This window comes from Mercenaria mercenaria, chromosome 4 (genome assembly GCF_021730395.1).
Source record: "Mercenaria mercenaria strain notata chromosome 4, MADL_Memer_1, whole genome shotgun sequence".
Lineage (NCBI taxonomy): Eukaryota > Metazoa > Mollusca > Bivalvia > Venerida > Veneridae > Mercenaria > Mercenaria mercenaria.
The window spans coordinates 78,119,254-78,263,432 of NC_069364.1; the positions used below are offsets into that span (position 1 = coordinate 78,119,254).

At 35.1% G+C, this 144,179-nt stretch overlaps 4 protein-coding genes across 6 annotated transcripts in view; 3 read left to right on the top strand and 1 right to left on the bottom strand.

Moving 5' to 3' along the window:
• The first annotated feature begins 26,921 nt into the window (after positions 1–26,921).
• On the top strand, positions 26,922–47,195 carry LOC123552238 (uncharacterized). 3 transcript variants are annotated; one of them, XR_008370705.1, is made up of 7 exons: positions 26,922–27,339; positions 32,390–32,698; positions 33,979–34,098; positions 45,488–45,554; positions 45,888–46,046; positions 46,500–46,636; positions 47,004–47,195. XR_008370705.1 is itself a non-coding variant. In XM_053541747.1 (6 exons), the coding sequence occupies exons 2-6, from the start codon at positions 32,696–32,698 to the stop codon at positions 47,079–47,081; spliced, it is 444 nt and encodes a 147-aa protein (XP_053397722.1). In that variant the 5' UTR covers positions 26,930–27,339; positions 32,390–32,695; the 3' UTR covers positions 47,082–47,195. The 3 variants fall into 3 exon arrangements, 2 of the variants coding, with proteins under 2 accessions (XP_053397722.1, XP_045197666.1); XM_053541747.1 differs by lacking the exon at positions 33,979–34,098 and having other exon boundaries at positions 26,930–27,339; XM_045341731.2 differs by lacking the exons at positions 26,922–27,339; positions 32,390–32,698 and having other exon boundaries at positions 33,056–34,098.
• Positions 47,196–53,760: 6,565 nt separating this feature from the next.
• On the top strand, positions 53,761–67,149 carry LOC123552240 (neurotrypsin-like). Its single transcript, XM_053541748.1, has 7 exons — positions 53,761–53,971; positions 54,455–54,596; positions 55,149–55,327; positions 56,696–56,837; positions 58,367–58,539; positions 59,484–59,628; positions 61,517–67,149. Exons 1-7 carry the CDS (start codon positions 53,776–53,778, stop codon positions 61,680–61,682), a joined length of 1,143 nt encoding a protein of 380 aa, XP_053397723.1. The 5' UTR covers positions 53,761–53,775; the 3' UTR covers positions 61,683–67,149.
• An 11,607-nt stretch (positions 67,150–78,756) lies between these two features.
• LOC123553015 (uncharacterized) lies at positions 78,757–80,145 on the top strand. The gene has a single exon (XM_045342767.2). The coding sequence runs from the start codon at positions 78,757–78,759 to the stop codon at positions 80,143–80,145; it is 1,389 nt and encodes a 462-aa protein (XP_045198702.2).
• Positions 80,146–137,134: 56,989 nt separating this feature from the next.
• The window catches only part of LOC123548170 (uncharacterized), a 12,746-nt gene continuing 5,701 nt past the window's right edge, over positions 137,135–144,179 (bottom strand). The window contains exons 2-5 of the mRNA XM_053541749.1: positions 143,376–143,770; positions 142,851–142,996; positions 142,134–142,443; positions 137,135–140,153 (exon numbers count right to left, since the gene is read on the bottom strand). Of these exons, the coding sequence (XP_053397724.1) occupies positions 139,930–140,153; positions 142,134–142,443; positions 142,851–142,996; positions 143,376–143,770 (1,075 nt within the window). The 3' untranslated portion in view covers positions 137,135–139,929. The remainder of the gene's footprint in view (positions 140,154–142,133; positions 142,444–142,850; positions 142,997–143,375; positions 143,771–144,179) is intronic.

The following is a 144,179-nucleotide window of genomic DNA, read 5'->3' on the forward strand; positions in this document are numbered from 1 at the left end:
GGATCATTCTGTAACACTACCTTGAGTATTTTGTATAGTCATATTAAATTCAAATGATGTAACATCGGTCCATGTTCAGAAAGGTCCGTCTGCTTATATTGTTACAAAATAAAATGGTCCTGTTTTTCAAATAATTGATTTTTTCATTTAAGTGAATCAGGTGAATGATGAACAAAATGATAAGTTCTTGTTTTCTTGCATACCAGACGGGGATTTCCGGTATTTTTTAATTTACCGTGCTGAAAAAATCCATCTTACAGCCCCGGGGTGTAAGATGACTTCTCATGCTTAACAGACGTATTACGAAACTACATCTATGTAGAAGATTATGTTATTATTTATTTTTATTTCAAAAACGGATAAAACATTCCATTACCTGACAGTTCCTCTTTAGTTCTGATAGTAATTTTCATCGATTCAAAACACGTTATTTATCAAAAATTCATAACATTACCGCTGGAACTGATAAAACAAAACCGGAACTAAAACAAGTTAATTGTCCTTTGATACGTCCCATGAACATCTTCTGTTTACGGACGTTGAATTTCCTGCACTTTATTTAAATACGACTGCTATAGAAATAGTTCTAAAAAAAAGCCATTCGGACTGTTTAAATTTTATCATTATTATATCTTGAAGAATCGGTATGCAAGAATAAGATTCTGTCACTGGTTAAAGGTGCAGATGGGAATATCTGGCTCTCGGTAACTGTTTTAGGCCGTAACTCGGTAGGAACCTCTTTGCCACCTAAACAGTTACCCTCGAGCGGAAATTCCCATCTGCACCTATAACCATGACAGAATCTTATAATCATGTTTTATCAGAGGAAAAACAAATATTTTCCCGCAAGAACATATTTACTTATACCATTTAGTTAATTCCAAAAGCAAAAATCTTTCACAGAACATCTTTATCTGCTATCAATAAAACTTTTCAACTAAGAAATTCTGTACTGCATAAAAGTTTTAAGCAGTAAGCATAGAGGGAGAGGGGAAGGCCGCACGTACTATAGAGACGGATGTTACGAAACATAACATCAATTTGCATTTCATTGATTACTACATTTATATTCCTAACCTACAGGCGACAGCAATCATAATGTATCAATGTTCTCTGCCATCAATATTAAACTTTTAACAAAAAATGGAAAAGTTTAGTAACTTTTTTCATTTTCTGCAAAGAATGACTACTATGGGAGACGGCTTTACACTTTTTTTGTACAGACCATCAGTTGTCAGGAATTTACCTTTTTCCAGCAAAGTAATTTGATTAGAATAGTCATGTTCTCAAAATTGGTGCATCATTACAAAAAAGACACGAATTCTATTTAAACACAACAGTAAAATGTAAATATTACAGCTATTGACCAGACTGGTATATCAATGGAAAGAAAATGAATGTTATGTCTGGAAATAACTGTTGAAATAGTTCACCCAGTACAACCTCTCCAGAGTGGCGGCGCTCTCTTAAGTTCAAAAAACCTCTCTAATAACAAACATCATTAAAATTTCCCTCACTGGAAATAACCATCAAATTTACCTCTCCAGAACAATAAACCTCTAATAACAGTCATATTTATATTCTCCCAAAGGGTGTATGCTCTACAGAGGTTGCACTGAATTTTTCTCATCCATGAAAATAATGAGCCGTGCCATGAAAAACCAACATAGTGGGTTTGCGACTCATCAGGAATCCAGACCAGCCTGCGCAACCGCGCAGTCAGGTCAGATACACGCTTGTTCGCTAACAGATTATCACCAAATCCAATAGGCCTTTAAAAGCGAACAGCATGAGTCTTGACCAGACTGCGCGATGCGCAGGCTGGTCTGGATCCATGCTGTCGCAAACCCACTAATGTTTGGGGGGGCTCATGCACGGCTTCAAAATATATACCAATTTCTAGAAGGCATCAAAACGCCTGCTGCTAACACATCACAGAGTAAAAAAGAGAGTCTAGGCCGTTTGAACAGCATAATAAAATGTTGGTGATTCCGATTTGAAATGCATTTTGCAAAGTTATGTCCCGTTTTTAACTTAAAAACTCTAGTTTTAAGTTTGCAAATAAGATACCATCTCCAAAACAATGCGAAAACTGGATTGCAACTCCTTAAGATATATTGATATTGAGTAAATATTACTGCTTCTGGGATAAACGGGATCGAAAAGTCGAGCATTGGCTGTCTGACACGTCGTCTTTGTTATTTCTATAAAAAGAAATTGTGTTTAATTATTGGAGAAACTATCATCCAGAGTCTCAGAGTGGTTCAGGGTCTTCATGAAAAATTCTGACTAGCATTATAACATTGAGTTGTCTGTACAAGTATGACACTGCTTCGTCATCTTCAGTGTGTTTATACACACCTAAGTGTCTTTTATCGTAAATAACATTCCCTTGTTCCCTTACTCTTAAGAGCACCTATATCAGCCCATTAATCTCTTAAGTTCTATACAGACTTGATTCCTTGAGCAATTTTATGAAAAGTGTCCAGAACCATGGATAAAACATTTCATACATGACAAAAATAAATGTCCCAGAACTAGGTGCAAAATATGAGACAGATATAATTATATAATTGTCAATTATCATATCAAGCTATACACTATAAATGCTCTTGCAGGTATTTTAAATTTTATAGTAAAGCATCATGTGATTCTTGATTTTTCAACACACTAAAGATGACTCTGCGTGATAAGGCAAAACATGCAGAAAAGTTGTTACATTTTTTTTTCACATTACATTGTTTTTTGAAAAAGAGTGAATGATTTTATGAATGCTAAGATGATAAATAATGTTAAGCTCACTTAGAATGAAGTGCTCAAGGAATAAGCTAATAATTGGGTCAGTCTTTGTATCTGTGAGATCTGTTTGAGTCCATCTCCTTAAAACAATTAGCTTGTAACAAGCACACTTTCAATGAAATCTTAAGAAAACTTGGTCAAAATACATCCCATCAAGAAATCTGGGGAAGAAGTGGCTAGTCAGGGGATTTCAGTGTGAGCTATCGAAAAGCCAATACGCCCGCCAGATAAGGAAAGTTAAACACACTAAAAAAGGACTTCATTTTACCATCAGTCTTTAATCCTAAATTGGCCAATATGTTTCCACCATAAAAATTGGTCTCCTTTTGCAACTGAGTTGGGTCAAATCAAAAACTACATTCAGGAGCTCAAAACTTTGCTCAAACTTCTCCCGAAGACCGTGAAAACACACTCAATGCAGTCATATTATTTTTTTGTGCAATGTTAATTTATATTTGATCAGAAATGCCATTCAGCTAAAACTGCTTGGATTACTTTGCAACTGGTCAAGCTTGTAAAAAATTTTTAGGTCACAAACTCAGATGAAAGGAAAGCCTGATGTAATACAACGAATAGACATGCATTTTTCATGTAATCCTAATTTTGACCAGAATGCATTCACTAAAGTCCTTTCGATTTGGTCAGAGTCAGTCTAAACTAGGGCATGAACTGAGAAGAAAAAAATCTTACAAACAGACACCAGGACATTTACATGCATCTTAATCTCATTTGACCACAAATGCAAGCTCCAAATCACAGTGAAACCTTGTAACACGTTCCAAAGCAGTCCTTGAAAAAAACCAAGCCATGCAGAAATATAGGAATTTTTTGAATCATCTATTGACATGAAAATGTCAGTTTGAATGATAATGATGTAAAAGCAGTCACTTGAAGTTACACGTATTTAATGACTAAATAAGGAGTGGCGTCATGCATTATTATCCATAAGTAGGTATGAATTTAAAACTTTCCGTCAACTTGCATGTATATGCTCACGCCAATGAAAGCGACACATTTCTCGTGTTATAATAATGAGTAGATAGTTTTTGATAGTAAATCTTATTAAAATAAAAAAAAGGTTCTGTTTGACAAGTTTTTTATTCACTTCATTCTGTCAGTTTTGGTTTAGCATAAGAAATATTTATTACCCAATTTAGCTTAAGAATATTTCTTTTTTCTTTTTTATTATGCAAACATCGTTGTTATGATACTAATATTGTGATTATATAACAAATGTAAGATTCCTTTAAATCAGGTTGTGCTCCTTAGCAAGTCTATCAATTTTACATAACCAATGTCGAAAAGTGTTCATTACGTAATCCCACCAAAGGTGCATGGAAAGTATTCCTGAATTGTTCATGGAGAATAATACACTGAAGTGCAAGTTACCTTTCTCACTCATATGCAAAGCAAATTGCCGTAAAAGTTTTCCTGATATGTTTTACGAGAAATGTACACTGAAATTGTGTTAAGTTTCCACGTATAATGCAAGGAAACATCACACCCATTTGCAGGAAAAGTTCCCCTGCTCCGAATATGGAAACTTTTCTCTAAACAGATCGGCGAACATTTACCTGTTCTCATCGAGGAAACCATTACACTATCAGTTAACGTTTCACTTCCATTTTTTAACAGTGTTAACCCTATAAAGATACTATCAGTAATAGCACATAGGTGAACCTTGACATGGGTATAATAGGCCCAGCCCCTACATATACATTTGTTGGTATCTGGACAATGTTTATTAGTAAGTTACCATAAGAATAATCAATAGTAACAAAGAGAAGAACAGAAAAATAAAGGTTTGTCCGAAAAAACTGTAAACCTAAAAATAACCATGTCTAAACACCATGGTGACCTTGACCTTGGGTATAAATGGACCCAGCCCCTGCACATACTCTGTTTTGTAACTGCTGTACAATATATATTTTGAAGTTTACAGTAAGAATAAGCAACAAATAACAAGAAATGACAGAAAAACAAAGGTTGCCGCGAAAACTTTAACCTTAAAAATAACCTAAGTCTTACACCTGGTGTTTAATAGGGCCCAGCCCCTGCACATACTTTGTTTTGTAAGACGGACAATGTTAATGTCCACGGACAGTAAGATATAAGCAATAGTAACAAAAGAAACAAAGTGCCGAAAAACTTTAACCAAGAAAGCTCACGCCGAACGCCGACGCCGACACCCGGGGCCAGTAGAATAGCCCTCCTAGTCCTCAGCATAGTGGAGCCAATAAAGGTGGTGGGAGTTTAAGGCCCTTGTAGCCATATGATGGTGGGTGATTGATGAGGATATTTTTTTTTTTGAAGTTTGAAACAAATCATAAAGTACAATCGTTAGAGTAAAGAAAATGTGAAAACAACACTTGCGGACGCGTAAAGGACGCCGACGCCAGGCGAGAAGATGGGGCTTCAGCCGAGATAAAAATTTGGCAACAGTTACCAAAATAACCAGAGCACTGATATGAAAACTTGTCAGAAATCGCGTTTTCGCAATATAATTTTTTTCACGACGATTAGTACAAAATGGTAGAACAGCATCGTCGGGGGGAATGATAACTAAACCTAACCCCTACATACGGGAGGGGTGGGGGGGATATGGAGATATAGTTCCAGACGGGGGGGGGGGGGAAGGTAATTGGGTGAACAAATACCAATATAAAAAAGTAATAGGGGGGAGGGTATATAAACAAAATGGATATCAACAATATAAAATACATTATTTTAGGGAATTAATAAGGGGGGGGGGATAAGGATGAGTTGCAGGGGTGGGTATGTTAAGGGGGAATCTTGGGGGGGGGGGGGGGGGGGGGGGAACAATTACAATATATTAGTAATAATTTTGATGGTATTTTTAAGGTTTTTAGTGTTAAAATAAATATAAGATCTGATAAATATAATTATGTGGGGGGGGGGGGTTGGGGGGTGAGGTTGTGTGTTTTAGGTGATTAAATAAAAAGGGGTTTGAATGTTTCTTTTTTTGTGTTTGTTTTTTATTGTTGGGTTTGGTTGTTTTTTGTTGTTTGATGGTTGAGTGTGTTTGTGTATTTTTTTTTTTGGGTTTTTGCGGTTTAGTTAGGATTTTTTGTGTTGTGTTTGTAGTGTTGGTTTTGGTTGTGGTGTGTTATTAATAGTTATTTGGTGATAGTGGGGATTGGGTTGAGTTTTTGGTGTTTTATGGGGGTTTTGTGTTGTTTGTTTTTTGTTATGTTTGTGTTTTTGAAATATATTAAAAGTGATAAATTATGGTTTGTGTGTGTTGATTTTAGTTTTTTGGTTGGTGTTTTTGAATTGGTTTTGTGGTTGAATTGGTATTTATTTGTTGTTTTTTTTTTTTTTTTAAGGTATTTTTTGTTTTTGTTATGTGTTGGTTTTGTGTTATGGTTTGGAGTGGGTGTTGTTTGTGTGTTGTGGGTGGTGGTTGTTTTTTGTTGGTTGTGGTTTTTATTTTTTGTTTGTGGTGTTTTTTTTTTTTGGGTGGGGTGTTGGGGGTGTGTGTTGGTTTTTTGGTTTGGTTTTGTGTGGTTGGTTTTTTGGTGGTTGGGTTTTTGGTTTGGGTGTGTTTTTGTTGGTTTTTGTTTATGGGGTGGTGATTTTATTAGTTTTTGTGTAGGATGGTTTTGGTGGGGGGGTGTTTGGTTTTTGTTTTTTTTTTGTGTTTTAGTGTTGGTTTTGTTTTGGGTTGTTGTGTGGGTTTTGGTTTTGGTTGTTTTTGTTATTGATATGTAGTTTTGGGGTTTTGTGTTTTTTGGTTTTTTTTTTGTGAGTTTTGTTTGGTTGTTTTGTTTATGGTATATTTTATTTGTTTTTTTTGGGGTTTTGGGTGTTTTATGTGTTTTATTTGTTGTTTTTGTAGGAGTTTGTTTTTTTTGGTTTTTTAAGATTTACTGGTGTTATATTGTTATAGGTTTTAATTTTATTTTTTATGTGTGTTTTTATTTTTGTGTGTATGCTTTTTTTTTTGTTGAAGGGTGGTTTTTGAGATAAATTATATAATTTGTTATATTTTTTAAATTTGATTGATTTAGGTTTTAGAGTTTTATTAATTTTTATTTATTATATAATAAAGATAAAAATTTTAGTAAAATAAAAATATTTAAATAAATTTATATATTTTTTGGGGTTTAAAATATATAAATATTTATGGGTGGTATGGGTGTGTGGTGTTGTGTGGGTTTGTTGTGGGGTTATTTTAATTTTTGTGTTTTATTTGGTTTTGGTTTTGAGTGGTTATTGGTATTTTGTTTAATTGGAGTGTGTGTTGATTTTATTTTTGGTGATAATTAGAAAGAATTTATGATTTATGTATTTGCTGGTGTAGTAGATTAAAAATGAAAAGTTGAGCTATTAGTGAAAAATAATAGAGGAATGGTAGAGGTAAATATTAGAAATAATATAAGAATGGAAATTGAATAGTGTAAATATAGATATGGGTGGGTTGTTTAGTTTGTATTGATATATATTTATTGTTATATTATAAATATGTTATATTTAAAAATGAATAGATTAATATTATATATAAAAGTTATATGGTTGTTTGGTTTGTTTTTGTTTTGAAGGTAGGTGTGTTGATTGGTAGATGTATTTTATTTGAAAATTTAATATAATAATAGATTGGGTATATAAATATGTAAATAATAAATAAAAATATTTATAATAAAAAAAGAATATAATTGAATAAATTTAAAGATAGTATAGAAAAATGTTTTCTTTTTTCCTCCCCCCCCCCCCTCCCATTTTTTTTTCCATTCCCCCATTTTCATTTTTCTTGTTTCCCCCTTTTTATTCCCCCCCCACCTCCCACTCCTTTCACATTGCCAAATTTGAAGAACTGCTTTAGCCTGGAAACAAGTCATAATACTATGAACATACGTGATGCATATGTATCAAATGAAAATACTGAAAAAACCGCAGATTTAAGAAAACAACAACGCATCTGGAAAACAACAGAAAACTTGCATTAGTTTTTAAAGATGTTGCATTACATAAAGAAAATATGGGAAAAACGAGATACAACAACAGCAATATTTTAAATATACAGTTACATAAACTAAATCAATCCAGAAATACACGATCAAAAAACAACTGCATTAGATTTAAAGATGATACATACATACATAATGAAAATATGGGAAAAACAAGATAAAACAACAGCATTACTTTTAAATATGACAGTTACTTAACTAAATATACAGAAATACACGATCAAAAAACAACTGCATTAGTTTTAAAGATGATGCATACATAATGAAAATATGGGAAACACAAGATAAAACAACAGCATTAGTTTTAAATATGACAGTTACTTAACGAAATATACAGAAATACACGATCAAAAAACAACAGAAAACAACACGCGATCTGAAAAACAACAGAAAACTGCATTAGCTTTAAAGATGATACATACATACATAATGAAAATATCGGAGAAACAACAAGATAAAGCAACAGCATTAGTTTTAAATATTATAGTAACTAAATGAAAGATACAGAAATACGCGATCAAAAAAACAACAGAAAACAGCACTAGTTTTTAAAGGAGATAACATACATACTGAAAACAACAAGATAAAACCAACAGCATTAGTTTATAAAAGAGATACATACATATGAAAACACCAAGATTAGCGCCGCAACAATATAAAACAACAACATTAGAGTTTTTAAAGATGATACTTACTTCTAATGAAAAAATACAGAAAACCGCGTACACTACAAAATAAACATCAGAAAACAACACGATAGGACCCTCTGAACAAGCAACAGAAAACAACAGATTGGTTTTAAAAAATGAACGAGCTGAAAAATTGTTTCTTGAACCGAATAAATGACAACATCCTCCGCGGGCAAGGGGCGCAAATCCCTTTCAGTTTCTTCTGAGATTTTTATTTGAGTCAAATAAAACATGCAATAAATAAAGTTGCATATCTATTAAGTTACTTTGAATTCCAAACTCCAAGCCAAACATTGTTTCACATTGGCCAATCTTGAAGAACTGCTGTCAGCCTAGTGAACCAAGTCATAAATACGAATGAACATACGGATGACATCGATGATATCCAATGAAAAATGACAGCAAACCGCGAGATCTGAAGAACCACACGCGTCCTGAAAACAACAGAAAAAACTGCATAAGCGTTTTAACACAGATGATGCATACATAATGAAAATATGTGTGAAAAACGAGATAAAACAACAGCAATTAGTTTTTAAATAATGAACAGTTCCAATAACAAATAAACAGAAATACAGCGACGCAAAAAAACAACAGGAATTAGTTTAAAACGCAACTCGATACTACCTCACATACATAAAAAGAAAATATGTGTAAAACAACAAGATAAAACAACAGCATAAGTTTAAATATGTACAGAAACAGAATTAGCTTATAACTAAAAAACAGAAAAACACGCGATTCAAAAAACAACTCATTAGTTTTTAAAGATGAAATGCATCCATAGAATGGAAATATGGGAAACCCAAGATAAAACACGAGCATTTAACGTTTAAATATGACAGTTACATAACGCAATATACAGAAATACAACCGATCAAAAACCACAGAAAACAACGGTACCGCTGAATCATGAAAACAACAGAAAACTGCGATATAGTATTAAACGATGATACATACTTACATACATAATGAAAATATCTTATTCAGAAACAACACGATAAAGTCAACAGCATATAGTTTATAAAATATAATCATATGAAACCTAACAACGGACAATATACTAGAAACAAAACGCTCTCAAAAAGAAACACCATGAACAAGCAGACACTACAGATATTTTTAAAGGTGATCCTCATACAATACAACTGATGAAAACCAACTAAAGCTAAAACCTACAACAGATCGATAAGTTTTTTAAACTATCAGATAACATACATATACCTGAAAACAACAAGATTAAAACCAACAAGAATCTAAATCCACAAGCAACAAAGCCAGATGTTTGTAAAAGATGATACATATCTAATGAAAAATACCTGAAAAACCGCGATCTAAATAAACAACAGAAAACAACACGCGATCTGAAAAACAACAGAAAACAACAGCATTGGTTTTAAAAATGAACGAGCTGAAAAAATTGTTTCTTGACCGATAATGAAAATGCTCAAGAGCAAGGGAGCGACAAAATTCCCTTTTCAGATTATATCTCTGGATTTATTTTTTGAGCAAATAAAACTAAGCAATATATAATGTTGATATATTAAGTACTTTGAAATTCAACTCAACACAATCAATGGGGGGTAGATAGACTTTCACAGTGCGACCTATCGCCTATTAATGAACAGTAAACTGCTTCAAGCCATGGCAAACAAGTCAAAACGTAGCAATGAATCATATCTGATGCATCATAGTAAATCAAATGAAAAAATACTGAAAACCGCGAGTTTAAGAACAACAACACAGGCCGATCTGGAAAACAGACAGAAAACTGCATTATTCTCTTTTGACAAGATGATCGCATACAAATTAAAAATATCGGGAAAAACAGATAAAACAACAGCAATGTCGAATTTTAAATATGGACATTACTTAACTAAAATACAAGAACTACACGATCAAAAAACACCGGCATTAGATTTTAAACAAAGATGATACATGCACATACACATAATACTCTGAACATCATTGGAAAAACAAAGATAAAACCAGAGCAATTAACTACCACTTTATAAACCTGAACAGATTTACTTAACTAAATATACACAGAAATACCACGATCAAAAAAACAACTGCATTAGTTCTTAAAGATGAAGCACTACATAATGAAAATAGGCGGGAAACACCAACATCAAACAACAGCACTTAGTGTTCTAAAATATAGACAGTTTCTTTAACGAAATATACAGAAAACATAACACATTCCAAAAAAAAACATAAAACACACGCATCTGGAAAACAACAGAAAACCTGCATTAGTATTTCTGAAAGAAGATACTACATACATACGATCAATGAAAATATCGGAGAAACAACAAGATCAAAGCAACAGCATTATTTTAAATATTATATTAACTAAATGACGGAAACATAAATACGCGCTCAAAAAAACAACAGAAAACAGCACTAGTCTTTTAAAGGTGGAATACATACATAAAGAAAACAAACAAGGATCAAAAACAACAGCATTAGTTTTAAAGAATGACAAACACTACATAAATAAAACAAACAAGAGCATAAAACATACAAGATAAAACAACAACATTAGTTTTTAAAGACTGATACTTATCTAATGAAAAATAACAGAAAATCCGCGATCTAAATAAACCAACAGGAAAACAACACCAATTCTGCGAAATCTGAAAAAACAACAGAAAAACAACAGCATTGCGTTATTAAAAATGAACGAGCTGAACAAAAAATGTTTGTTCTTCTTGACCGATAATGAAAAAAGCTCAAGACGAGCCACAGGGTCGCCAATCCAGCTTCAGTCTTCTTTCTGCCGATCTCCTTTTTTTTGACGCACAAAAAAACTTGCATCATATATAACTTTGTATTATAATTAAGTACTTCTGCAACATTCAAACTCAAACACCCCCATCTCATCATGTTTCACATTGCCAAATTTGAAGAAACTGCTTCAGTCCTGGAAACAAGTACATAAGTACGATGATCATACGGATGCATAACGTATCAATTTGAAAATACGGAACAAACCGGCGCGATTTTAAGACTAAACAACACGCGAACTGGAAAACAACAGAAAACTGACATTATTCGCATTTCTTAAAGTATGAATGCATCATCTAATGAAAATATGGGAAAAACGAGATAAAAACAACAGCATTAGTTTTTTTTAAAATATGACGAGTTACTTAACTAAACTTAAAACTAGAAATATCACATCAAAAACAACTGAATTAGTTTCTAAATATGCGATACAAAACATACATAATGAAAAAAATGGGAAAACAAGGAAAAAAACAACAAGCAGCATTATTTTAAAAATATGACAGTTTACCTTAACTAAATATACAGAAATTAACGCCGATCTCACAAAAACAACTGCATTAGTTTATAAAGATGACTGCATACATAAGTTTAAACAATATGGGACAACACAAGATTAACACAACAGCAATAGTTTTCTAAATATGCACAGTTACATCTCAACAAATAACAGAACTCACGATCAAAAAAACAACAAACAACAACCGCGGATCTGAAAAAAACAACTAGAAAACTGCATAGATTTTCTAAATAGATGATACATACATACCATACATAATAAAATAACGGAGAAACAACAAGATAAAGCAACAGCATTAGTCTTTTAAAGTCATTAAAGTAAACTAAAATGGAAAGATAACAGAAATACTCGATCACAAACAACAACAGAAAACAGCACTAGTCTTTAAAGTGATACATACATAATAAAACCACAAGGATAAAAACAACCAGCATTAGTTTTTAAAGATGCATCATACATAATGAAAAACAACAAGATAAAACAACAAAGATAAACAACAACAATAGTTTATAAAGATATACTTATCTAATGAAAAATAACAGAAAAACCGCGATCTAAATAAACAGACAAAAACAACACGCGATACTGAAAAACCACAGAAAACAACTAGCATTGTTTATAAAATGAACGAGCTGAAAAAATGGTCTTTCTTGCCCGACATAATGACAAAAGCTTCAAGAGGCAAGGGGCGCAAAGCCCAATTCAGTTTCTTCTGGAATTTTTTTTTGAGGCAAATAAACCTTGCAATATATAATGTTGACTATATAAATTACTTTGAAATTCAAACTCAACTCATATCATTGTTTTCACATTGGCCAAATTTCTGAAGAGAACTGCTTTAGGCCATGGAAACAAGTCATAAGTACGATGAACATACGGATCATATAATATCAAATTAAAAATAAATACTGAAAACCGAGCTATTTAAGAAAACAACACGCGCTCTGGAAAAACAACAGAAAAACTGCATTAGTTTTAAAGATGAAGCATACATAATGAACAATATGGAAAAACGAGATAAACAACAGCATTAGTTTAAATAAGACTTTACTAACTTAACTAACATATACAGACTTACAACGATCAAAAAACAACTGCATCTAGTATTAAAGATGATACATACATAATAATTAAAATATGGAACAACTAAGATAAAACAACAGCATTACTTTTAAATATGACAGTTACTTAACTAAATATACAGAAATACACGATCAAAAAACAACTGCACTTAGTTTTAAAGATGATGCATACCTAATAAAAAAAAATGAAACAATGGAAACACAAGATAAAACAACAGCATAAGTTTTTAAATAACTGACAGTTACTTAAACGAAATATATCATGAAAAACACGATCAAAAAACAACAGAAAACAACAAACGCGATCTGAAAAACAACAGAAAACAGCATAGTTTTTAAAGATGATACATACATACTTACATAATGAAAAATCGGAGAAACAACAAGATAAAGCAACTGCATTAGATTTAAATATTATAGTAACTAAAGAAGAAACAGAAATACGCGATCAAAAAAACAACAGTAAACAGCAACTAGATTTATAGGTGTTCCATACATAATGACTTAACAACAAGAAAAACAACACATTAGTTTAAAGATGATACATACATAAATGAAAACAACTAAAGATAAAACAACAACATTAGTTTTAAAGATATACTTTATCAAATGAAAAATACAGAAAAACCGCGTTCTAAATAACCAACAGAAAACAACCACGCGACTCTGGGAAAACAACAAAAACAACAGCATTGGTTTTTAAAATGAACGCGCTGAATAAAACTGTTTCTTGACCGATAAAAAGAAAAAGCTTCACTAGGCAATGATGGTCGCAAATCCGCCTTTCAGTTGCTTCACAGGATTTTTTTTGAGAGCAATAAGACTTAGCAATATAATAATGTTTATAATTAAGTACTTTGAAATTCAAACGCAACACAATCATTGTGTTTCCACATTGCAAATTTGAAGAAACTGCTTATAAGCCTTTGGAAAAACAATCATCAAAGTACCAGAACATAATGGATGCATATGTAATCAAAAGAAAAATACTGAAAACCGCGATTTATCAAGAACAACAACACGTGAAAAAAATCCCCTGGAAACAACAGAAAAACTTGCATTAGTTTTAAAGATGATTGCATCCAAAAATGAAAATATGGGAAAAAAAAGATAAAACAACAGCATTAGTTTTAAATATGACAGTTACTTAACTAAATATACAGAAATACACGATCAAAAAACAACTGCATTAGTTTTAAAGATGATACATACATACATAATGAAAATATGGGAAAAACAAGATAAAACAACAGCATTAGTTTTAAATATGACAGTTACTTAACTAAAATATACAGAAATACACGATCAAAAAACAACTGCTCAATTAGAGTTTATAAAGATGATGCATACATAATGAAAATATGGGAAACATCATGATAAAACAACAGCATTTGGGAGGGGGGGGCGGGGGGGGGGGTGGTAAATATGACAGTTACATTAACGAAAAATTACATTAAATACACGATCAAAAAACAACTGAAAATAACATGCGATCGTGACAAATCAACAGAAAACCTAGCATTAGTTCTTTAAAGATGATACATTCATACATATGAAAATAATCGAATAAACAACAAGATAAAGCAACAGCATTAGTTTTAAAATATAATAGATAACTAAATTGAAAGATACAGACATACGCGATCAAAAAAAACAAACCAACCCAACAGAAAACAGCACAGTTTTAAAGGTGAATACATACATAACTGAAAACAAACAAGATAACACAACACATTAGTTGTTACAAAGATGATACATACATAATGCAGAAATATCGATAAACCAACAAGATAAATCAACAGCATTAGTTTTAAATATTATAGTTACTAAATGAAAAATACAGAAATACGCGACTCAAAAAAACAACAGAAAACAACAAAGGCGATCTGAACAACAACCGAAAACTGCATTAGTTTTTAAAGATGAAACTTATCTAATGAAAATATCTGGAAAACAATAAGATAAAACAACAGCATTAGTTTTAATGATGATAATTATCTAATGAACAAGAGGGTCATGATGACCCTAGATTCGCATCAGACAGAGTAATATACCTACACTGCTTCAAATGTCAAACTAATGAATTTTAAGAAATTTTGAAGATTTTCTATTACAATCCAAGGTAACCCGGGCGGGGCTATTTTACCTCCAAGGGTTCACTGAATTTGAACAAAGTTTGTAGAAGTCTACAAGGAAATGTTATATATCAAATTCTAAATACTAGGCCTTCTGGTTTATTTTTAGCAATTTATGAAATCGCACATTTCCCTATGTACAATCAAGTCAACCCCTGGGGCTGGGTAATTTGACCCTAGGGATGGTCAAGATTTTGAACAGATTTATTGTAGAGGTCCAACTAGCCATGCTACAGTCTTCAAAATATGCATAAGCTCAGGGCCTTCTGGTTTATTTCTTTAGAAAATTTTGAAGATTTTTCTATGTACAATCAAGTAACCAATGGGGGCGGGGTCATATAGACCCCAGGGGGTCATATTTGAAAAATTTTTGTAGAAGTCTACTAGCAAAGCTACATGACCACAATATCAAGATCTAGGCCTTTCTGTTTATTTTTATGAGAAATATTTTTTCTGAAGATTTTCCTATGTAGAAAATCAAGTGACCCCTTCGGGTGGGGTTAATTTTGCGACCCTGGGGCACATGATTTGAACAAATTTTTGTAGAGGTCCTCTCCCACTAGGCAATGCTATGATACAAAGTATCTAAGCTCGCTGCCTCTCTGGTTTACATTAATTAGAGAATAATTTGTTGAAGATTTTCCTATGTAAAAATCAATGACCCCTGTGGGCGGAGGTCCAAATTTTGACCCCAGGTCCGAATTGAACAAATTTTGAGGTAAGAGGTTCAACTAGCAATGCTACACCGACCAAATATCTAAAGAACTAGGGCTTTCTGGTTTTTGAGAAGAAGATTTTATAAAGTTTTTCCTTTCTGTTGCCACTGGCAACCAGAGTTCTGCGCATGAATTCCATTTCTTTCTGATTAATTTTGTAAGAGTTTCTACCCAAGGAGCATTTCCTGTGAAATTTTTGGAAAAAACGGCTAGCGGTTTATGGGGAGATGTCAATTAAAGCAAAAGTATTACAGACAACGGACGCCAGAACGTTGAACTGATCAGAATAGCTCAACCTGAGCCTTTGGCTACTGGGAGCTAAACATACAGAAAACTGCGCGATCTAAAAACCACAAGAAAAACAACACTCGACTGAAAAACGAACAGAAAACAGCATAAGTTTTTAAAGATGATACCTTATACCTAATTGAAAATCACTATTCAAACAGCAACAGATAAAACAACAGCATAAGTTTTAAGATAGATACCTCTTATCAATGCAAATACAGAAAACCACAATCTAAAAAAGACAACAGAAAAGAATACGTGACCTGAAAAACAACAGCGATTAGTTTTAAAGAAGATGATACTTACCAAACGAAAATACTGAAAAACAACAAAGATAAAACAACAGCATAATTTATTTAAAGATGACGAGTTCTACTTAAATGAAAAAATCAAAAACTAGCGATCACAAAACAACAGAAAACTAAATGCGATCTGAACAACAAACAAAAACAGCATAATTTTAAAGATGATACTTACATAAACGAAAATATAAAAAATCCAACTCTGAAAAACAACACGATAAAAAAACAGCATCTAATTTTAAAGTATGACAGTAACATAATAAGCAAGAGGAACGATGATGGTCCTGAATCCGCTCACCAACCCCGAATCGACCCAGTGTAGAACTGAGTAATGACGTCAGTTTATTTCTATTATTTGACACAGTGACCTAGTTATATTGAGCACATGTGACTAGATATCATCAAGATAAAAAATTCTGACCAATTTCAGAAGAATCCATTGAAAAATATGCCTTCTAGAGAGGTCACAGGTGTTGAGTCTGTACTATTATTTGAACCTAATGAGAACTAGATTTTGAAGGCACGTACCATCACTTTAAAATTGGACTCTAGATAATCATCATAGTTGACATTCTCACCAATTGTTTCATGAAGATCTCGTGAAACATAGGCCTCTAGAGAGGTCACAACGTGTTTTTCCTTTTTTCGACCTACTGACCTAGTTTTTGACCGGGCGGCACATGACCAAGTTACGAACCTGACCTAATATCATCAAAAGCTGAACATTCCACCAAATTTCATGAAGATCCATTGAGAAATACGGCCTCTAGAGAGGTCACAAGGTTTTTCTATTTTTAGACCTACTGACCTAGTTTTTGACCCCAGGTGACCCAGTTTCGAACCTGAGCTAGATATCATCAAGGTGAACATTCTGACCAACATTCATGAAGATCTCATGTAAATATGGCCTCTAGAGAGGTCACAAGGTTTTTCTATTTTTAGATCTACTGACCTAGTTTTTAACCCCACGTGACCCAGTTTTGAATTTGATCTAGATATCATAAAGGTAAACATTCTGACCAATTTTCATGAAGATCCATTGAAAAATATGGCCTCTAGAGAGGTCACAAGGTTTTTCTATTTTTAGACCTACTGACCTAGTTTTTGACCGCACGTGACCCAGTTTCGAACTTGACCTAGATATCATTAAGGTGAACATTCTGACCAATTTTCATGAAGATCCATTGAGAAATATGGCCTCTAGAGAGGTCACAAGGTTTTTCTATTTTTAGACCTACTGACCTAGTTTTTGATCCCACATGACCCAGTATCGAACTTGATCTAGATATCATCAAGGTGAACATTCTGACCAACATTCATGAAGATCTCATGAAAAAAATGGCCTCTAGAGAGGTCACAAGGTTTTTCTATTTTTAGATCTACTGACCTAGTTTTTATCCCCACATGACCCAGTTTCGAACTTGACCTAGATATCATCAAGGTGAACATTCTGACCAATTTTCAAAAAGATCCATTGAGAAATATGGCCTCTAGAGAGGTCACAAGGTTTTTCTATTTTTAGACCTAATGACCTAGTTTTTGACCCCACGTGACCCAGTTTCGAACTTGACCTAGATATCATCAAGGTGAACATTCTGACCAATATTCATGAAGATCTCAGAAAAATATGGCCTCTAGAGAGGTCCAAGTTTTTTTCATTTTTAGACCTACTGACCTAGTTTTTGACCCCACGTGACCCAGTTTCAAAACTTGACCTAGATATCATCAGGTGAACAGTCTGACCAATTTTCATGAAGATCTTGTGAAATATGTGGCCTTTAGAGGTCCCCAAGGTTTTTCTATTTTTAGCCCTACTGACCTAGTTTTAATGGCACGTGACCCATTTCAAACTGACCTAGATATCATCAAGGTGAACATTCTGACCAACTTTCATAAGATCCCATGAAAATGTGACTCTAGAGTGGTCACAAGCAAAAGTTTACGGACGCACGGACGCACGGACGACGGACGCCGCGCGATCACAAAAGCTCACCTTGTCACTTTGTGACAGGTGAGCTAAAAATACAAAAATAGCGATCTCAAAACAACAGAAAACTACATGCGATCTGAAAAACAACAGAAAACAGCATTAGTTTTAAAGATGATACTTACCTAATGAAAATATCTAAAAAACAACAAGATAAACAAGAGGACCATGATGGTCCTGAATCGCTCACCTATCTCCACATGACCCAGTGTTCAACTGAGTATGACATCGTTATTTCTATTATTTGACATAGTGACCTAGTTTTTGAGCACATGTGACCTAGATATCATCAAGATAAAAAATTCTGACCAATTTTCATGAAGATCCATTGAAAAACATGGCCTCTAGAGAGGTCACAAGGTTTTTCTATTATTTGACCTAATGACCTAGTTTTGAAGGCACTGACCCACTTTTAAACTTGACCTAGATATCATCAAGGTGAACAAATTTTCACCTATTTTTTATGAAGATCTCATGAAAAATATGGGCCCCTAGAGAGGTCACAAGGTTTTTCTATTTTTCGACCTACGACCCCAGTTTTTGACCGCACATGACCCATTACGAACCTGAAACCCAGATATCATCAAGCTGAACATTCTCACCAATTTTCATGAAGATCCATTGAGAAATATGGCCTCTAGAGAGGTCACAAGGTTTTTTCTATTTTTAGACCTACTGACCTAGTTTTTTACCCCCGTGACCCGTTTTGAATCTGACTTAGATATCATCAAGATGAACATTCTGACCATATTCATGAAGACTCATGAAAAATATGGGCCCCTAGAGAGGTCACAAGGTTTTCTATTTTTAGATCTACTGATCAGTTTTTAAAACCCCCCGTGACCCAGTTTCGAACTTGACCTAGATATCTTCAAGGTAAACATTCTGATCAATTTTCATGAAATCCATTGAAAAAATCGCCCCTAGAGAGGTCACAAGTTTTCCTATTTTTTAAAACCTACTGACCTAGTTTTTGACCCACAGACCCAGTTCGAACTCGACCTAGATAAACATCAAAGGGGAACATTCTGACCAATTTTCATGAAGATCCATTGAGAAATATGGCCACTAGAGAGGTCACAAGGTTTTTCTATTTTAGATCTACTGACCTAGTTTTTGACCCCCAAGTGACCCAGTTTTTGAACTTGGCTTAGATATCATCAAGATGAACATTTTTGACCAATTTTCTGAAGATGCATTGAGAATGGCCTCTAGAGAGGTCCCCAAGGTTTTTCTATTTTTAGACCTAATGACCTAGTTTTTGACCCCACGTACCCAGTTTCGAACTTGACCTAGATATCAACAAGATAAACATTCTGACCAATATTTATGAGATCTCATGAAAAATATGGCCTCTAGAGAGGTCCCCAAGGTTTTTCTATTTTTAGACCTACGACCTAGTTTTTGACCCCACGTGACCCATTTTCGAACTCGACCTAGATATCATCAAGGTGAACATTCTGAAACCCAATTTTTATGAAGATCTTGGGAAATATATGGCCTCTAGAGAGGTCACAAGGTTTTTCTATTTTTAGACCTACTTTACCTAGTTTTTGATGGGACGTGACCCAGTTTTTGAACTTGACCTAGATATCATCAAGATGAATACTCTGACCAACTTTCATAAAATTCCATGAAAAATGTGACCTCTAAGTGGTCACAAGCAAAAGTTTACGGACGCAAAGGACGCACTGACGCACGGACGGACGACGGACGACGGACACCCCGCGATCACAAAAGCTCACCTTTTTCACTTTGTGACAGGTGAGCTAAAAAAAAGCAGTAGTTTGAAAATGATACTTAACTAATGAAAAAAATATTTAAAGCGATCTAAAAACAACAGAAAATAGCATTAGTTTTAAAGGTAATACATACATAATGAAAATATCGGAAAAACAACAAGATTGCATATGCAGACTGGATTCATAGTATGTTGAAAAAAAAAAAATAGCCGCTATGCCGTTATAAAATTCAAAGACATGGCCGCGAGTATTATTAAAGTCAAAGGCACGATATAAATGCTACAGATATAAAGCAGTGGATAAATTGTGCCAGCATACTCCCCCGCTATTTCACAAACTGAGACGGTAATATTATTCCCCTCGTGCTCGAAACTGTTCGTCTGCTTACCATAAAGAATGAGAGCAGGAATAGACACTAGCGCCGATACCACCAAGCAGCCTCCACAATGTCTGAGAGCAACAGGGCAACGGATTTGCCAATCAAACGGATGGCAAATCTTTCTGTATCTGTCAATTGCCAAAACCAGCAAGACAGGTGCTGAGCCCAAAGCAGTGTAAATGTTGAGAAATGTTTTCACTTTGCATATCCATCCAGAGTAGATCTTGCTATTACTGGTCTTGAGGCGCTTTGGTTAGAACTTATTGTTAACAAACGTAAAATTATCTTGGGAGGTATCTATCGACCACCTGACTCAAACAATAACCATTGGCTTCTCTTAGAACAAAGCATAGATCAAGCTTTCAACCAGTCGTGTGATAACATACTTGTTACAGGAGACTTTAACATCAATGTTCTTAACACCACTTCAAATAAAATAACAAACCTAATGGCATCGTACAATGCAGAACAACTCATAACACTCCCTACTCACTTCACTGAACACTCTAATTCTCTAATTGACCTTATGTTTGTGAAGAACACGAACCAAGTCATTTTTAGCTTTGTTGCTGACCCTTTCATTCCGAACCTCACTCGTTTTCACTGTCCAGTCGTTGCTGTTCTAAAATTAGACAAACCTAAACATACTTCATTTAAGCGCAAGATTTGGCTGTACGACAGAGGGAACTATGATGACTACAGAGCAAAACTCCAAGCAACTAATTGGGAGACTCTGATGGAAAGTAATGACCTCGAAAAGGTTACTCAAGACATTACAGAGAGTATCTTATCAGCTGCATCAGAATCTATACCAAATAAAGTAGTAACCATCCGACTAAATAACATCCCATGGCTAAACACTAAATTACGTAAACTCATTAGAAAACGCAATAAAGTACAAAAAAGGGCAAAAAAATCTAACACAGTTGAATCATGGGCTACATTTAGGCAAGTACGTAACGAGGTCACTAATCAGATACACAAAGCAAAACTAGATTATCAAAATAAATTAATTGAAAAAGTTAACTCATCCAATATTTCAGCCAAATTATGGTTCAAAACAGCAAAACAACTTACACACAAACAAACATCCAAAACTATCCCAACCTTATGCGAAGGCAACATGGAAGCGTCCACAGACCAGGGGAAAGTAGAACTTCTTAACCAGTATTTCTGCTCACAATCTACCATTGACGACCAAAATCGTCCCTTACCACATAGCCAAATGTTAACCAACTCATCTTTATCTAATATTACTGTCACTCCCCAGGATGTAAAAGATGCTCTTACTCTTATAGACCCATCAAAAGCCAGTGGTCCAGACCTTGTCAGTCCAAAACTTCTCCGCGAAGGCGCATCAGCACTATCCGAACCACTTTCTAAATTTTTTAACAAACTATTGATGGAATCTTACTTTCCAAATTCTTGGAAACTTGCAAATGTCACACCGTTATTCAAAAAGTCAGATCCGTCAAAACCATCTAACTACCGTCCAATATCCCTACTCAGCTGTCTTGGCAAGCTCTTGGAGCGCTGTGTCCATAAATACCTTTACAACTACCTTGTCAACAACAACCTCCTCACAACTTTTCAATCTGGTTTTATCAAGGGCGACTCCACCGTCAACCAACTTACATTTATCTACAATGATATTTGCCGAGCCCTTGATGAAGGAAAGGAAGTGCGTGCAGTATTCTGCGATATTTCTAAAGCCTTTGACCGGGTGTGGCGTCGTGGACTTTTACAGAAACTGTCTTCACTGGGTGTAAAGGGTTCACTTATTCAGTGGATTTCTTCCTATCTGTCGTCCCGTAAACAACGTGTCGTCTATGCAAACGCCTCCTCTAGTTGGTCTCAGATTAATGCTGGCGTTCCTCAAGGGTCCATACTCGGACCTCTTCTGTTCTTGACCTATATCAACGACATTGTCTCTATTACCAACTCTAACATTCATCTTTTTGCTGACGACACCAGTCTGTACATAATAGTTGAAAATCCCAATCAAGCATCAACTGCCTTAAATTCAGACCTCCAAAGTATTCATTCTTGGTCTGAGTCCTGGTTAGTATCTTTCAATCCATCAAAGACTGAATCAATGGTCTTCTCACGCAAACACTCCAAACCACATCATCCAATGTTACCTATGAACAATGCAGCAATCACAGAGGTATCTACTCATAAACATCTTGGACTAACTTTCTCAAACGACCTGAAGTGGTCAACTCATATTTCCATCATACTGAAAAAAGCATGGCAGAGGATTGGAATAATGAGGTCGCTGAAATTTGTGCTTAACCGCTCTAGCCTTGTACGAATGTATTTTTCATTCATTCGCCCTCTTCTTGAATACTCAGATGTTGTCTGAGACAACTGTAGTGAAGCTCTGAAAAATGATATTGAGGCAGTTCATAACGAAGCAGCTCGTATAGTAACCGGTGCAACAAAATTATGCAATATCCAGAAGCTATTACATGATCTGAAGTGGGAGACCCTCGCAGAGCGGAGGAAAAAACATCGTCTCATCTTATTCTACAAACTGCTTTATGGTCTATCTCCATCTTACATGTCTGATCTCATTCCAGGTCGTGATCAAATTAACGATGAAGGCTACGATCTAAGAAACATAAGAAATGTAAACTCCAGGACACAGTCTTACAATTCTTCATTTCTGCCCAAAACAATCCGTGACTGGAATGCACTACCACAAACGACAAAAGAAGCAGCTACCCTAACAGCTTTCAAATCAGCACTTAACAAAATCTTATCTAAATCTTCTCCTCTGTTTAACTGCGGCTCTAGAAAGGGACAAATTCTACATACTCGACTGCGTCTTGAGTGCAGTTCTCTGAATTACGACATCCAAAGAAGATCTTTAACTGAATCCGCTCTTTGCACCTGTGGAAACACTGAGACTGTCGATCACTACCTGCTTCGTTGTCGTAAATATCAAACAATTCGTGAAAGGTTTTTCTTAAATACTCCGTGTCCATTGTCAGTAAACAATCTTCTCAATGGCAACGATAGGCTTTCTTTCGAGCAGAATAAATCTCTAATCGTTGATGTTCAGCATTACATTCTCGCAACAAAAAGGTTTACTACCTAATTCGGCCCTGCACTGTCGATTTGCACCCCGGTACCGTGAGTATATACTTGGTTCAAGCAACACTCCTTTTTATTTTACAAAATTCAGTAGAAACAGATAGTATTACAACTATGTTATATAATTCTTATTTGTCATATAAAATTAGTTATCACTAGCCATGATTCCTGACAATGTGGTATTTGATGATTTGTAGTTATTTCATACATGGAGAGGAATTTATATAAGTTTTAAATAACTTGTTTTCCGATCCATTAATTTCATGTATTTATTGTTGTATACCATGTATGTCAAACTTGCTGAAATAAAGTTTAAACCATATCCATCCATATTGATAGTCGTACCAGTTTAACTGGGAAATTACTTCACCCGGAAGTGTAGTGCAGCAGCTTGTTAGGTCCACAATAGCCAGCGCCAATACAAAGTACCGGAAGTTTATCCGTCTGTATCGTCTGGAGTAAACTAACAAAATTGTAATATTTCCGAAAAACCCAATAAATGCTTCTACGGAAATAAAAACAGTCAACGGAAGTACATGCATTGTGAAAGCAGTGCTTAGATCCTCTCTCGTCACTGAAGCATTGACTTTCGCCATTTTTATTTGTATTAAAAGATCTCAAAATGTTGTACAGATTTTTTATTTTATTACAATCACTTGTATTTATTGTATATTTAATCCTTGACGAAAAATAGGTTTACTTGCATGCATTATTACCATTTTTATCTTATATTGCAAGATGCTGAACAATGGGCATGTATTACTTCCGTTTGAAATTCTTAAAATGGAACACAACTTGATTAAATGATTAAATTACTTTTCAATGTCCAATAGACATGTATAAAGATACATACTTGTTGAAAAGATACAATTTAGATAATAAAAACGGACGGATATTTGAAGTGGTAAGCAGGCGTTTAACTGTCCTTTTGTACTATAAATAGATTTTAACTTCCGCGTCGGATAAGTATTGCCAGGGACACATCAGTTATTTTAAAATTACTTCCCGGAGATTAAAGGTCATTTTGCGTCACCTGAAAACCTTAATGTTCTGTCATTTTCCTGTAAACACTTCATGGTACATTGTGCTCCAGGAAGACTAGGAAGTTGATAATTAAATATACGTCCATCTGAATGCTGGTACTACCAGGACATATTTGTTTCAATGAATGAACCTTCAGGGATTGGTAAATCTAAATTTGTACAATCAAAATGTGTGTATGGAGTCCAAAGAGACAAATCACGTGAATTCGAACTACTATCGTACATTACGGAATCCTGTTTCCGCCATCGACTATTCAGCCAGATAGATACGCTACAACTTGAAATTAAGCATCTAATTTCAACTTGTTGTACTATAAATTACCACGAAAGTCGATGTTTTCTCTTTTTTTGGTATACGGCGCAGAATGTCTCTTTTTATTAGCACCGACACAATTTTATAGGTAATATGGCGAATTTCTAGCATTTACGGTGGAAGAGACCTCAGGTACCCCTCCGTGCATTATTTCATCACGGGCGGGAACCTATGTAGAACCAACGAACATTCCATAAGCCAGCTGGATGGCTTCCTCACATGAAAAATTCAACGCCCCGATTGAGGCTCGAACCCGCATTGGTAAAGGAAAGTGAATGACATTAACCACTCGACCATGGAGCCCCACCCCCAACCCCATATATTTTACTATTATTTATTGTGTTTGCCTCCGCAGACGGTTACACAAGTGTTCAACGACATTTTAGAAAAGGAAAGAAAGTCTTAAGGACCAAATTTTACTTGTTGTAAATAGTTAATTTAAAAAAATAATAAATAGAAAAATCGTGTTTTAACTTTGTCAATACGCGGAAAGAGGTTATACGTTCGCAGGATAATTTCACGGGGGCGTAGCCCGAGTGAATTATTCTGGCAACGTATAACTGAGTTTGAATGTATTAATGTTGGTAAAACACGATTTTGCTATAATTATATCCATTCTAATATGCCCGTAATCTAAAACTGTAGATAAAATAGAGTAGCGCTCTTTCTTGGTCGCAAAAAGAACATTCACGTTATCGCACGTTAACGTTATGTCATTTTAGCGTAAGCGTGTTTTAATAGAAACAAGCATATTAGAATATTTCATTTATAACTGTTAGGAGCGTTTGAAATGTCAATAGTGTTGTTGTCATTAAAACGCTGGCTGGGAAACGTTGCAAGTCTTTTACCTTACATGTCCAGATTACAGGATCTCCCTATAGTATCCAGACGGAAAATTGATCAACGTAAATATCCACACTGGATAATGTAGAAAATAATAAACTACAAAATGAATAAACAATTGTGCAATTAGTCGTGTTTGTGAAAAGACACGGCCGCTAGTGGCCGCGAATTGCTTCAACATGTGTAATTAGATATGTTTGGGCTGTGAAACTCAGGAAATCGATCTAGAATCATCATGACCCTCTTGTTTTAAGGAAAATTATCTCGAACGCATTATCTCAAACGCCTGACTTATAATCACGAGGGCTCAATTCTAATTTCGATCGTGGCAAACCTTATCACGATCGAACGACATCTTAGCGTTGAACTTATTATCCTAATCCAATTTGAGAAACAACATATTTTCTCCTGCGCACAACATCTTGGCATAAAATATGTGGAGTATCTCTGCAATATGAAAAACTGAGACAATGAGACTGGTGCACGGTAAAAGATTTTTTCCAAATTTATCAGAGGTAAAAAATATCCGTGTGCATTCACCGTGACTAAAATGTCATCAGAATGATTTGCACGAAGTTCATGTGGGAGGTCACTAGGTTGTGGTTGGTCTTTAAGATATGTTTGCTAGGGCATACGGACCCAATATCAATTTTAATCAGTTATTGCGAAAGGAAAGGAAGGAAAGGAAAGCGTGTTTTTCTTCAATACGGATATTGCCTAGGTTTTGAACGGAAAAATAGGGTTTTACAACAACTTGTGTGGATAAAAAGTGTTAGGACGACCTAAATAATTTATGTTATTAAACATTAATCGTTTTAAGTGGTGTGGTTAGAAATTTGGCCTGACATTCCATAGAAAATCTTATTATGTGTTTCACCCTTTTAACAGTTTTTTTTTGTTTGAAGATACAATGAATGTTATACTATTAGTTATAAAGGTTTTTGACGGGATATACGGTGGGCATATAGCCTGACTGTGATTCATTATATGAATCTCAGCAGGCTATATGCCCACCGTATATCCCGTCAGAAACCTTTATAACGAATTTATAATACTGCAAATTTGCGTATTTGGTCTCAGTAGCAACGATTTTCCTTAGTTTGACAAATATTATTATTTTTTTCAATTCCCCATTTAGTGCCTCAATCCGCCCCTTGTTTTTCGTGCGTTTCCGTAAAAGACGCGGAAACATACGAAGATAACTGTAGGTTTGCGTTTTTTGGTTGCGGAAGAAATTGGATTTACAAATGGAATTATAGGCTAAATGTTTTAAGGAAATTTACAGCTAGTTTCGAGTTTCTCGAGTAAGAACTTGGATTGTAGTAAAGGACAACTGAAGTAAAACTTGCTTATCCGTTTAATCTTCTACCTTAGCTGTTCAGCCTCGGGTCGCGTGTACTTTTAGCCTGAACACGGAAGTAGAGTGAATATGTCATGATGTGCCAAAGAAGTACCAGTACTCGCAGTAGCTCTTTGGATGTTCATATAACGTGGAAATCTAGGAAAAATCAAATTTTAGATGTCAGGTCATCTAAGTGCAATCAGATGATGTTATTCAACATGCTGTGGCTGCATTGAACTAGAAGTCATTTCAGGAACAGAATCCAGGGATCATAAGAGAAATGTAGGTATTTCAGAATATGGCAGATGTTTTAAAATATTCCTTTTCAAAGAGTGGTTCAATTGCTATTCACAGCTAATATTTAAATGATTACACCCGAATATAAACTTAGCTATTCATAGCTAACACTCGAATATAAACTTAGCTATTCATAGCTAATATTTAAATGAGAACACCCAACTATAAATGAGCAGTGTCAGTGTCCAGCCATCCGTTAACTGGAAGTTTAACCTGTGTCTTAGATGTCCAGTAACCGGACACATAACCTGACCTATAGGTTTTTTTAACCAACCGATAACAAATTTATTGATGACTTTTGTATTGTTCTGTTAAGATATTTTACTATAATTAAAATTAATTTAGATAATAATGTGATACGTTCATCTAACCAATATTTGTGTTAAAATGGTGCTGCTCATAAATTTCTGTCATTGATTAAAAGCGTGCCATTTGTGCTGTTGTTGTTTTAATGTTATCAGTGTGGGGGAACACGTGACTTAAAACGGTAGCTTACACGAAAAAATGGCCGATAATTTCACCGATTCGCAAGGAAAATCCAGGTATTTCTATTGATCAACCTTTGTTTAGATGTACTAATATATCCTATCATATGCCCCCTACCTTCCGATTACCTCCGGTACCCATACTTTGTTCCATTCACCTATATTTATCGAGAACACTTGGGAAGTTTGTATACATTCGCAAGTTTTGGAATGACGCTATCCACGGACGGATACAGTTTTGTCCAGAAAATACAAATTACTGAAGTAAATGGCTGTACAATTACATGAAAAGTTAACCAAATACACTGTTCAGCCTAAACTTGTAAAGAACTGGCAAAAAGCAAAGCTGCCAAAAAGAGCATGTTGAAATCTACGAAATGGCGCTGAACACGTACATAGTTTTCGAAGGTGCTGTGCACGTACAGGAGCAACTATTCTATTTTATATTAAAGAAATACTAAAGTTGCCGCGAGGCTTCTGTTTTTACAGCACACTATATGATTGTTTTTCGCAATAAATAACATTGTGACGTCTCAGCTTTAATACTTCACCGTTGTTTCACGCACCGATGTCAAATAATATTCTTTCGGAATTCACAAAGATTAAAAAGTCTTTGGGTAGATAAAAGCACAAAATATGATTGTATTGTTTAAACACAACAGAGAATATTGGCAGAAAACCCTGATTTACTCAGTCAGTCATAGCTGTGTAAAAGAATTTACTGGAAAACATTTAAATACACAACACTATTTATCATATAAAGTGGATCTACTATGCCTTCGAGTTATGAATAAGGAAACTGATTTGTCAGATTTATTTTCTTTTGCAGGGGCATTCCTTTCCCGCCATACATGTGTCGGAGCATAATCTAGTAGTTCGGTGACATGCTCCCCGGACAATTGTTTGGTATTTAAATGCCATGTGATACATTCTGGGCACATCTGAGTACCTCTCCAGCAACATATGATTGGCAATTTATTTTATAAATTTATTTTGACTTTTTTTCCAGAATTTGGAACTGTGGTCAGAAGCCGGTACTGACCTATTTCACTCACAGTTTCCCGAAGAACGACTTAGAGGCACTGAGAAATAACAATGTAAAATAGGCAGAACTGACCTGGTTTTTATTTGGCTCTATTTAATTCAGCGACCATTTCCACAACTATTTTATATTTGAAAAAAAAAACATCTTGGACTACACTTTTAAGAAATTAGAGTTTTACATTAGATTTCACTCAGTTAAAAATACTACACCATGCACAAAATCGTACCAATAATTATCTTGACTTTTAGCTATTCAAATTTCGCCATTGGGTTCAGTTATTTACTAATCATTTCTAACGACCGCTACAATATGTTGTTTGCATTTAACAATAATTATTCGGTAACTTTTGTCTGATATAGAAGGAAAAGGTCTAATTCATAGGATCGTAAAGAGCTGGCATTGGGTCAGAAAAAGTCCATATTCAGCATTTGCTTGAAGAAAAAGAATTTAAGACGTGGTCTACATCTTTGCAAACATCCTTTTAAATGTGTATAGAGCTAGTAAAACATTCTATCACTTGTCATTGTTGAACGAAAGTAGTTTTTGAATGCTTTCATTTTACTGAATGAGCGTTCGCAAAATGCAGATGTTGGAGGCATAGTCAGAAGCACAAACAGAATAGTGTATACACACGGAGGGATGTATAAGAGTGGTCTGAAGTCTATGGTTTCTGACTGGCAATATTCAAGTGTAGTTTCTACTTTGTTACCTCATTTTTAAATATCTGAAATGTGCCATGGAGATCTGGTGAATATGCGGTGTAAATAGGCACTGGCACTTCTGACTTGTTTTCAGTAGATTTTGGCAGCGAAACGGACTTCATTTTGTAGAATGTGAGTTGCCATTTCTAGACAAAATGGTCGAAAAATACACTTATACCATAAACTCAAAGTAATCCAAGACAGATTCTGCATCATGATTGTCTGTATGCATTTACCTTCCAACACGCCTTGATATAGATGTTTTAGTGCCGAAGTCTCTGATTAAACGCATTGCCTTTTTTTGTATCGGGCAAGCCACACTGCAGAGTCATTCCGCTCAGTCGAGAAAACTTGTATCTTTATCCCTGTAACGGCATTTAGTAAGTCCATATCTTCCTTTTGAAAAAAGGCTCGTTAGCGCTACGATGATACTCAACACCTTTTCAGATTCAAAATAAATGACAAAGTCAAGTCTAAGAACTGAAGCAAGATACTAGCCTGCCTTCTCATTTCCATCTTCTTGCAGTATTTTCTGACCATGGATTATCACTGGAAACGTGCTCTTGATCATGCAGAATGCCTGACTTGATCACAGAGACTCAGACAGGATTCGCATTTTAATGCGTTGTTCCAATTCCTCCCTTTGAACTGTGTCCCTTGCCAGTTCCTCGGTAAACGCTACCGATCATTCAGCTGAGTAATCGAACAGAAAGCTTATATCTTGCACAGATGACATCAAGGTTTTGAGACATGGGATTTTAGAACTATGTACTATGGCTAAATTCAAACAATGAGCTTTGCAATGTATATCAGTTGCGTCCGTAGCTCTTTCTTTTATAAGCGTTTGCACACCACGGTATTCTTATGTTTAATGCCCCATCATAGCATTGCGCGCTTAACTTTAGAATACCTAGATCAGAAAAGAAATCCAAGATATTGCGATTAACTTTAACACCTTTGATAGATTTGCAGTCAATAAATCATATAGGAAGTCTTTACAGAGGCACATTTATCACCAGTCGGCCTAATCCTAATGTATAGCGAGAGGTGTTTCTTGGTTGATGTGTTAGCTGCATCGTCAACAATGATGGCAAATAAAGGAGCATTTATACAGTCCGCTTACAGTTTTTCTCATATTTGATTAAAGCAAACTCTCATTATCTCATTTTGAATGTCAGGAGATGCGTATTTTGAATTATATCTCTATATGTGCATTGTCAGGTTTTGTTGTTGTTGTTGTTTTTTAAATTATACTGTGCATTGCCCAAAAGCTCCTTTTGAATTTCACCATCTTGCGCAAATATGTTTAGCATTGTCATGAAGTTGCTACCCTCTTCCATATGGCCATGTGTCGCTATATTGTGCTCAGTACAAACAACAGTAACCTTTATTATTTCTCCTATTACGTGTCTATTTCTTTGTACTAAATTCCTTGTTGATTCGGATATTTTCTTGCTTACCGAATTATTTTTTTCCTGTCTTGATAGTCGCATAATAACTTCCCTCTAGGTCCGACGAAACGTGGTGATAGGATTCTGTGTAACATCTTTTGAGTCAGATGGAAAAAATCCTTCGAATCTGTTTAATACTGGTAGCTCTAATATAAAGGTTTTCTTCCGACCGCCAACAAACATACTGAAAATATGTAAATAAAAACATGACTTTCATATGAATTTACACAGACTAAGGAAAGACATTATGTAACATCCATCATCCTTTTCACCCTCGTATTCTAATTGCATTTATTTTGGCATTTTCGTGTGTTTTTTTTCTCATATTTGAAGAAAATGTGTAGTCATATGTCTAAAGTGTCTATATGTGTCTCCAAGACGTTATATAACACTATGTAAGTATGTGTTGCCATTGATATTACTCTAAATACTGCGTTTATGTAATTAAATGGGAAAAATTGCAGTCCACCTATAAAGACGTTGTAAAAAGGTTTTCTTTTTATTTTCATTTGCATGTTCTTTCATGCACGTCCAGAATTAAATCATGCGGATAATTATAGAGCATGTCTGCTTAAGTACACGAACTTTCGTAGATCTTGTTTTTCAGAAAATGCGATTCAACCTTTGACATTATAAATGTGTAAACACTTTTAAACACAGAAGCCTCGTGGCAATATAAGTATTTCTATAATATAAGATTGAATCATTGACCTTGTACGTGCACAGCGCCCTAGAAGTCTATGTACGTGTTTAGCGCCATTTCGTATATTTCGACATTCTCTTTTTGGCAGCTTTGATTTTGCCAGTCCGTTACCAATTTATGATGGACTGGATACTTTGTTAAGTTTTAATGTCATTGTACTGTCGTTTACTTCAGTAATTAGTATTTCCTGAACAAAATAATGTCGGTCCGTGGATACCGTCATCCCAAAAACTGCGAATGTATTCAAACTTCCCAAGTGTTCTCGGAAAATATAGGTGAGGTGAATGGAACAAAGGAAAGGTACCAGAGGAAATCGGAAGGTAAGGGGAATATGATAGGACATATTAGAACATCTAAAACAAATGTTTGTCAATAGAAATACCTTGATTTTCCTGACGAATCGGAGAAATTATCGGCCATTTTTCCGTGTAATCTGCCTTTGTAAGTCACGTGATCCCCCAGTGTGGTTATGTCGAGAAACTTTGACAAATACACGGTTCAGAATAATGTAAAGTTTCATGACAATCCCTCTGAAATTTGATTAATTTTATAGAATATCTATGCACTTCAGTCGCATTTAAAAGTAATTTTGGAAAAATATACTTTGTGTGGTCTTTGGAATAAAAAATTCTTTTTATATTTAATTGCAGGTATGTATAGCCAATGATGATGATACCTGCTGGCCAATCACTGCCAAAGAATAACCTATTCACAGAAATATGGCATCTTTCACACATATGGAATGGAACATTTTTGCCAAGATGCTACATAAACTCTGACACCGAGAATATGGCACCTTTCACACATATGGAATGGAAAATGTTTGCCAAGACGCTACATAAACTCTGACACCGAGAATATGGCACCTTTCACACAGTCATATGGAATGGAACATTTTTGCAAAGACGCAACATAAACTCTGACACCGAACGTACATTACGACTAGTAGGACAATAATGGTAACATAAATTACACCTTGTTAAAAACTCTTGTCTTCGGTATTGCTGCAGCCGGTCAGATTTTGGATTTAATAAATGTATTTCATGAAGTCACTTACAGGACAGTACCTATTGTCAAATTAACTGTGTCATATGACATAAGCCCTGCTAAGTCATTACTAACACTAAGTCTTGTCAACAAATATATTTATTGCTTAGATTTTATGATTTGATTTTTGTCGAAAAATATGCATAATTTCTGCAGCAGATCCTAGACTAGTGCAATATTATTCCGAGAAAGAACAAATTCATATTTCTGGATGCAAAGCTAATTTTCATTACATACACAGAGTTAGATCTAATCTTACAGCCTGTGTCTCGATCATTTCCCAAAATAGTCATTTATTCTATAAATTACCTGCATTAAGCAGCCACCTGCTGTAAACAGCCACTTTTCCCAACACCCTTGGCTGGCTGTTTAAGACAGGTTTTATGGGAAAATGTTGATGTATGTAATTCGCATTCGCTCGTGCCACTTGGAAGAGTATAAATATGAGTATGTAATTCAGGTATTGATGTTTTCAAGCTTCTGTTTGATTTGTCGGTTTGTAATTTCTTTACTTTTCAAATATTACACATCATTCTAAAATTCTTGAGTTGAGGAAGTAGGAACTTTTATTCTGGAATTCACTTTTAGACTGGTGTATCCAGTGCCTGGCTTATTTTCATGTTGAATGATTCTATACAGATATTTATGTCGGAACAATGCTGAATTACCTGAAGATATTAGTCGACAAGCGTCGACAGCGATGAAAATTTCATCGGAAATTGCTTCAAGTATTTTGGTCCGAGTGTTTGACGCGAGTGGGGATATTGCCCATATGAAAAAATTATCTCAATATTTCCTAGGATGGCGTCAAATCAGTTGGACTACTGACTATATATATATATATAATCACATGGAAATGGCAGTCATTCCGTGTGTACTACATGTACATTATGACACAGTTGTAAATGATGATGATTATTGTTGTTTGAACTTGCTGTAAAATTGGAGCACTTGCACTTTAGCGGTCCCTATAATAATAGTAGTTTAATAATGTCTTAAATATTAAAAGTTAAAAGAGGTAACTTTATTTTGAGATGAATATGTTTGGGGGCTGCCGCCCCCACATCCCTGCTTTGCCCCATATCCCCCAACTTGCTGCGCATGCGCATTGTAAACTTCCGGGGACCACTAAAGTGCATTCTACCCGTAAAATTAATTATTCTAACATGATCCGATTCATTTTCTTATTAAGCAAAGAAGACAGAAAACAGTGAATTATTATACAACAAATCACTGTTCTGACGTCACAGTTATTATGTCATGGCGTCAAACGGCATAGTGGCGCACTGGGAAAGAAACAGATTGAAAACGGGTAAATATTAAATGAATGTCGGCAAGAAACCTTGGTAACGTGTTAGAATCGAAATAATACATCTCAGTTAGTGATTTGCTCTTGAATAGATCATTGTTTGTCGTTTAGATGCGTATTATGCCCTCGTGATATAATTCCTTCGCATCTGAACTCCAAACAATGATTTATTCAACGACAAATCACTGGATGAGATATATTATTTCTTAATTATTTTTTATTATATTGATTTATTTCAAATTTACGTTTCACCGAGCACTGGCATACACCTCGCGGCAAGAGCTGGTTTGACCGCTCTTAGTTGAATTAATTTTATATTTTAAATTTGTTTTTAAAGAATGACAGTAAGTTGGTAGGCAGTTGGTAGTTGGTAGTTGAACATTCGAATAACCAAATACTTACTAGTTGCCAGTTGGTTATTCAAAATGTATAAGCAAGTCTGATTACCTTTTAAAATATAATGATAAAAAATCATTCTTATCCATGTTTTGTTCTTTAATATTAATGATTATCTTCATTTCTTAAAATGCATTCAGCAGTCTCAAAAAGAACCTTGAGAGCCAGTATGTTTCAGAAAAGCTTTTTTACAGTCACAAATGGATAAAATCATTCAATATGACATTTTATATGGTTTTTCATATCAATATCTGACACTTTCAACATAAAGATCAGTCTTGGAAACACTAAGGAGAGCCAGTTGCCAATTCGCGTGCGAATAACCAACTGCCTACTGGTAGGCAGTTGGTTATTCGACATTTTACATACAGTCAGTGTTTTGGTAGAACATGATAAAAAATTTATTCTAACCCTTGATTTGTTGTTGTTTTATGTTAGTATTTATTCTTTTAAATGCATTCAACAGTCTCAAAATGCACCAGGAGAGTCAGTTGCCAATTCGCGATATGTTTCAGTACTACTGGTAGGCAGTTGGTTATTCGGCATTTTACAGACAATCATAGTTTTGGTCGAAAATGATAAAAATATCAATCTAGCCCTTGTTTCGTTCTTTAATGTTAATATTTATTTCTTTCAATGATTTCAACAGTCTCAAAATGCACCAGGAGAGCCAGTTGCCAATTCGCGATATGTTTCAGAAAAGCCGATTTTTCAGACACATATATATAAAATAATTCAATTTTACATATATTTTGTTCTTTCATATCAATATCCGATACCACTTTCAACGTATAGATCAGTCTTGGAAACACTCAGGAGAGCCAGTTGCCAATTCGCGTGCGAATAACCAACTGCATACTGGTAGGCAGTTGGCTATTCAACATTTTACTGACAGTCATTGTATTGGTAGAACATGATTAAAAATTCATTCTTACCATTGTTTTGTTGTTGTTTTATGTTAGTATTTATTCTTTTAAATGCATTCAACAGTCTCAAAATGAAGAAGGAGAGCCAATTGCCAATTCGCGATATGTTTCAGAAAAGCCGATTTTTCAGACACATATAAATAAAATAATTCAATTTTACATATCTTTTGTTCTTTCATATCAATATCCGACGCTTTCAACGTATAGGTCAGTCTTGGAAACACTTAGGAGAGCCAGTTGCCAATTCGCGCGCAAATAACCAACTGCCTACTGGTAGGCAGTTGGTTATTCGGCATTTTACAGACAGTCATAGTTTTGGTCGAAAATGATAAAAATATCAATCTAGTCCTTGTTTCGTTCTTTAATGTTAATATTTATTCCTTTAAATGCATTCGACAGTCTCAAAATGCACCAGGAGAGCCAGTTGCCAATTCGCGATATGTTTCAGAAAAGACGATTTCAGACGCATAAAATAATTCAATTTTGCATATATTTTGTTCTTTCGTATCAATATCCGACACTTTCAACGTATAGGTCAGTCTTGGAAACACTCAGGAAAGCCAGTTGTCTACTGGTAGGCAGTTAGTTATTCAACATTTTACTGACAGTCATTGTTTTGGTAGAACATGATACAAAACCATTCTAACCCTTGTTTTGTTGTTGTTTTATGTTAGAATTTATTCTTTTAAATGCATTCAACAGTCTAAAAATGCACCAGGAGAGCCAGTTGCCAATTCGCGATATGTTTCAGAAAAGCTGATTTCTCAGACACATATGAATAAAATAATTCAATTTTACATAAATTTTGTTCTTTCGTATCAATATCCGACACTTTCACCGTATAGGTCAGTCTTAGAAACACTCAGGAGAGCCAGTTGCCAATTCGCGTGCGAATAACCAACTGCCTACTGGTAGGCAGTTGGTTAATCGGCATTTTACAGAAAGTCATAGTTTTGGTCGAAAAAAAATCAATCTAGCCCTTCTTTTGTTCTTTAATGTTAATATTTATTCCTTTAAATGCATTTGATAATCTCAAAATGCACCAGGAGAGCCAGTTGCCAATTCGCGATATGTTTCAGAAAAGCCGATTTTTCAGACACATACGCAAAAAATAATTCAATTTTACATATATTTTGTTCGAAAATGATAAATAATTAATTCTTATCCTTGTTTTGTTCTTTAATGTTAATTTTTATTCCTTTAAATGCATTCAAAAGTCTGAAAATGCACAAGGAGAGCCAGTTACCAATTCGCCATATGATTTAGAAAAGCCGATTTTTCAGACACATATGAATAAAATAATTCAATTTTACATATATTTTGTTCTTTCATATCAATATCCGACACTTTCAATGTATAGGTCAGTCTTGGAAACACTCAGGAGAGCCAGTTGCCAATTCGCGTGCGAATAACCAACTGCCTACTGGTAGGCAGTTGGTTATTCGGCATTTTACAGACTGTCATAGTTTTGGTCAAAAATAATAAAAAAAAATCAATCTAGTCCTTGTTTCGTTCTTTAATGTTAATATTTATTCCTTTAAATGCATTCGACAGTCTCAAAATGCACCAGGAGAGCCAGTTGCCAATTCGCGATATGTTTCAGAAAAGCCGATTTTTCAGACACATATAAATAAAATAATTCAATTTTACATATATTTTGTTCTTTCGTATCAATATCCGTCACTTCCAACGTATAGGTCAGTCTTGGAAACACTCAAGAGAGCCAGTTGCCAAGCCAATTCGCGTGCGAATAACCAACTGCCTACTGGTACGCAGTTGGTTATTCGACATTTTACAGGCAGTCATAGTTTATGTCGAAAATAAAAAAAAAATCAATCTTGTCCTTGTTTCGTTCTTTAATGTTAATATTTATTCCTTTAAATGCATTCGATAGTCTCAAAATGCACCAGGAGAGCCAGTTGCCAATTCGCGATATGTTTCAGAAAAGACAATTTTTCAGACACATACGCATAAAATAATTCAGTTTTACATATATTTTGTTCTTTCATATCAATATCCGACACTGTCAACGTATAGGTCAGTCTTGTAAACACTCAGGAGAGCCAGTTGCCAATTCGCGTGCGAATAACCAACTGCCTACTGGTAGGCAGTTGGTTATTCGACATTTTACAGACAGTCATTGTTTTGATAGAACATTATAAAAAAATCATTCTAACCCTTGTTTTGTTCTTTTATGTTAGTATTTATTCTTTTAAATGCATTCAACAGTCTCAAAATTCACCAGGAGAGCCAGTTGCCAATTCGAAATTTGTTTTAGAAAAGCCGATTTTTCAGACAAATATGAATAAAATAAATAAATTTTATCAATTTTACATATATTTTGTTCTTTCGTATCAACATCCGACACTTTCAACGTATAGGTCAGCCTTGAAAACACTCAGGAGAGCCAGTTGCCAATTCGCATGCGAATAACCAACTTCCTACTGGTAGGCAGTTGGTTATTCGACATTTTACAGACAGTAATAGTTTGGGTCGAAAATAGTAAAAATAATCAATCTAGTCCTTGTTTCGTTCTTTAATGTTAATATTCATTCCTTTAAATGCATTCAAGAGTCTCAAAATGCAGCTGGAGAGCCAGTTGCCAATTCGCGATATGTTTCAGAAAAGTCGATTTTTCAGACACATATGCATAAAATAATTCAGTTTTACATATATTTTGTTCTTTCGTATCAATATCCGACACTTTCCGTCTTGGAAACACTCAGGACAGCCAGTTGCCAATTCGCGTGCGAATAACCAACTGCCTACTGGTAGGCAGTTGGTTATTCGACATTTTACATACAGTCAGTGTTTTGGTAGAACATGGTAAAAATTCATTCTAACCCTTGTTTTGTTCTTAAATGATAATATTTATTCTTTTAAATGCAATTAGCAGTCTCAAAATGCACAAGGAGAGCCAGTTGCCAATTCGCGATATGTTTCAGAAAAGCCTTTTTCAGATACATATGAATAAAATAATAATAAAATAATTCAATTTTACATATATTTTGTTCTTTCATATCAATATCCGACACTTTCAACGTATAGGTCAATCTTGGAAACACTCAGGAGAGCTAGTTGCCAATTCGCGTGCGAATAACCAACTGCCTACTGGTAGGCAGTTGGTTATTGAACATTTTACAGACAGTCAGTGTTTAGGTCTAAAATGATAAATAATTCATTCTTATCCTTGTTTTGTTCTTTAATGTTAATTTTTATTCCTTTAAATGCATTCAAAAATATAAAAAAAAAAATCTTTTTACGCCTTATGTCTGAAAAAAAAATGGTTTATGAAACGACAACTTGCTCTCCTGGTCTTGCAAAGACTAGGGAATGTATTTAAACCGATTAATATTTATATTTAATTTTCGACTGTAAAAATGACTTTCTGAAAATGGCATCAACAATCTTACTGCTACATGTACGCGTCAACATTAAATCGCCACTATTTAATATACGCACGTATTGTGTGTTCTATTGTGTTCTATATACTGACTAAAGGTTAGGGTTAGGTTTAACATAGGTTTTACCAGTGTACATTCAATGTATGCGTAAACTCAATGCGTGAGATTTAATGCCGACTACAAGTAGGTAGTTGTTCTTTTTCACGCCACAGGCTCTCCTGAATGTTTCCAAATGAAAGTGTCAGATATTGATTTGTAAGTACAAACTAAATGTTTAAATGGATATATCTATTAATATTGAATACTTCTATGACTTTCGACCAAAATAGTGAATTTTTGACAAATGTAAAATAACCAACTGCATACCATTAAATATATTCACACGGTACCGAGTCACCAATGAAAATCCTCGGGAAAACAAAGCTGCAGGTCAAGTTCAATAACACCGTTCATGAGATCGAGTTTCAAGTCATAAATCAAGCTGGACGAGGAATCTTAGGTCATAAATCGGTTGTGCTAATGGGGATATTACGCATTGGAATTTAGCAAGCTAGGACCTGATATATGATGTAGTAAATGCACTTCCGCATTTGACCTATTTATACAAAGGCATAACTACTCTATATAATGAACAATCCACTACGCATAATGACATAATGATTATATTATCAAATATCCTCTTCATATAATCTAATAACGACCCTATTATACGGCAGCGCAAGCTTCGTATGAGGATTTAGGGACCTTTTTTTTTTTTTTTTTTTTTTAAAAAGTATCCGCTTTATATAAAGAAGTACTTACTTTATGTAATGGTATTTGAACGAACTCAATTGGTATATGAAAATGAAAGCTGATAAAAAGCCAACAAGTTTGAATATTTTGTTCGTTCCGCGCGCAAATCCATTAAAAATTAACCGTCTTAGGTCATACTCTTGGCGAAAAACACGTAACATAATCGTTATTGGTGGTTTGGGAGATTTAAGCTTAAAGTGTGAAATTTCCAGCTCCCTTCGCTAGGCATGTCTACATTTAGTATTGCATAGTTATAACATAAGGAAGGTACCGAGCAAAACAGTCACGAGAAACATTTCCTTGTATATTACACATAAATAAACAAGATTCAGACCCTTCCCTGCCCCTCCAACAAAAATAAAATCCACATGCAATATATTTATCTAACAACATAAAGTATTGCCACATTATAACAATGTTAATGCTCTTGAACCTTATCTCAATATTATCAAAATATATTAATTCTATTGTATGTGCATTAGTATCATATTTACATCAGCCAATAAGAAAATAAAATTAAAAGAAAGCAAGTTTTTCAAAAGGCTGCAAACAGGAAAAATGCATTTCTCATTATGTATTTAATCTTGGTTTTGCAGTTTATTATGACAAAATAGAATCTGAAAGTACATTCAAATAGTACTATATATATTTCAGTTAATAAATAGTATCAAATATCAGTGTTTAATTAGAAAATACAAAACGCATAAGATATATATATATATATATAAACACTTACCTTTCATTTGCGACATTATCCCCGAAACACATTCTAGCTGTAACAATACGTGTTCAGATCAAAATCATCCAGATACAAAAACATCACAATATCATAATTGTGACGTCCTGTGACCCCATAATTCTACAGGGGTCTGGAATTTTACTGCTATGGTGTAAGTTAATTGTTTCAAAAGTAGGCATGACCCCTAATTAGTTTCTTGTAGTTAGTCAGTTCAAAATTCAAATTTCATATCGCTGAATTTGAAGCTAATGTTAATTTCATTAACGAGATGTCGAATAACCAACTGCGCACGCGAATTGGCAACTGGCTCTCCTTAATGTTCCCAAGACTGGTCTACTTGCTGAAAATGTTTGATATTGATAAAAAAAGATAATAACAATAATTAAAACATTATTGTATGTTTTATGTGTGTAAAAAAAGATTTTCTGAAAAATGTTGCGAATTGGCAACTGGCTCCCTCCATGCCTTAGAAGACTACTGAATGCATAGATTTTAATAAACAAACAAAAAATGCTTCAAAGACGACATTTTTATCATTTTAGACTAAAAATGGATTTTCTTGAAAATGTCGATTTACTAACTTTCTACCAGTAGGCATTTGATAATTCACAAGCGAATTGGCAACTGACATACAATGGTGTTCCCTAGATCTATCTACTTGTGAAAAATATTTGATACTGAAAAAATATACGTAAAATTGAATTATTTTATGCACATGTGTCTGAAAAATCGGCTTATCTGAAACATATCGTGTATTGGCAACTGGCTCTCCTGGTGCATTTTGAGACTGTTGAATGCATTTAAAAGAATAAATACTAACATAAAACAACAAAACAAGGGTTAGAATGAATTTTTTCATCATGTTCTACCAAAACAATGGCTTTTTGTAGGCAGTTATTCGCACGCGAATTGGCAACTGGCTCTCCTGAGCGTTTCCAAGATTGACCTATACGTTGGAAGTGTCGGATATTGATACGAAAGAACAAAATATATGTAAAATTGAATTATTCTATTCATATGTGTCTGAAAAAAGGGCTTTTCTGAAACATATCGCGAATTGGCAACTGGCTCTCCTGGTGCATTTTGAGACTTTTGAATGCATTTAAAAGAATAAATACTAACATAAAATAACAAAACAAGGGTTAGAATGAATTTTTTTATCATGTTCTACCAAAACAATGGCTTTTTGTAAAATGTCGAATAACCAACTGCCTAACAGTAGGCAGTTGGTTATTCGCACGCGAATTGGCAACTGGCTCTCCTGGGTGTTTCCAAGACTGACCTATACGTTGGAAGTGTCGGATATTGATACAAAAGAACAAAATATATGTAAAATTGAATTATTTTATGCGTATGTGTCTGAAAAATCGGCTTTCTGAAACATATCGCGAATTGGCAACTGGCTCTCCTGGTGCATTTTGAGACTATTGAATGCGTTGAACGAAATAAATATTAACATTAAAGAACGAAACAAGGACTAGATTGATTTTTTTTATTATTTTAGACCAAAACTATGAGAGTCTGTAAAATGTCGAATAACCAACTGCCTACCAGTAGGCAGTTGGTTATTCGCACGCGAATTGGCAACTGGCTCTCCTGAGTGTTTCCAAGATTGACCTATACGTTGGAAGTGTCTGATATTGATATGAAAGAACAAAATATATGTAAAATTGAATTATTTTATGCATATGTGTCTGAAAAATCGACTTTTCTGAAACAGATCGCGAATTGGCAACTGGCTCTCCTGGTGCATTTTGAGACTGTTGAATGCATTTAAAGGAATAAATATTAACAATAAAGAACGAAACAAGGACTAGATTTATTTTTTTGTCATTTTCGACCCAAACTATTACTGTTTCCAAGACTGACCTATACGTTGAAATTGTCAGGTATTGATACAAAAGTACAAAATATATGTAAAATTGAACTATTTTATTGATATGTGTCTGAAAAATCAGCTTTTCTGAAACATATCGCGAATTGGCAACTGGCTCTCCTGGTGCTTTTGAGATTGCTTAATGCATTTAAAGAAATAAATATTATCATTTAAGAACAAAACAAGGGTTAGAATAAATATTTTATCATGTTCTACCAAAACACTGACTGTATGTAAAATGTCGAATAACCAACTGCCTACCAGTAGGCAGTTGGTTATTCACACGCGAATTGGCAACTGGCTCTCCTGAGTGTTTCCAAGACTGATCTTTACATTGAAAGTGTCAGATAGTGATATGAAAGACCATATAAAATGTCATATTGAATGATTTTATCCATTTGTGACTGAAAAAAAGAAGCTTTTCTGAATTATATCGCGAACAGGCAACTGGCTCTCCATGTACTTTTTGAGACTGCTGAATGCATTTTAAGAAATGAAGATTAATATTAAAGAACAAAACATGGATAAGAATGATTTTTTATCATTATGTTTTAAAAGGTAATCAGACTTGCTTATACATTTTGAATAACCAACTGGCAACTAGTAAGTAGTTGGTTATTCGAATGTTCAACTACCAACTACCAACTGCCTACCAACTTTACTGTCATTTTTAAAGAAAACTCCTGTTAAAATTTTTTGCTGTTATATTCATTTTTAAGAAAAAAAATGTTGTTGTCAATGTTTATTAATCCAGTCTTGAAATTTGCTCACTGCAGTAGGCTATTGTATTGTTATTATAAGAAATAAATTTATGAAGTGATACCATTTAGTTATTTGAATTTGTAATGATACTATATATAATAGTATCAAATGAATCGAATGATGTGAGAACATTCGTGCATTTTTCCGTCTCAACGGATTCCAGTTTCCTGGTCATTATGCACTTTTTGAGGTATTACAATGTAAAGCGTATATGCAACCGATATATACGGCTGCTAGGCTGTTGCAATGCTTCGAATCATGATGATATATACATGAGGTGCAACCAATTCTTATGCCCCTCAGGTCATTGCGCACTGCTTCTGGACAGGAGTTAACGCAACCAACGGCTTTTATTTCGTTGTACATATTTTTATCCCGAAATTATCACGTAAACGCAAGTCACAAACTTGACAAAAAACGATTTTACTTAGAGAGAATGTACTTGCCATTGTTTATGAACAGCAGAATAAAAACTACAATTGTTTATGAACAGATAAATAAAAAACATTCCATTAATTTCTATTACATTAGCACTATAAAGTGATAATGAGTTCTTTTAAGCTCACCTGAGCAATGCTCAGGTGAGTTTTTGTGATCGCTCGATGTCCGTCGTCCGTCGTCTGTCTGTTTGTCGTCTGTCAACAATTAGCTTGTGTATGCGATAGAGGCTGTATTTTTCAACTGATCTTCCTGAAATTTGGTCAGAATAATTACCTTGATAAAATCTAGGCCGAGTTTGAAAATGGGTCATCTGAGATCAAAAACTAGGTCACTAGGTCAAATCAAAGAAAAACCTTGTGTACATGTATGCGATAGAGGCTGTATTTTTCAATTGATCTTCATGCAATTTGGTCAGGGTGATTGCCTTGACAGAATCTAGGTCAAGTTGGAATATGGGTTATCTTGGGTCAAAATCTAGGTCACTAGAACAAATCAAAGAAAAGCCTTGTGTATGCGATAGAGGCTGTATTTTTCAATTGATCTTCTTGAAATTTTGTCAGAATGGTTGCCTTGATAAAATCTAGGTCAGATTTGACTATGGGTCATTTGGGGTCAAAATCTAGGTCATATCTAAGAAAATACTTGTTTAAACTGAAGAGGTCACATTTTTAGTCCAATCTTAATGAAAATTAGCCAAAATATTTGTTTCCATGAAATCACTCTAGTTCAAGTATGTTTACACTGTTATGGTGTGTTTCTCAGGTGAGCGACCTAGGGCCATCTTGGCCCTCTGGTTTACAATTATTTTTGGCGTCCGTCAGGGATCTTAGAATTTCATCAAGGTACTATGATGTCACAACTTTACCTAAAGATTTCTTACACTTTAGTCGTTCTTATACTTCAGACATAAAAATATAGGTAAAATTATTTAAAAATTAGCCGGTAGACATTTTTGCACTAGGATGATGCTCAGGGTCTGGAAAAACTAACATTACTATTAAGTGACTGAACAGTAATATGTTGCCTAAGATCTTAGCATAATTCGAGACTTCAAATAAGAAAAAATATTACATCATTTTATGCACTGCCTTTCCTGACTATGTCTGCAGTTGAGTCGAGCATCGTTACATATATTCTTAATATTAAGACTTTAAATCAGGAAAGTCATGCTTTACTGTGTCGAACATATCGGACGTTTGGTCTGTATTGTCATTTAATTGAGTTCTGACTATTAAATTCAATGATAAATAATTAAAAGGTGGTCCTCCAGCAAATGGTTACAGACCACTAATGATTTTCCCATATAGACTTCCAATAAAACATTTTGGCGTGTATTGCCTTTCACAAATGAAAACATGAACATATAATCACATTTCAAGAACTTTGTCTTAGTATCACCAAAATAACGGAAGAAAACATATGAATAAAGATAGCGATATTACGATAGGATGTTTATTTTTAAAACAACACAACAAAATGACCAATGATTTCGAATCCCGTGGAGACATTATGCGATATTAGCAAGCTGAGAACCAGCTATTACAATACAAAACCCAAGCTGAGAACCAGCTATGTGTGTGTGTCTTCGAGTTTAACGTCTTTTTCAACAATTTTTCAGTCATATAAACGACGGTGTCTACTTGTAGCAGTGAGCACAATGCCCAACTTTATAGTGCTGCCTCACTGGAATATCACGCCGTAGACACGTGACATGAAACCCCACCCAGTCACATTATACTGACACCGGGCTGACCAGTCCTAGTACTACCCTCTTAATGCTGAGCGCCAAGCGAGGAAGCTACTAGAACCAGCTATTGCAATACAAAACCCAAAGAGACTCTTTCTAAATGAAAGTTATTTCTTTTTTGCGTAACTGATCGATGATATACCAGTATAAATACTTCACAGATCTTTCAGTCTCAGTTACTAAAAGCATTAACCTATACAATAAACTTACCTTGTTATAGTTAGTCCACCGAAGGCCTGAGTGAGATCTAACAACTAGTTACAAGAACAAGAAAACGTGTTTAGATGTTTGAATATATATTTGATACAGGTTGATGACATCGCAACTATAGTTTGCACCCACCTGAGTGCTGTAGGCACAAGCGATTTTTACGAACGTAAGTTGAAAGCTTTTTCTCATACAAGTATAATTTTTAAATATTTTAAACTTCTGAGTTTGAAATAATATCGTATAAAAAAACAAAAAAACGTCTGGATACTATGTATAAATCTATCTGTAAGCTTTTTATAATTATAACGTGTAAAACAGTTCACTCCCTATGTGACCTATATCTCCTGTAGGCATAAGATGAATTTAGAAAAATCTTTCCAAAAATATTTATATACTTTCATAATAATTATATGCGTTTTACCCCACGCTATGCAATGTTTTGCAATAATATTTTAAACAAAGTTTGAGTAATGTAGCTTTATATATTTGTTTATTACAGCTGAACTGATGAAAAAAGGTTTTACATCATACTCCGATATGAATGCTTATGAGACTAGAACTTTGATAAGAAGTCTTCGCGGTATTCAACCGGCCATTATATTGGGTGATTTTAACACAGGTTTTGCATATAAACCTCAGCTTCGCTCGGTAATACCAGGTATGCAAATATAAACAAAGAAATATGAAATTATGTGTCAATAATCTTATTACATTCGTATAAAGGTAAATTATCCTCTGTAAGATATTTGTATTTAAATTTTAAATACGTTTCAAAGTAAACACTGAGTGTCAGTGCATATTAATCGACTGAACGTTATTGCTAATTGATAAAGTTTATGTAAAAATCAAAAGACCGTGTGGAAAAAAAAAACAAAAACTAGAAAACAACACCAACAACAACAACACAACAAACAACCAAGCAAAAAACAACAACAACAAAAACCCCAAAACAAGCGCAGTCTCTGAACATGGGTAAGTAGTCCGAATAGTCCTTGCCCAACTACATATGTTTTTCCCGGATTTTAGGAGCAAATAATTGTTTTATCTCAATATTTGTTAAGTATTTTATCTTCCACATAAAATGTTGGATAATTGTATAATATTTTCGCAGACAGCTACGTTGAAATGCTAAAAAGATTTACCACAAGGCCAGCTCTGAAGTTTACGTACCGTGACCCTTCAAACAGAAAGATTCAGTCTGTTATTGACCATATTTTTGTCAAGAACCTTATCATACGTAAAACCAAGGTATATAACTGGATGTTGCATGTAGTTAAGATGCTATTAGTGGAATAGAGCCGCATTTTAGATTTATCATAAAATGATAAAATAAAACTTTAATAACTAGCACAATAAATGTATTATAATCTGAGAAGACCTTTGATATTTACTTATCTGTTTAGTTATGTATTTCTATAGGGACTGCGGTCTTGGAAAGTGGCTACTTCTATTTTTCATTGTGTTTAAATGTATATACCGGTATAACCTGTTGGAGTATTAATAGTAAACGGTGCCGTTGATATTGCTATACATTTCTGAAATTATACAAACGAGCATTTGAAGAAAACATAGTTATTTCTATATGTTAATTAATTATTTACACTTTCCTTCACAGAGAGTGTTTGGTCCCAAAACTGGAGAGGCTTTAATAAGTGATCACGTTGGTGTGCAAGCCGTGGTGAAAGCAGCATGATAATTGCACCGAGGAACATACAGCATTTTAAAATCTTTTGACTTATGTGTTAAATGTTTTGTGTAGATCACTTATAAAGAATAAGATATCAGCAAAATACAAACCTGAATGAAAGCGATTTGTTGGTTCAATAAATGCTATCTATTAAATATCTATACAAATAAAAGCTATGGAGCGTAGGGTCCTGTCCTCCCGAAAACCGAACATGCTCATTTATCACGCCTTCTACACGTGCTTACTCGACATATTTGTTTCAAATATGAGTTTTGATCGACATAAACCGACTGCCACATCGCTGTTCCAGTCGAATCGTATTTCCAGCTTTATAGTAAATTCAATATTTCATAGCCAGATTTATCACTTCATGTGAAAGAAGCGGAAGTAGAAAAACTATAATTCTCTTCGGGAGATTAATGTGAATAATGTCTAATTAACCGGTGTATCTCAAACGATTTAAGCTATTCATTACTCAACAGTTTGTTGTAGGTTGTACTAGTATTAATCTATAGGGATCTTCCTCCGCCGCGAAAGTCACCATATGGCATATGATTGAGCCGGCGTGACCCAACAAAACAAACTAACTTTAGAGCTTGAATAACTAAATATGTGCCCCCATTTACTGACAATGTATGGTCACATGTTACTTGTTGGAAGTGGAAGACTAAACAAACTTACAAAGTGTCTTCATTTTTAAGAAATCTAAACTTGAAAATAAAGAATGAAATACAAGAAGCAAGACATGAAAATAAAACAAAAATTACTTTGGCTTGGGAGGGTACATTATTTTTTACTTCCGGGATGCGTAGATTGTAGAGGGGGTAGGGATCCCTAAATCCTCGCAACAAAAACAGATGAGCAACTTCACTTTCACATTCTGAATCTTTTTTTTTTAAAGGTCAAATATTTTTGTATGCGCGACTATTAGACCATTTATGGATACTTATGACGAAGTCAAGAGCAATACGTCTGGTATAAATGGCTACTGAAATACCAAATAAAACGACATGTTCCGACTCAATGAAGCCGAGTCTGCAATTTTCACTGTTTGCCTTCTTCTCAGTGCTTTGGAGGGATCTACTTTTCAGATTTTATTTACTTCACAACAGCGGGTGTAAAGTACTGTGTGGCGGTCGAAAAAAATCGCCCCGACTTCATCTCAGTGTTGTTATATTTTCCGGTCCTTCGGGATCATTGATTTCAACTAATTTAGATTTGAAGATCGAATACTGCTTAAGCCGGTGCTAGGGGGCGTGGGCACTGTTGCATTTTCCATTACTGCTCATGAATAGACTCAATCAAACCGAGTCTGCAATTTTCACTGTTTGCCTTGTTCTCGGTGTTTCCGAGGGATCTACTTTCCAGATTTTATTTACGTGTCATGTGTAAAGCACTCATACATGGGACTCTTATATGAATATAAATAATATTTATCAATATTCAACTAAGTTGACGGACAAAATCGGGATAATAAAAGGGTATCTTATAGTCTGTGTTTTGTAAAATATTTTTCTTTTTATCTACTTTTTAACGAGATGATATAAATTTTACTACTTCATATCTCTGGACTAAATTATCCATTGTTTTGCATGTACAGTCCTGCAAATTAACACTGTGCAAGTTATAATAGACCTTAAAGTAACTCAACGGGGTTTAGTTTCTTGACTGGCAATAAATGGAAGAAAGAAGCTTTATCAAGATTATCATATTGTTCCTAAATATAAGATTTTTTTCAAATGTGCTAATGAGTTATCATATTTGGGAAAACATGCATCTAGAGTGAGGAAATTGAAAAAATACTGATTTTGACTATACGCTTAATATTTGTGATGGTGAAAAATGTAAGGTCTGATTGATTTGTAATGATCATAGACCTACTTCATTTTTTATTGCCGAATGCTTAACTCCCATGTGTCAAATGTTTGATACCCTTACTAGTTCTATAAATAGCTTGCCTGTATTTCTACTGGCCACAATAGGCACAAATTGTTGCCAACGCATTGACAGAGTTTACTGTCAAAGATTTCGAGAGTTTATCACGATTTCCATACCGGCAAAACTGTCTTGAACTGACTGAGGCTCGTTTTATCAACCGTTTCTGAATAAAGTTTTGAAAGGAGCGGATTTAAAACCGTATATATATATTACATACCTAAAATAATTTTCCATTGAGTTTCAATGGATCTTGATCGTGCTCTATTTTTTCATATTGATATGGAACGCTTTGATATCGGACGTGGAATGTTTTCTTAACGTAGTAACGGAAAAACTCGCGTGACGTCCATGGCGTCCACGCGCACGTTGCGATAACAAGTAGACGTCATTTTCGCGGAAAATATTAATGCACGTCAGTTTGATTTGTTTATTACATTTTCGGAGAAATTCTTTTCGTATTTTTCCTGTCTTTCGTTACAGAACGAAAATTTAGACATAAATTAATTATTTGATAGTGGGTATGTAATAAAAAGGTTATCAACTTTGTATGCGGATTTATGCACTCGTTCTTTCGCGGATAATGTTGCGCTCCTAAAGTCGCGCAATATTACCACTGCAGAACCCTTGCATATATCCACATACAAGGTTAATAACCTATAAATGTATGACATTGTTTTTCATGGGACGGTAATATCGTTAATATTCGAAGACATACTGTAAGCAAGAGCTTCACCTAATCTGATTATTTCCCTTACGATGACAATATTTACTTTCCTTCTAAGCAGTAGGATATTTATATGATGTCATTTTACTTGCAGAAGTTGTTATCGGTTAATGTTATGCTAGAATTACAATGGTTTTGTCTTAGTAACGCATTTCTTTCTAAAAAAAAAAAAAGGAGTTACGAGACAATAATCGTACCTGTGTAGTGAATTTATACATATTATATCTCGCCGAATTCTCAACCTTTTCATGTGTATGTTTGTGTGTATTGTAATTATCTGACAATAATGTCGAGTGTAGAATGACAGACCTCACAGTATTGAATGAAAATTTAAGGAAAAATATCAAGGTTTCATTAAGAAATGATTTATAGCAAAACCGTGTTTGAACACTGGGCGGGTATACGTCGGGAGTTGAGACACGGCCGTACAGACGGAGATAAAATCGACCCAAGCATATACACTAATTTTACACAATAAATTAATTCGTAACAACGTATAACCGTTCTGAGTGAATAAATAGTGTTCAAACACGGTTTTGCTATACATTATTTCGATACTTGTATATCTTTTATTGTAAAATTTAGATAAGATCTGATAGAATTGTTAATTTAGGCATATAGGGCTCCAAAATGATAATTCGTCAGGCGCCTTTGTTATACACGCCAGGACAATGAATGGTAATACGTCTTGCGGAATAGTTTTATTAGGGCGCAAATGACGGTGAATTATTAGCACAGTAACCAACACAGTGTGTGTAAATGAATAAAGAAATTTATGCTTCGTTATATGTCGTTTTAATTATTATTTAAGTAAAACATTTGCTCAAATTTGAAAGCGCTATTTCTCAATGCGTACATGGCGCTAAATATCACGTTCATGTGACGTCAACATAATAACGTTAACATTATTAAAGCATTATTAGTCATATTAGAACAATCAGTAAAGACTTGAACTTAAAAAATAGCCTGGTTATGTGTTTTCAAACACAATTTATGTAGTTGTGTGTAAAAAACAAAAACAAAGATAAACGACTTAGGAAACATAATCATGTATGACATCAACTTGAATAGTTTGCATCAATGTTGATCTCTTACAAAACATTAACATTTGAGATATTGTAACATACCAGACTTGGATTGCTGGTGATTACACCGGTGCTAGAAAACTCCATCTTATACCCGGGGTGTAAGATGACTCTCGTGCTATAAATGACGTAAAACGAACTACATTTGTACAAAGGATTGTGTAGTAATGATAATGTTTTATGTGAAACGTGATAAAAGTCAAATACCTTGATAATTTCTCTTTGTTCCTTATAACATATTTATCGATAAAAAGGTCATTTTACTGAAATATCATAACGTTTCGCTGGAGATCATAAAACAAAACCGGAACTAATACGTTGTTTACGTCTTTGAAACGTCATTAGGTACCTGTTTACGGATTTGTTCATACTATAAGAAAAAAGTGCTATAAGAAAATCATTAGTTTGAATTTATTTTTACTATTATTTGTTGAATATGGCATGCAAGAAAAAGATTCAATTACTGGTGGTAGGTGCAGATGTAAATATCCGGCTCTCGGTGAACTGTTTAAGCGGTAGCTCGGCTGAGCCTCGTTACTGCCAAATCAGTTACCCTCGAGCCGGATATATTCCTATCTGCACCTACCGCCAGTGAAAGAATTTTTTTTTGTCAATATTCAAAAGACAACACGAAATATATTCTGAACAACTACAAATAATGCTACAAAAGTAATAAAATCATTAAACTGGCAAACTTCAGAACAGAAACGCATAACTCATTATTTTTTTCTCTATGGGGTCATCTTGACTTAGCATTGACTCAGGAAATCTAAAATTTTTGGTACTATATGTAAGAGCCAAGCACCAAAAAATTTAACTTTTTCCTATTTTCCTACGACATGGCTTTCTATATGTAAGAGCAGCATGAGACTCAGAGAGTTTACAACAACAGCCCCGACGGATGTCTCTTATTAAATACTAGTCACATGTTTTGGCCCTACTATCATCTTCAAGCCTTAATACATGTTATACCTTGTTTAGAGCTTATTCTACCTAGAGGTTTGATAGTATAGTCACCGGCTCCAGATGACAACAAATAAATCGCTTCCATTTAGGTTTTGTAATAGACTGATCTATTTTCTAGATGATTTACAGAAAACATTTAAAGTATAAGTCAAAGGATTTCAAATTATATCTATTCTTCAATGCAATGCTCAGGCTGCCTTCACTACGGCTTGTACACCAACAATCCTGTCCCAGTTTTGGAGCAAACACTCTCTGTGAAATAAATGTTAAAAGTTAATAAAAAGACAGACAATAACAACACTTCTATAAAATGCTCTTATGTAAAATTTCAGAAATATATAGCAATATCAATAGTCATCGTCTAACTGTGATACTTACAATAAGTTACAATCCCCTTACAACATTCAACCAAACAGTGTAAATGTCACACATCTTCTCGTCAGTTTACAATTTTTGTAGTTAAAGTAGCTTAAACTTGATAAACTTACAAATGCGATAATTTATTCCACTAATAGCATCTTAACTACATGCAGTATCCAGTTATATACCTTGGCTTTGCGTATGATAAGGTTCTTGACAAACACGTGGTCAATAACAGATGAATCCTTCTGTTTGAAGGGTCACGGTACGTAAACTTCAGAGCTGGCCTTGTGGTAAATCTTTTCAGCATTTTAACGTAGCTTCGTGTGAAAACATCACACACTTACCCAACATTTCATGTGGAATGAAAAACATATGTAAAATACCCCAAAATATAGAGATAAATCATTACTTTGTTCTTACAATCCGACTAAAATATGTAGTTTTACAATGACTAAAAATATTTTACCCATATTCAGTGACTGAGCCTTTCTTTTTCGATACACGGTCTTTTGATTTTTTGCAGAAATTGCATTAGTGTTCAATATCATTTAGTCATTAAAATACACTGACACTCAGTGTTACTTTCAAACATAATTAAAGTATAGATTCAAATAACTTAAACAGAATAATTTACCTTCACACAAAGTTATAAGATTTATTATATATGTTTTTTATTGACACATAACTATTTCTTAGTTTATATTAGCATACCTGGTATTCTCGGCTGAAGCCGTGGTTTAAATGCAAAACCTGTGTTAAAATCACCTAATATAATGGCTGGTTGAATACCACGAAGACTTTTTATTAGAATTCTAGTTTCATAAGCATTCATGTCAGAGTATGATGTAAAACCTTTCTTCATCAGCTCAGCTGTAATGAGTCAACATATGAGCCGTGCCATGAGAAAACCAACATAGTGGCTTTGCGACCAGCATGGATCCAGACCAGCCTGCGCATCCGCGCAGTCTGGTCAGGATCCATGCTGTTCGCTAATAGTATCTCTAATTCCAATAGGCGAACAGCATGGATCCTGACCAGTCTGCGTGGATGCGCAGTCTGGTCAGGATCCATGCTGGTCGCAAAGCCATTATGTTGGTTTTCCCATGGCACGGGTCATATAAAGATAATATACTTACACTTTGTTTAAAACATTAAAAAAGCAGGAACACATTCGTTTTAATGTGAGATATAATGCTTCATGAAATAGTATTTACCAAAACTTTCAAAGCTTTGTAGCTTTTCAGATGTTTAGAAAGTATATCAATTATATATCTTTTGAAACTTTAAAAGAATATATACACAAATTAAACAGATCGTAGTCCTTACACCAACAGAAAAATGTAGGTCACACAGGGAATGAAGCATCTACACATTATGATTTATACAAAGCTTATCCAGACGTTTTGTTGTATTTCATACAAATTATTTAAAACTGCAAAGCTTCAAACGTATCTAAAAATAAGTCTCCTGGCGTGGGCCCTAATTCTAGTTTTACACAGCCAAAATAACAAAATAATATGTGTCCTTTTTAGTAGAAATAAAGTTTAACAAAATAATTAGATTTGCATAAAAATATGCACGCAATAAAAAGACATTATTTTATTTATTTTTAACTAGTGTATACATGATATTTGCAATTCTCGTAGCGGTAAATGGACGCTGGTCACCCTGGAGTAGTTGGTCATCCTGTTCTGTTACGTGTGGTGTTGGAATGAAGGAAAGAACAAGAAGATGTAATAATCCTGTCCCGTCAAGTTTTGGACAAGCATGCATTGGCGATTCAGAGGATAAAGAAATATGCAACTTAAACAACTGCCCATGTATGTTTCAGTTTAGTAATCTTCGTATTTTTTCTTTGGAATTCGAGTTATTGTACAAAAAGTAATTGCAGTGATATATTTTTATTAAAAAGCAAATAAGTCTTTCATGAAAATAAAGTTATTATCTCAAGTTACAAAACTGTATGTTTTATTTGTTGTTGTTGTTTTTCTGCTAGCACCTAGTTAACTGACTTGCTAACTAGGATGCTTATGAGGAATCATCATAAAACATTCGTCAGACTGGTTTAGACACATTAATAAATATTGATGTTTCATTGGAATATTTTGTCTTATTTACTGAAACTTTCGTTTCATACGTACATGTACTTATACCTAAGAAATTTTGTCAGGTTTCTCTGTCCCGCAAAGATGCTAACAATGATATTGAATGCATTAACGAACGATACTTCGTTGTTTATATCTAGCGTAATTCGCTGGTATTTAAAAATATGCCAAATTATCTCAGGGCAAAATAAATTTTAGTGTCAGTGCGTCTTGTAAATGGCCCACATGCGTTTGAAGGGAGGTTGGAAGTGTACCATGATGGGCAGTGGGGGACAGTATGCGATGATAATTTCGGCAATTATGCTGCGAAGGTTGTTTGCACAATGCTTAATTTTCCAGGGTATGCTTCATTACATAATGTTTCTTCAAGATAAGTGCCCACATACAGTTGTGAGCTAATGTTTTGTTGAGAAAAATAAATCTACTAATGTAAGAACATTAATGAAAATTGATATAAATTAATATAAATATCTAGTGAAGAAATAACAACTAATACGAGTACAGCTCCAGAAAGCATTGCTAAAAGCCAAGACATACAGCGCGGCAGTACACCTAACAATGCCTGGTATTCACCCAGAAGAACAGACCGGTATTTTCCCGGCAAAATACTCAACAGTGTCTGATGTTTACCAGGCAGTAGAGCCAGTAATGGCTGGTATTTACCCGTCAGTAAACCCAACAATGTCTGGTATTAGCTATCTTTGCCTTCTTAAGTGTATAGCAGATACAGAACATTAAACCAAAGTCAACGATATATTTTATTTCATTAAACTGCATCGTGCTCTGTATCATAATGAGTTAAGCATGCTTTGTCTCTTCGAATTACTTTCGCATATGAAATCTATTCAACGCAAAGTATAACGTACTTCGATACTTTGATACTCCTTTACAGAGACGCAAATCTAGCACAGAAATACTCAAGTGCACCATACGGCAAAGGAACATTGCCGATCTTACTGGATGATGTTTCTTGTACTGGTTCAGAGTTAAGCATATTTGATTGCTCGCACAGGGCATGGGGATCAAACGATTGTGGTCATGGCGAAGATGTTGGTGTGGTATGTCATACATGTAAGTAATAAATAAAGTGATGCGCGTCACATATTAAACAAGAACATTGGAAAATGCCAGTAAATTGAAAAAAAAAACACTCCAATTACCCATTATTTTGAAATGTTGGTCCCATGACCAGGCATCAACACTTTCTGAAAATCTTACTCGTTTCTTACTCATATATATTTGATCAACGGTGATAAATAGGACAGAGTTGCACATATGTGAAAACTTGACACCAATTTATATTACGCTATATTTTGTTTCATATGTACCATCAATGTTTGAGAGAAACACCTTTATTACATACCTATATTAATTGTATCAAACATACGGCTTGCATTTCACAAGTTAATACGAAAAGGCAGAAAAAATCGATATTGTACGGTTTGTATCGTATGTTGTCGAACTACTTTCACATAATATGCATGGCCTGGCATAGTTCTATAAATAGCATTCACAAAAATAACACTCGAAAAGGTGGAGGTATATAATAAAAGGGTCATTATATGTGACAGAGGTGATTCTAGTAGAGCATATAATCAGGGAGTTGTCACAAAATAAGTAATAGCTTGGGTTCTTTGTTATTCTTTCTGTAATTAATTTCATTGTAGGAATTCAGAATGCAGGGTGTCCTGCAAGCAAACAAAGTCATGCATAAGCTATAACAACATAAAACAAATAAATGCAAGTAAAAGCAAATTCAAAGAGTTATTTATCAAAGAAAGCTACGCTAGACATGGAAAAATTTACTTAGATGAAATAAAGATTTTCCTATAAAAGCTATTGACAGACTAGACTCGCAAAACAACTAAAAACTAATTATTCAGGAAAATTAAACAAAAAGGAATTTAACCAAACAATTCATGAACAAGGTACAGGACAATGGACAACCTGGAATTTACCTAAGCTGTAATTAGCTGTAGAAAGAAGAGTTTGAAGTTTTTGTAGTTCGAAAAACTACATGCTCTTCTTATGAATAAAATCTGTCAACTGACATGTATATTTTAAGTTACCGCCATAAACGTGATTTTGTGAGATTAAGTGTGCCGCCAATCAAAACTTGTTTAACATTCTCTCATGCACCAGTGATTTTAGGTATGACAATACCAAATTATTACTCACTGTGACATATAACAGTAGCTATATTTGGGGTTTTGTATTCGGCTCGAGTGGAATGTGCCAGGCCGAATCACACTTGCGCCTCTCCTGTGATACAATCTTGCAAAATCCACCCGAGCTGATTACTGCATCCCAAATAAAGCTACTACCATAAGAATGCTATTATATTGAGCAGTCACAATCAAATATCTCTTTCTTTAGAGATGCGGATGTTATATTTATAAGAAAACCACCCTTCTTTAGTATAGAAAATACACATTTCAGCTCCTGTGCGCCTTGTAGATGGACCACACATGTATGAGGGAAGACTAGAGGCTTATAACAACGGAGAGTGGGGAACTGTTTGTGATGACTCTTTCAATGACAATGCAGCAAGAGTTGTCTGTAGGATGCTTAATTTTCCGGGGTAAATAATGCTTAAATCTGCAACGTGATTAGTTGATCTCTAATTACCTCCTTTTCAAAATGCAAGTACTTTATTGCTCTATTGCATGTGTTTCATAACTGCCCATACTTTCCTACTACCTACATTGAACTCGCAGGTAAAGTATATTGGGAGGTGAGTGTATCTGTGTGTGTGTGTGGGGGGGGGGGGGGGGGGGGGGGGGGGGGGGGGGGGGGGAGAGAGAGAGCTTGAGAGAGAGTTCGAGGGAGAGAGAGAGAGAGAGAGAGCTCGATCGGGGCACTTGTTAACTTGACTGTTAACAAAATGTTGCCGATGGAACACTTGCTTTGTTACGCAAAATATGAATGTTTGTTACATCATTGGCAAATAGTTGAGATCACTGACTTCAAATTGACTTGTCCCTCACCTCTAAATAGTTCCAGCCTTAAATGACTTGTTCTCATGAATTGCCTGATGGATCTTTACCAAACTTGGTATAAGGATCTTCGAAATGTATTCATTTTGTTATGGGTTTAGCGCAGTGTTCCAACAGTAAACAGGATGTCTTGTATCAAATCTTCACGGAGACATAGGCCTCGCCCGTGGATCGAACTAATGATCCCGACAACCGTAACTCTGCGCTCTCCCTATTGAGCTAATGTGTTCAAATGGTTCTGCTTGATTGTTTTTTGGGGGCACCAGAGCTAAAAATAGATCTAAACATTCAAACAACAGTATGTGATGGATCTTTACCAACTGTGGATTTTTCTCGAATCTAATCAGATGGATATGCCTCTCAGATTTTTAAGTGGTTCTGATTGAGTGAAAACAAGAAAACATTTTAACAAGTTCTCATGAACCCCTTGATAGATCTGAAATTTCTGAAAATATAATAACATCGATTCCAACATTTACACCAATGTAGACATTCCTCAAGTATGTTCAGATGCATGCTTGCATAGACTTTTCTAACTTGTTCAGATAGTTCAGATTAACTTTAAAAGTGACCGCCTGAAAAAGTAGAAAATTATTAAATGGTTTTCCAATAAAGAGCTTGTTTTTGTCCTTTTATATTAAAAATAAATAAAATGTGGAATAATAAAGAAAACGTAATGAAATTCTTCCGCCAGTAGTTTTCTTTTATGCCTGATATATTGGACTGTTGACCTAACCTGAAATTGATCTACCAGTTGTAGATACATTTTTCAATAACTATTATATTATTAAAAGGCACAGAAAGGGTCAAATTTTTCCTAGTGACAGGTCACTACGTTGATATATACATCTTGCGTATCCTTTTATCGTATATGGAAGGTCAAGGTCACATAGCTTATTTGACTGCTTGTTGGCAAAGTCATATATATCATATTTCAGGATGAATGCTTTCATACTAAGCACATTTGTAACTTTTTTCAAGGTTATGTTTAGGTGAGCGAGTTACGGCTAACATTTTCTGATCAGTTTCAATAAAAGACTAACGTTTGTTGCATGGTTTAATAGTAGTGTACGGATAAGTGAGTCATAGTCAGTTATCACATTACTTTTTCAAGGCTTGAGGCTCATGCATTTTCAAGCGCACCGTATGGTCAAGGATCTGTGCCCATTCGTTTGGATGATGTATCGTGCGATGGATCGGAGTCGAGTATCTTTGACTGCTCACATAGCACCTGGGGATCAAATAACTGTGGTCATAGTGAGGATGTTGGAGTGTCTTGTGTTTCAGGTATTCACAGAGTCAATTTACCCCGAAACGAAAACAATTAAAACAATTTTACGTGATTTATTTTGTATGACCCCCTCTTCCTTGGGGCGGAGTATAGTAATATGCAGCGTCCGTCCGTCCTTTCATTCGTCCGTTCGTTCGTTCGTTCCAATTTCGTGTCCGGTCTGTTATTTTGTCATTCATGGATGGATTTCCAAGAAACATGGCATAAATTATCAGTATGACATGACAATGTATCATGTACAAGAACCACAAATTTACCCGTCTTACGTTTTGAATTATCTCCTTTTATTGAACGTCCATCCCGATTTCTTTTCCGGTCAGTAACTTTGTCGTTCATAGATGAATTTCGAAAACTCTTTGTATGAATGATCACCATAATATGACGATTTCTCTTGTACAAGAATCTTAAATTAATTCCTCTTACTTTTTGAATTATCTTCCTTTATTAATTATCATTTCGGATTTCCTGTCCGATCTGTAACTTCGTGCCTGGATTTCAAAAACAACTTGGCACCGATGGTCACCATGACATGATGATATGTCATGTGCAAGAGCCATAAGTCTATACCCTTTTTCCTTTTTAGTTATCTCTCTTTATTGAATGTTTTGGTCCATGGCTTAACTCTAAAACTACTAGTACTGTCGGGAATGTAGGCAAATTATACACAATGATAAGAGGACATTTTGAGGATGTGCAGTGTACACTGTACATAAACTACCCGTCTTACGTTTTGAATTATCTCTCTTTATTGACTGTCCATCCTGATTTCATATCCGCTCAGTAAATATGTCGTTTCATGGATGAATTTGACAAAACATTTACTCAGATATTACATATCAGTTACCACTCCCATTCAAACGGAACAGTATGGAGAGTATGCACTTTTTCCAAAAATCAAAAAGTATTTAATGTGGTTAAATATCAAGACTTTAAATATTAGGGCTGCTTGTTCGACTGGCTGGAGGAGGTTCATACAGCGGTCGTGTGGAGGTATCCTTGGACGGTTCTAACTGGGGTACTGTGTGTAACGATGACATTAACAACAATGGCGCTAAAGTTGTTTGTAGGATGCTGGGACTTCCATTGTAAGTTAATTATCTTCCTTATAATTACAACAAATATTGTTGTGTGTGTGTTAGAAAGGCATATTTCGATATAAACTTCTGAAATAGATTGCAACGTTCATATGATCATAAAATAATTCAGTACCAATAAAGCCAGTATGCAACGTTCAGTTACATTCCTGCTGTTTTTCGTCGCCTTGTCACTGTAGTTAGCTTTTCTACATATTTAATCACCTACAACGTACTACCTTAAGCCCAATGAATCGCTTTGGTTCAGTTTTTGCACCCACACTTTCCAAAACAAAAATGTGGGTGGGGGTGTATTTTAAAATTGCCCTTATCTGTCCGTCCGTCCAAATTTGTGTTGCATATCTCAAACTTACATGAGCCAGAGTGATCAAACTTCAAAAAATTGTCACTCAGCATGTGAAATGGTGCATCTGGAGCTTTAACTGGGACTTACGCAGCCAAATAAAATTTATGACCGTTTATTATAAAATATATCCGTCCGTCCGTCCCAATTTATTTCATGCATATCTCAAAAAGTAGTTGACCCAGAGTCATCAAACCTCACAGGAATTTTATTCAGCATGTGAAGTTGGGCACCTTTTGTTTTAATTGGAAGTTCGTACCACAAGACCGGAGTCATGATGCTTTACTATGTCAAAAATGCATTATAGAAGGGCATAAAGTTTGTGTCGCATGTATCCCAGAATGTGTTGATCTTTGATTATGAAACGTTATAGGAGGATTGAGGTTTTGTTCGAGATTTCACTCAGACAGACCAGAGTTATGATTCTTGACTTAGTAAAAATACATAGATGGGCATAAAAGTGTGTGTCGCATAAATCTTAAAACGTATTTTACCAAGGGTCATGAAACATAATAGGAATATTATGAAGCACGTGGAGTTGTGCCCCTGGTGATCTGTTTATGATGTCCTTTAGCCGGGCCAGAGTTATGGTCATTGACTTAGTGAAAAATCAGTGTTTAAAAGTTGTGTTGCATATATCTTAAAAATATGTCTCCTTAATATATGTCTCATTAATGAAACCATGTAAGAATATTATTCAGCATGTGACTTTGCACACCTGAGGTCCGTTTTGTATTTCACTCTGATCATTAACTAAGTCAAAAATATGCATTAAGGGCATAACATTTATTTGTATCTAATAAAGCTAGAGGATTGTTATAGTTCATGTGGAGTTATCCATCTGTTGTTCGGTGATTTTACTCTAACAGACCACATGTATGACATAAAGTGCTTAAACGTTTGTGTTGTATAACTTAAAAATATATTTCACCTAGTGTAATGAACCATGTACCGTGACAAGAAAAGCGGGGGTGGGGTTGTTCGAGCCTTACTCGGGGCGTTGAATTTTTCATGGTAGGAAACTATCGAGCTGGTTAACGTAAGGTCGGTAGTTCTACCCAGGTGCCCGCTCGTCATGTAATAATGCACGGAGGGGCACCTGGTGTCTTCCTCCATCATCAAAGCTGAAAAATCTCCATATGACCTATAATTGTGTCGATGCTATGTTAAACCTAACAAAGCAAAAAGCAAGAACGAAAGGGGGTGGGGGTGCACCAGTGTGTGGGGGGTTGGGGCGGGGGCGGGGGTGCACCAGTGTCCCACGAATCTAGTTTATTTCAGTGGATTTTCGAAAAAAAAACAGGGTTCATCTTTCCAATGAAACATTCACCTTCAATATATGCCACTCTAATGTTCTTTACATAATGCAGAATAGTAGAACTGCATAGTTATGCTATGCACCAGATGAAAATAAATGTGTTTACTGTTATGACCAATTCGCTATGTTATTGTTTTTACAAAAAGGTCTGCTGTGTAACAATATTTAATATAACAGGATTTCATCTACTTATATTATATACTTTGAAACTTTTGTAGAACAAACCCGACTGTATATACGGCTGGTGGTGGCAGCGGAAACATCTATCTCGACAATGTTATTTGTATTGGTTCAGAGAGCAACCTACTGTCCTGTGATCACAATCATTGGCTTGACCAGAACTGTGACCATGACGAAGATATAGGAGTCAGATGTCCTTCCTAACTGATCTGTTTTCAGTTTATGGATACCTATCTGTGCTATACTGTCTCTAGTGACTGTTGGTTCAAAATAAAGTTAAGGATATATGAAATTAAGCTGTTATGTATTTCAATACTTTTCAGAAATAAGTTTGTTAAAAACAAGTCCTTGATTCATGTACAGTCAAATTATTATAATGCAAAACTATACATTTTACAAAAGAGCAGTTTGATGATTTTGAGACCTTACAGGAAAAACAATTATTTAATTGCCAAGCTTCTATGCTTTGATTTAACTAAATGTTAATCATGAGAATATAATACAATGTAACAGTTTTGTTACCATTTCTTACATAAGACACAGCAAAATTAAAGCTTTTTTGGCGAGTTGTTTAACTTCATGAAAGAGTTATAATCATATAGTTTAACACATTGCCAATGGTATAGATTGTAGTATTTCCTATAAAGAAATAGGAATGTTTTTCTAACTTTTCATTACCTTATTATACGCAGATGGTGACACTGTTTTGGTTAGTAGTAGTGGTACTGACTTGAAAGCTATTTAAGGAATATTGTGACACATGGAGGTTAATGGTTAATATTAATAAAACTTAAGTATTTATATTTGGGTCTAAATGTAAAAACTTCAAAGATATTTTCACTTTTAAAGGAACTGGACAAGACACAAGTCTGCCAACATTAGGGGTTAGCCCTTCCCATTTGTCACACTAAATTTTCAAATGAGCATCATTTTCTTTGTATGTCATAGTATTGTAAATGATTTAGAGAAATTGAATAATTACAAAGTGTAAATTGTTTCAAAAACGAAACAGAAACACAAAAAGGGAAAAGAAAAATCCTATGTTAAGAAAAATATGCAATCCATGAATAAAGTAAAACCTTTCACCAGCCACAGTATCATCTACCACCTGCAATATGGATTTCGTGAAAAAAGGTCATGTATCGCTCAACTAGTACTGTTAGTAAATGACCTTGTTACTTCAGTCTACGATAAGAAAAAGTAGTTCTCATCTTACTAGATTTCAGTAAAGCCTCCGATAAGGTCAGCCATGAGAAAATCCTACTGAAATTTTGCACAATTATGTGTGTGTGTGTGTGTGTGTGCTCGGGTTTAACGTCTTTTTCAACAGTTTTTCAGTTATATAAAAGACGGTGTCTACCAGTGAGCACAATGCCCAACTTTATAGTGCTGCCTCACTGCACTGGAATATCAAGCCGTAGACACGTGGCATTATATCCTACCCAGTCACATTATACTGACACCGGGCTGACCAGCGCTAGCACTATCCTCTTAATGCTGAGCGCCAAGCGGGGAAGCTAATAGTACCATTTTTGTCTTTGGCCGGGGATCGAACCCACGACCTCCCGCACCTCTTTGACCAGATAGTGGGTGTCCAGAGACGGACAGCCCGTTGGATTAAGGATAACTACCGCCAAACCTCCAGTGTTACAGATATGTTACAATCCGTTAACTAGACTTTACATTCAGTCTATGAATATTCTTTGTGGTATGACGCGCCAAATGTCTACGTCCCCGTGAGGGGTTTTGACATTAACTGAAGATAGATAGATTTCTGCTTTACATAAATGACCTATCTGCGTCTGTTTCTTCCAGCGTACGTCCGTTTGTGATTTGATTTGATTTGATTTTGATTTAAACATATTTTATTCCTTCCTTTTTGTGACAACATATACAATGTACATATACAGAAAATATACAAAACATTCTAAGAAAGGTAAAAGGGTTGGACCACAAGTTCATATAACATTAGTAGTTCGGTCCGTCCCCGAAGGTATATTTTGTAGATGACTGTGTAGTTTATAGGACTCTAAATTTGCAGTTAAGGGAATAAAAGTTTAAGAAGGTGATAAGTTTTTGCACCTTTTTTATCACAACTGTTAGGAAGCGCTAGGTGGACTGAGTAGCCTAGGAAACCTGTCAGCCTTTTAATTTCTCTACGTTCCCTCCTTAAACCAATAATAAAAACGTACTATATACTACGTGTTAGTCTGGTGGTTTTAGCCCCTGAAAAAAGTTTATGAGGGCCGGAATGTTAATGCTTGGAGACAAAGACTTTATTAAAGTTTAAACATCCCTGGTTCATCTGGGTGCTGTCTCCAAAAAATATATGAACATTATATGCAAATTATAGAGGTCAAAAGGTCATGCATTAAAACTGATATTTTCACATAATTTTCGGCACTGATGCAATGATTCATGAATAATTTCACATTATACAGGACTTTATTTACAGTTACAGGTTTAAATAAACCATACACTTGTATCCAATTAATAAATTATGACTCGCACTCGAAAACGCATTGCATGCTCATATATAAAGGTTAAAGGTCATAGGGTATATATACAGAACAAAATAGCTAAACGCATTTGCTAATTTTCCAATATCTTTGCAAATTCTGTAAATACAATTTTGAAATTTGGCATAGTTTTAGGTCAGAGTGTGGTTAATAACATAATAAAATTTCAAAAATATTAAATGACGCCAACATATAATTTACATTCAATTTACGAACTCACCCCATTTGTAAAAAAGTCACAAAAACACATAAAAGCTGTGTTTTAGTAAACAAGTGAATACCATTTGTAAGAATAAGAACTGTTCATACTAACATTTTTTAGCGAATGGTTAAATATAATGAATGCTGTTTTTAGAAAAAAAAACAAGTTAACGAAGTTATTTCATTATCTTCCCAAAAAACGTTTTCATTTTTAGTATGTACATGCACATTGTAAACATTTTTGTTTACTTTTTGTGACCTGTCAAAAATTGGTTGAAATCGTAGAATGAATGAATATTATATCTGAAGACGTCTTTTGGTTTTGTTGAAAGTTCGGCATTTTATCAATAACATATTGTTTTGAGTGTACACTACATTTCAAGAAGTATTTTATGTTATTTTTTGAAGATATTGGCAAACAAGAATGGAGGCGCTTAGCTATTTTGTTCAGTATATTAGTTATAAAATTATACAATTTTAGAAAAGCTTTTATTTTACAAATTATAAACATCCCAGTAAATCTTTATGTGATATTTGCATACATATTTTCATGAAATACTGTTGAAGTTCACCTTCTGGCAGGACATGTTGTAAAGTTTTAAATGTTTCTTTTTGTTGCTTTTCGAATAAAAACTAGAGCTATTGCACTCGCCCCAGCGTCGGAGTCGGCGTTGCCGTTGGTTAATGTTTTTGATAAAGTCAAATATCTCTGTTACTATCAAAGCTATTGACTTGAAACTTAAAATATTTATTTACTATCACAGTCTACATCAGAAGAAACAATCTACATAACTCCGATTGAATTTTGATGGAGTTATGCCTCTTTTTGACTAAGAATTTTGGTTAAAGTTTTTGATAAAGTCAAACATCTCTGTTACTTATGACCAAAGAAATTGACTTGAAACTTTAAGTAGTTCTTTACTATCAAAGTCTACACCAGGAGAAACAAACCCTCTAACTCTGATTTGAATTTTTACAGAGTTATGCCCCTTGTTAGCTTAGATTGTCTGGATAAAGTGTTATCAAGTTTTTACTGGCAAAGCTCTAATTCAGAGTCAAGCAGTGAGAAAAGTCGAGCGCGCTGTCTTACGGACGTATCTGACTTGTTTTAATTCGGGGTGAGACTACTTAACCAAATATTTATCTAACTAATGCAATCAGTTTGATCATACAGATGCTTCTCAGTTTAAATGTCACAAAAATATATGTCATAGGTCGCAGTAAGTGCTATGAAATATAAATAAACATGATCATATTGCCTACTGAAAAGATACATAACCTTGCATATAAAAGGGTATTACATTTTGTATTACAACACTGCTTACTTTTATTGATAAACTATTCAGTCACGTTAATATTTGGAATAATTGAAAAAAAATACCAATAAATTATTCTTTTCTCTTTTCTATGATTAAAAATCGTCATGTATCTGAAATAAGGCTTTAACACAAATAAACGCACACTCTTTAGAAAGATTCGGGATATAGGCTTGTTTAGTTATGTAAGCTATATAAACTTGAATACCTTTACCCCGTAGAATAGAAACGATTTCAATGTACAGTTTGTTGTCTAACCTTCTATTGCATTTAACGGAACATATTTCTTAAAGTGGCACGTACAAAAAGCTTTGTCAAGAGCTTTGTTGGCTTAATATAACAAAAAGGGTATAAACTGGTATAGACAGTTTCCTGCACATTGTATCTCCTCTCATTATGTGCAAATCAAATGTTAACTTGATACCTTGAGTAATTTTTCACTTATGACAAGCATAATTTAATATGATAAAAGAATGTGGTTTGTTGGTGTACAGTTCCTTAAATTGTTCCTTTAAGAATCAATCCCTTGAACCATTTCTTGGAAAATCTTTAAAAAGATATTAAAAGAGGGTAATTTAAAAGTGTCAGTTATAAGAGTTATGTTTTCTTTTCCAGTAAATGTATCTATCCCAGTATGCAGTTTATATAAACTTCTTTTCCCATTTGTAATGTTCTGGACAAATAAATTTGATAAAGGTAGATAATTTGAAAAAGTAAGCACGATGGCATCATTTCCTCTCAACGTACCTTGTCATAATGTGAAAAAATTGCACAAAATCCCTTAGATAATTTTGGAGTTGTCCTAACACAAAAATTAATTAAAGGAAGGTTATTATGAAGAAAGCAATGTTAAGTTATGGTTCTTGTACACAAGAACGTCTCTTAATGTCCTCAAATTTTGTATGCAGATTGAATAAAGTCTCTTCATCACTTTTAGAGTTATAGCCTAGACAACTCAATTAGATAAAATAAAATAAGTCGAAAAGGTTCTTGTACACAGCAATTTGTCTTAATGTCACCTATTTTTGTCTTTGTATGCGGTTCCCTTCGCACGTTTACACCAAATGCCAATAAGAATGATCAAAGTAGATGATTAGTAAAATCAAACAATATATTGTTAGCTATGCCATCCGTCTAGGGGCATTTTTTACAAACCGCATGCTAATACAGCATTTTCTTTTCAAAGTAGCAGGCGGGAGGCATATGTATATAAATGATCATTATATGTATTATATAATTCATGAAGAAGTGTGTACTGTATGGCCATGTGTATATAAATTATAACTATGTATATGACATAATTCATGAAGAGGTATATTGTCTGGAAATCTATAATTGCCGAATGCTTCCAAATGTTGATATCTGCATTTTAGAGAACGAATGAGATTTTATTTTTATATTGGTAAGAAATAAGAAATAAAAATGTTATTAAATAATATTATAATAATATCATATTCAAGGATAGTAATTAATAAACAAATGAAATGCAAGATATTTATATGGTACTAATGAATAAAACAACAGTGAAAGTTAATACCAGTATTGGTCAATGCAGATCTACATTGCATATTAACGTATTGTATTGCAATCATAACAACGCTGTATTACCTATATATACAATAAAGTTGTGACTTGCGTCTGTGTTCATATTCTGGAAATGTAATATTGTTAATAGCTTTTTATATATCTATCAGAACCAAACGTAATTTCATTTTTGAATTAGTTCCAAAACTGATGAAAAACACATTTATTATACTATATGATATAAAAGGGAAGTAAATTTATCTACAAACATAAAGGAAACTTAATGAGGGTGAATATTTAAGTGGCGTCGGTGGAATATACCAACAAAAATTCAAGCCAATATATGTATTATGTAAGGATGATGTCGGCTGTATGTGGGAGTCACTAAAACATGTACACGTACTTGTAAAACTAATGATTACAGAACAATATTCAGTATTGTCAAATAATTCGTTTATGTGAAGTTACCAGAATAGCAGCATAGGGCAATGAGTTCATATAAACTTTCGGAGCTATTTAACTGCGTTCCTATATGAAAACTCATCTAGGTTATTGGTATATAACTTTTACATATTTTGATATAAAAGTTTGGAAAAGGTAAAGTTTCTTGTTTAAAGTGGGTAATGGACGAACGTCCCCATCTGAAATGGATGGAACAACTTATTTCCAGCGGAGCCCACGGCAGGTGTGATATTTACCTTCCCAGCATCCAGTCTAGGCCGATAGTGCTGGAAACAGTACCAGTACTGAACACTAGACGGGATATCAGCCGCGACCTTGAATCGAAACCCGACCGCTGGAGTTGTAGCCCAGCCTGCTAAACACTGGGCCACTCACTCTCTATCAATGGAGAGTTTTAATGAACAAAGGACATAATATAATTAAGTAACGTACGTACCAATAAGCTTCATCTGGTGAAAGAATGCACTTTAAAGTAATTTACATGAAGAATTGTTCAAAAGTCATTTAGAGATGCTTGTTAACAAAGCACTGAAACTTAATGCTCATTGTGTAATAATGTAACGTAGATTTTGGTAATAAATGGTACGCTAAACAAAGCATGATATACTAGTACTCAGTGGTAGACAGTCATTGCTAAAAGGGTGGTAAATTGTGGGAGGGGGCATTTTATTCATTAAAATTATGTAAAAGCGACTTGAAATAAGAACTCACAAATATAAAAAAATCGAATTATACCTGTGTTATGCAGTACATTTTTTCAAAAGTAAATATAAATATCGGTACATACGTTACCATGAAAGCATGCTGAAATAAAACAAGAGCACCGCCTTGCGGTTGAAGATGCTCATCTGATTTTTTTGTCTCTGTATAATAGAAATATTGTCATACCCATGATATTTTAAGTCCAAAAGAGGTCGTAATTCTTGAAAACAAGATCAACAATGTAGAGTACTGTACTTGCTGTGCATGGTCAGCTTTAAATGGCGAATAACTGCTTCAAGTTTTAAAGCAATAGCTTTGACCGTTAATGAGAAAAGTTTACCTAGACGCAAAATTTATGCAATAATCTGATATTTTCTAAGTGTAAAGGGGGTCATAATTCTTGCAGAAAGCAGGATGGAGTTATGTTTCTTGCTTTACAGAGTCAGCTTTTGACGGTTAACAAGTGTTGCAAGTTTTAAAGTAATAGCTTTGATAGTTTAGGAGAAAAACTGACCTAATCACAAAACTTGAACAAGAAATTTGATATTTTCTATGTCCAAAAGGGGCCATAATTCTTGCAAAAAGCAGGATGGAGTTATGTTTCTTGTTATACAGAGTCAGCTTTTGATGGTTAACAAGTGTTACAAGTTTTAAAGCAACAGCTTTGATAGTTTATGAGAAAATTGACCTAAACATAAAACTTTAATAAGAAATCTGACATTGTTTAGTCCAAAAGGGGCCATAATTCTTGCAAAAAAGCAGAATGGAGTTATGTTTCTTGCTGAGCAAAATCAGCTATTGATAGTGAACAAGTGATGCAAGTTTTAAAGTAATAGCTTTGATAGTTTAGGAGAAAAACTGACCTAAACATAAAACTTTACCTGGCAACGCCGATGCAGACGCCGACGCCGATGACGATCAAGTGATGAGCTAATAAGGAACCCCATATTCTATAACAATGCTTAAGTTATCTGTGTTAAATTAATACAAAATATGCAGACAAAGGGAATATACAACTATTAAAGATCAGATGTTCTGCTGTACATGATATATATTGATAATAACGTAAGTGTCAAGGAGCTGAGGTCTGATATAACAAGTATATGGTACGGTAAATATTGATCTTTATGTCTATAGTACTGATTGCGACCATCTGCTGATACGTTTTCTATATAATTGAACAATCCCTTAAGCAAGTAGGGTACCACAGACCTTTGGACAAAAGCTTTGTAACAATCAACTGATGCCCGTAACGTAAGTACTATTTAGACCACTGAATAAAGTATTGTCATTTAGTGTTTAACGATATTGTTCAGAGAACTAAATTCTATAAAGGGAGATAATTTAAAAAGTGAGCGAGATAGACTCATGACTTTATACACTTCAGTTTCTTTTAATGGTCTTTATCGTTGTGTGAAATTTCAACAAAAATAATCAGTTAAATTTAGCGTAATTCATTGGAAAAGAAATGTTATATGTAAATTTAATAAAGGGAGATAATTCAAAAAGTAAGCTAGATAAATTTATTGTACTTGTACAAAGCACTTTTCCTTAATGTCCTTAATCTTTGTATGAAGTTTGAATAAATTCCATTCATTACTTTTGGATAACATAGTAATAGTATCTATAGATGAAAACGTCTCAAGGTAGATAGATAAAATGCATGACCTTTGACCCTAAATTTAGATATTGTTTCTATTTTTCATGTTCTGTTTTAGGCTTGCATCAATTCTTAATGACTAAAAAATAGTTTCATAATACATTTAGGGTACATTTTTCCAGAAAATTTGCCATTACATAATCATTGACATAAAAGCTACACAAAAAATCGCAAAATCAGAATTTCATAGCATGACCTTTTGACCCCTCTAATTTACATAAAACATTGTTATATTTTTTTGAGACAGCTATCAAAGTAACTGTTAAGGTTCAAGCTTCCACAAATATGTTGTCTTCTGGCATTAACATGCCGGCCCTCATAAAATGATTTCTAGAGCACTTTTGTCACTAAAACCACCTGACTATGTAATATGTACCAGTATGCGATATGCATTTATAATTGATAAACTTATATAATTGCAGGATTTAGTTTTCTTGTTGATTTCCTCTATGTTCCTTATCTTATGTATTATCCTGGGGTCGATGGTAGAGAGAAGTTATAAGAACCAATCAACCTCTTTTACTATTTAATTGACATAATTGACAATATGATATTGATATATAAAAGAAAGACAGTGAGCCGACCACATTTCTTTCTTTTGATATCAAAGAAAGACGTTGGGCCGATCACACATCTTTCTTTTGAGCATTGAATGTATAAAAATTGATTAAATTATTTTGTTGTAAAGGTTGTGTAATTAATGCAAATAAAATTGTTTGTTAAGTAAAATTGTTCAAAGACTTCGTTTCCTTAATTGCCTTAATTGAAAAAAAACATTCGAAAACAAATGAACAAAAACTAATAATAATTAAGTTAAAGGTATTGATCATGTGCTTCTCTGAGCTTCCTGGTACGTGCACGTCGTAGAGAGTGCACATATGGCTCTAACTGGGTCAGCGCCCTAACTAGGTCAACGCCTGGCCTAGTTAGCGTCACATGACGAAAGCCAGGGAGAGTGGCCGTAGAAAGAAGACATTCATCGACTTGGCTGGATCCTGCCAGTGTATCATCTGATCGGATTCTCGTCGAGCGTTCATGTACTGAAACCGCGCCACGACCCGAGGGCTTGGTGGGCTGGAATCTCGATGCCGGACCAACATCTCTGAGGATTTCCTAATATCATATTTACCTCAGCTGGTTCATCAACGATTAAGAGGATACCTGCACTCCGGTGACTCGATAGGGGCACTTAAAGGGAAGACGACATGTCAATTGGACGTCCGACGGGAGACCTCCTAAAGACCACATCGACGACGACAAGACGCGTTATCTAGCACACAAATGAAGGAAACTAAATGAAGAAACTACGAAATAGAGATATCGTCAATAGCTCGAAAGTCTTGGAACTATACCGTGAGATGACCAATCAACTTAGTACAACAGAATGACGTAGAACAGTAACTGCACAGAAATCAGCGTACAACCTAAAACGACGCAGCAAAACATACAACCTAAAACGTAGCAGCAACATGAATACACAGCAAAGTAGCCACACAGATACATAATTGGTGCTTTGGCTCATCCATATGGTCCGCCGGTGGCGAGGATAAATAAATGTACACACCGATTGGATTGATTATGATACAGCATTATCTATCGTCTGCATATGACGCTACAACAACAAGATTGCATCGAAGATAATAATTGAAAATAAATATCGTATTTAGTTAAATCAAATTATTACTTTTCAAAAATGAATATATATATATAATTCAAAAGATATATTCAATGTGAAAAAGAAAACACTTACACTTGCTCATAAGGTTATATTAACATTTATCATTTCGAACTGTAATTATTATTATAATCATTATCAAAAGGATAAAGATATCATCAAAATTAAAAAAAAAACAAGAGATCACAGAGTGATCTTGGCGCTCATCATTAAACATTTTTGAATGTTCCAAATTTCAAGACTAGCTCAAATTACTAAAAGTAGGTAACTATGTCAGAAACCAGGACATCACAGTCCCTAGATCCAGTGACCTCTAATACCAGCTGGTAGTTTTGGCTCATAGAAGGTATTTATATAACAAATATCAAAGAGATTGGTCAATATATGAATGTGCATTTTTGACCATTTCAAGGGCAATAACTCTGAAAATAGGGGGCAGACCCAGACTGAAAATAGGAAGTGCGCAAGTTAATGTCATGATAAAGACTCATGCAAGGTTTCATCAATTTATATCAAATGCTTTTTGAGCTAGGCGTGTCACGAACGTTTTACGGACGCACGGACGGACGCACGGACAAGACCAAATATGTCACTAGGTCAAAACCCAGGTCAAAGTTCAGTTCGGTACAAAAAAACTGTGCATGTGGTCCATGCATGTGATCCAAATTCGAAAGCTGTAGCTTGAGAAATGTGAAAGTAGGTCACTAGGTCAAGATCAATGTCAAATTTCATTTCGGAACCCAAGACTATGCATGTGGTCCTAATTTGAAGCATGTACCTTCAAAAATGTGAACGTAGGTCACTAGGTCAATGTAAAGGTCAAAGTTTATTTAGGTACACAAACCTATGCATGTGGTCCAAATTTAAAGGGTGTAGCTACAGAAATGTAAAAGTAGGTCACTGGGTCAAGATCAAGGTAAACTCATGTCAAGGTTCATCTAGCCACTAAAAACTATATATGTGATCAAATTTAAATGTTGTAGGTTAAAAACAAAAACGTAGGTCACTAGATCAAAATAAGTGACCTTGACCCTAAACAAGAGAGATGACAACATTAATGAGTTATATGCAATTATTATTTTTTTCTTAGTATTGAAACAGAGAATGCACATATAATTACTTATATTATAACTAATAGTTAAACCCATACCCTAAACAAGAGAGATGACACCATTAATGAGTTATATGCAATTATTACTTTTTCTTATTATGGAAACAAAGAATGCACATATAATTACTTCTGTTATAACTAATAATTATACCCAGAAATTTGAGTACTAAATAAATTAATCATCAATCTACTAGGGTAGTCTATCCACTTCTGAGGTGTAATAGGAAAGTAATGAACAACTGTAATTAGTGTCTGCAAACTTTATGACCCTTCTACAGGTAAGGCCATAAAAAACTCATGGAGGGCCACTTGATATAAAATTATATTAGAAATCAAAATAAACAAAGGGCCATAACTCATTCAAAAATTGTTGAACCAGTCTGATTTTCAGGGGGACACTACTAGGGTACCAATACATTATTCTGACAATATTTGGTCAAAACCCCCAAAGTAGTTTCTGAGGAGACGCGATAACGAGAAATTGTTAACAGACGGAAAGACTGACTATGGACGCAGAATGATTATAGATGGTGGGCTAAAAATATCGAAGCTGTTTCAATTCATTTAAATATCTGGTATTTTATTTCAATAAAGTAATTATAGAATCTTATGCTTTTTTTATCGGATTCTATTATTTTTACTGCTATTTCACACTTTGTTTACACGCCAGAAGATCACAACAGGGAATAATAGATAACATTTGTTATTGTTTTGTCTTATTCTTTTTATTTGTTCAAGCTGCGCTGGGTAGTTATAGCCCTTTTCCAGCCAAACTAATCACTTGTAGGCCCATCGAAATTTGACTTTTGAGAGCTGTTATCAATTACAGGTCGATGACTGGATGTGTTCTAAATCATAAATTGTTGAAAGGGCTTTAATTAATAGTCCGGATGTTATTTTTTAGAACATTTCTGGGTTTTGGAAGGGGTATATTGTGTTTTTTGATTGTTTTTTTTTTTTTTAGATTTTATTTCTCTGGTTATTCTGCCAAATTTCCAAAAGTTTTAATAAGTATGTTTAGCTGTTTTGATATTATTGATTGAATATTATAAATTATAACAAGAGCTTCCACAGGAGACAGCGGGCCAGACTATTTTGGTGCTGGATAGTGAAACTGGGCACATGTGAACATATGAGGAAGATGGAGCTGTCACCGAAGTGTTTAATTACTTTTATATGAATGAAATTATTGGACAATAGCGTAAGTCTGTGTCAAATGTATTTAGTAATAACAGGGATAGAGAAGTGTATCAAAACATTAAGTAAATATAAAAGAGACATATTTCATTGACATTTCTGTAAAAGTAATGCACCAGGACATTGTGAAATATCATGTTGCTAATAATGTGGAGCAACTATTTGAAGTTTGAATCAAATACGTGAGAAAAGTAAAAAAGAGACATATGTCACTAAATACTTGTGCAAGTATTATGACCATGTGTCATATGATGAAAAAGACAATGTGGAAGAATTACATTAAGTTTAAATCATTTTTTGTTGTTGGATTTAACGTCGCACCGACACATGAGAGGTCATATGGCGACCTTCCAGCTTTGATGGCGGAGGAAGACCCCAGGTGCCCCTCCGTGCATTATTTCATCACGAGCGGGCACCTGGGTAGAACCACCGACCTTCCGTAAGCCAGCTGGATGGCTTACTCACATGAAGAATTCAACGCCACGTGTGAGGTTCGAACTCACATCGATGAGGGGCAAGTAATTTGAAGTCAGCGACCTTAACCACTCGGCCACGGAGGCCCCTATGTTTGAATCAAATTCACTGATTAATAACACAGAAAGAATGGAAGTGCATCAACATTAACCTAAAATTCTAAGAAAAAGGGGGCATAACTCATGAAATATTAGTGCTAGCATTGTGGTCCTTGTGTCATATGATGTGGGTGATAATGTGCTAAAATTATTTTAAGTTTGAATCAAATCCGTTTGGTAATACAGATAGTGAAAGTGCATCAAAACTTCAACCTAAAATTTTATGTAATAATGGGACATAATTCATGAAAAATTGGTGCCAGAATTATGACACTTGCGTAATATGATATGGGTGATGATGTCGAACAAATATTTTAAGTCTGAATCATATCCATTTAGTTTTAACTGAGATCGGGGAAAGTGCACGAAAACTTTAACCTGCACTTCTAAGGAAAAAGGGGCATAATTCATGAAGACTTGGTGCCAGAGTTATGGCTCTTGTGTCATATGATGCGATTGATGATATGGAACAACTTTTTTGATTTTGAATCAAATTCATTTAGTTATAACTGAAATAGAGTGAAAGTTCACGAAAACTTTAACCTGAAATTCTACATAAAAAAGGGGTGATAAAAATAATAAAAAATTGGTGTGAAAGTTTGGGCCCTTGTGCGAGTAATGATGAGAAATAACTATTTTAAGTTTGAAGCAAATCCGTCTAGTAATAACAGAGATAAGGAAAAAAAAGAGAAAGTGCATCAACACTTTAACAAAGGTGAGGACGCAGAAGTACCCAGACGCCGGGGCGGGTAGGATAGCTCTTCATATACTTCATATAGTTGAGCTAAAATATCTATAGAACTGCCTACACTCTACTTCTTTATTTACAACTATAATATATAATATAATTAAAACACAGATTTATTAAAAATTGTTTTTAAAACCCGCTACGACATCATTTAAACCGCATACATTATTTACGTTCGCGATGTCGCGTACACCAATGTTAACAATACTACCCGCCGCGCTAAATAATTCTTATCGGAAAAGCATGCTACTATATCACGCGTGGTAAACTACAGAGCTAGCTCTTTAAGAGGTATACTGTAAACTGCTCTGTCGCAACTTCCGAGGTAGTGCACGTCGCGATAAAAAAACATCAACAAAGATGAGTGTCATCATATTTTTTGGCATTTTTACAAGCATTGTATCGAATATCAAAAATCGGGGAATGGTAGGCGATGTAGATATGATTTAACTTTACAGAGAACTTTAAGTTTGCTAATTCATTCTTAATTTGTGGTCGTGGTGATATTTACAAGTTGTTTTTGCAGTAAATTTGGCCATTTCGTCATGAAAGCACTTTCATTGTCAAATATTTACATTTTAACTAATATTAAGAAGCAAACCGAGTAGGCGTGAGATAGCTGTAAAATATACAAAGCATTTGGAAATAAAATATGCACCGAAAATGGTTCGGGAGTAGAATTATTCACTTTGTATTGTGAGAGATAGCTCTGTCGTGAAGGAGATAGTCATGTCGCTAAGGAGATGTGCTGCATGAACAGAGCTCTGTGTTCATAATTTAAACGTTTTAATATTTACTTTGGGTTGTCCTCATTCGAAATAATATAAAGTTACTGTTCCATTTGATATACATATGTATGAATTTTCCAAGTATTGTTTTGCTAAAGGGTTTTCATGAGGTTATAATTGTAAATTTTGAATAGTTGTACATTCTGTTTACTTCTTTGCTCAGGTGAGTTATTCTGATCACTCGATGTCCGTCGTCAGTCGTCTGCCTGTCTCTCTGTCAACATTTAGTTTGTGTATGCAATAGAGGATGTATGTTTCAATTGATCTTCATGAAATTTATTCAAAATGGTTGTCTTGTTTAAATCTAGATCAAGTAAGAAAATGTGTTATCTGGGGTCAAAAACTAGGTCACTAGGTCAAATTAAAGAAATACCTTATCTATGCAGTAGGAACTGCATTTTACACGCTATGAAATTTGACGAGAATGTAAACTTGTCTGGATAAAATCTAGGATTAATTTGAATATGGGTTACCTGAAATAAAAAAAAACTAGGTCACATGGTTAAATCAAAGGAAAGCTAAAGTTTTTCAATTGATTTTCATGAATTTGGTCAGAATGATTGCCTTGATGAAATGTAGGTCAACGTTTAATATGGGTTATCTTGGATTAAGAACTAGGCCACTAGGAGAAATAAAAATTGTTTGCAATTGGAACTGTATAATATACCTGACAAATGCGATGCTCGCGATTTATGAAAAAAATAATTGAAAATGCGCGAATTAAAGCCCGCGCTGAGAACAAGTTAGTACTGGTGCTGAATCCAGAAGTCCTTGTTAAAACGGCACTTAATGCAAAACAAGCAAAATAAATATAAGAAAATATAAGCAATATGTATTATACAAATGAGGCAAAAATATAAAAATGAGATAATTGAATTGTATCTCGTAAGTGGACATAACTACTATCCGGATACATTCATCACTGCTCAAAACTGTTAATGCAACACAGAGCTATCTCCTTAGCGACATGACTATCTCCTTCACGACCGAGCTATCTCTCTCTCAATAAAAAGTAAATAATTTTACTACCGAACCATTTTCGGTACATATTTTATTTCCAAATGCATTGTATATTTTACAGCTATCTCACGCCTACTCGGTTTGCTTCTTTATATTAATTTAAATGTAAATATTTGACAAACTTGAAGTTCTCTGTAAAGTTAAATCATATCTACATCGCCTACCATTCCACGATTTTTGATATTCGATACAATGCTTGTAAAAATGCAAAACATGTGATGACACTCACCTTTGTTGATGTTCTTTTATCGCGACGTGCACTACCTCGGAAGTTGCGACAGAGCAGTTTACCGTATACCTCTAAAATAGGTAGCTCTGTAGTTTACCAGGCGTGTATATGTACTATAACAGAAGTGCATTTGTCAAAAAACGTTTTACTCCATATTTTTAAATTGCTACCGTTTTTTTATTTAAGATTTTTCTATTCTGATAATAGATAACATTGCTAGGGTCCAAATATTTATGGCCTGTAATGATTCCGAATGATACCGGAAAATCAAGCCAGGTTCCCAAGTATTAGTACTCATTAGCCGTGACTTGGTAAGAATTAATTTTCTTAAAGTTTAAGTTAATCAAGCAGTCCAAAACTATGGTGGCATATTTCTGCCAGTAGAGACCTAGGTTGCTACCACGATAATCTTATTAACTTTCCAGGAAATTTACACATTTGTCTGAAAACATTTCAGCAATAACAATATTTTCTAGATATTGTATTTCACGTTTATGCTTGAAAACAAGGAAGAATATCCAACAGGGAAAGCCACGTTCTAAATACGCGAATATCCAACAGGGAAAGCCACGTTCTAAATATGCAGCCTTCTCAAACGTACACCCAGCACGCACACGAACAACACGAACAAACGCACGCACACACGTACACAAGGTAAACATAAACGAAAAAGGAACATATTGGGCCACCGCGTTGGAACGGTCAGTGGCAAAACCACAACTGGGGAGCTTAAACCGGTTTATGGTACAACTAACCTCACGCTTACCCCCACAATGAGCCAAAGTCAAAGGACAGTGTAAATGAAAGGTATCCCGCGTGATGCATGGTAGCAATACGATAATATTCTATACTTTCTAGTAAAGTTGTGCTTGCTTTTTGAAAAAATTATTACAATAAATTAAATTTTCTGGGAACTTAGCGTCATTGAGATATACTTTTCAGAAAATTTCGAAATATCGAGATAGATTTTGGAATTATCGTGATAGCTACCTAGTTAATAAGTTAATAAATGGCAGCTGTGGGAATTACCACAAAAATATCTGTATAATAACGTAAATTGTCGTAATAATATTTTCATTTTTGAAATAGCCTTTCAGAAATTTTTTTCAGACGATGCAAGATAACCTTGCATATCCAGGTAGTAAATATGAAATAACTGATGTGTCTTTAACTGATACATACTTCGAAGAATTCATTTGCATAGATATCCTCATACCCGGAATGAACGTTTATTTATAGTACAAAACGACACTTTAAATGCCTACTTACTACATTTATTATCCCTGGTTGTTATCTAAATTGTATCTTTCAACAAATATGAACCCTGTTAAACATCGACTTGCAAAATTAGATTAATTTGGTTTTTGTTCCTTTTAGGAATTTAAACTGAAGAAATTCATGCCTATTGGTCAGCATGTTGAAAGATAATAAGAGTGGTAAAACATTAAAGTAGACATATCTATTCGAGCAGGATTTAATTTATAATTAATACCGGAGATTGTAATACAATAAAAGATCTGTATAAGAATTTGAGAACGTTTGATACAAATAACAATGGCGAGGATGAATACTTCTTGGACTGCAAAGGATCTAAACAATGCTTTCACAATGGATGTACTTCCGGTAACTGTGTTTATATCCGTAGAAGCATTCATTGGTTTTTTCGGAAATATTACAATTCTGTTAGTTTACTCCAGACGATACAGACGGATAAACTTCCGGTACTTTGTCTTGGCGCTTGCCCTTGTGGACCTAACAAGCTGCTGCACTACACTTCCGGGTGAAGTGATTTCCCAATTAAACTGGTACGACTATCAATATGGATGGATATGCAAAGTGAAAACATTTCTCAACATCTACACTGCATTGGGCTCAGCATCTGTCTTGCTGGTTTTAGCAATTGATAGATACAGAAAGATTTGTCATCCATGTGATTGGCAAATTCGTTGCCCTGTTGCTTTCAGACTTTGTGGATGTTGCTTGATGGTATCGGCGCTAATGTCCATTCCTGCTCTCATACTTTATGGTAAGCAGACGAACAGTTTCGAGCACGAGGGAAATAATAGTACCGTCTCAGTTTGTGAAATATCGGGGGAGTATGCAGGCACAATTTATCCACTTATTTATATCGGTAGCATATATCTCGTGGCTATGACTTTAATGATACTCGCGGCCGTGTCTTTGAATTTTATAACAGCACGGCGGTTATTTGGAAATCACTCAATGAAAGCTGCAAGCATTAAACATCATACGACGAAAGCGGTTGTTGCTAAAACATTGACATCAGAAACGTCTTGTGATGAGACAGACAATGATAGAAAAACTAAAGCTACGACTAGTGACATGGCCGTGATAAGAGAAGAACACAGAGCTGAAAACTCTGAAAAAGCACATTCCAATTTCTACATGTCTGCAAAAACACAAGGTAATCAATCAGTCATTAAACTCAAAGGAAAGTCATCAGATGAAGTTTACTTTGATTATGATAACAAAACATCTGAAAATTCTTCTACTGATTATTTCAGTAACGACGAAGAATTTATTGATAATTATAACAGCGAAAATGAACAAATTGAGAACAGCTCGACTGACCAATCATCTTCGGACCAGGGTAGATGTACATCCCTTCGGAGCAGACGATCAAGAACTCAAACGTCAAAATTCCAGCTGAAAAGTAAGACGATGATAATGCTAATCTTGACGTCAATATTTGCCGTCACGATGGTTCTGTATATAATCTTCACTGGTCTCGTAGTTAAACCTGAAGGCATTTTGAAAGATTTGCCTGATTTGCAGCTGGTAACGTTCTTCTTCTTCTGGCGTTTATACTTTGTTAACTCCATCGTAAATCCGATCTTGTACGGATTTATGGATCCCGGATTTCGTGCAGGGTTTATGTCTTTCTTGCGTAGAAACAAGCATTCTGTTACGAGCTCAACGTAACTGGTGTTTTCTTGAACATGACCGGAACAAAGGCGGTGTTCCTTTTCTACTTCCTTTTCTGACGCTCTTTGTCAGTTACGAGATACATAAAACTTCAAGCGGATGATTAACTCCAGGTTTCATCCGATGTTTATGTCGCACATGCTTATAAATAAGCAGTCTGTTAAGACCTAATTGTATATAATGTTTCAAGTGTATCAAATATTTATTTTAGTTAATATGAAGTCTGCGGTCTAGAATTATTATATGGCGATGTATGGTTCTACGCTTGGGTTCGGGGTGCTCTATCCTTCCGGGAAATCTAGCCTTTTATTTTATCTTTTGTATACGAGATTTTATTACTGAAACAAGAAAAGTAATATTGATCATTTAATAAATGTTTCTCTAATTTTAAAATGTCTTGTTAGATATTGTTGAATGATATGTTTATTTGGGGAACACCATTTAGATTATAATATTATGACCAAGTTCGTATCTCAGGCTGCAGCAGAGCTTTGGTTGTTTTGATTGTAAAGTACGAAATGCTTGGAGACAAGGATACTTCTTCAAAACTAAAAGTTGATTTCAGTGATTTATGTATTGAAATTGAAAAGAAAACAGAAAACGACGCGTTGAATTATGCTCTGATACTTTCAACACTGGCCGCATAGGCCTGAATGCAGTTCGGAAAAATTTTGTATATGTATTTTGTATCGTTTTAATGGTTACATATTTCCTTTCTCCCTTACCGCCCATCGGACTGACCTTAACTGTGTAACTTTAATATTATGCTTTCCTTTCTAATGACAAAACCTTTCCCTATTATTTGATCTAAGACAGATTTTGTGTGTTTGTTTTGGGTTTAACGCCATTTTTCAACAGTATTTCAGTCATGTAACGGCGGGCAGTTAACCTAACCAGTTTTTCCTGGATTCTGTTCCAGTACAAACCTGTTCTCCGCAAGTGACTGCCAACTTCCCCGCATGAATCAGAGCTAGAGGACTAATGATTTCAGACACAATGTCGTTTATCAAATAGTCACGGAGAAGATATGCCCCGCCCGAGGATCGAACTAACGACCCCGCGATTCATAGACCAACGCTCTTACCTACTGAGCGATCTAAGATAGAAATATGTTTGTTAATTTGCCTGGAATATATAAAATTGTTTTGGTATATACAGCAATTTAACATTAATATATATCAATTTAGAATCGTGATCAAAGTAAAATTAGTCTATTGTAAATCTAGAAAGTTAAGGTGTGGGGATATCTTTCTGTTTGCAGCATTCGGAATCCCTTCCCCTCCCCACGCCTTGCTTTCCTAATAATACAAACATAAAAATAGATGAAAAGATGAGGTTAAAGTTAAGGTTGGGGCAGTCGGCTCGCAGTTTCTTAGCTATCTGGAATATTTTAAATCATTTTAGGAATGTTAGCCTTTTAGTTCAAGACGCTTTTTACGTTTTCGTCAGCATTATGATATTGTCATTTGCTGTTCCAACTTTTTGCCATTTCTCTGATCTCATGTAATTTTATATATAGAATAGAGAAATTGTGAAATTTGTTATCAAACTTTTATGTCATATATTTTTGACATTTCTGATTTATCATTGTGGTTTTTGTTATCCAACTTTGTGTCATTCCTCTGATAAACATGTAATTTATCAAATACATGTAGTAACTTGATCTTCCTGATTTATTATTTGGCCACATGTTTATACTATAAATGCATATTATGAAAATATACACGTCTGGCATCCCCAGTCAACTGTGCGTTTTGTGTTGAGTTCAGTAGAAAAGACCTAGACTTAGATCAACCAACTGACATTTGTGGTATGCCACAAATCAACAAGGAAGGAACTTGATACGGACCATAGGCAGCTATAAAATGTTGAAATATAGATATGTTACTGGAGCATCTATTAGAATTTGTTTCCTTGTTTAGATTTCAATGACACAATCTTATCCCCTTTAGTTCTTTAAATGTTGATTTATTTCTTTTTGTCAAATTTACTTTACACTTGTCACTTTCTTTTGCCAGATAGAGAGGGGAGATAACTGATGATTTGACGTTTAGGTGAGATTTCGGAATCTTAGCAATATATAGAACTGTTAAATGATTTTAATGTTAAAGTACTAGTATATGTTGAAATAATGATTGCAGAATGACCCTTTACCTTGAGATTTTTTAGAATATATTCAATAAAGATTTTATACAAAGTTTCTATTTTATATAAATGCAACATTTGTGAATGCCGAAAATGTCTATGTCTATCTATGTCTTTGTTGTACTCCTTAGCGATCGTTAACAATTATAACTAGCAGGCGCGTTACCAGTGATAGCTGGTTAACAATAGTAAATAATACAGAAATTATGTGCATCACAAAGACAGAGTCAAAGCTAGGTTAAAAGTAAAAGCACGAAGTTGAATTAGTACTGATCGAAGGGAGGCAGCTGCCCAGCAAATATTTCTAAGCTGGGACTAGCTAAGACTGTTTCACAGACGTATACCTATTGGAAAAAGGGAGTTTGCATGATAGTGTGTCTTGGAATACGGTATTAAATAGTTCAGGTATCTAGTTCTTCTAAGGTGCCTATGGTCAACATAAACTACGCCAATTGCTTCGTAAACTGAACAATATATGATATGTATTGGAATTTTAGGAATTTAATGTGTGTATTGTCTTTTACAAATCAAATTTGATGGATGCTATACATGCTATGCTATGTTATATACTGTGTTTGACGTCAGGAATTATAGGCCAACACCTTTGTCAAAACATTTACCACGGTGTATACGAGTCAATATATATTTTTTTGCAACATTTGTGACCTTATAGTTGTGAAAATAAAGACCCGCTGTAACAGGCCAATGATTCATACGTCATGTTCATACGGAACCCTTCTGCTCAAAATGCACTTAAATGACCCTTAATTGACAGTATTAAGTGCAGCAATCAATTTTAAAATAGACCAAGCACCATGGAATTCCTTGATGTAACAATTTTTTATTTGAATTTTGTAGTTTAAAAACAATGTCAAAATATAATATAAACGAATCTGAAACTTCAATTAGGGTCTGAAATTACACTAAATATATTTTTTTGGAAATAAAATGATATTGTGTTTCTTCGTTTTTGGGGTGTACACATTGCGCCAGATATAATTACCAGAACAGAATGTTATTCTGTTTCTATTACATAGCTATATACATAATGCAATGCTGTCTTTCATTTTGCGTCATAGTTTGACTTTTGTTTACTGCTTAATGCATAAATGTTTGTTGTTCATTATATGACAATAAAAATTAATTGAAACAAGAGAAATGTTACGTCAAGGAAACTGATGTTACACCAAGGAGTGATTTTGTTACAGTAAGGAAAATCAACGTATTTGATATGATTGAACATTTTAATAAACTGTAAAAGATTAATTAAAGCAAATAAAAACAAGTCTATACTACTCAAAATACACAACAACTGAATATTGTCTCCATAAGTATCCATAAAATAAACATGTGTCAGCATTTTAGGTCTGCCTGTTACACGAAAGAAACCATTGTGTTACAGCAAGGAAATCTAGTTAATTTATTTCAAGAATTTGGACCTAATCATGACTTGTACTTAAACTTTATGTTTTGCTGAGCTTAACTGTACTATGGATCGGAAACAAATGTATTGAACTGAGTCCTTACGTTCGTTTGAGTCTCTCTTGGTGTGTATGTTACATCTAGGAATTACCTAGTTACAGAAAGGAAATATTTCAGGATTAAAACTTTTCATACACATTCTTTCTTTTAAGAAAAGATAAATAAAATTTGGTATCTATGTTCTGAAAGAAGATGAAAAATAATTGAATAGAGTTTAAGAAATAAATAGTAACTGTCAGTATGGATGCTTTCCATTATGAAAATATTGATATTGATCAACAGTGTGAAAAATAGATCATCCATAATTTGTCATCAAGTTTGTACTTGTTTTTCTTTTTTGTGTCCAGGAATGCTTACACAGCCTACAAAAGCTATGACATTGTGCAGATGATACCAACTCTGGTCTTTCTACTTTTTTTAGCTAACAGAAACAGTTTTCACTGATTCTACCGTTTTGACTCATACACTCTACAAATACACTGTATAAACATGTCACTGTTACAAGATCGACATAGGCTTTCCATTAAAATTTACAATAACATGTTTTCCGACATAATACTCAATAGGTACACTGACATGTTTATCTATTACTTCATATATCTTCTCAATACCTGCGTCACCTTTTATAGTTTCATCACTTTTCTCAGTCCTATAAGCTGTCTGGCTTTCTTCTACATTCTCAACAACGCTGTCACTCTTACGAACTGTCTCACTATCATCTACATCACTGTATACCTCCTCACATGTCCCCTCACTCCTGCCACCTGTCTCGCTTTGGCATGCATCACTGCATACTTCCTCACCGACCCTCTTACTCTTACAAACTGTCTCACAACCACCTACATCACTGCACACCTTCTCATCAACCCCACTACTCTTCCAACCTGTCTCACTTCCGCCTACATCACTGCATACCTTCTCACCATCCCCACTACTCCTACAATCTGTCTCGCTGTTACCTACATCACTGCATACCTTCTCACCAACCCCACTACTCTTACAAACTGTCCCACTAACACCTACATCACTGCATACCTTCTTACTAATCCCACTACTCCTACACACTCACTCACTACCACCTACATCGCTCCATACCTTCTCATCAACCCCACTGCAATCTGTCTGGCTGTTACCTGCATCACTGCATACCTTCTCACCAACCTCACTACTCTTACAAACTGTCTCACTACCACCTACAACACTGCATACCTTCTCACCAACCCCACTACTCCTACAAACTGTCTCGCTGTTAACTGCATCACTGGATACCTTCTCATCAACCCCACTACTCCTACAAACTGCCTCACTACCACCTACATTGCTCCATACCTTCTCACCAGCCCCACTACTCCTACAATCTGCCTCGCTGTTACCTGCATCACTGCATACCTTCTCACCAACCCCACTACTCCTACAAACTCATTCACTACCACCAGGAACCTACATCGCTGCATACCTTCTCACCAACCCCACTACTCCTACAAACTCATTCACTACCACCAGGCACCTACATCGCTGCATACCTTCTCACCAACCCCACTACTCTTACAAATTGTCTCACTTTCACCTACATCACTGCATGCATTTTCACCAACCTCACTGCAATCTGTCTGACTGTTACATGCATCACTGCATACCTTCCCACTACTCTTACAAACTGTCTAACCGCCTCGGTAGCCTAATGGTAGAGCGTCCGCTTCGAGTGCGGGAGGTCGTGGGTTTGATCCCCGGCCGCGTCATACCAAAGACGTAAAAAATGGTACTAGCAGCTTCCTCGCTTGGTGCTCAGCATTAAGAGGGTAATGCTAGAACTGGTCAGCCCGGTGTCAGTATAATGTGACTGGGTGGGGTATCATGTCACGTGTCTACGACATGATATTCCAGTGAGGCAGTACTATAAAGTTGGGCATTGTGCTCACTGCTACAAACCGTCGTTTATATGACTGAACAAGAGCGCCGCCAAGCGGGGCAATATACGCCCGAAGGCTTACATCACAGGATGGGAGCAAAATTTTAAGAACTTGACTGTTGTAGCTCCAAAGGACAGGAACAACAAAAGGAAAACTTCAAAAAAAACAAATCTAAGTCCACAAAAAAAATATTCAAAGTCTACAAAAAATCCTTATCAGGTACAGGTATGTAAAAATACACCTTAAAATTGGAGGTACCATCCATGTTGTACCACAGAAAAGTGGTCTCGGTTTTTCCCTACGGCCAATAATAAAAAAGTTTCAAAATAAGCTATTTATAGTAACATAAAAGGGAAGTAATTAAAAAAAAATTACTGTAAGTACAAAAAAGAGATCTGCCAAATAAAAACAAGAGCACTGCAATGCAGAGCAATATACACAAAGCAAAGTCATATATGACCTTTGACCCTTAAGTGTGACCTTGACCTTGAAGCGAGTCATCCGGAACATGCGCTCTGCACATCGTTACAATGTGGTGAACAGTTCTGCCAAGTTTCTTTGAAATCCTTCCAGCAGTTCAAGAGTTACAGAGCGGACACGAAAAAGACTGATATGACTTTTGACCCCTAAGTGTGACCTTGACCTTGAAGCAAGTCATCCGGATCATGCGCTCTGCACGTCGTCTTGGTGTGGTGAACATTTGTGTCAAGTTTCTTTGAAATCCTTCAAGGGGTTCAAGAGTTACAGAGCGGACACGAAACAAACTGATATGACCTTTGACTCCTAAGTGTGACCTTGACCTTGAAGCGAGACATCCAAAACATGCGCTCTGCACATCGTCTCGGTGTGGTGAACATTTGTGTAAAGTTTCCTTGAAATCCTTCAAGGGGTTCAAGAGTTACAGAGCGGACACGAAATTGCTAACGGACAGACGGACAGACGGACGGACAGACGGACAGACGGACACCAGCGTCATAACATAATACGTCCCTTCGGGCGTATAAAAATGGTTTGAAAAGACGTTAAACCCGAACACACACACACACGCACGCACGCACGCACGCACACACACACACACACACACACACACTACTACCTACATCACTGCATACCTTCTCACCAACCCCACTACTCCTACAATCTGTCTCGCTGTTACTTGCATCACTGCATACCTTTTCACCAACCCAACTACTTTTACAAACTGTCTCACTACCACCTACATCACTGCATACCTTCTCACCAACCCCGCTACTTTTACAATATGTCTAGCTGTTACCTGCATCACTGCATACCTTCTCACCCACCCCACTACTCCTACAATCTGTCTCGCTGTTAGCTTACTCAACGCCTTCCTTCTCACCAATACCATTACTCCTGCAACCTCCCTCACTACCGCCTTCATGCATATGTTCGTTCTTTGTACATTCATTATGCTCTACAGCTTCTTGTAATATATATTCATATTCAGTCACAACCAACTTTTTCAACGTATATTCATTTCTTTTAGCTTCCTCTTTGTTTAACTTTTCAATGTTTGTCATATTATATACATATATAGTACTAGTAACATCATTTACCGCTTCCTGATCAACAGTATATCTTGTATAATATATATATTCTTGTCAGCCTATTTACATGTAAAAATGACCAAAGACAAAAAATACTGCAATTAAATCTAAAAATGTATTTAAAACACACTTTTCAATATCTGAAACCTTTTTTTTCTTAATGTAACAATTGCTTTTCTTGATGTAACGATGAGGTCAAAATTAAGGATCTACCTTGCAAAATGGGAAATATAACTATTTACTCTTTCGCCAAATGCAAGTGTTTAACTCCAGCTAGTATTGCAGTTACATCGAGACTTCATTATACCACAAGTACATCACATCTTTCAGGTTTTAAATATATAGATCTCTACATTCTATCATGTAACAAAAACTTTCCTTGATGTAACAATTCTTAACTATAACAGTTTCTTTTTCACTTACTGACAATAAAATATCTTCTTTTTTCAGTATTTGAATAACCATTGCAAAAACATGTTCAAGTAGTTTTAAAGCCCCCCATTCTGCTGCAGTAACAGAAAATATTTTCAGTATTTTGTACCATTTATTTCCTTGACATAACAATATCCGCTACTTGATGTAACAATTTAGTCAATAACTGATATTTTTATTTAGTACTACTACACAGATGCATGTGTAAGCGTTCTAGCTCTGATATACATATATTTATCTACAAGTGTATACACATAAGAGTTAGTGAAATAAAAAAATAAAAGTTCTACGCAGTAACATCATGAGTTAATTTCCTTCATGTAGCAAAATCACTCCTTGCTGTGACGACTTTCGCTGTTATGTCAAGGATTGTTACATCAAGGATATATTCCACTTTAAGTGACCTTTACATTACACAGACTATGCACGTGTGTTCAAATTTAAAGTGAAACCTTTACACATCCACACAACATATTTGATGTGCAATACATAACATCATTACTGTAAATGTACAATAGATCATGATAATTACATCAAGGACTATTAGAATTATACGCAGTTACCTGGATACTATAATATTTCAATACTTTTATCGCATCAAACACATGCTGTTGTGGTTGGCTGCCATATTTGTTTTGAGGCTGCTCTTCAAATACGAGGTGCTAACCCGTCTTTTACTAAGGGAAAACAAGCTCTTTGGTGTTGTTATAATAATAAAATTTCGATTAACTTTTCTTGCAGGAACTGAGTTTTAATTTAAGATGTTTACAAAAGACGCAAGTTTGTTTTAATACCGATGATAGTGCTAAAGTACGTACGGTACTATTTTTATAGGTTATTTATAGATTTTTTGGTCACGTGAAGAAGAATTGTTTTGGTCATGTGATCAAAGCAAGCATGCTCATTTTCATACGCATTGTTTTTGTTATAAAGTGTAGATTACGACAAATATGTACTTAAGCAATGCATTTTTTTTGATAAAGTTGAATCTCAGAAGCTTTCTGTAAGTTAAACAGACTTAAATTACGTAAAATGTATGGAGGAAATGGAACTACTTGTTGTTCGGTTTCGGATAAGCGTATCGTCCGTAAATTTGTGGTATGGTAAATCTGTGGGCACGCTTCGCTGCCCACAAAATGAATTGCGGTACCGATTTTCTTTTCCGACGTAACTTATAATTTCTACTGTTTCAACCTAGGAAATATAACGAACAAGAACAAACAAATCATTTTAATCATTAAGTATGTATGGCACTTACATTCAAATAACATATATTTAATCAAACATTATTGCCATCAAATAGTTCCATTTAAGAGTAGATATTCTCCAGAATAATGTAGTCAACAAATACAAGACATATTTCCAAAACAAACAAACAAACAAACAAATATTTTCATAAAAATTTACATTTATTTCTAATAAAGTTTAACAGTAAGTCTTCAGTCAGATATTATGTGCATTTTCATTGCTTGCGACAGTTATATTATACTGAACAACAACTTTGAAAGAAAATGGTTATCATGAGAGTTCCCCATTTACAACAGAAAATAACGTTACCATTCTGTTTTGTTAGATACAAAAGCAAAGACTTAGTATTCATAGAATTATTTGCCAATATTGGTTATTTGAATATACTATTTACATGTTAGTAAATGCAGCGGTCTTATAGATTAATTAGTTCTGTTTTAAAATAACGCAATCGTGGTTTATACACTACGTTACAATCAAAAACGTGAATGGCATTTACCATAAAACATATACAGGAAACAGTTTGACAAATGAGTAGTTTTAGGCATGTATTTGTACTAGAAGTTGTGAATTGTAATCGGCCTAGTTTCAATTGCACACGCACCCACGAACGCGCGCACATACACACACACACACCATTTATAAGGTTTTATACGGAAAATGTATAATAAAATATACAAAATGTTTGTCTTGACTAGGTTGATGACTACAATTGTGTGACTAAATGTTCTTTGGCATAAACGCAGGACACATTATCAATTACACGAAATTCCATTAGAGCAAAATGCTATCATTCGTATTATCAACAAAACACTGACAATGTAGTGATCACAAAACTGTACTGATACTAGATTGGGAATGCTGAAAGCTTTGCTTTGCTATACTCCAACTACCTACATTTGTTTTGCTTGAGGGTTGTTACAAACTACACTTAATATCGTAAATGACAGGCGCACACTGTTACATCTATATCTTGCAGATGAGCAAGCCTGCTGACTTTCGCAACCACTTGATCATTGAAGTATTTCGGGTGGCGCGAGCGCATACGTTTGTTGCTTCAACTTTTTCCCATCAAAATAATGTTGGCTCGGGATAAGGAGGGTTTGGTTTTAGAGGATTTTCTTCCATATGCATTTTTGCAGATGAGCCCGATTCTGATGAAACGACTTTGTTGTGGGTGGCAATGAAGAGATTTTCGGTGCCGCAGAAGGTTAGTATCCTATTTTTGAAGCTGACACACGTTGACGTACATCTGACATGCTTTCAGCGGTCCGTATGATAATCATAGCACTTTGCAATAAACTTCGTGCAAAATTTCATAAAAGTTTTGAAATCCGACGTCGGATCGCCGACACAAGGCAAAGATGATGAATTTAACAACAGTTCCTTTTCCAACTCTGAAATGACTTGCAGTACTATTACAACAGGATAAAGCTTGTGCTGCCAGGTCAAGTATTATAGCTGAAAGCTCTGACGCTGTTGCCTTAATGTCCACTGGCACATAGCTCTTACAGGTGAATCCGTTATGACCTTCTGTGTGAGCCCTTGTTGTACAAAGTGGTACAGGATTAGGCAAGGCCCCACATGGTTTCGTCAGGACTGGCAGATTCGAATGTTATTAGAGTTTTCAAATGCTGTATTTTAAAATATCAGTCTTGTAAGAAATGCCGCCGTACTGCCGCGATGGAGCAAAGAATATCAATGAGGTCACCCATTAGCAGTTTTTCACAATATCATATGATACTTTAAATGAAGACAATTGACAATTGACAATCAGTCGCTTAGCCATACTTAAATCAGTAGTGTTTCTCATTTGTATAGAAATATTTAAAAGGCTTGTTTTCCTGATAACTCTCTAATACTTAATTATACAGGTTCATGATATCAGGAACCAAGATTCTGAATGTTTATCACAGGTGATGTAGTAGGTAACACGAGATATGGTTGGATAACGAGTAAAGTATCGGTTTTAGTGACGATATGTGTTACGGTTTTATACCATTTGTCAAATTAGGAATGATGTTCCTCATGTTCTGGTTTACGAGTTTATCGATTATGATTTGTTTTGTGGTTAACTTTATTTTATTTTCTTTATGCCCGATCGGACCAGTGCATATTACCTTTTATCAAATCAAAGGGTGCAACGTTCAACTTTATGTGTGCAGAAGCGATCTATTGTGATAATCACCTGCAAAAGTCCAAATAACACAATTTATATCACAGCAACGTTGCAATATGTACTTATATATATTTAAAAACTAGAGCTATCACTAAAGGTGATGAATGTACCCCCCGCATGCACTGACACAGTACATTGCAATTTGACGCACATAAGATTGCATAATTATGTGGACTGTATGTATATAGACTGTATGTATACAGTATAGTAACAAAAAACAAAGTCCCATAACTATGCAGAATATTTATCTAAAAGAATGTAACATGCCCATGCACAACTAGGGTTGGTACTGATCACTTGTGTGAAGTTTCATTAAATTGTGTTTAAGGGTTTGGTAGATTAGGCACGCACAAGATTGCATATGCAGACTGTATGTACATAGTATGTTAACAAGAAACAAAGTCCCATAGCTCTGCAATTTTTGTCGCTGAAAGAACCTAACATGACACATGCACAACTACTGTTGTTACTGATCACTTGTGTGAAATTTCATTAAATTGTGTCAAGGGGATGAGGAGAGATGGTGCGCACAAGATTGTGTCTATGTATATAGTATAGTAACAAAAAGACAAAGTCCTATAACTCTGCAAAATTTTTTTCTGAAAGAACCTAACATGCCCCATGCACAACTACTGTTGTTACTGATCACTTGTGTGAAGTTTCATTAAATTGTGTCAAGGGGATGAGGAGAGATGGTGCGCACAAGATTGTGTCTATGTATATAGTATAGTAACAAAAAACAAAGTCCCATAACTCTGCAAATTTTTTTTCTAAAAGAACCTAACATGACCCATGCACAACTACTGTTGGTACTGATCACTTGTGTGAAGTTTCATTAAATTGTGTCAAGGCGATGAGGAGAGATGGTGCGCACAAGATTGTGTCTATGTATATAGTATAGTAACAAAAAAACAAAGTCCCATAACTCTGTATTTTTTTTCTAAAAGAACCTAACATGCCCCATGCACAACTACTGTTTGTACTGATCACTTGTGTGAAGTTTCATTAAATTCTGTCAAGGGGATAAGGAGAGATGGTGCGCACAAGATTGCGTCTACGGACAGACGGACAGACAGACAGACAACCTGAAACCAGTATACCCCCCTTACAACTTTGTTGTCGGGGGGTACAAAAACCTTTTCAGCATTTCTTGACGATATTTTGTCTAAAATTACCGTAGCATGGTACGAGCCTCACTCAGGGCGTTTTATTCTTCATGTGAGAAAGCCATCCAGCTGACTTACGGAAGATCGGTGGTTCTACCCAGGTGCCCGCTCGTGATGAAATAATGCACGGAGGGGCATCTGGGGTCTTCCTCCACCATTAAAGCTGGAACGTCGCCATATGACCTATCATGTGTCGGTTCGACGTTAAATAAAATAAAAATTAAAAAAATAAAATGTCACTATTTTATGACGAGTATGTAACCGTTTTTATGTCGATGTTGAAGCAATTCACGACCGTTAGCGGCTTTTGTCTTTTCACAAATAAAAAGCAAAAATACACGACTACATGCACAGTTGTTTTTCATTTTTTAGTTATTATTTTCTACATTATTCAATGAGAATATTTACGTTGATAAAATATCCGTCTTGTTACAGTAGGAAGATCCTGTGAACTTGACATGTAATTTCAAAGACTTGAAAGGTCTCAAAGACATCGTTATTAGGAAAACAACAATATTGACATTTCAAACTTTCCCTACGGAGACTGGATCAAGGGTGGCAAATGTATACGATGAAGGTGCATCACCAGATAAAATAAACATTTGATGTTATGTACATATTAGTTCTACTCACTGCAAAAATAAAATATTTCGAATCATTGTTCTTAACTGGAATAGGAAACAAAATCATAAGTGATTAGAAATTACCTGTTAACGAAAACATGTCTTGCATCGTTCACTCTCCTTACAATTATTATGAGGAAGCTATCGAGCTGGTTTATGGAAGGTCGATAGTTCTATCCAGGTGCCCGCCCGTGATGTAATAATGCACGGAGGGGCACCTGGTGTCTTCCTCCACCATCAAAGCTGAAAAATCTCCATATGACCTATAATTGTGCCGATGTTATGTTTAACCTAACAAAGCAAAAAACAAAAACGAAAAGGCGGGGGCGGGGGTGCACCAGTGCGTGTGTAGGGGGTGGGGGGGGGGGGGGAGGGTGCACCAGTGTCCCACGAATCTAGTTTATTTCAGTGGATTTTTGAACAAAAAACAGGGTTCATCTTTCCAATGAAACATTCACCTTCAATATATGCCAATCTCATGTTCTTTACATAATGCAGAATAGTAGAACTGCATAATTATGCTATGCACCAGACGAAAATAAATGTGTTTTCTATTATGACCAATTCGCTATGTTATTTTTTTTACAAAAAGGTCTGCTACGTAACAATATTTAATATAACAAGATTTCATCTACTTATATACTTTCAAACCCGACTGTATATACGGCTGGTGGTGGCAGTGGACACATCTATCTCGACAATTTGTTTGTAGTGGTTCAGAGAGCAATCTACTGTCCTGTAATCACAATCACTGGCATGACGAGAACTGTGACCATAACGAAGATATAGGAGTCAGCTGTCCTTCCTAACTGATATGTTTTCAGTTTATGGATAACTATCTGTGCTATACTGTCTCTATTGACTGTTGGTTCAAAATAAAGTTAAGGATATGTGAAATCAAGCTGCTATGTATTTCATTACTTTTCAGAAATAAGTTTGTTACGAACAAGTCCTTGATTCATGTACAGTCAAATTATTATAATGCAAAACTATACATTTTACAAAAGAGCGGTTTGATGATAGGAAAAAAGTAGGAACATCCATTCTGACTACTGCATGACGCAAAGGACTTGTTTAGTCTTTCAAATCAGTAATGTACACAGAAATGAATATATTATACGAAATGTATTGACTTATAACCATGATTCACACATAATATTGGGACAGTTACCTGAGGTATCAATCAGATTTCAGAGTACTAGCAGCAGGATATATATTAGTGTACCGTGATAGGTAGGGAAGCGCTCGGCAAGTAACTGATTCGCTATCTTATGGGGATTTTTATGGAATCAATAAATTTCGTATAATTCATTCGGGCGATTTCAATCACATATTACTGAGTCACCGTCATGAATTTTGAGACCTTACAGGAAAAACAATTATTTAATTTGCCAAGCTTCCATGCTGTGACTTTACTAAATGGTATAAATTGTAATATTTCCTATAAATATATAGGAATGTTTTTCTAACTTTTCATTACCTTATTATACGCAGATGGTGACACTGTTTTGGTTAGTAGTAGTAGTACTGACTTGAAAACTGTCTGAAGAATAGTTTGACACATGGAGGTTAATGATTAATATTAATAAAACTTAAGTATTTATATTTGGGTCTAAATGTAAAAACTTCAAAGATATTTTCACTTTTAAAGAAATTGGACAAGACATAATGAATGAGTATAAGTATTTTGGTATATATCTCTCCAGATCAAAAAGTTACTTAAGATGTTAAAACACAAACAAAGCAATGTTTCCACTACTAATTCATGTTCGAAGCATATTCAAGGTTTGACTTTAAACTTTGCATATTGGTAACTGGTAATAAGACAATGTGCAGAGCACATGAACCAGGTCGGTAGGTCAAAGGTCAAGGTCACAAATTGAGCTCTTATGTCAATTTTTTCCATTGTATTTTGTGTCCGGATCATACCTTAATAACCATTTAAGGTACTGACTTCAGTCTTGGCATATAGGCAGATGGCAATGTGCACAATGTGCAGGTGGCAATGCGCTGAGTGCATGGACCAGATATATAGGTCAAAGGTCAAGGTGAAATCTGTCAGTCATATTTTGTTCCCAGAGCATAACTTGAAAATAAATTAAGGTACCTATTCTGCAAATAAAGCTATGGCGATGCGTAAATGAAAATACTCACCAGAGAATGGTTACCTTAGTGCAGGTCCATCAGAAAATCCACAAATAATAAATAATTCATCACCACTATGTACTTATATTAAATGCATGTAGTACAGTTTACACTAGCCCCTAAAATGTGCAATTGTGGGTTGCTTGGTCCGAAACAAATCACATATAAAACACGCTCGCTTTAAATACACAAAAAAATTAACATCTTCCAAACGACTGAAATTTGAACCACTCAGCGACTTTTAAGAACATATTAATTGCAGTAGACTCGCAAAAAATAGCTCTTGCGCTGTTAATCAAACCTGACTCATTTACATATCAATGATGCATGATTTTAAGTGCGAATCTCCTCTAAATATTTCTTTATATGTGGCATCTTGTAAAATTGTAAATTAGGAATATTATTTCTTTTTCCAAATAGTTAAATACATATAATATGTTGTTGTCCTCTTACTATCGTATGCCATGTATCATCGATGATTATATTAGTGTCACGGTATAGGACTTGAATATTAAAACAGGGAGAAAGTGTTAGGCGGCCGGGTAGCTCAGTTCGTAGAGCATCGGAACGGTATTCCGAGACCCCGGCTTTGAGTCCCGATCTGGCTGCACATTTTTCTCACCCTGTGACATTTGGCGCCCAACATGGGACCGTGGCTGAATATACTCCGAGGTCATGTTTACCTTGTTCTCTATCCCATTAGAAATTCGAGGACGAATTCCATTTAGCGGGGAATATGTCACGGTATAAGACTTGAATATTAAAACAGGGAGAAAGTGTGTAGGCTCAGTCGGTAGAGCATCGGAACGGTATTCAGAGGTCCCGGGTTCGAGTCCCGGTCTGGCTGCAATTTTCTCACCCTGTGACATTAGAATGGATTATATATGCCTAATGTTGCTCTTGTATTTGTATCAATGTACCAACTGAGTATAGAAACCAATTAATGATAGCTACTTAATATGTGAATGCCAATTAATAGTAGCTATTTAATATGTGAAGGTTATTCACTCATTCTTTGAAACAGCGTCTTTGCTGTGAGTTACTTTGTAAGATGATTGCAATAATCATCGAAAAATGACACATGTAATTCTAATTAGCTGAGTAGTACATGACCACCAAGTCATTTATAGTTTTAAAAATATTTTTAGATGTTAACAGTGAAACGCTACGTCAATATATTATCTATTTGTTTATTAGTTACTTATACTTTAAAAAACCCAAATCATTACCATCATATAATTAGCCAAAATCTTAACAGTTGAGAAAAATGTTGAGTGAAACAGTGATTGATCGAGGAATAGGTTGACCAGTGAGGAGATCCGTGAAACGAGTGAGCGTAGCGAGCGAGGTTTTCAAATCACCTCACAGGTCTATGAACACCATGCAGACCTATTCCGAGATTAATAACTGTACCTACATGTTCCATTGTTTTAAATAGTCTGGGTTTGTTTCGGTTTAATAAAACATTTGTTTTAAGTATGTATAATTGAAACAAATAGACCAAATAAGGAAAAACAAATAAGAACAATAGAAAAGAACAAAAGTTTGGATAACTTTTTTTATTAAGTTTGATAACTTTGTAAGATATAAAGAATCAAGAGTGTGGTGATATTATTCCGAATTTTAGTTGTTAAAATTTAGGTTTTGTTAACAAAGACAAACTGATACTCCTCATAAAATAAACAAACGTGTTTGTAAACATGGACGGTTCCAAACTGAAGGGGATCCATGCTCAAAAATAACGACAATAATACAATACATATCGCATATCCGTAGCCCTGACCAACCTATAAACCGGGCCAGTCTATTTTACAAGTACAACAACACTGTTGACCCATTTAAACGAGGAGTAAATAAATTGTTCACAGTTGATAAATAGATATATCAAAAATATTTACTGTATTAAAAATATAACAAAAATTAGCACTTTTCTAGAGATATTGAAACTTTTGTGCTTTTCTATTGTTCTTATATTACGCCGATCTGGGGAAAGACAACAACGTAAGGCACCGATTGGAAGATGTGCCCAACCTGTTTAACTATACATGTATTTACTTTAGAGAAAACCAAATGTTTCAATATTTTGTCTTATACGAAAAGCTTAGGCTCTTATTTTCACTGATGACAAGTTTTATAAATAAGTTTTTTGTTGTCATATTACGGCCATTGCCTTCTCTCATACTGGCTGTGCGCGAAGCGTGTGATGACAATGGTAAAGCACGAGACTTTGACGATGAATCGCAACATTATTTCGCAGTTTCGCCAACGGGATTTTGCTCCTCGCCATCGTGACTTGCGCTTTGCAATTGTTTAACAAATAATTACATAAGAACTGAAAATTGCCAATGAGATTGTCAGTTGTTTTTATTTTGTTCTTGCATCATTTTACGAAACAGATGTCCCTCATATGTCATGCCTTTCCTAGTTTCGCAGTATCAGTTAATCGAATCAACAACATCGTTGAATATATAGCACTGGCGTTTTTTGTTAAAGATACTCATTCACAGTTATTACAGCAATACTTTGTCAATAGCTTTGTACCAAAGATCACTTTTACAAATAATAATACAATTTTGTTCAAAGCATTATTTACGTATGCAAATCATAAAAATACAGTGGGTCCCTAAATAAATGTGCCCTTTTGCAAAATGCAAATGCAGCTAAAACATGGAATTTCAAGGTTCTTTAACTACTAATAATATCAATCAGATGACATGCAAACATAACTCACTCCTATACAATTATTTTTTTATAACACTGTAATTTATTGACGTAATATGCATGAAACAACTTTTAAATGTTCAAGCCTTGTTCTCCAATGTTCTATAAGCAAATAGTGTTGCACTTCATGTGTTCAGAATATTTCTGGAGAACATACAACATTTTACTGACAGCTTTTGTTTTTCTTTATCACTGAATAAACTATTACATGGATTCAATCGACGATGTTTGGTACGGAAAAATGTGTGTATTCACACAAGCACACTGTGAAATTATCACAAAAAGTATAAGATGAATGTGACCTAAGTTTCAATGATGAAACTTTAAGTGCAATAACTTATGATGAAAATGTTACCAAAATGTTAATCATTGACCCGCCATGTCAAAACTGCAAAGTAAGAATTAAAATCTTTGTAGCATGAACAAAATACCGGGAGAAAAATCTAGAACCTTTAGAGTCCGAGCGTAATGAAAATTTACCAGTTTTTGTAACTTAATGTGTATATAATTAAAATACTTTCAATGCCTTGAGTAAATTATAAATACAAACTTGCTTGTTTTAAATAAAAGTAGGCTCTCATAGATTTGTCTTTCAACACGTCTATCACCTAGGGTAAGACTCTTAAATATATCCTCTATTGTCTGTTATTGTCTACCTCATACTGCTTGTCTTTACCCTGGAATGGTCAATATAAAACTAGAGTTTTGTTAATTTCACCTATAAAGTACAATTAGTCATTTAAAGATAATTAAAGAACCTTTTGTCTCATTCAGAAACATTTACGTTAGTTTCAAGTTGATTATGCACTCTTATCCATACAGCACACGTTAGTTCCTATCTAATCCATATATTACCCATTTGTTCCTCTCTAATTCGTATATAACCCACATGTTTCGCCCTATTTTAGATCTATCATTTTCCTTAAATGATCTGTCTCTTCTTTAATCTATTGTTTATTTGATGAAAAATAGAATCCGTGAAATTTTAGATAAGATGTGGCCAGAATAAGCAGAGTTTCATACAAGATTTGTTATACTTGAAATAAGAAATGTCTTTAAAAAAGATAAACGGCGTAAAGGTAATAAAGTTTGACGCATGGAAAAATCAGAATTAAACAGGATGTGTCGACAGAAAAGATTTGAATATGCATCTATGAACACATAATTTTTGTGATAGAAGGTGATTTGCCGTCCTGTGCAGATTCTGAAAAAAAAATCTTGTTGGGTAAAATCCCCCATAAGTAACCCACTAGCACAATATCTCGCCCGCATACAATTAGTTTTACTTTGGCAACTGCTGCATCTAAATCGTCCTTACTGCGCTGTCTAAGCATTTCAACCTGAAGGGGAAATATATGCAAGGAATAAATCATCTAAAAGTGAGATTTAAAAGCAGTTCTTAAAATGAAAGCCAGTTTCACCTAAAGGCAGAAAAGGCTAAAGTATCTGAATACCTGAAATAAAAACAAAACTCTAGAAGCTTTTGAATCACTAGTGATCCAGACAAATCTAATTACTTGATTAAGTTCTCAGTGTTAATTAAACTTAAAGCAACAAGAAAATTCGATGAATTGGTATCCCCCGCCGAAAGGGTTTGTGGTGAGGAATGGCAAAAAAATATATCCGTCAAAAAGTTAAAGATGTACTAAGAAGCAAATAATTTCAATAGTCAATATCAATTTAACTGAAAATGAATGCATTTTTTGTTGGTTTGGCGGTGTGTGTGTGCGGGGGGGGGGGGGGGGGAGAGAGGACAGCGGGGGTGATCGGGTGAGGGTACAAAACATCACATGTTGATTACAAATATTGATGGAAAATTAAAAATTAAAAAAATGCTTGTGTGTGTGTGTGTGTGTGTGTGTGTGTGTTTGTGTGAGCGTGTGTGTGTTTGTGGGGAGGGGGGGGGGGTGATGCATGATATCGGGGTGGTGGGCATGATTCAGCGGGGTGGAGGAGTGAGGTGGGGGAACAGTACAACTTTGCATGTTGATAAATATTCATGGAAGGTTTGAAAAAATTAATAAAAAGGAATGATTTTTTTGGGGGTGGGGAGGGGAAGGGGATATGACCAGGGCAAGGTGGTCATCAGATGTGAGTACACAACTTTACAGGTTTATAAGAAATGATCATAGAATAGAATGAAAGAAGTTTAATGAAATTCTACCAATTGGTTGGTTTGTAATGTACAAATCTGTAGATTTTTAAACAATTAAAGGGCAATAACTCTAAGGAAAATTCGCCAATTAAAAAAAAACGACAGGCAACATTTAAGTATGTTGGTTCATATTTATTTCAAATTTCATGAAAATCTACCAGCTTGTTACTGAGAAATGGCTGCAGACATGGATTTTTCATTTAATCAAGGCCAATAACTCTAAGGGAAATTGACCAGTCAAAAACAAAATTGAGGGCATCATTGCAGTATGTTGGTGCATGTTTATTTCAAGTTTCATGAAATTCTACCAGCTAGTTACTGAGAAATGGCTGCGGACGGATTTTTTTGGGCAATTTTCATTAAATCAAGGGCAATAAATCTAAGGGAAATTGACCAATTCCACCCCCCCCCCCCCCGCAAAAAAATAAATAAATAAAACTTCAATGGCATCATTGCAGTATGTTGGTTCATGTTTATTTCAAGTTTCATGAAATTTACCTGCTAGTTACTGATAAATGGCTGCGGGCGGACGGACGGACGGACGGACGTTCTCACGAAACGGTCTTTATATGACACCCCCATTGTTCTCTTTATTGTTCTAACAGTCACATAAAAAGAAAAATAGTCACATAAACAGAACGGAATGAATGACATCAAAGAGAAAGTACCGTTATGCAGTCACTTAACCATCATTTCGCGGGCACGGAAAGACGGATGGAAGGACGGATGGACGGACGGACAGACAACGCCAAAACTATATCCATCCGACTTTCGTCGGGGGATAACAATACTGGGTCTGACCACTGAAATATTATATAACTTATAAAAACAACAATACTGGGTCTGACCACTGAAATATTATATAACTTACTAAACAACAATACTGGGTCTGACCACTGAAATATTATATAACTTATAAAACACCAATACTGGGTCTGACCACTGAAATATTATATAACTTACTAAACACCAATACTGGGTCTGACCACTGAAATATTATATAACTTACTAAACAACAATACTGGGTCTGACCACTGAAATATTATATAACTTACTAAACAACAATACTGGGTCTGACCACTGAAATATTATATAACTTATAAAACAACAATACTGGGTCTGACCACTGAAATATTATGAAATATTATATAACTTATAAAACAACAATACTGGGTCTGACCACTGAAATATTATATAACTTACTAAACAACAATACTGGGTCTGACCACTGAAATATTATATAACTTATAAAACAACAATACTGGGTCTGACCACTGAAATATTATATAAAATATAAAACAACAATACTGGGTCTGACCACTGAAATATTATATAACTTACTAAACAACAATACTGGGTCTGACCACTGAAATATTATATAACTTATAAAACACCAATACTGGGTCTGACCACTGAAATATTATATAACTTACTAAACAACAATACTGGGTCTGACCACTGAAATATTATATAACTTACTAAACAACAATACTGGGTCTGACCACTGAAATATTATATAACTTACTAAACAACAATACTGGGTCTGACCACTGAAATATTATATAACTTACTAAACAACAATACTGGGTCTGACCACTGAAATATTATATAACTTACTAAACAACAATACTGGGTCTGACCACTGAAATATTATATAACTTACTAAACACCAATACTGGGTCTGACCACGGAAATATTATATAAAACACCAATACTGGGTCTGACCACTGAAATATTATATAACTTACTAAACAACAATACTGGGTCTGACCACTGAAATATTATATAACTTATAAAACACCAATACTGGGTCTGACCACTGAAATATTATATAACTTACAAAACACAAATACTGGGTCTGACCGCTGAAATATTATATAACTTACTGAACAACAATACTGGGTCTAACCACTGAAATATTATATAACTTACTAAACACCAATACTGGGTCTGACCACTGAAATATTATATAAAACACCAATACTGGGTCTGACCACTGAAATATTATATAACTTACTAAAGAACAATACTGGGTCTGACCACTGAAATATTATATAACTTACTAAAACCAATACTGGGTCTGACCACTGAAATATTATATAACTTACTAAACACCAATACTGGGTCTGACCACTGAAATATTATATAAAACACCAATACTGGGTCTGACCACTGAAATATTATATAACTTACTAAACAACAATATTGGGTCTGACCACTGAAATATTATATAACTTATAAAACACCAATACTGGGTCTTACCACTGAAATACTATATAACTTACAAAACACAACTACTGGGTCTGACCGCTGAAATATTATATAACTTACTGAACAACAATACTGGGTATAACCACTGAAATATTATATAACTTACTAAACACAAATACTGCGTCTGACCACTGAAATATTATATAAAACACCAATACTGGGTCTGACCACTGAAATATTATATAACTTACTAAACAAAAATACTGGGTCTGACCACTGAAATATTATATAACTTACTAAACACCAATACTGGGTCTGACCACTGAAATATTATATAACTTACTAAACACCAATACTTGGTCTGACCACTGAAATATTATATAACTAACTAAACACCAATACTTGGTCTGACCACTGAAATATTATATATAAAACACCAATACTGGGTCTGACCACTGAAATATTATATAACTTATAAAACAACAATACTGGGTCTGACCACTGAAATATTATATAACTTACTAAACACCAATACTGGGTCTGACCACTGAAATATTATATAACTTATAAAACACCAATACTGGGTCTGACCACTGAAATATTATATAACTTACTAAACAACAATACTGGGTCTGACCACTGAAATATTATATAACTTACTAAACAACAATACTGGGTCTGACCACTGAAATATTATATAACTTACTAAACACCAATACTGGGTCTGAACACTGAAATATTATATAAACACCAATACTAGGTCTGACCATTGAAATATTATACAACTTACTAAACACCAATACTGGGTCTGACCACTGAAATATTATATAACTTACTAAACACCAATACTAGGTCTGACCACTGAAATATTATACAACTTACTAAACACCAATACTGGGTCTGACCACTGAAATATTATATAACTTTCTAAACACCAATACTGGGTCTGACCACTGAAATATTATATAACTTACAAAACAACAATACTGGGTCTGACCACTGAACTATTATATAACTTATAAAACAACAATACTGGGTCTGACCACTGAAATATTATGAAATATTATATAACTTATAAAACACCAATACTGGGTCTGACCACTGAAATATTATATAACTTACTAAACACAGACAAAAACAAGAAGGTGCGTAGGTTCATATCATGACAAAGACTAATAGATATTGTCGGTTTATGTGAGGTCTGACTGTGAACATCTAATGCGGACTTTCTCGGGAGCGTTTCAAAACACATTCATTCATCTATTGATTTGTTTTGGTAAGCGCCGTTTTTTTTTACAGTATTTCTGTTATGTAACGGCAGGCAGTTGGCCTAACCAGTGTTCCTAGAATGTTTACCTGTACAAGTTAACCTGTTCTCAGCAAGTAACTGTTGCTGGGTTTTTGGGGGTTTTTTTTCATGGAAAATGTTAAACTGTAACGAGCAAACTATTTTGAAGTTGCTTTAACACAGTGACAAGTCACACCCATTTACTGTGCATACTGAAATTAGACTGATCGGAGACCATGTAATTACAGTTTGGTGATCATCTGAAGTTCACTTTAAGCTAGTGTAGAGATTTTTAAACTATCAAAATATGTATCCCTAGTGGATGAAACTTGTAGAAGCAGTGCATTTCATTTTCAGTGACTACAATTATGTGCTTAAAGTGCGCAATCCTAAACAAATTATCTTCTTTTTTACATTATTGTCTCGACAGTCTCTTACACATTACAGTGCTCGTCAATCTATAATCCTGCTTGAGCGATATTTCAAGAAACGATTTTTCTCCCTTGCTGAGAAAATACAACGGAGAAGTTAATGTTAACTTACAACAAAGTAACATATACTGCAAGGGCGAAGCCAGAGGCGGGAAGGGTGGGGTGCGACGAGTGCGATCGCATTCCCTTTTCGTCAGAGCTTCCATTTTTCATTTTATCAAAATACCCTTGAATGTCAATTCTTGTTTTTTTTTCGGATGCTACGCTCGCCAACTTGCCTATATTTACTATTATTGACGCTGTAACCTTTATATAAAGTCTGATGACGATTCTTTATATAATAGAATATGATTTTCAGAAAGGTCAGAGCATTACTTTTATGCGAAACTGATTATCTATAACTATTTACCTTTTCACAATAGCGGAACGAAATGTATAAAAAATACAGTTTATATTTACATTAAATTTCTAAAAAAAAAATGATGTAAAATAAATAATGTAAACTTTGTAACTGAATACTATGAAATGTATTTACGGTGTTATGTGAAAGATTTTAACGGTGATATGTGAACTTAAGTGTAAAAATCAAGGATCATATATCAGTGAAAAATTATTTAGCGGCAGGACCCGTATCTAGGTTTGCTACTCATTTTATTCAAAAATGATTTTAAGAGTAATAACTCCGCAAACAATATTTTGTGCGGACGTGCCAATGATATGCTCAACAAGGCTTTATATCAAGTACTTCCTCGATCATTGAAATCTGGACTAGAATTCTGAAATGAAGGTGTTTTTTCCCTTATAAATCTACCTCCAGTAAAAGGAGGTAATCCCAAAGCAAAGGAAGTATTTTTCCCCAATTCTGAATTTAACATGCCCAAATTAGTGTTACCTTTTAGGAACTTTGCCGGTTTAAAATAGTTTTTCCAATTTGTATGTATATTTTGGTCATTAAAACAACAGTTACAGTGTTAAATAATTACTGAAATGTAGTCCATTAATATTTGACGCAAAAATATCTTTACACAGATTTTGTTTATTTGCAAATTTTCTCAAATAAAACAATTTTCAAGAGCATTTTTCCTAATTCTACTGGTGTTGATGTCGTTCCCAAAATGATGAAAAGGACATGTCTACATAATTTCTATCTCTTATAATGAAATAAAATTAATTCGTCAAATCTTTCAACGTACAATCCATAACTTATGAATAATATAGACCTGCAACTATCATTCCTAAGATGTTTCAGTCAAATCACACAAACAGTATACATGTACTAGGAGAAAAACAAATCTTATTCTAAGTACATGTATAGTTTGGAGAGCTCTTGATAAAACACTTTACTCGCGCTTGGTTAAAGTAACTCTTCTAATGTCTTATGAAAACATTCCTATACTAACATTCATTTAAATTGTCCCAATTTTAATTACTTCCTATACAAGCATAGAACATGACCAAGACTCAGTTTCATTCAGTCTGTTTCATATAATACTTGAATGACGTTCTGTCATGAACAAAGTAGGCATAGGAAATAGAGATCAATATAATTGCACCTTTACTAATCCTACCAGATGTTCTGTATTACAAAAGTGCTTCTATTGTGACATTTTGATACAAGTAAAACTGTATTATCTGCACTATTAGTTACTTACTGGTACTTCATTTTATTATTGGCTTGTTAAAAGTTAATGTTTTACCATGTGCAAGTTGACAGAATCATAGGAACCATGTTTTGAGGGGTAAATCAAACACAAAAAGTATGATATTGTGTCTAAAACAGTTTTCATTTTCCATTCAATTGTGTAATTGCAAGGGAAGTAAACTAATAGATATCTCTGCTTATAAGTACTAGCCCAAGGCAAGAGTTGTCATTCTTTGTGGATCACAACTTTAAATTTAAAATTAAAACTTCTGTTATTGATATTAACAAAACTATCATAAACTTCACATTTGTGAAATCATTTTTGGTTATTTCAAGGACTTGAAAATCAATTTCTAGATTTTATTTAATGTTTTACTATCACTGAAAATTTTAGGGTCTATCTCTAAACAATGTCAGCTATTGTAACAGTGAATGAAACACAAGTATGTCTTGAGAAGACCCCCAGGATTTGCATTACATTCACAGTTCATTGTCCACATCAACTTAAGCCGACAATGTCTAGTACAAGGTTTAATCAATTCATATAAAATACTTTTTGAGCTAGGTACGTCACAAGGTGAAAATGTACATTTTTGACTATTTCAGTGGCCATAACTCTAAAAAACTAGGGGGTGGAGCTAGACAAAAAATAAGATGTGCACAAGTTCATATCATGATAAAGACTCATATAAGATTTAATCAATTTATATGAAATACTTTTTGAGCTAGGCACGTCACAAGGTGAAAATGGGCATTTTTGCCTATTTCAGGGGCCATTACTCTAAAAATTGGGGGCAGACCAAAAAAACAAGGCAGTCTGAAAGACAGCTAAATCCCCCGCCAGTGCTACGGATAGTGAAAGGGTAAACTCTTGACCTTTAGCTGTGACCTGGACCTTGAACTGACACAGCTGACTCATGAATTCTGCGCAACGTCTTGATGAAGTGATCATTTGACCCAAGTTTCATGAAAATCCTTTAAGGGGTTTAGGAGATACACAGCTCAAACCTTTGACATTGAGTTGTGACCTTGACCTTGAGCTGACATGGCTGACTCATTTCTTGATGAGGTGATCATTTGACCCAAGTTTGATGAAAATCCTTCAAGGGGTTTAGGAGATACAGAGTGGACACAAAATGGAAGGCTCAAACCTTTCACACGAAGTTGTGACCTTGACCTTGAGCCGATATGGCTGACTCATAAGTTCTGCACATGGTTTTAATGAGGTGATCATTTGACCCTAGTTTCATATGAATCCTTCAAAGGGTTTAGGAGATACAGAGCAGACACAAAATGGAAAACTCAAACCTTTGACTTTCAGATGTGACCTTGATCTTGAGCCGGCATGGCTGACTCATAAGTTCTGCACATTGCTTTGATGAAGTAATCATTTGACCCAGGTTTGATGAAAATCTTTCAAGGGGTTTAGGAGATATAGAGCGGATACAAAATAGAAGGCTCAAACGTTTCACCCTAAGTTGTGACCTTGACCTAGAGCCGGCATGGCTGACTCATGGGTTTTGCAGTTCGTCTTGATGAGGTGGTCATTTCACCCAAGTTTTATAAAATTCTTTCAATGGGTTAAGGAGATATAAAGCGGACACAAAGTGGAAGGCTCAAACCTTTGACCTTGAGTTGTAGCCTTGACATTGAGCCAACAAGGCTGGCTCATGGGTTCTGCACATCGTCTTGATGAGGTGATCATTGACCCAAGTTTTATGAAAATCCTTTAGGAAATATGGAGCGGACACGAAAGTGTTACGGACAGGAAGAAGGACGGAAGGACGGAGACCATTCCTATAACCCCCACCACTTGTGACGGGTATTAAAAATAGGAGGTGCACAAGTTCATATCATGATTATGACTCATGCAAGGTTTCATGAATGTATATCAAATACGTTTGAGCTAGGAGTGTCACAAGGTGAAAATGTGCATTTTTGACTTTTTCAGGGGTCATAACTCTAAAAACATGGGGCGGAGCCAGACGAACAAGAAGCTGCGCTCAATAAACGTCCGATGGCATCCTTGTCGATACAAAGCAACCTAAGTCTAACACGAGGTCAAGTTCAAGGTCAAGGTCAAACTCAGGTCAGGTGATGTCTGAAGATGAGGAATGGTCACAGGTTACATCTGCATTAGTATCAAGTCATTCTAGTAAGGGGTATTGATGCTAGATTAAACGGTCACATTTGGTTAACCTTGAACGGACGGACAGACGAACGAACGGACGGACTGACAGGAAAATCACTATATGCCCCCGCATCAGTAGATGCTGGGAGCATAAAAATAGGAGGTGCGCAAGTTCATATCATGATAAAGACTCATGCAATGTTTCATCAATTTATATCAAATACTTTTTTAACTATGCGCGTCACAAACTTCGGACTGACGGACGGACGGACGCTCGGACGGGCAAGACCAAATCTATATGCGCCCACCATGCATGGCGGCACAAAAAAGCATGCTTAAAAACAGAAACAAATACTAATTCTATTGTTGCTTTCAGAAATTCTAGACAAAGAAAATAGGAAAATATGCTTACCGTTTGTGCTTTAGATATAACAACACCTTTGTCACTGATCTGTATGTTGTGCTTGATCTTTGCCACTAAAACACAACTTAAAATGCAAGAAAAACAAGCAAATTCAATGAATTGGTATTCCCCGCCGAAAGGGTTTGTGGTGAGGAATGGCAAAAAATATATCGGGCAAGAAATTCAGGATGTTAATAATAATTTCATTAGTCAAAATCAATTTACATAATAAATGTATGATACTTTGATCCTGACTAAAGAATTTATTTCAAATGGGATGTTACTGTAATAAGCTTAGCTTTTAAAATTAAATGCAGTTAATTGAAATGCGAGGTGGGGGAGTGGTACAACTTGCATGTTGATAAATATTCATGGAAGGTTTGAAAAAAAAATCTAAAGTAAGGCATGAAAAAACAAGAGCTGTCCGTAAGACAGCGCGCTCCACCATTTGGGGATTTGACAGTAAAATGAATATTTGTCTGAATAAGAGACCTCTTCTATAAAAGGAAGATACACCAAGGGGCATAATTCCATCAAATACACAAATTAGAGTCATTAGGATTGTTACAACATATGCAGATGATGATGATAAAGATATATTTTGAGTTTCAAGTCATTATCTTATGTAGTACCAAAGATATGTCCAGAAATCGAAGTTTGTTAAAAGAATTTAAGTATAAAAGGGGCATAATTTGGTTAAAAATACAAATCAGAGTTATGGGGATTTTTATCACACATGCAGATGATGGTGATATAGATACATTTAAGTTTTATCTTATATTGCATTTAAGTTACATCAAGAAATCAAAAATTAAAAAAAAAATATATGTACAAATGGGGCATAATTCTATCAAAAATACAATCAGAGTTATGGGGTATGTAACCACACATGCAGATGATGATTATAAACAAATATTTTTAATTTCAAGTCATTATCTTTTAGAGTACCAAAGATTTGTCTATTAAAGCTTTCGAAAAAAAAAATAACATGAAAATGATTCCAAGTATAACTTCTTTGTGACCTTGACCTCGGGTATAATGGACCCAGCCCCAGCATATACTAAGTTCGTATGCCGGATAATGTTTATGAGAACTTACAGTAAGATATAAGCAAAGTAACAAAGTTATGACAGAAAAACAAAGGTTGCCAAAAATCTTTAACGTTAAAAATAATCTCAGTATAAGACCTTGGTGAGCTTGACCTTGGATATAATGGTCTCAGCCCCTAACAACTTCACACGTTAATAATAAATGTTCAGGGAAAAGAAATGAAAGAAATTTAATGATATTCTGCCAAAAAGTAGGTTTGTTATGTACAAATATGTGGATTTTTAGATAATTAAAGGGCAATAACTCTTAGTTTACAAAAAATAAAGCCGTATGAAATTGTGTATGCACAACTACATTACAGTGCTCTAAATAACGCCAAAACTATATCCCTCCTACTTTCGTCGGGGGATAAAAACATGATTTTGTTAAACTTGAATGACACACTTGCCATACAACTGTTTCATAAAACACGTTTTCATGGCAACATCACTTTTATTAGAAAAATGACTCAAAATCAATGAAAGCAATCCATAAACAATATTACAGAATCAGTCTTTCATTTATAGCACCTATATCAGAATGCAGATGTACGTTTCCATAGTAACACTGTTGATTGTATAAAATACAGAAAGACATGTGTAAGAACTGAAGCAAATAAAAAATAAATCAATTTTGCCTTAAAGGTCCATTACTAAAACCCGAACGAGTATTATATGAAAACCAGAGTTTGTAGCCGAGACTTCCTATTTATTGAAAATATGGCTCACTGCATCAGATCTGACCAAATAGTCATGAATATGTTCAAGAATAACTAACAAATAAACAAAAAATGTTGCCTATGTCAAACCGAAAGTATGTTTTCCGACTGATTACGAACCCGTCGAGCATCTTCGGATTTTTTCGGAAGAATCCTCCGAAACGAGGCTATAATTTATAAATAGATGCAAAATATATTATATGCCGAAACGACAACGTAATTTTTACAAACTTAGCACATGGAATTCAACAATTTTGTAACTCACAAAACCTTCATGAAAATCGTTCTTATAATACAGGTAATAAACAGCTATACTACAAGTTAGCAGAAGGACAATTCAGGCCCTTCCCGAATAAAAGTGTTTTTACAACTTCGTCTGCAAACGTTTTCAGTTAATCCCTTTTCAGTATAGTTTTAAGAATATAAATGAATAACTGTCTTACACTGCCGAAACAAAATGTGATTGTAATTTACCTAAATACACTGATTTATGTACATATGGCTACATTAATTTAATAAGATTTTAGACATTAAACACATTGTCTTGGTCTAATATATCACTGTCAATTTTAAACATAAATTTTGTACATTTCATATTTTTCGTGCAAGTTGTGTATAATTACCATCATGGAAATACAGTTATTTTGTCGCGCGTCTTTGTAGGGATAATACATGTTTTTTTGTGTATTAACATCTGCAGAAGCCCGCGGGATTGTTTGTGACCGAGACCGAAGGTCGAGGTCACAAACATATCCCAAGGGCTTCTGCAGACGTTAATACACAAAACAAACGTGTATTGTCGCTATTCTTGCATAAAAATATATTTCACGACGATTTATGTATTGTTTTCATACGTGATGACTTGACGATTCCGGTACATTTTTTATTTACCATTCCAGTTGTTCTTGGAAACGGTAAACATGTTTTAAATATCCGTATCCAGGGCCCGGAAATAAACAACACTATCAAAAGCACATCCTGAAGGTTTTAAGCGATTTTTTATCTCTCATTATTAAAAACATAAAATTACCAATAACTGTTCATATCATTTCACAATTTGGTGGACTCGATCACAATTTCAAGAATAATAACTTTGCATTCGAGTTATATTGAGTACGGACACGCAGTTGGAGTACGGATAAGTACGAACGTAGTGTCAAGTTTCCAAGCTGTTTATATAAATTCTTCAAGAAATTAGATAAAAACATACCGACTGATACTTACCAAAATCATAAATATAATACTTAAAAACGAATAACAGCACAAGTTACACGCGATACTTATTTATTCACAGTTATTTACAATAACTGAACAGACGCTTTGTAAAGGGAGTGCACTCTAAGAGAAGCTAGTGCGTACATTGATGGGGGTAGTACGTTTGGGGTTGGAAACAGATACAGCTAAACTTACTATGGATTACATTGTATTTATAATGCTACAAGTTGAGGTTTTTAAGGAAGAAACAAGACCCAGATGCCAAATATCAATGTGCGTAAAAATACATACATATATCCCTGGCAAAGCATTTCAAAAATAAAAATCGGGTATTAACAGCACGTGAATTGCCTTGTTTGCACACGATTTTTCTCCCGTTAATACATGGGCGGATCCAGTGAAAAAAGTAGTTTTTATGCAAGAATAAACGGATAACGATAAACATGAAAGTAGGACAAAATGACCCCCAAGTCAGTTTAAGAAAATACAGAAACAATCATTTGTTTCTCTGTTCTTGTGTTGATTTCAAGGGAATATTTCACGGCTATCATAATGTTTAGTACTATATTACAAAATGTGTAGGTTTTTTTTTAAGATTTATGTCTATTCATTTGTCTTTATTTTGCACCTTTAAAAATCCAGATAAAAAGTGGTAAAATACATACATTTAATATTCCATATTTGAAAAACACATCCACCCGTGATCTGTTTCTTTGATCTTGAACTTTTTTGTCACTTGAACACAACCTACATAGCAAGAAAACAGAAAACATAATGTTGCTCTGCTTAAATCTCTCCTCTTTTTTTTTTTTTTTTGTTATAGGTTTAATGCCATTTTTCAACAGTATTTCAGTTAACCTAACCAGTGTTCCTGGATTATGATCAGTGCAAAATAACTGCCAACTTGCCTACATGAATCAATTGTGGAGGACGAATGATTTTAGACACAATGTCTTTCATCAAAATTTGAAATCGTCACGGAGAACATACGCCCCCGTTACGATCCGGCGATCCGTAAACCTACGCTCTCCCTATCGAGCTAAGCGCGCCGGCTGATCTCATTTTGTATTTAAAGCCCTGTAGGACCACATTCGTAACAGATCGCATTTGTAACAGAAATCAAGCACATTTGTAACAATTTTTGAGACAAATGTGATCGATGCCGATTTTTGATGTGACATCTGATCACATTTCTCACATGTCATTTTCAATCGGAAAAATGAACAAAAAAGTGCATTTTTACATCTGAAACACATTTGTAACATGTTTTAGCTCACTTGTACGAAGTGACAAAGTAAGCTGTTGTGATCATCTTTTGTACGTCGTCCGTCGTCCGTCCGACCGTCCGTCCGTTCACATTTTTCTTGTGAACACGATAGTGACAACATTTATTATTTGATTTTGACAAAACTTGCACAAACTTATATATACCTATGATATCTCGGTTCCTTTCAAAAACCAACCATATCACCTTATTCGTCTTAGAGTTATAGTCCCAGAGATGGCAATAATTACTGATTTTAGCCTTGTGAACGCGACAGAGACCATATTTTTTGTTTATTTTGACTAAACTTGCACAAAACTTATATATCTATAAGATCTCGGTTCCTTTCAAAAACAACCGCATTGCATCATTTGACTTTGAAATACGGCCCCTGAATTGGCAAAACAATACTGTTTTTATCCTTGTCAACACAATGGAGACAACATTTGTTATTTAATTTTTATTAAACTGATGAACGATCTCACTTCCTTTAATAACGGCCATATCGCGCCATTCGTCTCGGAGTTTTGGCTGAAATGGCAAAATTTTCTTATTTTAGTCTTGTGAAGACAATAGAGAGGGACCATATTTATTATTTCATTTTGACCAAACTTGTATAGAAGTTATATATGTATAACATCTCGGTTCCTTGCGAAAACCAGCTATATAGCACCATTTGTCCTGGAGTTATGGCCCTTAAAATGACAAAATTTGCTGACTTTAGCATTGTAAACATGACAGAGATCACATTTGTTATTTGATTTTGACCAAACTTGAATTGAAATATTATATCATTAAAATCTTGCTTTTTTCCTCGAAGAGTAGCCACATCACACTATTTGTCTTAGAGTTAGGGGGAAATGGCAAATATCGCAGATTTAATAACATGTATAATGTAGTATTACTCATGTGAGCGATAGTGGGTCCATGACGACCCTCTTGTTGATTAGAGGGATTTTTCCGGGTCAGGTTAATATCTTGGTACAGGTTTGTTTATCTGGCAATTAAACTTGGCAAGAATACAGTTATCATGACTGGTCTGTTCATAGTACCATGGTACTACATGTGTACATGTCACTTATAAATTTCCCATATCGGTTTTGGTTTGTAAGATTTCATTTTTACTAAATGCATTATGATATGTATGATTAAAGGGAAGATGCACACCACATGCAATTCCTGTTCAACTTTTATAAATCGGTAAATCGCTGGTTGTATCGCTTCAACAACAAATAAAATGCACTAAAATCAAGATCAAGGCATTCTCAGCTAACATAGAAGTCTTGTAAAAGCTTGTTTCCGTAGAACACCGGGTATATATACATTTATGTATACTTTAAAATAGTGACTAGCTTGACTATTCTTAGACTGCTCATGGCTATTGTTCTGATCCTGATGTCGTCGGCGTCCGCTGGTTCGCTGCAAGATACTTTTTTCGTTTTCGTTTTGTTTATCTTTGTCAATTCGCATTGCTTTAAACATCAAAAATAAAAAAAACTTAAACTGACGACAATTGATACATCAAATGAAATATGTCCCATTTAAAACCCTGACGTGAACTCTATTGGATTATATTTAATAAGAGAGTTTTCTTGCCAGGCCTGGTGTCTGCATTCGGGCCGGAATTTCCAGAGATATTGTGTTTCTCATCCATCCAGTTAAGAGTTTACGTGTATCGGTGCGTTTAACCAGACCCGTAAACGAACGTACGAGTGTAAACTCGTATATGAGCCAGGGTATAATTTCAACTGAAATTAATGGGAAGAACTAACCATCGGCTAGAGTGTCAAGGGACGAACGTTCGAGACCGGGTGAAAGCTACTCGTATCTGTTGCGATTTCGCCTATCGGTGCTGTTTCAAGCTGGGAAGTTGTCTGTTACTAACAAAGATACTGTTTGTACTGATTTTAATATTTATTGACATTTTATTATCATTATCATCATCATCTTCTTCATAATCATCATCATTATCTTGGGCTGGTCCGTTGCAGGATCAACGGTAAGATTATAACTGCCCTAAACTGTATTACCTAAATACTGTTGAAAACAGGCGCTCTGAATCCAACAAACAAACATAATATTCATCAAAACCATTCTACAGGGTGCCAGACTTTGAGACGTTTGCAGTAATAAGTGTAATATGATCACTACAGATTGTCACTAAATGGTGGTTATTTGTACCAAAGTATTTTGGGAAAACTGACTAAAGCGAGTAATGATCTGGACACAAACGTATATATTACAACAAAATAGCAAAACAAATCTTAGTTCAAAGCTGTGACCTTGATCTTGGATATAGCAACGTGGATCATGATCGCAACAAACCTTTTTATCCATGCTGATCATTTGTACCAATAATCTGAAATCTAATTATGCATGGGCAAGTATACCAAGGACAAGAACCTATATATAACTGCACGAACGCACAAACTCCGCTATTTCACGGCGGGATTATAATAAAAGAAGGCATATTACCTCTGAGGCGGGCTCAGTGGGGTGAGGGTAATAAAAATAAAGAGTAATTTCTTAAAATCTCATAGACATTAATCCGCAGCACAAGATCGGCCCCTAGACTTAAGGCTAACGGCTCCGTCCATGACAAGTTATATATAATTTGTCCCACGACATAGCAACTTCCTGTTTGTCACCCAACTTGAAACAGCTCTGGATAACGAAAGATAGCTACACATGTTGACCCCACCGGGTTCGAACCAGTGACCTGAGCCTGTAGGTCTACATTTCAGCTAGTCGAGGTAACAGTAGAAGTAGCTGAAGTTGTAATCATATTATAGTGGTAGTGGCAGTGGATGCAGAAATGATATTAAGAATTGAGCCACGTCACGGGAAAATTGGCATTCGGACATTTTCGTGAATTTCCGGAAAGTCTATATTCAGGCTGACCTGTGCATTTATGCATCTGAATTAGGGTCGGAAAATTCCATATTCAGGTAGAATAAGCCTTCTTTGAAATAACAGCGAACGGTGTGTTCCTGTGATCAGACTGTGTGGATGTGCAGGCTGATCTGGGCCTGATTTGGGCCCACAATGGTTGCAAAGCCTCGAAGATTCCCGAAGGCCCATTTTCTCATGATGCGGCTCAAATAATTTATGACGTCGATGACGATGAACTTGTGATGGTGCTTATGGCAGTCATTTAATGATGTTGCGATTGCAACCGACTGATTGAACATTTGCAGTATAAAACTCAACATGATACATATGTGCTTCTCATGTCAACCCCCATGTTGAACAAACACATTCGTAACACATTTTACCTGTTACGAATGCGATCGCATACGTACGAAATCTGTTACAAATGTGATCTGTTACGAATGTGGTCCTACAAAGCCCTGCTACGCTGCTATTCAAATTCTTTTGTGTGTATGCAACCCATGATTACAATAGGAAACAGTTAACCGCCACGTGCCACAGTTTAGCACGCATAACCACAGGTATTTCATATAGAATTTTATATAAAATAGACTCTATTTTGACAGGCACCACTGTTCATAGTCAGGATTTTCATGCTTTTTAGTGACAATTCAAGGTTAAAAGGTAGGACGGGAGCAGGGCTTTAAAACTATTCTAAAGTATTTACTTCCATGGCAACGCCTCAACAACCATCTTTTTTGTTGATTTTTTTTTTTGTATAATAGAAAAATTGTCCTACCCATGATTTTCTAAATCCAAAAGGGTCATAATTCTTGCAAAAAGCAGGGCAGAGTTATGTTTATTAATGAACAGGGTCAGCTTATGATGGTGAACAACTGTTACAAATTTCAAAGCAATAGCTTTGGTGGTTTAGGAGAAAAGTTGACCTAAACATAAAACTTAACCAAGAAATCTGATATTGCCGACGCCGATCAAGTGATGATAACTCATAAATTTTTCCCCAAATATCAGATGAGCTAAAAATCAAATATTGGTCAAATATTAATTTAGTTGAATGTCGGTCATTCATTTTATATCATTATCTAGATTTTCGTTTACCTTACTAATGCTGCGTTTACACTTCCGTCCCTTGTTGCTGCTGCCGACGAGTAACTATTATAGGCATACCATGATGAAAATTGCAAATTAAGCATCTTGCTCATCTCTTTGATGCATATCTCGTTCCTCTTTGGAATCTCTGAAAAGAATGTGAGGATGATCCATGACTCCTATTTATACTCCAGTCGTGCTCAAACGTGTCAATCTTGGTCAAATAGTGGCCATGAATCGTAGGAGAGCTTAACAAAACTTGATAACGTGAGGGATCTAAAGCGTGATACCATATTGTGGTAATCGTAAGAGAACTTGACAGAACGTGATAAAATCGTGGCAGATCTCAATCAGAATCGTGTTGGTTTCTTAATAAAACGCTGCAGGTAGTAACAAAGCGTAGAAATAAAAACATCGTGGCAGATCTCAATCAGAATCGTGATGGTTTCGTAATAAAACGCTGCAGGTAGTAACAAAGCGTAGAAATAAAAAAATCGTGGCAGATCTCAATCAGAATCGTGATGGTTTCGTAATAAAACGCTGCAGGTAGTAACAAAGCGTAGAAATAAAAAAAAATCGTGGTAGATCTCAATCAGAATCGTGATGGTTTCGTAATAAAACGCTGCAGGTTGTAACAAAGCGTAGAAATAAAAAAAATCGTGGCAGATCTCAATCAGAATCGTGATGGTTTCGTAATAAAACGCTGCAGGTAGTAACAAAGCGTAGAAATAAAAAAAAATCGTGGTAGATCTCAATCAGAATCGTGATGGTTTCGTAATAAAACGCTGCAGGTAGTAACAAGCGTAGAAATAAAAAAAATCGTGGTAGATCTCAATCAGATCGTGATGGTTTCGTAAATAAAACGCTGCAGGTTGTAACAAAGCGTAGAAATAAAAAAATCGTGGCAGATCTCAATCAGAATCGTGATGGTTTCGTAATAAAACGCTGCAGGTAGTAACAAAGCGTAGAAATAAAAAAATCGTGCAATAAATCGTGGAGTTCCGAGCTTTTCTTTAAATCGTGGGCATCGTGGACATCGTGGCTAAGTGTAAACGCAGCATAAGGATATGAAATACAGAAAGGGGTGTGTAAAAACAGAAACAAATATTTATCGTAGTGTTGCCTTTAGAAATTTCAAACACAGAAAGTAAGACAACATACGCACCTTTTTACCCTACAGTAGAAATCTGAAACCACGTGGACCCATCTATGATCTTATATACACCACTTTATCTCTACCACAAAAAAACAACATAAAAAGGAAATAAGACTTTGTTAAACATAAATGTCTCACTTGCAATTAAAACTATCAAAGTTATTTTAAAACACTTGTTTTCATTGGAACAACACTTATACAAAAGGCTTGGCAATCGGTAGAAAAACTCACGACCAAATTTCAAAAAAAGATTCTAGACTGACTGTTTTCACTTCTAGGATAAGAAAACCCTCGAAATTTGACCAAAAGTATTTTGATATTTGTCAAAAGACGCGTAAAAGTTCATTCAATAAAGTAATAAGGAAGTTTCAAATAAACATTTTCTTCGAATTTTGTACAATACATTTTGATGATAGATAGGGGTTAGGCCTGGGGCAGGAAGCTATACCATGCGCCCCCAAAAACACTTTTTTCATGGGTGCGAGGTTGTTTGCGCGATCAACAATGTTCCCATTGAAAATACATTTGCATAAAACATAATTAGGCTATTTCCATAGTTATAGTTCATTTCAGAAAATAGGAACATGTACACGCGGAAATTCCATCATATCTACGTCAGTTTGAGCATAATCATGATTTCTCTCCCGATGCTTTTTACTCCGAGTTAATCAATTAAAACTATGAAAATTCTGATGTATTCTTCTTTTTTAATCAATCCGCAGACCTGAGAAAGCAGCTGCCTAAGCTATTTCTCTATAAATAGTTTCCATTGTTTACACTACAGTCGAATTTGCACGATTTTTACAGTGTGTGAAATAAATCTGAATTCCAACTTGCCAATAGGGCAACCTAGAACTGATTTCAACTTGCCCCCTTAGATTCCAACTTGCCCTGGATCTCTTCTTTAAAAACATGTTCAATCCCAGAACATTCGGGCTAGTGCCTTTAAAATAGTACTAGCTAAAATTAAAGTTAACTTTGCTAGCCTGAAAAATAATTCGTATTTCAGCATTGTATGAAATGAAACAGCATTGCTTTGTAGAAATACATTCCTGTAAATGTATAGTCATAACATTGTCTTTAATATTTATTCTCTGAAAGTCAGAATAAACGAAAACACAGCCTCCTGCGGTAACTCTGGCTCATCATTATCCTAATCATCAAAGTTATATTTCTGATTCACAGAAGGGCTTCCATAAGGATTCAATTTCATGGAGTCAGTACTGCCTAACATTCAGATTTTGCAGTCCCTTTTAAATTTTCTTGGGGTCCTAGTATTACTTTGTACAATGACCCTTATCATCATCATCATCATCAGGAATATCATCTTCATATTTAATTGGTTCAAAACATGGTGTAAAGTAATAGAATTTTAAGAAAAGGACCACTAGAATGATAAGAAAACATTATATTTAACAAAAACTATTTTATAGTTTTATTATAAGTATAGCAACAGTCAGCATTAAATATTAAAATCAACAAACTTACTGTTCTTCCTCTACATAATGAAAATCCACAAAAAAACTAAAGTACATTTTTATACTCTTGATGTAGAATTATGTCAAATTACGTCAGTCACCTGGCAATGTCCAACCAGTTAACTTTCATCCCACATCAAAGAGCAATACCGAAAATCAATGAAGGAAAATTTGCCTTTGAAGTCAGCTGCCATGTGCTGGTAGTTTATTTCAGGCTGTCAAAATTTGTCATAGATATCAGTTGTGTAACCTAAATAGGAGATGGACTGAAGTGTGTGTGGTTTTTTTTTAATACTGTAAAAGTTGGATTTATAATTTTCGAAATTTCGAAGTAAGTAGCAAATTTATTACTCATCGGAAAAACGTTTTTAACTTTGACTTTGAACTGTCTATTTACTCACCAATTTGCAAATAAAATTTATTCATTTAACTTTTTGTGCTGGAATTGTCGGTATCATTGTGACAATTATTTCTATTGTCTTCCGACTTCGGAGCAAACGACTTACCAACTTAATCCGAGCCAAATGCATGTACTTCTTTTTATTATCGGCAATTAGCGCCTTCTCAACATGTCAGCTGATCTGAATGACGGTTTACATTTTACAGACGCTTGCTTTATAAAACACGATTTACTGACGGTCTCTTTATCAAACATGATGCTTTAGGGGGCAGTCAGACATCAAGAGTTAATCACCGCTTTGATAAGTTACGGGGTGGAGCTAATCACATCATTAACTGAAGTTACGTCACAGTGTACTGATTTTGTTCTCCTTCGAAAACAGAAGTGTACACAATTGACATTTGTTGAATATTAGGGTCGAACGTGAAGGTTGGATTTTATACTAGACAGTTCTGCAAATTACTCGACTCGGGCTTCGGGCTGACGGTTTAAGTCAAAGACTATTTCCACAGTTTGCCCGTCAGGCAATTCAGCAGTCAGTTTTACTTGCCCGTCATGGTTTTTTACTTGCCAGGGCAATCGGGCAGGCGCTTATTTCGAACACTGTTTTTATCACAGGAAAAACATGTGGTAAACACAAAATGAATAAGTAATATCACAGGTGGCAGTAACGTACCTAGGATACAGTATAGGTCCATGGGCCATATGCACTTACATTTATTACAATTATAATGTTTTCTTAGGAAAAAAATGACAAAAAGCCATTTCGAAAAAAATTTTGCTCCTGTGACAATGAGCCATCTACAAGGTAAGTATGAACAGTTTCACACGTGCATTGCTACCAGGTCCGTATTTTTTTTCAAAACAATATTTCCTTATCAATGATTGGCCGCCTTTCGGTAAGAGATTAATCTTTCAGAAAAACCTTACTTCAAACCCAGTTCCAAACCGTTTAGCATCACGAGCGAGCAACGGCGTACAAAACGATAGTGATTTCTCCACCCGAAAAAATCCCACACATTTTTCGCACCGAAGTCTCCCCCCTAAAACAAATCAAGTACACCTTGTCAGTTAAAAGTTGCGCTACAAGCAGTCAGAATATGCTAAATGTAAACTAACAAGACTAAAAGTAAGGTTCAATTCTACTTTATTACTTACCAGTTGTTATTTATTTGACTTTGGTAAATAATCTTCGTGAGCCATCGCTGCTTGTTTATATTCGGGTACTCTTTGGATTTTATCGCTACGTTTGAAATACGTAAACTGTCTCCGCCAATGAAAACGTTCTTTACAACCACCGTTTTGTCAACGGTAATCATGGCAGGCGAAAGTAATTTTCGAAAGCGAAAAAGTTAAATTGCAAATTTGTAAGTAATTACGAAGAGTTAAACCTGATGTTCGGTCTTGCTAGTTTGCATTTGGCCAATTCTGACCGGTTGTAACGTTATTTTTAACTGGGACGGAGTACTTGATGTGTTTTAGGGGGGAGACTTCGGTGCGAAAAATGTGTGGGATTTTTTCGGGCTCTAGCGGTCATTTTGCCAGGAATGGAAATATCCATTCAAAAGGATATGTGCATGTATGGCGGCCATCGATTTGAGGTGAATGTCACCTTGTAGTTGAAAAATTTGGTTAGAAATATTTTTTCAATTAATTACTATGATAGGTTCTTATGTATTTCAATTATATTTTAGCTGTGGGGCTCGGATGTTTTCAGATATAAATTCTACTTTTGAGAGCTTTCATTTTCCAATTTCAAGAAACCGGAAACCGGAATTACTTGTTCAGCCATATTGATTTTTTGAATTTTATCAGGTTTGTTTCACACATCTTGAGTTTTCTAAGGGGGAGATGGCATATAGATTTAATCTAGTGATGTAAATCGACAACGGTGTGGCTGTTAAAAAATTTCATTGCCTATATATGTGGTTATAATTTTTTATTTTTGACCGGAACTCAAACAGTGGTAAATGTTTTTAAATAAAACTCCCGACAGGCTTAGGAGTTATAATAGATCCCTGAAGGAGCCCTGGGCACTGGTGAGATCTGGTGTTAAATTTTTGTATTTTTTACCACAGGATTTGCAATGGGCATACTGTTACAGTATTCACCATCTCGCTAGATAAATATTTTATGTCTCTTACGTGGAACTGATGGTGAGATATTCTTTGTTCATTCTTGGTATTTTTACTTGATTAATATGGGCTGTAATTCATTCCGGAATTCAACTTGAATAGTTATTGGTTAGATATGCCGGGTAAATAATCTCGAAACATTTCGGCCTAAAATAGTTGTTTAATACATATTAACTATTTTTTTTTCAAAAATCTATGAATTTATAAATTCACTGGGCACATTTTACTGCCAATACTTTTTTATTTATAGGCATACGTTGATTTACCTGACAATAAAGTTAGTTCAATGGCCGTTATGCGTTTCTGCCAGGGCTGTATTGATAGGGAAAGTGGTCAATATGCTGCAAATATACGTCCTGTTACCATTGAGGACGCTATTGACCGAGTCCGATGGTTCCAACATAACAATGCAATTATCTTTGGTAAAAAGAAATCGGTCAATTTGATGAAACTAGGAACGAATTGACATCAGATCGTTCAATATCAAAGTTCTGATGATGAATCTGATCAAGATACTTTTCTGATTCAATCTGTGAAAAGTCGTTCATCAGATAAGACCAGATCTACTAGTGAGGCCCATACCCAGAAAAAGTCTGTACTTTCAAACAATCCTATGGTCAGGCAAAAAGGTCACGTTCAAATGGGAACACTTAAAGGTTTTGAAGAAAGAATGACTGCTATGGAATCTAAAATAGATACTTTGGCTACAAGCGTGTCAAAATTGACAACCTTAGTAAACAGTAGGCAATCTCGTAGGCATATAGCAGTCCTTCACCTTCTAGGAATAAGACTATCATTACCTGCTTTGGATGCGGTAAAGAGGGTCATTATAAGATGAATGTCCTAACAATAAATCAGTATCATTAGTCTCAAATACAGAAACTGACGAAGATTCTTTAAACGAATCCGGTCGGACAAACGAGGCCTAAGCCCGACCCCGTCTCATGAGTCTTTAGAAGGCCTCGACTTGCCAAAAAATAGGTCAAATATGGATAAACATCCAGTTGACAAAAATGATTTAAATAGTTCGGCTATGACCGATGCTAAAAATCAGAAATTAGAGACGGATAATTATCCAATACCGAATGGTAGTCGTTCCCTTTTAAACGATTCCCTTCTGTGTTGTATGCAGGATAATAAATCGGATAACAATCCTGACACAAAACCTGAATACAATCAATTCCCGAAACTGAAGGCATAAATATCTGTCAATTACGTTCAAATTCTATGCTTAATTTGAAGATTAATCTGGGAAATATCGATACAACAGCAATATTAGATACAGCTGCTGAAGTATCGTTAATATCTGATAAAATCTTCAACAAGCTAGACCCAAAACCTCCAATTTTGAAAAAGATCAAAATGTTCACAGCGGGTAGGGAATTAACCATGGACGGATACGTCATAGGTCCAGTAAAGATTAATCTTGGTAACAATTCATATTCAGAGATTATTCATGTAGCTCCTATTGAGGATGACATGTTACTGGGATTGGACTTTATGCAGAAACATGGTATGAAAATAAGTATCCCTGAAATTAAGGACAATAATATGCCTTATTTGGAGATTAAAGATGAACATGTATCTTTAAATGTAGGACATTCTCAAAGGCCTATTAGAGTAGCCAAAGTAACAGTGAGTAAACGTACAGTATTACCACCCAACTCTGTAGCACATGTCAAATGCAAACTAAGTACTCCCATGCCTGACTATATGATTGAACCTGTATCAGGATTAAAAGTCTTGGTACCAAGAACTGTTCATGCTGCAAATAACGAACTTAAAATTTGCGTGTTGAACATCACGGATAGGTACATAACTCTTAAAAAGACTAAACCTATTGCAGAGGCAAATGAAGTTACTGAGATCTTGCCTGGGCCTGACGACTTAAATGAAGTTGGCCCTCAAGTTCAGAAAACTAATGTCTCTCAAAATTCAGAAGAGGCGGAGCAAGAATTCATGAATGAAGGTTCTGAATTGCATATACCGGGCCATCTAACAGACATGTTTCAAAAATCTACTTTAGAACTAAATGAATCTCAAAAAATCTTATTCGGTAAATTGTTAGTTGAATATCAAGATGTGTTCGCTCGAGATGAATTTGATCTTGGAAATTTTAGTGAAATAGAACATAAAATTGATACGGGCGACACAAAACCAATCAAAACAAAACTGAGACGTACTCCCCTGCATTTTGCTGCAGAGGAAGAAGCACATCTACAAAAAATGCTTAAAGCAGGTGTCATCCAGCCATCAGTTTCTGAATCTGCCCCTGTCCTTATTCGTAAAAGGGACAACTCAGTCAGATGGTGCCTGGACTACCGCGCTCTTAATCAATCAACGGTTAAGGATGTTTTTCCTCTCCCTAATGTAGAAGAATGTCTGGATACTTTGCAGGGAAATGAATGGTTTTCTAAACTTGATGCAAAATCCGCCTACTGGCAAATTAAAGTAGCGAAGGAAGATCAAAAGAAAACTGCATTCCTAACAAAGTACGGCCTTTACGAGTTTGTAAAAATGGCTTTTGGTTTGCAATGCTCCTGCCACATTCTCTAGGTCAGAATTTAATCCTACATGGGCTAAATTGGAATATCGTCCTTGCCTTTTTGGATGATATCTGGTTATGGGTAGAACGTTTGAAAACCACCTTAAAAATTTGGAAAAAGTCTTCGCACGGCTAAGACAATATAAACTAAAGTTGAAGCCTAAAAAATGCGAATTTTTCCAGAAAAAGGTAGAATTCCTTGGCCGATTAGTAGATAAAAATGGTCTGGAAATCAGCGATACACATATAGCTCAGTCAAAGATTGGCCAATTCCTAAAAATAAGAAGGAAGTACAAAAATTCTTGGGTCTAGCTAACTATCATAGGTCGTTCATACCGAATTATGCAAAATTAGCTGCCCCTCTATATCAAATCACAGCAAAGAACCTTTTCGGTGGGAAAAATGAACAAGAAATTGCATTTAATCAAATTAAGCAAAATTTAACCTCACCACCTGTCTTAGCTCTACCAAATAATGAAGGTCAATTCATCTAGATTGTGATGCCAGTGACTTGGCTATTGGGTGTGAATTCATACAAATTCAAAACAATGAAGAAAAAGTCATAGCCTATGGTAGTTACTCTTTGACTGCAGAACAGAAAAAGTACTGTACCACTAGAAAAGAACTTCTAGCTGTAGTACGATTTACAAGGCAATTCCGGCATTATTTGTTAGGCCGACCAGTAATTGTAAGATCTGACCACAGTAGTTTGACATGGCTGCTGAACTTCAAAAATCCACAAGGCCAAATAGCCCGCTGGATAGAAGAGCTCAGTCAATATAATATCAAAATTCAGCATCGCAAAGGTCATAAACATACTAATGCCGATGCCTTGTCAAGAATTCCAGATAGAGACATGATAGACTGTCCAAATTACAAGCTAGGAAGTGAAATTCTAGAAAGTCTGCCTTGTGGTGGTTGTTCAAAATGTGTAAGAGCCCATGATAATTGGTCAAATTTTGCCAAGGATGTAGATGATGTGATTCCGTTGTCCTCATGGAAAAACTTCACTACTCATGACCAAAACTCTATTTGTGAATGTACCCTAAATTGGTCAGAACCTTCAAGAGACATAAGTTGGCCTGACAAGAATTGGCCAAACTTACCTGATGTAGATAATATGTCTGATTCTACAATGGATGCTAACACTTATTCTGAAAATAGGCCCGACAAGAATTGGCCGAGTTCAGTATTAAGTAACGCAGAATCCGATAGATCACGACATTCTGACTATACAAAAACTGTTTCTTGTGAAAATGAAGATAACTTGTTGCATTCCCATTTAGATATTGTGGGAACCCCTGGACCATCATTTGCTATGTCCCTAGTTCCCACAATCCTTCCATAACCAAGGTTTGTAGGAGTGTAACAACCATATGGGGACATCAGAACCAAGAAATAGTTCAAAACAAGCGGATGACCAAAATTTGTCAATTTTGCGAAACTGGCTTACAGATGGTACTATCCCTTCCGAAGGAACTATATTTTGGCTAATTCCAAAACTAAGAAATATTGGAACAATAGAGAAAGATTTTTTCTAAAAGATAATGTTATTTGGTTTAGAAACAAACATGATGAAATACTTTTACTTGTTCCCGAAAATTGAAAACATCTATTTTAGAATTGAGTCATGATATATTCCATCATCAGGTCATCAAGGAAGAGATAGAGTCCTAGCTAAAGTCAAATGTAAATATTATTGGTCAGGAATGAAAAATGATATGAACAGTACATTTCTTCTTGTGCCATCTGTAAGCAAAGTAAAAAGGGAAGTAAGATATCTCGGGCTCCCATGACAAAATTTCATGCTGGGTCACCAATGGAGCGAGTACATCTTGATTTTTTAGGCCCACTCCCAAAAACGAAAAACGGGAATGAATACATTCTCATGATGGTCGATCAGTTCACTAAGTGGATAGAGTGTGTCCCACTGCCTTCACAAACAGCAGAGGTGACTGCTCATGCTGCTGTGAACCAATTTTTTACCAGATTCGCTATCCATTCGAAATTTATACGGATCAGGGGCGGAATTTCGAGAGTCAACTTTTCACAAAAATTTGTGAAATGCTCCATATACATAAAGCTCGTACAACTCCCTATAGACCCTCTTCTAATGGTCAAGCAGAACGTACAAATTTAACCTTGATGAACGCTATCCGCTGTTATAATTGGGAATAACCAGACTCAGTGGGATAAGTACTTGGCACAAATAGCCAGTGCAATAAGATCAAGTGTTAACAGGTCAACGGGCTTCACTCCAAACAAATTAATGTTAGGAGGGAGGTAAATCATCCTGTTAAACATCATGTTTCCCACACCATCTAAAACTGCTGATGTTGGGAGTATGTCTCCGAACTAGAACATGCAATCTCCAAAGCACATGAGGTAGCTCGCAAAACTCTCAATACAAGTCAAGAAAGAATGAAAAGGGACTATGATTTACGTTTGCATCACAGATCATACAATCCAGGAGACCTTGTTTACATCCTTGATTCAGCCTCTATAAAGGGTAAGTGCAAAAAGTTACAACCCCCTTGGAAAGGTCCAGGTATTATAGTGGCTAAATTAAATTCGTACCTGTACAGAATCAAATTACGAAATGCAATCTGTGTTGCTAACCATGATAAGTTAGCCCCTTGTAATGTCAGGAAGCTACCGGTCTGGTTAGAGAAATATAAAGATAATTTCCCATTATTGGTAAAGTCCATACCAACTGAGTCACGGGAAAACTAGTACCTTGTATTGTCTTTGTAGACGGCCTTACACAGGTGAATTTATGATTCAATGTGATTATTGTACCGAATGGTATCATGGCGCCTGTGTGAACGTCTCCTCAGACGATGCTATAAGAATCGATAAATACTCATGCCCGCTATGTTCACGGAGTTAATATGGACCTGTGGATAATCATTATTATTTCAGACTGATTATGGCATCGTTAACCCCCAATTGGGACCTGATTAACAGCACCATCGCTAAAATGGATGCCGCTACTCAAGAAGGTCGCTTACTACACCCGTACCAAATGTTCAAAGACTTGTCTTGTTTATATGGGTTGGGGGAAGATGATTTTAAACGTATTGTTATCCAACAGGCCCAAATAGCCAAGAACATGAATCAACCGCACAGAAACTGGCTTAAAGAGGCTAGAAAAAATGCTAGCTGCTTTTTTGCGGTACAGGGTCAATGATGTATTCCCCCCTTTTATTTCTCGTAAGAGACCTGCTAAAAGGAAGGCGTCTCTCTTAACAATGCTGTACCAGTTAATCCGTCCAGTTCAGCCACTGTGGATTCTATTTTGAGGATTGAACCTGATTTAATACAGGATTCAGCTCTACCGAATCCATTAACACCAGTTCGTGCTGAAACTGTAACTTATACAGGTCAAACTAATTCTGAAAACCAGGAGAGTGTTGACAAAGGAGAGTGTCCAATGAAGGCTTCTGAGGACTCTCAACTGGAAATCCTGGAAAATTCCGGTAGTACAGTTCAGAAACCTCTCCAGATCACACTACCTGATCCTTTACCTGAAGAAGCTCAACCGAAATCCTGGAAAATCTCCGGTAGTACGGGTTCAAGCTAATCTTCAAGTCGCATTACCTGACTATGTTGCTGAAGAGCCTCGACCAGAAATCCTGGAAACTTCAGGTAGTACGGTCAAGGCAAATATTCCTGTTAATTGTACTAAATATATAGCAACCAAAACTATCTGGAATAGTTCCTATAGGTCAAGTACAACTCCTGTTGGTCATGATGGTCATAATCTGCCCATAGGAGAAAGTCAAAACCAACTCCTGTAACCCATCAGGATTTCAAAATCGTTATTCAAAATGAAAATCCTATAACCCGTACTAAACCCAAAACCCAAGGTTGGAGTGTATGTCCACTGTGCGGAAAGCATTCAAGACGCCTCCGCTGGCACGCCAATCGATTCCACCTTTCAGTTTTATTCATTGATCAAGAAACTGAAACCCAGGCCAATGATCCAGCATTCCATCAAGCACGGGTGGAATGTCTCCAGTTATTGTCTAGTTACTATTGGGACCAAAGGCTGGTCTTGAAGAGTTAGTTGATTTCCATAACGTCAACTCTGCTCTAACCTTATAACTGCTCTGTGTCAGATAACAGTCAAAGAGCAATGCAACTTCTTTGTTTCAATCAAGGTTGGCAAGCCCCCAATGTGTTCACTCTGTCACCTATTAATTCGTTGGCTTGTCTCATTCACTGGAGGGTCATAGTAACGACTTGCAAATATCTCTCTCTCGAAAAAAGGGAAGAATTGCAACCTTCTGTGATGAAACTGGGGCCCAGTTACACTTGGAAGTACCCAAAAATGTCAGGACCCCCTACATTAGGAGAACCGCAAGGGTTCAAAGAAGTTGCCACAGGGATCATAACTCATTACAAATTACAGTTACCCCCAATCCCCCCAAAAAGCCGAGGTTGCAGTACAATGAAACGGAAGCCCATTCTTCACAATCTCAGGTAACAGCCAATCCTTGCGACAATTCTACCATGGCGATCCAATGAAGTGGATGCTATAGATTGTTCATTTTCATTTAGACCGTACGGGGAGCAGAGTACTCAAGAAATCACACACAGCTATCACCTGATGATCTCCTTACTCAGATCTTGGAGTTTCGGCAGGTGGTGAGTCCTCTGGTCCTGTGAGGTTACTGGGAATGGTCGCCATTTTTGTGATCCAGATAGCTACCCAACCCTCTTTCCCTCGGATTCTAGACTCAAGATATCCATTGGTCTCCATCCGAGGAAAGTACGAGAATTCTCCCAGAAACTACTTAGCGATCTGGTTGGAATTCTAAATAATCCAGCAACAGTTGGACTTGGGGAAATAGGTTTGGACTGGACAGAGCCTAGGATCACACGGTCTACACAAATACAGGTGTTTAAGGATTTGCTCGGGTTTCTGACACAAACAGGGTGCTTATTCTCCACCTAAGGGGAGAAAACCCCTGCTGACTTTTCCGTGTTCCACACCGGACTGGAATCGTTAGTTCCATTGTCGGAAATCCCAGCCTATCCACCTCCATTGTTTCAGTGGAGATTTATCCGTAGTCGCATCTTGGGCGACGTCTTTTCCAAATTGCTATTATGGATTCAATGCCAATGTGGCCCATTTCGGACCTCAGCAGGTAGCGGCGCTCCGGGCGATTTCGTTAGACCGAATTCTCTTGGAAACCGATGCCCCTTATTCGCCTCCTGTAAGGGATCTCCAAGGGTGTGCAAATAATCAACACTCCTGCATTCGTAGGAGATGTTGCAAAGTTAGTTTCCGAAGTCCGTGGGGTCTCCTTGGATCGCTTGCTACAGGCTTCGGTAAAGAATGCCAAGGATTTATACAAATTCTAAAGAAATAAGTTTCAGTTTGACCTGAGTAGATATTCTTTTTTTTTTGTATTATTTTTGTACATTTGTTCCCAGGTTCACTATAATTTTTACCCGTGAAACCTGGTTTCCGTTTGAACTGAGTAGATATTAATTTTTGTGGTATTTTTGTACAATTGTTCACAGGTTCACTATAATTTTTAGTATCTTTATAATGATTTCATTTCACCATTTTGATCAGTCGAAATTCCAGATAATCCTGGAAAAATGGCCTGATTTCATTTCCCTAGTAACTGGACGGATAACTAAATTGTAAATATGTACGTTGGTGTATAATAATTTTATAGGTTTTATTAAATTTGGGGACGTATTTTAAATAATATGGGTTTTTTATATAAATGAGTTTTAAAATTATATTTTCCTTTGGTCAATATCAATAATCTTGGATGCGCATCCTGGTTATCACACACACACCAAACTTGGTAATTTGGGTTACCTTATTAATTCTAAATGGTGATGACCGGTTCCATAAAATGGGGAGGAGTGTCGTAGCCCTACACTTTGTCAGTTTACGGAGGTAACTACTGCCGACGATCATCAGCTCGATTATGGGAGGAACATGTTCCATTCCACTATTTACTTACATCAAGCATACCGGAACTGACGTACGTGGGCGCGAGAAGTTGTCAAACCCCACTCTTTCACCAGCTTTCCTTCAGTAAACATCAAAACTTCTACTTCTACCGACTTTAGTCGACTACGAACAGGTAAGTCGTATTTAATACAACTTTATGATTGTTAATTACAAGTAGCTAGCAACAGCTACTTTAATACTTACCTTGTAGATGGCTCATTGTCACAGGAGCAAAATTTTGTTCAAAATGGCTTTTTGTCATTTTTTTCCTAAGAAAACATTATAATTGTAATAAATTTAAGTGCATATGGCCCATGGACCCATACTGTATCCTAGGAACGTTACTGCCACCTGTGAGTAATATATGTATCGGAAGAAAAGAGAAAAAGAAGAACGACAGAAACAGAAAGAAAATAGAGAAAAAAAAATAGAGGAAGAAAAAATGTACATACCTTTTTAGACGTGTCACTTTAAATATATCCGTGCTGGCGCCAACAATAACAATATGTAGTCATAAAAATCACGTGCTATGTGAACTGAACATAGGCATTGCCTCGGGAAAAACGTGTTGATTGATTTATAAAGGATGAGTGAATTGTGTAAGACTGTGTCAAACATGTTTTGTACGAGTTCATCAGGCTTACGCACCGCTGTGCTGTGTTACAATTTATGCCTTCCTCATTTACCAAGTTGATTTCTTTTCAAACAAGATTTTCAACTCCGGGATGACACCTCATGGCCCATATCCGACAGGCCGTAGCTGAGGTTTCGAAAATTAAAGAAAATGATTTTTTCTTGGAGCGCATCGGTACACATGCGCTTACATCATCTTTTGCCACTTCTTCAACGTTGTTGATTTATATGCATTTAGTAAACATGGGACGTAACCTTTTTAGACTGATGTCTGCGAAAAAAATATGTGCACGCTCGGTTTACGAAAGACTTAAAGAAGTTTAAAGGCGTACTTGCGACTTTTCGTAGCATACATAACGCATTGAATAACGTAGGTACGGCTTTTTAAAGCATGCATGCGCCTTAAGATATACGTGCGACTCTTTCCTTTCACGCCTGACGCAAAAAACCTTGCTACGATTCTCATCACACACATATAATAAAAAGTACCAGTATATTGGGATTTTCAAGTTTTCTTTCTGTTTCTTGTCCATAGGACGCTTCTGTAGTCCAAACGGGGTTATATTTTTTGTATCTGTCTCCTGTACTACAGCACGTGAGGAGCTTTGATCTCCCTTCCCCAAAATTAAGGTTCACTGCTTGATACACTAATTTCATGTCAGTGTTATATGTGTGATTGACAATTTATCGACAAGCCACTCACTTTGTATTTTATTACATGACGTCATAAATACATTTTCGCAGGTTTCATGTCTTCAAATTTTGACATTAACACAGCACACCAGTGTAGAGCTATTGATAGGTCAATATTACAAACTATAGACCGGTGATTTATATGAAGAGTCATGTAATAAATATCTTGATGTGGTGTGGTAGTAGGATTTTTTTTCAAATTACGAAGATACTTTTACAGCTCATAATTTGTATATTTTCGTTGAAACACTTTGACCTGTGAAACAAACAAAAAATAGGGAAAACAATCTCAAAACTTCAAAAGGTTTTACAAGAATTTGTTGCTTCTATGCTAACACAGATATTTTGAATATTCTTTAAGGACTTGACAAACGTTTTAGCTGGAAATGGACTTACATAGGCCTATAGAACAGTTTGACAGAATCAGGTAAGAAATTCCAGGTAGTTTGTTTGATCCATTGAGCGTTGATATTAATTTATTCATATCGAATCTGACAGTATTGCTCATGTCAAATTTTCCGCCTCATATAGTCCAATGAATATAGCAGTGCAGCATAATATATGTAACCTTACTTCTTGCTACCTGTTCAGTCATCTTGTAAACCTAATGTTCGACACAAATTGTGCCAGCTTGAAGTTCTAAACGTTTTACCTTATCGCAACCACTAGATATGATTGTTTAATGTAATATTGTTAATAGTTCCAATGTCAAGTGCACGTTTATTGAACAATATTAAGTCAAAAATTGCATGTTGCTTTCGTACTGATGTAAGACATTATTTTACACAGTGGCATCGACATTTTGACATTTGAAAATGTATTTTGCATTCTTATATGCCCATATCTCTATATCAGTAGTTTATTAGTAAATTTACATGTGACCTTCTGCATAGGTCTGCAATATTTATCTTGTTTTGGACATACTGCAGTATGACATGCAACATTCGATGCATTGGCAGGTGGTAAACTTACATCGTGCATTATGCATGCATTTGTGTTGTATATCGCAGACCATAAGAAATAAACTGGTTCCTGCAATGTATGAAACAGTTTAACTTTGGCGAATGCGCTAACGTATTGCGATTTTTTCTAAATTAGACATTTATAAGTTGTGTTATTGCTTCTCGTTTCTGTTATATACATTTCTTGTGAAAAGATGCTCATTCGAACAATTGAACGGTTGACCACTATATACCCCTAAGTTTGCACTTCACATGTCTCTAAGCCGAATACAACATAGCATGTAGCATGTCACGTTCTAGCACCAGAGGGCGCTTTTTGCTCGGGATCTTCCGCTAAACCACGGATAAGCACGACACAGTTTATCGTGGCTACGTGTACAACCGGACCTTTAAAGGTCCATTACTAAGGGAAAGTGAGTTGGCAATTTTTTTCATAGCCAGTGCATAGACTTCTTCAAGACACTAAATAATGAAGATTGGCAGGTCAAAATTTACAGAAGGTCTTTGGAACTCAAAGAAATGTATGTGTATTATGTTGAAATTTCAATGAATCGACAGAATGACCCCCCCCCCCCCCAGGTCTTTTTAACTTTCTTCATACTTCATAGAAAAATAATTGTACATATACTGCGATTTATTTCGAATTTCTACATATCAACTTTCATTTTCCAATAAAATGAAATAGTTTCTGTGCTTTTTAAAAGAAATTAAAATGTTCACTTTCCTTAGTATTGGACCTTTAAACCTGCTTGATTTGTCGATGCGTCCATTAATCAAGTTTGAAAATTCGATGTATCATCAAGCCTGTACACAGGTTATTTTATTGCATAAAATATTCTTGTATTTTATAAGTCTTATACCGTTCTCTAAAAGTAGCATTAAAAGCTATAAGATCCATCAACTTTTTTATCATTCTTGAAAGCCGCCCTTAATCATGTTATATCTGTATTTCGCAGTCTATAAATAGCTTTACATTGTGGTGTAGTGGATGCAACATCCGTCTTGATCTAAATAACGCGAGTCCGAATCGAAACTTTTTGATCTAAGCTTATTTTGTGCACGTTTGAACTTATGTTGATAGTATACATTATAACAGTAACGCTTTTCAGAATTATTTTAAACTACTTAGATCTATTATGTTATCACAATTTGTTACCGTACATGTACATATTATATTGTATGCAATATCATATATTGTGTCTGCTCTAGCATACGGTACATGTATGTTCAGCACATGTACCGTGTCAAGAGAAGTATACTGCTGATTCTACTGTTACCGTAGAATACTCTATACACCATAGCATACAATGGCAACTCCATGTACTGAATTATTGCAGTAAAGTATGTACTTCAGTGTGCAGATAATTATTTCCTGTGTTTGGAAAGAAGTCAATGTTGGGATGTGATGTTTCAGACCAAGTTTGGAGACAATGCATACACTGGTTCCCGAGCAGAAACTATTTAACCTTAAAGGTTTAGTAACAACAGCCCCTATGTGCAGTGGACCGGAACCATCTCCTGGTGTTTGAAAGATGCTGCAAACCCAGTTTGCACACAGTGCATACATTGGTTCATGAGAAGAAGCCATTCAAATGTTTATCTTCTTTAGTTACAGTGGTCCATTTGTGCTGTGGGCCGAAACCATTTCCTATTTTTTTGAAAGAGATCAATGTAAGGATGCTACAGACCAAGTTTGGTGGATATCTGGTTTGTAGTTTCTGAGAAGAAGACATCTAAATGAAATGTTCATGATGGACGATGCGCAATGGACGACGGACGATGGACGCCGGACAACCCACCGATACTAATTGCTAAAAAGCAGCATTAAACTGTATGTTTCCCTGAAAAATTCCTCAATCCACTTATTAAGTTAAAATAGATACAAAACCAATGAACAATTATGTATGAAACAATGGATATTTTGTCTGAGTTATCATATCTATTTATTTATTTATTTGGGTTTTACGGCGCACCAACACAGTATAGGTTATATGGCGCCAAACAGGACTACAAATTTTGGTTCCACATCTCATTTACATCGAAATAAAAACATGAGGTATGGAATCAAAATTTGCATACCTGCAGGAATCACAGTTACTGCAAAACCCTATTAGTCGCCTCTTACGATCATGCAAGGGTAAGGCACTGGTTAAAATTCTTCTCTGAGTTATCTGCTGCTATGTGTCTGTATATAAACATGAATATGATTAAACACACAGTTCTTTTACATAAGAAGCCGTTAACACACAGACTCATGTAACAGAAAATCATTTTGACAGGCTCTATATAGTGTTACCAATATATCATTCATTGTTAAAATTGTCGCTGAGTCACAGCCAGTATAAATTTTTATCTAATATTTTAAGAATGACTAATGATAACATCATGCTCTACAAGTAACAAAATAACATCCCAAGTTCATAATTTCACTCAACATTATTAAAACACAATGCATACTAAGTTCAAAAACGAATGCTACTCTCGACAACTATCATTTTTCTTGGGGTTTTACACCTGTTTCAACAGTATCTTTAATTTAGGTCTAACATCAAACAATGAAAACAATCAACTATTTCAAGTGTATGTGGTCTGTCGCTAGCACTGTAACTTAACCCCTTATCCAAGATGGTTGTAGATTTTCCCCATGATATCATCAACATCAGCAATGTTTGCAAATAAATCTAAATCATTCAGGTTTTGCCTTCAATTTCATTCTGTTTAATATGTACTGCACTTGGTCCTCTGAGCGGTTCCAGACAGGTACTTCAAACATCACTTCTACTGAAGTACACGCAAGCCTCCACACATCTGTTGTTGAAATTAATTTGAGCTGCTTCTTTCCAGCATCGCCTCGGATGCCTGGTAAGCAGAAGTGCCAGGCTGTGAGGACCCATCAGCCATAGTTGTCATGTCAGTATTCATGCCCCTGAGCTTGCTAAAACCCATGTCACGTAACTTTACCACATGGAAATTTTGTGAAACAAGTATATTTTTCGGCTTTATATCCCTGTGAATGATTATTGAATCTTGTGAGTGCACAGTGGCTTGTGATACCTTTAATGAAACAGTCAACTTCACTGACTTAGTCATGGCATTTTTTTCATTACAGAAGAGACAGTTATCCAATGTGCATCCTTCAATAAGTTCAGAAACCAGATATAGCTGATCACTTACTAAGGCATATGCCATCAGCAGTACACTATTTGGATGCCTTAACTTACTATGTACACAAAGTTCACGGTCAGTGAATGGTTTTGCAATCTCCATTCTCTTCATAACAATCTCCTTTATAGCAACTCTAGTCCCATTCCAACACCCTTCGTATACAGTACCAAATGCCCCATTTCCTATTTCTTTACTCTTTCTTAATGTTTAAATCGTTTAAATGCATCCTTGGTACACATAGAGATGCCTGAGTTTGTGACTGAGTGATGGATGCCTAAAGCTGGACACTTCCTCCATTTTGTATTCCCACGTTTTCAGTACGTAATAAATAAATAGTAAGTAATAACAAATAAGTCATAAGAAGTAACTAAAATGTCCCTCCAGGGCTTCCGTACTTTACCCTATTACACTTAAAATTATATTATTGTATTGTTTATAAAGTCAAGAATATTTACATATGTGATAATAAATTGTCATGCTTTGGAAAATATGATTCATTTGCCTCTAAAGTAAAAGAAATTGAAAAGTTTACTGTTTTTCACTATATGTTTAATATAAGCAACGTTGATACTTTTAAAACAAAGTTGGAAGCAAGAAGATGTTCAGTTAGAATAAATATTTTCACATTAAATTAAAGAGAAGAAATTGAAGTTTACTGTCATATCTGGTAAAATATTCACAAACCAAAAGACATATTTGAATTTAATCATTAAAAATAAATTTCCTATATAATCTATTGCTCAAAGTAATATCAATAGGGAAACCAATATTGATTACCGGATAATTTTCAAGGGGGACAACCTACTATGATAAGCCAGTCAAATATAATAAAAGCTGGGGATGGCACAAATTGATCAACTAGGAAAAAATAATTGTTTGCCTGGCCGTTTGTTCAGGTTACATAAAAAATCAGGAATGTCGATCACTCTGTGGAAAACTCCTGTAAAAACTCGAAATGGAAAAATCGCCTCTCAATATATTCCACAGCAAAGTCATATTGATATTGAAAAACAGTCTTTGCATTCCAAAATTTTATGAATATACCCACAAATAAAGGAAGAGACATGTCGAAGGCATAAACGGTCATTACGAGAGGCAGGCACGAACAAAATAAACAGTTGACCTTCTAATACTTCTAACTTACCAAAACAGTTCGCATCATTCTTGACTAGTATATGTTTGATCCTAAAAATTCTGCCAATTCACATATTCAAGCCTCGTCCTTTGGGTTTGTTTGTGCATTTATTTTCATGGATTAGCTTAAATATAATGTAAGAGATTATAGAGCCATAATCTTCCTCTTTTCCATGCCTTGAATACTGAATGATAAGTTAAATGAACAGATAGCCAGACATCGGTGTCAAATTGACTTAATATCAGAACACACTCATACAAATAAATCATGGAGAACAGTTGTCTATGATGTATATATCCTATGATAAATTCACTCACTACAAACCTTCAGAGTCCGAGGTCTTAGGTCACAACGACACAATTATAGGTCACTTAACGACTTTCCAGATTTTTGGCGAGGGAGGAAGACAATTGGTTCCAACTGGACATTATTATAGGCGTGGACTGTGCATCAATATACTTTCCAATTAAGACCGAAAAATGACTTAACGTTAGAATGACTATTAACTAGAAGTGCTGGCTCTATTCTTGAACAACAAAAAACGAACAAACTTGTAATATAAAAACATAACTTGCACTTTAATAAACACAATGAACACAAAATAATACATATTAGTACATGTTAGAGAGAAATAAAATGTAACACAAATTATTCTATTAAAGTAACATTGTACTTAAAGTGAAAATTGCTGCAGGGTTGCAAGATATTTCAGACAGATACTTAGTATGTACTTACACATGCAAAATAAGCTTTTCTGAGAAAATAAAGTTTAGATTCCTTAAGTTTGTGATTAAGCCCGTTAAGGTGGATGCTACATATTCCTTTTCCGAAGGAACAATTGAAAGTCTGAGAGTTTCTAAAAAAATGGAGAGAGTTACTATATCCTACTCTATCTTATTGTAATATTGTAACAACTGCAATTACGTCAATAAATATTGTTTAAACCAAGTGGAAGACCCGTGACTGACCTGCTTTGATATGTTTCGTCTTGTCATTCATGCAAAAATAGAACCACAAAGTTTAAAAATAGAAACACAATAAATAATGGCAAACTGATTGCAATATCTTTCAAATAACTAAAAATTATTTTACAACTGTGAATTTTATGAAACTTTTGTTTATATCAATAACAGAAATTTTGAGGATTTTATACCTATGTTCACAATGAAGATAACTCTTGCCTGAGGTTCTTACAAGCATTGATCAATGTCCTTGTAAATGTCCTCGTACTGTCTGGAAAATGACGACGTGTTTAAACACAATATTTGTGTACAAAACGAAAATTTGGATATATTCGTTTGTAAATGATTTATCATTGCTTCACTGCCTAGAGATGTTTTTATCAGGATGTTCATTTAAAGAGTTTTTAACAATTTGATGATAAAGTGAATTATCAAACAGTATTTCAAGAAGCTGATATCATACTTTTGCATGCAACAAATGTCATATATATATAAACATGTGTAGTAATAAATAACAGGTAGGATTATAAAGGTATATTCATATCGATCTGTAGTTACTATGCCGATCTAACGGTTTTCTCTTAGTCCTCTGCCTACTGAAATGACATTGAGTATACTTGATATACGAGCATTTTTGTGTCTTGCACACTAGACCTTTTGGTATCATTCAGACGTGTAAGCAGTCACTTTACACTGGCCCGTCACTGCTATATATTGTTGTAGTTACGAAATATGATATGATGCACCAAAACCTCTGTGATTTTCCCACTTAACGTTCCGTCGTGGTGCCCAAATGTGTTTTCAGTCATTTGTTTGACATGTGTTAGTTGTCAAACCTTTTACTTTGCTTAAGGTAATTCTGCACGTTTGACAAACCGGAAGTGATGGCGTAACGTTATTTATCCGGAAAACGTAGAATAAAGCCTGGATTCGGCCTTTGGAAATGAAAATCATTTTATGAATTAATCGCAACCTGTGAGTAAATTTATTACAATGATACTGTTGCTATATTTCTAAAGTCAAAATATGGTATTAAAAGTTTAAAACATATGACACATTAAATAATTCAAAATAATGTCTTAAGATTAGCGTGAAATGTCCGGTTCATTTTAATCATGGTCAAATATCTTAAAAATAAGCGCAAGGACCTATACATTTTATTTCATCAAATTACAGACCATGCCTTCATTTACAACTGTGAGAAGTTTCATCAAAATCTACATTACAGAAATATTTCCATTCGCGAAAATATTCTGAAAGTTATGATTTTCACATAGACTCACTCACATTATGAAATGTTGCGTGAGGTCCATATTTTTCAAATCAGTCTAGCAAAAAATCAAGCACACGACCCTAACCTTTTTATTTGCTGATCTATGTATATTCTGAAGTTTTGAAACATCGGAGTTTAATGAAATTCTACATTGTAGAAAAAAAAAATAATCCAAACGTGCAGAACTACCTAAATAATTATGTTTATAGTTTCATTATGTACATACCCATATACTAACTGCTATATGTTTTAAGTCTGAAAAAGTTACATTCTGTGAATATGGTTGTTCCAGTGCTATTTTTGACTTTGTTTTGTTTTTACTTGACTAGACACATGCTTATTTAACTAATCAAATACTTTTCACTTTGAAAGTAAAACTGTTTTATACACGTCTTCATCTTCGTGACAATAAAGGTAAACCTAATATTTTAAGGTAATAACTAAATCAAGATCTCCTTTAACTGTCCCAGTTTTGAAACTATCTCCGGATTTCAGCTGTAGGTTCCTTGTGTTTAATTTAGTGATACAATAAAATAAAAGATGCATTTGCAGTTGACTCAAGTACATTATTGTAACAGTTTTAAAAACGGTGTAGGCTAAAATCGTGTACACAAATTTAAGATCTTTAAACAAGTACATGTATAAAAATGAAAATATTTAGAAAGTACAAAATGTATGTTATTAACGGGACTTGACTATTTTAATAGTCGAATAACTCAGTTTCTAATATCGAGACAAAAGAAAAACTTACAATTGTAAAATAAATTGATCACTACAGAGTAATCTTTAGACACATCTAGCATTGCATTTTCTCTATAATATATAGATAATGCTGCATTGTTGTAGGAAATAACATCTTGAAAAAATCAATCGATGCAAGAAGTTCGAAAATTAAAATTGTGTTGAAATTTTTGTTATGTTCTAAAACCTGCAACTGAAGACTACATTGGCCAAAACAGACACATTGAAAAACAATTTCTCCTACAAGACTTGAGCAAGACATTTTTGACGTTTCGGTATAATCTGGATACTTTTGAGATGCTCCGAGTTTCTAGACACGGACAGAACGATATGCATTTCATAGTACTGAAACCTTTTGATCTTATTCTTGAAATGATCATCTCATTATAAGTTTAGCATTAAGCACTGTTTTCACCATTCTTCTAAGATGGCTGAGTTGATGTGACGTCATTTCCTGCCACATACTGAACAGTCTGCCATTGGCCGCCAGGTCCTGTAAGTTGTCGTTTGTTTTGACCATGCGTAAAGTGGAGTTATAGATGCTGTGAGCAGTAAGATTCTTGGATCCTTCGTCGTTGGTAATAACTACTACCGTATGTGCTGAAATATAAATACATGTACATGTATATAAAAAGAATACTAGAAATTATATATTTACTACAGTCAAACCTGTCAGTAAAGATCGCCCTTGTATAATGGAAAAAAGTAGCCCTTTGTAGCCTTGTGGCCTAAATATATATTGCCAATAAATAAACGGGAAAAATGTTTTTGTAAGTTTTATATTTGTAGCTGTGGGTGATCTGTAGGACAACAGTGGATGCGTATGCGTATGTATACGTGTCTAGAGCGGACGAATGTATTTTAGACTCGATAACAAATCATATTTATCATAGAAGCGTGTAAAGGCCGCCATGTGACAGAGAAACTGTATACAGTAGCACAGTATTACTTTAATGAAAGTAGAAAATCAAACTTTACTCTTCAAGTCAGCTGATATTTTAAACAAGCGGGTGTGTTCAATATGGCTATACACAAGTATTTGCCGCCTTTCAGAAGAGATTGTTTTTAAATTTCCAAAAAGCAGGATGGAAATCATCTATAAAGAAGTCACAGAGTTTAGTAACAAATGAAATCAATATGTGGAAATTATCAATATTTCATCTTCTGCCACCGAAAAGCCTAATCGTTCTTTATCAAAACGTCTTAATATGAAGCGGCAGTTATCGTGCCAATAAAACATGGGACTACATATGAACAATTTACGTAAAAAAAATCCTAGAAAAGTTTCTATCGTGTTATCAATATTTTCTTAAATACCCAATTTGCTCTACAGTTAAATTGCATCACGTAAATTAACGACAGTTGAGAAAAAAGATCCATTTACAATACAATGCTGAATTAGTATTTCATGTATACTGAGTGAATATGTCATTTTAGACACTAGTCTATATGGCTGCATTTCGATATTGTGTTTGGGAATTTTCGTGAGGATGGCAAAAGAGTTTTGCAATAAAAGCACATCTACAAAACTATTGAATATCTAGCTGAATTCATGTTTGTTCCTACTATCATGATATGAGATTATTCGCTGAATAAATTATGGTCATATCTTCCTAGATATGTTATATGTTTATTGACTCGCATACTATCGGCTGGTACTTCATACAGATAGATGTCATTCATGGTGAATATTTCAATAAAACAGGGGTAAAGAGCATGTTTTGTAGTAAGCGGGTGTCAAGCAACATGCAGCAATATCATGAATTTACAGACTTTGAATAGTTGCTTCCACCAGTATGTGTATCGGAAGGCGTGCAATGTGACAGTGGGTGGGCGAATGGGGGAATGGGTATTTTAGTTTTCCTTTTTAAAGTCAATACCTTGAACATTTTTGAAGTTGTACTCCGGACAAAAATATCAATACAAAAGACAAATCTGACATTTGAATTCAAATGTGATCTTTCCCTCCGACCTACCAACTAAGTGCACTGCACATCGTCTCATTGTTATCTACCTACAGTCAATACAAATGTACATTGAATGGGTATTATGTTATGCTCTGGACACAAAATACGACGGACAGATTTCACCTTGCTGTAACCATGACCTTTGACCTACCGACCTGCTTCATAGTACAATTTTAAAGTCAATATATTGAATAGTTTCACTTTTGAAGTTGTGCTCTGAACATAAAATACAGTTAATGGTTATTAAGTTATGCTCTGGGCACAAAATATGATTGACCTTTGACCTACCGATACGGTTTCTGAGCTCTGCATATTGTCATATTGCTATCTACGCATTTGCGTCAAAAGTCAATACCTTGAAGATTTATTGAGTTATGCTCCTGACACGAAATATGAGGGGAACATTTGACCTTTGAGATTCATTTGCGATCTTGACCTTTGTCATTTTGATATGATTTATACGCTTCGCACATTGTGTTATTGCCACCTGTCTATCAAATTTAAAGTCAATACCTTGAATGTTTATCACATTATGCTCTACATACGAAATAAGACAGACGCACAGATACACGCTCAATCTAATAAAGGTAAAAAAACAATGGAGAGCGCCTACCTCCGATTGATTTTGTGTATTTAACTGTTGTGAATACAAGGTCTTTCTCACATCCATTGATATAAAGTCCCCTTGATTCTAAATCAACCAGTATGACGTAAAGTTTAACATGTGGTATGTTTCTGAGGTCCTCCATTGAAAATATAGCGTAAAACGGTTTCATTGCGACCTTTAATCCTTCAAGATGGCGGAACATGGCTTCTGTCAATTTTAAAATGAGGCTGTCGGCGCTGTCACGTTGAAAACATATGACGCAAACTTCGTTTCGCAAACCGGCCATATGTTTAGCGGTTCCTTGATTTGAAGACGTCTGAAAAAGGGGTATAAAGGGTTAAAACCTAATTGCTGTTGTTTGTCCAAGACATATATTAGAATATATAGTTATCTTTTTAGTTGAAAATATATATAGATGGATGGCTGTTTACTTCAGGTTGAAAAAAAAACTACCTATTTCTATGTCTTAAACTTTATTAATTCATAACCATTTGAAGAGTTTTGTGACAAGCATGACAACATTGTATGCTATCCGGGAGTTTTGGGTAAACTGATGCAAAGCACAGCTGTTTGTGCAAGGAACTTACGTGTTATTCAAACCGTAATAAAGAAAATAAACAAAACAATGTTAAAATTAAAAAAAAGAAATACTGCGCCGTGTGTTGTGATTATGCTGATGAATGTTCAATGTATATCAGTATACATGTGAATTACTGGAATTACCTTTCTTTCAATTTTTGGCCGTTGGATCAGTTTATTCAGTGCCGGTCTGAAATCTGCGACAGGGCCCAACAATTCCAGGATTCTCGGTCTGAATGTACAAAACATCTGCAGCATGAGAATCAGCAAAATTATCGCCCCTAGCGTCTCTGTAATGGAATTACATATAAATAAATAAATAGTTTTCTACCAGTAAATCACATAAAACAATCACATGACTAATACAGTCCTGGTGTTAATGAGTGTTTTGGGAAAGTAAAAATAATATGTTGAAATTGTATTCTCCTGTTAAATCGCTAGAGGTAATGTTTCGCTTCTTATAATAATCGAAAATGATTTATTTCCTACTTATAGACGGAATCTTTACAATATTTGGTTTTTAGTTCAATTTGACTTCAACCGTAGACTGTATCACAAAGTTGTCCAAATTAAGGACCATAAAAAAACACAAAAATCCCCTTCCTCAGTTCACCTCGGTATATTAAAGTAATAAGAGGTCTGAATATAAGCATGGTAAAAAATGCATACCGTCTGAATTAACTCTTGCAGACAAGTCTTTATATTTTGATTCCAGATTTGCATATTCATGTGTGACATTGTCCAATTTTTCCAGAAATAATGCCAGTTTTCTGTCCAGAGAACCATATATATCTGACTGGTCATTTATTTCCCGTGCAATGGTTTCACGTGCAAAAACCTGTTCTTTGAACGCCATTTCCAGAAGCTGCAGACGATCGGATAGTTCATCATACACGTAACTTCTTGGACAGTCTGTGATTGGCTCGGATGAATCTTGGCTTGTATCATGCTCATTCCGCGGCTCAGGTGGCGAATAATGAGCTATAGTGGTACCATGTAAAGAAACAAGGAAGGAAACGGCCCACCTGAGCGTTACTAAGGCCCCAATAATGGCAAACATAAATCTGGAAAAGTAATCATATAAATTTCACTAGTAAGCATTATTCTTTGTCATATTAACTTTCATGATCTCTATGTCTCTTATTACACAATTACATGCTTTCTTCGGAGAATCATTGAAATGTAAGAGAAAAAAATACCTTGTAATTCATTCGTGTTGCAAAAATTATGGACCGGTGTAATGAAGTATTTCGACCCCCATAGAATAACGACCCCCCGGTCATTATTCTATAGAAAATGTGACTCCTTTCCTGTAAAATATTGACTCCCCTTATAAAAAACTGACTCCCTTTGAAAACTCTATAGAATAACGACCCCCGGTCATTATTCTATAGAAAAACTGACCCCTCCAAGTAAAATACTGACTCCCTAAAGATGACTCCCTTCGAATCTCATAGAATAACGACCCCGGCT

Bases quoted from the DNA above. Each gene is read 5' to 3' on its own strand.
- LOC123552240 (XM_053541748.1), top strand. From the start codon at position 53,776: ATGATATTTGCAATTCTCGTAGCGGTAAATGGACGCTGGTCACCCTGG. The intron at 56,838-58,366 runs GTAAATAATGCT...TACTTTTTCAAG, and splicing joins AGGATGCTTAATTTTCCGGG to GCTTGAGGCTCATGCATTTT. The intron at 59,629-61,516 runs GTAAGTTAATTA...AAACTTTTGTAG, and splicing joins AGGATGCTGGGACTTCCATT to AACAAACCCGACTGTATATA.
- LOC123552238 (XM_053541747.1), top strand. The intron at 46,047-46,499 runs GTATGCAAATAT...ATATTTTCGCAG, and splicing joins GCTTCGCTCGGTAATACCAG to ACAGCTACGTTGAAATGCTA. The intron at 46,637-47,003 runs GTATATAACTGG...TTTCCTTCACAG, and splicing joins TTATCATACGTAAAACCAAG to AGAGTGTTTGGTCCCAAAAC.
- LOC123553015 (XM_045342767.2), top strand. From the start codon at position 78,757: ATGGCGAGGATGAATACTTCTTGGACTGCAAAGGATCTAAACAATGCT.